Source organism: Phascolarctos cinereus, unplaced genomic scaffold (genome assembly GCF_003287225.1).
Source record: "Phascolarctos cinereus isolate Bilbo 61053 unplaced genomic scaffold, phaCin_HiC Scaffold_4;HRSCAF=312, whole genome shotgun sequence".
Lineage (NCBI taxonomy): Eukaryota > Metazoa > Chordata > Mammalia > Diprotodontia > Phascolarctidae > Phascolarctos > Phascolarctos cinereus.
In genome coordinates this window covers 654,683,720-654,792,802 of record NW_027555847.1, presented here as the reverse complement: position 1 = coordinate 654,792,802, position 109,083 = coordinate 654,683,720, and the positions used below count along the sequence as shown (strand labels likewise).

The following is a 109,083-nucleotide window of genomic DNA, read 5'->3' as shown; positions in this document are numbered from 1 at the left end:
TGTCTTTCAACCTCATCATTAAACTGAAATTGCCCTCTCCAAAGATACCAATGATTTCTTAATTGCCGATTTTAATGGCCTCATCCTTCTTGACTTATCTATAGCCTTTGACACGATCAACCTCTCCTCCTGAATAAATTCTCCACTCTAAGTTTTTGTGATACTACTCTCTTCTGATTCTCCTGTCCGTTTTTTTTTCAGTCTCCTTTGCTACATCTTCATCTTAGTCACATCTACTAACAATGGGTGTCCCCCAAGAATCTGTCCTCGGCTCTCTTCTCTTCTCCTTTTATTTTAGCTCACTTGGTGACCTCATCAGCTCCTGTAGATTCAATCATCATCCCTACGCATGTAATTCTTAGATTTTATATGTCCAGCCCCAGTCTTTCTCCTGAACTCCAGCCTATATTTGCCTTGTGGGTATCTCAAACTCCTGTAGACATCTCAAACTCAGCCTGTCCAAAACAGAACCCACCATCTTTCCTCAAAAACTGTCCCTACTTTCCTATTACTGTTACAGGCACCATCAGTCTTCCAGTTAGCCAGGCTCATAATGCAGGTAATTATTATCTTTGGGTCTTCACTTGTACTCACCCCATATATCCAATCTGTCGCCAAATCTTCTTCATTCCTACTTTTGGGAGAATTCTCTTGGGGTCCTGATTAGCCACTAAGCCAACACAGGATACAGACGTTAGGAAAACTGCAGTTTTCTGAGTGTGACACCCTCTACCAGGGAAGGATGGACATGTGTGTGTGAGGCAATTTGCACATGACATTTCCATATTCTCCCCTCCAAAGCTACTGAGCCATAGATACTAACCCAAGAAAAGCTGTGCTTATTACAACAAAAAACAATGTTCACCACTCATTACATGGCCATTCCACCTAGACCAAGGAACTACCTTCATAAATCAGTCGATCAATAAGCCTTTGTTAAGTGCCTACTATTTGCCTCATCAGATAAAGAGAAGGGAACAACTTTCTTGAGCTGTCAAAGTCCTAAGAATCTTCTTTTTGTAGTCATCAAGCAGTTAGAAGGGAGATATTGAAAGAGGCAGTTCACTTTGTGGTAAAAAAAAAAAAGTGGCAAATACAGGATAAAATGGAGTCAGTTACGCTGACTCTCAGCATACCACTTTTAGCTCTTAAAAAATCCTCTTTCGACACAACTTTCACAACATCTCTACATGTTCCCATTTCTCCACTGGCAGCCACCATCCTCATTCAGGCCTCACATCTGGACTATAGCAACAGCCTTTGGGTTGGTCCCCCTGCTTCTGACTCTCCTCCAAGACTCCAGTCCATTCTCCACTCTGTTGCCAAAGTGATCTTCCTAAAGCCCAATTTCAACTAGACACCTCCCCCTACTCAATAAACTCCAGTGGTTCCCTATTATGTTCCGTATAAAATGTAAAAAGCTGTGATGGGCACTTAAAACATTACAGCCTGCCTTTCTGGTTTTCTTATCCCACTTTACTTGCCTTCAGGTACTCCAGTCCATCTAAGCCAGTGGACTTGCTGCTTCTCGAAGCTCTGAACTCTTTGCTTTTGTACTGACTGACCGCCGTCCCTAAAATGTTCTATCTCCTCACCTCCATCAGCTGGCTTCCTTCAAGGTTCAGCTCACGTCTCACCTTCTGCAAGTGACCTTTTCCAGTGTGTCTGCTACACTGTTCCCCCACCCCATCCCAGGGCCTTGCTCCGAGATTAACTTCCTTTTACACTACTATATCTATATTTTGCATGTACATAGTTATTTGCATGATCCTCCCGCAGGGGTGTATGGGTTATTAAGGGAGGACTAGCACCTCTGGTATAAGGGCTGGCTGACCCCTTTTCAAGGCTGTTCATCTACATTTGGTGTTTACCTGCCACCCAGCTCTACCTGTAGCTCCAAGAAGCTGTAGCATGCAAAGCAGCCACACCCCAGTAAAACCCTCTAGGCAGATGGGCTAACCCAGGTTGAGGGTAACCGACAGGCCTCAAACCCATCGGTGAGGTAGAGGATATCTATCCCAAACATATGAAGACTTCCCCTGGCTGAATGGGCAAATGAGAACAATTTGTTCCAATGGCCATGAAGGCGGCTGATGTAGGCACTGTGGAGCACTTAGAGCTTGGTCAGACATCAAAGATGCCAAGGTCATCCACAGCATCCTGGGCCATCTTCAGTCATCTAAACCTTTGTCTTGACACTGGACTTCAATGACTCCAGAAGAGAAAGTGAGGCTGATGACTTTACACAGCTCTGCCTCGCTTGGATACAATTCACACTCTAGTCAAGACATTAACCTCTCAATGTCATTAGATCTCTTCAAAAATGAAGGATGAACTTGGAGATGGAGGCCTCTCCATGCTTCTAGAGGGGTTTTTTCAAGTTTTTTTTTGGGGGGGGACTGAGTGCTTAGCTGAGGGGAAGGAGAGGAGAGAGAGCACATAGCACTATACAGTAAATTTAACACAGGTTTTTTTGGAATGCAGATTTCTTTCAGAATTATTTACCTAACATTGGATTGTGAAATGCAAATTTACATAAAGTGATAGCAGTCTGTGCGTATATGTGTATAAATATATATACATCCTCCCTGTGATAACATATGTGTATGCACATGCAATGCATATGGCTATGTGTATTGTGTATATGCATGTATGTATGTACATATATCAAGTTGTGATAGGATGCTACCCCACACATAACAAGTCAGAGAGGTGGATGCCAAATGTAGCAATGTTTCATGGGTCTCAGCACACCTCATCTTGTACATCATTCAATAATCAACCTGCCATTTGATTCACTGCTTTTTATTTAATTTTATCCTCCCAAGCTCTCTAATGATCTAGAGAAATGTTGTGATAAGTTATTTCTCATTAATAAATGCAATATTTTTCATTAATTAATTGACTTAAGCCCCCACTTTAGCTCATTAAATGTTAACTAATGAAATAAAGAAACTTCCTTTCCCAATAATTACTTTTATTTATAGTTAAATATTAAACTTACTAAATGTATATGACATCTGACAAATGGCATCAGTAATAAATAAAAGTCATATATAATAATTTGCAATATTTTGATTATGACCAATCACATGTCCTGAGGGGCCTCAAGCCGTCAACATAATGTCAATGGACTTCTCTTCACTTGTAGAACTTTAAGTTTTACAGTATTCAGTTTTTCAACATTTTTGTTGTTTTTCAGACATTTTAGTTGTGTCTGACCTTCATACAAAGATACGGGAGTGGTGTGCTTTCTTTCTCCAGTGGATCCCGGGGATCCATTTTGTTGGTCGTCAGAGGGTAAGTGACTTGCTGAGCATTACACAGCTAAGGAGTGTCTAAGTCTGGATTTGAACTCAGGTCTTCCTTACTCCAGGCCCAGAGCTTTATCCAGAGTCACCAGCCTCTAACATGGTTATCAAATAAGATCTCTTCTCAAAGTCCTTTTTGTAAGATAAAGTTGAAAACTTCTTCCTGAGAAATGAAACTCTTTTCTCTTGAAGACAGAAGCACCCCGACTACAACAATAATCAATCTCTTCAGTTTCTCCCACGCTCTCACTCTTAACAATCTGTCTCTATAGTTTATCAAGTAGAACCTCACCGATCACAGATTAAAATACACCCTTTTCTTCCTGACTCCACAGGGAGAAGCACTTTAATTTCAGATATTTCTCAATTGTCACTTCAAAACTCTCAGAACAAACTCTTAATGGAATTCTCTTTATGAAGTTTCATTCTAACATCATATCCCTTACAATAGTTCTGATGAGGAAGAAGTTTCACATCACTTTTCTCCCTCTGCCTTCTGCATCAATTCTTTATAAATCCTCATTGATCGCAGGTTAAACACATCCCTTTCCCTGAGCCCATAGCGAGACACACTTCACATTAAACGGTTTTCTCAAATGACTCTTTAAACTGTCAGCACAAACAATTTTTCCCCTCTTATTTTCTTTGAGCTCTATCTGGCTCTTGAAGCTATAATAACAATATATGCAGTCTACGAGGGATGCATTTGAAAGAGGGGTTACGGAAACGTAGCAGGTATCCTTCCTCTACCAAAGTCTGACAGAACAAAATAGATCAGTGAGCCACCAGGAAAGATGCAAAAGTGTATGTGGGAATTCAGATTGCCAAGTCCTCACTTGTCTTTTTCCTTTACTCTTGGGAAGATTTCTGGTAGCCATTCATTGAGATTGAGCACTGAAAGAGGAGAAATAAGGGAGAAAGATTGATTCTGGAGCTGAGAGCCCTGCCACAGGACAGGGGGACACAGTCCTGTAAAAACACTGTCAGGGACAGATAGAAATGGACAGTGTTAGAAGGCCTGAAGAAGGACAGGGACAGTTGGCACAGCTGTGGACCAGTCCAGCCATTCAGGAAACAACTGAGAATCATGCTTTTAAAGGGGACAAAAATGCCATAGGAAACATTTAGATCTGGAAAGGCACTTACAGGCCTTGGAGTCCCACATCAAAATCTTTGACTCAGAGATGTCACTGAACTAGGCACATACCCCAATGAGGTCAGTGTCCCATATACTTATTTTGTGCAACTGGAAACAAAGCAGGCACCCATCAGTTAGGGAATGACCAAACAATGGGGCAGGGACATAAGAAACATACATTACTGGGTTTCAAGCAACCGTGAATATAAAGAATCCAGAGAAGGATTCAAAGGCATATGAGCTAATGCAAAGTGATATAAGCAGAAGCAGGAAAACAATTTTTTTCTTTATTTCAATTTAAAACATTTTTTTTTGGTGAGGCAATTGGGGTTAAATGACTTACCAAGGGTCACACAGCTAGTGTCAAGTGTCTTCTCTGAGACCAAATTTGAACTCAGGTCCTCCTGAATCCAGGGCCGGCGCTCTATCCACTGCGCCACCTAGCTGCCCCTTTTTTGTTTTGTTTTGTTTTGTTTTGTTTTTGTTGAGGCAATTGGGGTTAAGTGACTTGCCCAGAGTCACACAGCTAGTGAATGTTATACGTCTGAGGCTGGATTTGAACTCAGATCCTCTGGACTCCAGCGCTGGTGCTTGATTCACTGTGCCACCTAGCTGCCCAATTTAAGACATTTTTTTAAAAAATACACACATACACAAAATTCTCTCCTGCCACCTTCCTGTCACCCCAGTAGAAAAAAAAAGAAAAGAAAACCTTCATAACAAATATTTATCATCAAGTGAAATAAATTTCCACATTGGTCATGTCCAAAAATATATACCTTATTCTGCACCTGTCAGGAAATGGATGGCATGCTTTGCCGATAGTCTTCTGGAATCTTGGTTGGTCATCATATATTTTTTAGGCAATTGGAGTTAAGTGACTTGCCCAGGGTCACACAGCTAGTAAGTGTCAAATGTTTGGTCTGAGGTCAGATTTGAACTTAGGTCCTCCTGACTTCAGGGCCGGTGCTCTACCCACTGTGCCACTTAGCTGCCCTGTTGGTCATCATATTAGTCAGAATTATTCATTCTTTCAAAATTGCTCCTTGTTACAATATTGTTATTATTGTGTAAATTGTTCTCCTGAGAACCAGGAAAATACAGAAATGGTCACTACAATGTAAACAGATAGAACAAAAAAATGTAATTTTAATGGCAAAGGCTAACCACAGAGAAGAGATTGCGAAGTGTACCTCATTCCCTCTTTCTAGTTAGGGGACTGGGAACATAGAACACTGCTTTTAAGGAGAGACTCCATTAGTTTTTCTGAGAATTGCTTTTTTTCCCTTTCTTTATGCTTTGTTTCAAAGGATATTTCATTGGGTAAGGAAGAAATGAAGGAGATAAGGGGCAGTTAGGTGGTGCAGTGGATAGAAGTCTGGTCTTGAAGTCAGGAGTTCAAATATGATTTCAGACACATGACACTTACTGGCAGTGTGACGCAAGGCAAGTCACTTAACCCCATTGCCTCACCAAAAGAAAAAGCCCCCCCAAAAAAAAGAAATGAAGGAGATAAAAAACCAAAAGATAAAAATCATTTAAAAAATTTAATTTAAAAATTAAAAATTATAGAATGTGTGTATATATATAAAATAAAGATATAAAATAATAAAAAATAGGTGCCAAAGTTAAGAACGAGCCACCGTTGGTAAGGGAAGTTAAAAATAAAAAGAGGTATTTGTTTTTAAGTTATACTGGGGAGAAGAAATAAAGGTACAAAGATCACTCTTTGCCAGTGGAGAGAAAGCAGAGCTGCTGAGGTTTTATTCAGCTTCTGCTTTCTCTGCCAAAGAGAATGACCTTTGCAACTGTAAAAATGTGCCTTTTTTTCCACAAAAGCTAAAGATAGGAAGGGCTGAATAGGCAGGGACCTTGAAACAGTTTGAGAGGTTTCAAGCTTCAAAATAAACATTCCACACCTTAGTAAGGAGCTGAGATTTCCATTATATATGATGAATCCAGCAAACCCAGGAACTTTGTCCCTCGCCATTCATCTGCACAAGATGTGCAACAGAAATATATCTAATTGCCCTGAGACTGATTCCCATAAGTCAAGATGGAATACCTTACTTTGACTTTCAACCAGGAAGGATCGTTGAATGAGAAAAATCAAAGTTCTACCATCTCCTTCCCGGAAGTGAAAAACCTCACAGTAATGACTCTGAGGCAATCAGGAAGGAGAAATTACAGCCAATCCTAGGCTAAGGGTCATTGCCCTAGAAAAGGACTTCCTTTTGAGAAACGACCCAGGCTGAGCTTCTTTCATGCCTCTGCTTCGGACTCTCTGGATTTCACCACCATGCCTCAGCTGACTTCCCACCCTGGAGACTTCCTTGCCCTCTCTGATCTTCTCATTCTCAAACATCTCTCCACCTTTGAGGTCCCCTTCTCCCATTGGTGGATTTTTCTTAGAACCTCCGTTTTGGGTTTTCAGAAAGGGCATAGGCCAGCCGTCCTTTGCTCTTCTCCCAACTGACACTCCATTCATCATCATTCTGCCCCAATGAGAATACTTTATTCCTTCCAGCCCCACTTTTCAGCTCCTTTTATGTGTTATATTCCCCCATTATTGTAAGGTTCTTGAGGGCAGGGATTGTCTTTCCTTTTGCCTGCATACATCATCCCAGCGCTTAGCACAATGCCTGCATGTAGTAGAAACTTAAATGCTTGTTGAATTAATCTAAAGAACACTGTAACACTCTAGCTAAAAAGAGCCATGCCAGTCAGTAAAGGTGATTAAGAATAAAACAAGGGAGAGGATTTTGGAAAGGTAGCTGAATAAAGCAGGAAATTACCTGGCTTTTCCTAATTCCCCTCCAAATCACTTAAAATGATACCTTAAATTGAATTTTAGAGCATCAGAAATAATAAAAGGTTGAGTTAAAGCAAGTTGTCCAGCCTAAGACAACTTGGGAGGACATTACAAAAGATCTGACCTATGGGATGGTGATCTGGCCAGGAGTGAAGAGGTGCAGCTATAGCCTATCAACAAACAGCGAGCCTTGGGGGCAGCTACGTTGAAGCAGCTACAGCTTTGGGAGCGTTCACCTCAGGGAGGGTGGAGGTTAGGCATTTGATCAGGGGAAGACTGCATGGGGCGGGGGCCTCCGCTGGCAATGGACACAGCTTTGGCTGTGGCTACAGAAGGGGAGCTGTGAGCACACATTGGTGAGTGCAGTCTGAGGGAGGGAAAGGGTCTCTGCTTATGGTTCCCAGATGGAGAAGGACTGGTTGTGGTCACTCACAAGAGAGTGGAGTCCCTGGTTTCAGTGCCAGAGCAGAAAGGCCAGCTGACACTTGCAGCCTTCATGGAAGCTAGTGGTATATTTCAGGGACCATGGGGAGTGAGAGCTTTTGAAGTGGCAGTGGTGCTGCCAGGGCCCTGGACATAGCTTAGGGGTGAGGTTGCTCATAATCCAAGGCATAAACCAGGAGAGCAGTGATCACTACACCTGGCCTTGGATCATAGCATGTCAGAAGAACAAAAGAGTCAAAAAAGACCAGCTAGAGCTCTGAAAACAAAAACATGAAAAGCCTGAGACGTTGTCCTGAGAGAAATTATTATTTTTCTATTATACTAATAACCAACTATTAAATTAGGATAGAGGTTCTCCTTTCTATTTCCTCATTCAGGGACCAGGCCTTGCAGGTCAGTCAGTCAGTCTCTGAAGGACATGACTGGTAGAAGAGATTGCCCAAATCCTCCGGGTACATGCTCTGCAGTCTTGGGCTGGACCCCAACCCAACTAGAAGACCATAAAACCAGAATCTAATCTAGGTGAATTCTTGCCCTTAGGAAATGAGCCCCTGTCCTGGAAACCCTCCATTAGAATTTAGTGACCCAGCTCATGAAGAAGAAAACAGATCAGAGTGCTCTGGATGGAGATTTATCCAGATTACTGGAGGCAGCTGAGTCTCATGATCAAGTCACATTCTCAGTAGAAGGAACTGATGACTTTTGGCCCACCTCTTCATTAATATGTCTGCCCCCTCATTTATTGTTCACCAATCAGGGTTGATTTTTCAGGGGCACCTTTTTTTCCAAAGGTATTTAATTATTCAAGGATCTCCATCATCTTGTCTTTGGTTACCAAGAGAGACTATTGACCATCAATTTATTGATTATTGGCTAGCCTAATTAATAAATTGATTTTTAATTACTCAGAAACTCTGTCTCTCATGCTTTTTATTCATCACAATTCCCCACACCCCAAGAGCACAGCCTGACTCTAACATAAAGTTAACAGCCAAGAAATAGGCCATTTAAAAATGAGTAAACAGCAGAAAAAGAACCTGACCATAGATAGTTATTCTGGTGCTAGAGAAGAGTGCTCAAGCTCAGAAGAAGACAATGAAATCAAAATAGCTACTTGTAAAGCTTCAAAGAAAAATGTAGAATGGTCACAACCCCAAAAAGAGTTCTTGGAAGAGCTTTTAAAAAAGAACTTAAAAGCAAATAGGAGAGGCAGAGGGAAAATTGGGGAAAGAAATAAGAGTAATACAAGAAAATCAATAAAATTATGAAGAGAAAGTCAATCAATTGGAAAAAGAGACCCAAAAAGTTACTGAAGAAAATAGCTCCTTAAAAATTAGAATTGGTCAAGGTGAAGCTAATCACTTAATAAGATTCAAGCAATAATAAAACAAAAACAAAAGAATGGAAAAAATAGAAGAGAACATGAAATATTCCATTGTAAAAAATAACTGATATGGAGAACAGATTGAAGAAAGATAATACAAGAATTGTTGGGCTACCTGAAAGTCATGATAAAAAGAAAAGCATCTAGACACTACACTTCAAGAAATTATTAAGGAAAATTGCCCTGAAGTCTTAGAACTAGAGGATAAAATAGAAATTTAAAAAAAAATCCACTGATGACCACCTGAAAGAGATCCTGAAAGGAAAATTCACAGTAACATTAAAACTAAGTTTCAAATCTGCCAGGTCAGGGAGAAAATATTACAAGCAACTAGAAAGAAATGATTCAAATATTGTGGAGCTACAGTAAGGATAACACAAGACTTAGCAGTTTCTACATTAAAAGACCAAAGGGGATGGAATATGATGTTCTGAAGAGCAAAGGAGCTTGTTTTACCACCAAGAATAATCCACCCTGCAAAGCTGAGTGTAATCTTATAAGGGAAAAATTAATATTTAATGAATCAAAAGACTTTCAGATATTCTTGAGGAAACAACTAGAACTTAATAGAAAATTTGACTTTCAAATACAAGAATCAGGAAAAACATAAGAAGGTAAACATGAAAGACTAATCATAAGAGATTTAATAAGGTTAAATTGTTTTCTATCTTATATGGGAAAATGATATTTGTAACTCTTAGGGATGTTATCAGTATTAGGGCAGTTAGAAAGAGTTTACATAGAAAGAGAGCTTGGTTTTGAGTTGATTATAATGGGATTATCCTAAAAGATAAAATTGGGTAGGGAGAGGTAAAATGGAGCAAATTATCTCTACAAAGAGATGTGAATGGAAGAACTTTTACAGTGGGGGTGGGGCGTTGAGGACGGACAGCATGAGAACCTTATTCTCATCAGAACTGGGCTAAAGAGGGAATAGCATATACTTCTAATTGAGTACAAAAGTCTTCTTAACTTAAAGAGAAATAGGAGGACAAGGAGATAGGATAAGGGAGGGACTCTGAAAAGGGTATGCTCATTAGAGAAGCAGTGGTCAGAAGTGAAGTAGATTTCTAAGGAAGGATAGGATAGGGGAAAAAAAGAAAGAGAGAGAAACAGAGACAGAGAAGGATAAATAGTGGAGGAAAATAGGGTGGAGGGAAATGCATAACTAGTACTTATAGCTTTGAATGTAAATGGAATAAACTTACCCACAAAATGGAAACATAGCAGAATGGATCAAAAACCAGAACCCAACAAGATGTTGTTTAGAAGAAACATATTTTTAAAATGAGAGACACATATAGAATAAAAATAAAGGACTGGAGTAGAATGTATTATGCTTCAGCTGATGTAAAAAAAAAAACGCAGGGTTAGCAATCATGACCTCAGACAAAGTTAAAGCTAATATAGATTTAATGAAAAGAGATAAGCAGAGAAACAATATTATGTTAAAAGACACCATAGATAATGAAGTAATATAAATACTAAACATATATGCTATATGCTAAACCAAATGCTATAGCATCCAAATTTTTAAAGGAAAAGCTAAATGAATTATGAGTGGAAATAGATAGCAAAACTATAATAGTGGGAGACTTCAACTTTCCCCTCTCAGAACTAGATAAATCTAACCCAAAAAGTAAATAATATGAATAGAATCTTAGATAAGCTAGATATCTAGAGAATACTGAATGCAAATATAAAGGAATAGGTCTTTTTCTCAGCAATCCATGGCACCTTTACAAAAATTGATCATATATTAGAGCATTAAACTTTATAGTCAAATGCAGAGGAGCAGAAATATTAAATGCATCTTCTTCAGATCATAATGAAATAAAAATTACATTTAATAAAGGATGGAAACACAGATTAAAAATTAATTAGAGACTAAATAATCTAACTTAAAGGATGGGTGTGTCAAAGAACAAATCATAGAAGCAATAAATAATTTTATTTAAAAAAATGATAATAATGAGACAACATACCAGAATATATGTGGTGCAACAAAACAGTAATCAGAGGAAAATGTTTATCTATAAATTCATCAATAAAATAACAGATCAATAAATTGGGTATTCAATTTTAAAAGATAGAAAAAGAACAAATTAAAAATCTCTAAACTCAAAATTGGAAATCATGAAGATTAAATGCAATTGAATGAATAAATAAAACTAAGTTGGTTTTATGGGGAAAAAAATAATAAAATAGATAAGCCATTGGTTAATGTGATTTAAAAAAGAGAAGAAAACCAAATCACTAATGTCAAAAATAAAAAGGGTGAAGATGAGGATGAAGATGAAATTAAAGCAATTATTAGGAGTTATTTTGCCCAATTCTATGCCAATACATTTAATAATTTAAGTGAAGTGGAAGAAAACTTGCAATAATATAAACTGAAGGGAAGAGAATGTAAACTGAAGAAGAGAAAATAGAATATCTAAATAAACCTAATTTAGAAAAAGAGATTAAATAGGCCATAAATAAGCTTCCTAAGAAAAAAAGTATCAACATCACATGGATTTACAAGTGAATTCTACCAAATATTTAAAGATCAACTAATTCCAATATTAAAGAAGTTATATGACATAATAGGCAAAGAAAGAATCTTACCAAACTCCTTTTATGAAACAAATATGGTGCTGATACCTAAACTAGGAAGAGCAAAAACAGAGAAAGGATATTCTAGACCAATTTCACTAATGAATATTGATGCAAAAATTCTAAATAAAATACTAGCTAGAAGACTATAGCAATATGTAATAAAGATTGGTTCAATATAAGGAAAGGTCTTAATTGATTATATCAATTGATTATATCAATAACAAAAACAACAAAATCATATCAATAGATGCAGAAAAATCTTTTGCTAAAATACAATAATCATTCCTACTAAAAACACTTGAAAGCATAGGTATAAAGGGATTTTTCCTTAAAATGATAAGAAGCGTCTACCTAAAACCATTGGCAAGCATTATCTGTAATGAGGATAATCTAGAAGCCTTCCCAATAAGAACAGGAATGAAACAAGGATGTCCACTGTCACTAATATTATTCAATATTGTGCTAGAAATGCTAGCAATAGCAATAAGAGAAGAAAAAGAAGTTTAAGGAAACAGAATGGGCAATGAGGAAATAAAACCATATTTGCATGTAATTTAATGGTATGCTTGGAAAATCCTAGAAATTCAGTTAAAAAACTAGTTGAAACAATTAATAATTTTAGCAGAGTAACAGGATATGAAATAAATCCACATAAATCATTAGCATTTCTATATGTTACCAACATAGCCCTTAAAGAAGAGAAAGTAAGAGATTAGAGAAAAGCAGATCAAAACAACTCTGAGGTACCACATCACACCTATCAGATTGGCTAACATGATAAAACAAGAAAATGAGAAATGCTGGGGAAGATGTGGGAAAATTGAAACACTAATGCACTGTTGGAGTTGTGAGCTGATCCAACCATTCTGGAGAGCAATTTGGAACTATGCACAAAGGGCTATAAAATTGTACATACTCTTTGACCCAGCAATACCACTTCTAGGTCTGTGCCCCAAAGAGATCATAAAAATGGAAGAAGGACTCACATGTACAAAAATATTTATAATTGCTCTTTTTGTGGTGGCAAAGAATTGGAAATTGAGGAGATGTCCATCAGTTGGGGAATGGCAGAATAAGTAATGTATATGAATGTAATGGAATACTATTGTGCTATAAGAATTGATGAACAGGCATACTTCAGAAAAACCTGGTTAGACTTATATGATCTGATGCTGAGCAAAGTGAGCAGAACCAGGAGAATATAGTACACAGTAACAGCCACATCGTGTGATGACTAACTTTGATACACTTATCGCTTCTTAGCAATGCAAGACAACTCATGATGGAAAATGCTGTCGACATCCAGAAAAAGAACTATGGAGTCTGAATGCAGATTGAAACATATTTGCTTTCTCTCCCTCTCTCTCTCATTCTCTCTCTCTCTCTCTCTCTCTCTCTCTCTCTCTCTCTCTCTCTCTGTTTCTTCTTTCTCATGGTTTCTCCCATTGGTTCTAATTCTTCTTTACAACATGACTAATGTGAAAATAATTTTAATTTGAATGTATATGTTGAGCCTATATCAGTTTACACACCATCTTGGGGTGAGGGGAGGGGAGAGATAAGGAGAAAATTTGGAACTCAAAATCTTGTGAAAGTGATTGTTGAAAACTAAATATAAGTAAATAAATTTATTAATTAAAAAAAGAAGAGATAGTAAGAGATATTTCATTTAAAATAACTATAGGCAATATAAAATACCTGGGAGTATACCTGCCAAGACTAACCCAAGAACTCTGCGAACATAATTATAAAATACTTTTTATACAAATAAATTAGAGAAATATTAACTGTTCATGGGTGGGCTGAGTGATTATAATAAAAATGACAAATCTATTTATTCAATGCCATCCCAATTAAACTACAAAAAACCCTAAATAGCTAGAAAAAGATAATAAAATTCATTTGGAAAAAAAAAGTTCAAGAATATAAAAGGAATTCGTTTTTTAAAATGTAAAAGAAGGAGGTCTAACAGTACTAGATCTTAAACTATATTATAAACCAGTAATTATAAAAACTATCTAGTACTGACTTAGAAATAGAATGGAAGATCAGTGGAATAGAGTCAGTATTCAATACACACTTGTAAATTATTATAGTAATCTCAAGTTTGATAAATGCAAAAATCTAAGCTTTTGGTATAAGAATTCTTACACTTAAGCAAGACATGGTCAAAATGGATACATGACCTAGACATAAAGGGAGATATCATAAGTAAATTAGAAGATCATGGAACATATTACCTATCAGATTCATGAATGAGAAGAATTTTTGAATAAATAAGAGATAGAGATCATTGTGGGATATAAAATGGATACTTTTGATTGCATAAAATTAATAAAGGTTTGTACAAACCAAACCAATATAGCCAAAATTAGAAGGAAGGCAGAAAATGGGAAGTGGGGTGGAATTTCTTATCTAGTTTCTTGGATAAAGGCCTCATATCTTAAATATATAGAGAACTGGGTCAAATTTATAAAAATGTGAGGTATTCCCCAAATGATAAATGATCAAAGGACATGAACAGCAGTTTTTGGAAGAAGAATTCAAAATTACATATAATAATATGGAAAAATGGTCTAAGTCATTATTGACTATAGAAATGCAAATTAAAACAATTCTGAAGTACCATCTCACACCTCTCAGATTGGCTAAAATGATAGAAGGGAAAATGACAAATGCTGGAGGGGATGTGGAAAAATTGGGACATTAATCCACTGTTGGCGGAATTGTGAATTGATCCAACCATTTTGGAGAGCGATTCGGAATTATGCCCAAAGATTTCTAAAACCGCTTGTAGTACCCTTTGACCCAGCAATGCCACAGCTCCGTTTCCTTGTCTGATCAGGGAAAAAGGAAAAGAACCTATATGTTCTAAAATATTTATAGCATTTCTCTTTGTGGTGGCAAAGAACTGGAAATTGAGGGGAAGCGAATGGCTGAATAAGTTGCGGTATGATTGTAATGAAACACTACTGTGCTGTAAGAAATGATGAGCAGGTTGGTTTTAGAAAAACATGAAAAGGCTTGCAGGAAATAATGAAGAGTAAAATGAACAAAGCCAAGAATGTTTTATACAGTAATAGTCATATGTTTGAAGAGTTAACCATGAATGACTAAGCTATTTTGAGTAATACGATCATTTAAATCAATTACAAAGGACTTACGAAGGAAACTATCCACTTTCAGAGGAAAAAATTGGTATATGTTTCTACATATATATGTACCTCAAATGCTGGCTTTCTCTGTTGTGGGGTTGAGAAGCAGGGAGGGAAATAACTGGAAATTCAAAATGTAATAGAAAATAAATTTAAATTTTAAAACAAAACAACAACTACATCCTATTAAAGAGCAAGTTCAGGGAGTCCCGTGGATCAACCTGTCCAGTGAAGCCCTGTGCCGTCAGAAGAACCCAGCATATGTGTTCCACCCAGTCCAACCTGGGAGTAGCTGCCCAACAACTGAGTGACCGGCCTAGCCTAGTCAGTAGTAAATTATTGACTAAGAAACCTGACTGGTCCAGGCCAATAGTGGATTTATCAGTCCACACAAGACCCTGGATCCCATAAGGAGTAAGTCCAGCTGAATTGCCTTTCCAGTGGAGATGCCACGGCTTTTCTAGGAGCCAACTCAACTGAGCAGTGAAACAATTCATCCATCACTGAAACCATGCCCTCTAGTGAACTCCATGAGGGTCTTCTAAAGTAAGAAAGGACATCGAAGTCCTGCAGTTCTGGAATTGCAAGTTACGTTAGCCATATATGTTCCCTACATGTGTAACTCAAAATTGTATAATTAAATTCATATCTGCTCTTGGACTCTGCATTTGTGGGAGAGTGTACCCCCTTGTTTTAGGGGAAATGTTTTATAACTATTATCATTGCTATGTCATTTGAGTAAACGTCTTTGCTAAAGAATTAACTGGTATTCACCTTGGAAGCCCATATATTAAAATTAGAACAATGAAGAGAAGATTAGCACAGCCTGTCTGTGAGGGTGACACAAATTCATGAAGTATTCCATATTTTAATGTTCAAAATGAACAAATTAATTAAAAATTAAAAATTTAATTTAGCAAAAATTTAAAAATGAGTAAGCTGAAAAAAAATAATTAACTGAATCTACTGGCTGATTGTTAACCCTGCTGTCAGGGAAATGGAAAGGAAGGGAATAAGCATTTATTAAACACCTACTATGTGTCAGGTCCTTTGTTAAATGCTTTATAAATATTATCTCATTTGATGATATAGTGGAGTCTTATTAGGCAGCGTTAGGAAGATTTTCAAACCCACTCCAACCTGCCACAGCTGATATGGTTTGGGCAAGTAAGCCCAAAGTCTGTTCTACACATGGAGCTCATCTGGGTTATATTTGGGTAACCCTTGCATTTGTTGGGACTCATTGTAGAGATTCTCCACAATGGTGCTCTTCTCCCAATTTTCCTTCTACCTCTCTTACTTGATTTTTTAAATTCTTTTTAAGCTCTTCCAAGAGGACTTTTTGGGCTTGAGACCAATTCATATTCCCCTTTGAGGCTTCATATATAAGCATTTTGACATTGTTGTCCTATTCTGAGTTTGCATTTTGATCTTCCCTGTCACCATGGTAGCTTTCTATGGTCAGGGTTCTTTTTATTTTTTAGCTCACTTTAAAAAGTTGAGCTCTGTTCCTGGGACACAGAGGGAACAGTCCCAAACTTCTTGTGCTGGGGGCTTTCCATGCTGGGGCCTCAGGTGCTTGCAGCTTGCCCGCTGAACTAGGGAGGCCCAGCCTAGACGTGCCTGTTGTGCCAGGGTTTGGGGGCTGGGAATTTGCCTTCTGAACTGCAGCTAGAGCCTTCACATCTGGTTGGCTGTGCCAATAGCTTGCTGAGCCAGGACCAAGGGACATAGTTGCTGATCTGTGCTGTAGCTAACAGCTTCCCACTGGATTTGCCCAGACACCATCTGTGTTGGGCTGCACTCCCCTTTTACCCAAGTGACACAGACCTTTCCTGAAGTCCTTCTAAGTTATCTTATGCTGGAAAATTGTTTCACTCTATCTTTTTGTGGGTTCTGTTGCTCCAGAATCTGTTTAGAGGCTTGATTTAATGGGGAGAACTTAGGCAACTTCCTGGCTTTTCTCCACCATCTTGGCTCTGCCTCCCTACATGGTATTCTTCTTCTTGGATGCTCTAGTTTGCAAGGATCTGCTAGAGAAAAAATAGCATTTTTGTTGTTCTAGACTACACGTGGACAGTCAATATTTTCAAGTGTACTTTCTTTATAAGTCACACCAAGTCCCTTTGAGATAACTCTTTGCATAGTTGAATGTGTTGATACATTAATAATATTATTGCATACATTACAGGATCCAGTTTGCCAGCGCTGGTGGGGTTGAGGAATGGAAAATGACAGAACAAAAAAAAAAATGGCTAATTGGTAGTTCATACCTAAGATAAGTAAGGAGAAGTTGTCTTTGATAAATTCCAGTCACTTGGCCCAGATGAATTACATTCTCGGGTACTGGAAGAGTTGGTAGCTATGATTGCTGAAAGAACTGGTAGGCATCATTGTCAACGATATTTGAAATATTGTAGAGAGTAGAAGAGACGCTGCAGGTCTGTAGGACAGACCTAGAAAAATAGCTCAATGATAGCGAAGTCAGATCTTGCATGTGGAGCTAATTCAAACCCCTTAGCTAGATTTTTTTCGTATGTGACCCTAAATATGTATTAAAACTCCAAGTGAATTTGTTGCTTTTCAAATCATTTCAGTCATGTCTGACTCTTCATGACCCCATTTTGGGGTTTTCTTGGCAAAGATACTGGCATGGTTTGCCATTTCCTTCTCCAGCTCATTTTACAGATGAGGAAACTAAGACAAACAGGGTTAAGTGGCTTGCCCAAGGTCACACAGCTAGTAAGTAACTGAGGCTGGATTTGAACTCACCTCTTTCTGACTCTAGGCCTGGTGTTCTATCCACAGTGCCACTACCTGCCTCTAATAGTCCAAGTGAATACCATCCCTGAACAAATATTTATTTTTCCTATGTGCTAGCCATGTGTCTACGTCACATGTGGAGTGTTAACAAGACCATAGTAGCACTCTCTTCCTCTTAAAATTAATTCATATACACTCTACATTTATTATGACATCTTGTATTTCTCCAGTAAAATTTAAATTCTTTGTAGGCAAGGACTGGTCCAATTTTGTATTTCTTTCCCAGCACCTAGCGTAACATCTGGTCATTTATAGACACTTAATGTTTGCTGAATTGAATGCCATTCCTCTTCTGAAAAGTCTTTAGTGATGCCCCCTAGCCTCCAGGATGAAGGTGAAACTCCTCAGCCTGCACCTTCAGATTGTGACTTCAGCTTCCATTCCAGACTTATTTTACATTTACTCCTTTCACCCACTCTCATTCCAGCTTACTAGCTCTTTTTTAAACTCTTCAGGAAGGTGCCAGGTTTCCATGGTAAAAGTGGGCAAAGGTCTGTAATCCTTCAGGGAGGTGAGGACACACTTTGTTACGCTATAAGAACATAAATGGATTACTTATGAGCACAGTTACTACAGGAGAGCTATGGCACTATGGAGAGCAGTCAGGGCCTGAATGAAGGAATCAAACACAGGAAAATGCAACTTTGACTCACCCTGGAACACCTCTTTGTGTCTGGGCAACAGAAACAAGGTAATAATTGAGCACCCCTGGTCACCTAGACTCAAAGGCCTTAGAGAAAACCTAATGAGAAAGGTGACAGAATATTTCCACTTGGACAGGCAAAGATTCCAGGGATCGTGGGTCACCAATTGGTACAAAAAAGTCACCAGAGACGTTGTAATTGTGGTGTATGGCCATTCATGGACTGAATGTACTCCAGAAAACAGCTTAGCGCTGGCAGTTTGGACATTGAATTTCAAGGAACTTGCTTTGGAAAACAGCGTTGAGGTCTTTGGTCAGAGGTCACTCAGAACCTAAAAAATACCTCCAATAATAACACCCCAAAATGTTTGTTCTTTGTCCCTCACTCTTGAAGAGGACCATGGCATCGGCGAAGCGATGTCATGACTTGCAAGTGGATTGGATTTGAGTGAGAGAGGGGTGTGCAAAGTCACCAGCCTCACTCTCTCCTCTGGACCCATTTGGGTCCAGTGACAAGATATAGATCAGGACAACTGGAGACAGCAGCGGATACAAGGGGAGACCTTGGCCTTTTTACGCTAAGGTCTTTCCCAGGTCTCAGTCTGTTTGAGGCAACACCCATTCAGTGATGAAGGCTAGATGTTGTTGTGGTTATTATTTGTCCTTAGTTCTCAAGGAGGACCATGATATCAGGAAGCTGACGCCATGACTTGCAAGTGAATTGGATTCAAGTGATGGAGGGCCATGCAAAGTCTCCAGCCTCACTCTCTCCTCCAGAGCCATCTGGATCTAGTGGCAAGACAGAGATCAGGACATCTGGAGATGGCCCCAGGTTGCAGTAGCTTTTTTTCCTTAAAGCTAGATAAGAAAGAGGCAGAGAATGGCCTCTTTCACCCAGTTTAAAAAAAAAATCTGATGGTAAAGGGTAAGTGTAAATAGCAATTGTCAGAGCAGCTAGGTGGTGCAGTGGATAGAGCACCAGCCCTAGATTCAGGAGGACCTGAGTTCAAAATTTGGCTTCAAACAATAACATTTACTAGCTGTGTGACCCTGGGCAAGTCACTTAACCCCATTGCTTAGCCAAAAAAAAAAATAGCAATTGTTTCTGCTTTGGCCAGAAACCCTGAGGGTCTTTTCAACTCCCAGTTGATTTTTTTAAAAACTAGGTAAAAGAGACCATTCTTTGCCTCTTTCTTATCTAGCCTTAATCACTGAATAGGAGTTGCCTCAATCAAACTGAGACCTGGGAAAAACTTTAGCTTAAAAAGGCCAAGGTCTCCCATTGCATCCAGAGCCATCTCCACTGGTACTGATATATATCTTGCCACTGGACTCAGATGGTTCTAGATGAGAGAGTAAGGCTGGTGACTTTGCACAGCCTTCCACTTAAATCCAATCCACTTACTTTGTCATGACATCACCTTCCCCATGTCATGGTCCTCTTCAAGAACAAAGGAAAAAGAACAATCAACAATCTGTGAGTAGTAGTAGCTGGCCCACTGGACAGTTCCAGTTAGGCAACACAGCTCCTTCCTTCCTTTCCTTCCTTCCTTCCTTCCTTCCTTCCTTCCTTCCTTCCTTCCTTCCTTCCTTCCTTCCCTCCTTCCCTCCCTTCCCTCCCCTCCCTCTGTCTACATAGGGAATCATACACTTACCTGCAGGTGTTCTTCCCAAAGGAATATAAATTTTGATCGCTGAAACCTTGCAGTTTGAGGTTTATGGGCTAGATTTGTTTTTTAAGGACCACTCGTTAAACTCAAATTACTCTGGCTCTCTTGACTGGCCAACAAGAAGTCCCAGCCCAAACCTCTAAAGGTGATGATTCAGATAACGAGACACTACATTACCTCTCACTGACCACATGAAACTGAGGCAGAGTAAGTTCAGACAAGGGGAAGAGCTGAACCCAGAGGCTAATCTTTTCTGCCCAGTACTTCAGCTGTGAAGATTCCCCCCACCCAAGACAAAGACAATCCATAGTGTTTGAGAGTGCTGTGTTAAGCCATCTACCCACCCAGGTTTAGGAATGCAGGTCTATTGGTCCAAAGATGCTAATGGTCAGCCTAGATTGGCAGAGTCTTAACATGGGGTATGTGAATTTGTGTTTAAAAATATTTTCGTAACTGTATTTCAATGATTTGGTTTTCTTTATAATCCTATGTATTTTATTCTAAGGATTTAAAAACTTGATTGTGAGGAGTACATGGCTTCCTCAGGTGGTCAAAGGGTTCCAGGGCACACAAAAGGTTAAAAACTAGACTATAGTTCAAGCATAGGTACAGCAAATCACAGGAGGTCCACAACCATCAAGCCAGTGACAAAACTAACATGATAATGCAAAAGGAACATAATTGGTTACACATGTCATAGATGACACCATTAATACATTTGTATGTAATCTATGCTCTGGCTGTAACTGAATATGTTGATATATATTGATTCATGTAACAATTATTATTGCATACTTTCTTTTTTTCTCCATTTATTTATTTGTTTACTAATGGTGTTCTAGACCAGGACCACTAAAACAGTTCTGGTGGTTCTGATTCAAGATTGAGATGAAATGAGACACTTACAGACTATCAAATAGTTAATAAAAGGACATTTACTTAGCAATAGCATAAGAAGGATATTCAGCAATGATACCACATTCATTCAGTTGGGTGTAGCTTCTCTACTTCCATATTTGTCGTGGTAGTGGACCATTTGGAATTCTGTGTCAAGACTGAAGGAGGAGCTCCTATCAGAAGCTACATTACTTATTTCAATCATAGTCCTCTGGACCAATTCAGTCTCGATTATATTTTCAACACCATTTAAGGAAAAACTAGCCTAGCTTGAGGGGGGTAGATGTCACTCCTATGAAACATCATCCCTTGGTGGCAAGGTCCTAAAGGTTACCTAGAAGATCTTCTACTACTTCAATGTCCTTAGGGCCATTGCTAGACAATCCTGACCTTGGACATGTGAGCAGTCTTGCTCAGGCAGCCCTGGAGAAGAGCTTAGTGCAGGAGAAAAAAAGTTAGCAACAAAGGCAATAAGGAATGTAATGTCTCCTTAAAAGAGCAACCAATTATTGAGAAAAATGAAGACTGGAATTCTCAGATTTTTCTTCCTTCCTTTGGAAGAACCAAATCCTGGATCTTAGTAATTTGGTCTACAAGGTGGACGCTGCCAAATCCTTTCCATTCATAGTGAATCTTCTGATGGCGACAATAAGCAGGAATAACACCAGGAACATGAGGTGCAGAGCAAATGGTGATACTTCTGCCCTAATTACTGATGCTCATCACTGGTCAGGATCAGCTCTGGTTGGTTGGGTTTTGTCCTTCATGCTTGAAGAGGACAAAAATGGCATCACCATGGCTGATCAGACCAATCCAAGTTTGGAAGGCCACAGGTTGGGCACAAATAGTCCATATGAACATTTGGAGTGGAGATGTCTCTAAATTTTCTCATCTCACATTTCTTTTGACAATTGTTACCTTTTCTAGACCTTTCCTCATGCCAGGAGGTGAACAGTGCAGTCCTTCAAAAAGGCTGCTTGGAAGCCCAGGAGATTGCCAAATCCCACTGCTGCTTCAGTCCAGTGAGGTGATGACCTTATGGCTTGGGCTACCTGTGTTCAGAGTTGTGCCTACAGAGTTGTGTCACTTACCCACGGTCACAAGACTTTGAGGTGAGTAAAATGGTACAGGTAATGCCTTTTGACCTGAGCATAAACTGGATTTTAAGTGAAATACAGTTGCATGCTTCACTCACTTCCAGAGTCATCAGAGTGCAGTGTCAAGATAAAAGTCAAGACAACAGGTGATGGCCTAGGATGCAGTGGATGACCTTGGCATCTTCAATATCTGACCAAGCTCTAAGCACCCTACAGTGCCTGCTTCTGCTGTCTTCGTGGCCATTGAAACAAATTGTTCATATCCAACCATTCCACCAAGAGAAGTCTTCATGTGCTTGGGATAGACACTACCTTAACTTACCAATGGGTTTGAGGCCTGTTGCTTACCCTCAACCTGGCTTAGCCCATCTGCCAAAATGTTTTACCAAGGTGTGGCCATTGGGAATGCTGCAGCTTCTTGGAGCCACAGGTAAGATTTGGGTGGAAGGTAGACACCAGAGGTAGATGAGCAGCTCTGCAAAGGGCTAAGTAGACATCACACCAGAGGCATTATAACTAGGTGCTAGTCTTCCCTGACACCCATACACCTCGGTTGTTTCACTTACATCTGACTCTTCATGACCCCATTTGGGTTTTCGTGGTGAAGATACTGGAATGGTTTTCCATTTCCTTTTCCAATTTATTTTACAGTTGAGGAACTAAGGCAAACAGAGTTAAGTGACTTACCCAAGGTCATACAGCTAGTAAGTGTCTGAGGCCAGATTTGAACTCATAAAGATGAATCTTCCTGACTCCAGGGCTGGCACTTTATGGGCTCCTCAAAAATTTGTGCAGCACCCACACTGTGCTCACTCCCCCAACTATTTCTCACAGGCAGGTTGGGTCCCCAAAGTGCCACTGACAACTTTTCTCTTTGGACTTCTAGGGGTAACCCTAAGAGTTATGGAATGGTTCATGAGTCACTATCTGGTATGTTCCCCACTATCCAGAAATCTATCAGATTTTAGAAAAGGAATTTATTTACTACGGAAAACAGTATTTACCAAAAACAGGATTCCCCCATTCCGTAGGGTACTCTCCCCTTTCTCACACAAGGTTCTTGGGGTGAGATGACTCAGAGCAATGGTAGCTAGAGCACATGTGTTGAAAACATATGTGGCCAACTCCCTGGAACAGCCTAGGGTACCCAAAATTTCTCCAAGGATCTTTGAAAGATCTAGAGAATTCCAAATGGAGGACTGAATTTATTTCTCACTAGGACAAGCAGGTTCTGTTAGAAAAGAAAGAAAACAAGGTTATGTAAACCCTGAACATTTGAAGCCCAGGCACTTGGGATTTACTACTTGGTGTTTTTAGTCCAACAGGTGAGCCTGTGGCTCCATAACAGTCTTATGCAGCAAGCAGTCTAGATCTGCTTAAAAAGAAAAAAAGAAACATTTATGAGTTATCATAGTATGCTTGAGGTAAGCTTCTAGGTACTGAGTGATCTTGCATAAATGAGGGCAAGAATGATACAACAGACATAAGTACATAAGCATTCAAAGGAGCAAAAGTTGGCTTAAAGAACTGGCCTGACTTGTAAAAGGAACACACGAGAAAATGAAAATGCTAATTTTTCTGTAATGGTTCTCTAAATCTAAGGTGTCCAATAATGGAAGTCCCAGGTAAAGAATCTCTCCAGTGGGTCCTTGCAAATACAAAGGGACCCCAAATTATTTCAGATGAAACTTCAACATGTACCCTCCTCCCCTCTGCACTCACTCTCCCAACTCCCACTTTGTGTTGAGCAGGTTGCTTCCTGAAATGAGTCCTATAGACCCCATTCCCACAACATGAGCTCCCTTGGATTGCAACCTCCAAGTAAACCCACACTACACATAAATAGAATAAAAATGAGAAAACAAATGGGGAATAATTAATATAACTCCTATTTGACCTGTACGGTATAAATAAAGTCTTAACACTGGAAATGGGGAAATGGACATTAACAATGAATGAATGAAGAAATATTAAATGCTTACTATGTGCCAAACTTAACATGTGCTAAGTCTTAGGAATACAAGTATTAAAAAGTAAGATAATCCAGGATACGATAAGCTTGAGTCTTGATGGAAGGGATAGAAAATACCTGTAGGGAAGTGGTAGCCAGGGAAGGGTGTTTTAGTCTGGGAAGTCCCAGAGATGGTAAGTGGAGCTGCAGGAGAGTTGATTGATACAACCTTACCCATAGCAGTGGTAACATTGATATGATTACAGTTCCCAGAACAAGATTTAGAAATGGGAAGTGTGACTGGCAGGAGGTGGGGGTGGACAATGGTGTGCGTGTCGCAACAGGGCAGGTGACAAGATGGCAGGATGGATGGCTAGATAGGATTTGAAGAATGGCTGTGGCCAGCTACGGAGAATCACAGAGGATAACAGATCTGGAGTTGAGAGGGGCCTCAGAGTTTATATAATCTAATCTCATCATTTTACAAATAAGGAAACAGACCATGGAGTTTACATGACTTGCCAGTAGATGCACCCAGTAGAAAGATCAGAAGTAAGATTTGAACCTTGAACCTTTGACTCTAGATATAGTAATCTTCTATAAAAATCTAATTTTTAAAAAAAATTTGAGCTTAAGAAACAGCAAATAAAATGGGCATTTCTATATGCATAATGGAATAGAAAAAAGGGAATTGTATATGAAACTGTGAATCCCTATTCTATGTAACTATAATAAATTCAGCATATAACTTGCAAAGATGCCCTTTTCTGTAAGCTCTTTTCATCCATTTCTTTTCCTTCACCTTTTTTTGGGGGGCTATCATATCTTTATCTCCCCCCTCCTTCCTAAGCGCTCTCCAACTTGAAAAATAAGAACAAAAGCAACATGCTTTTAACAAATACGTGTAATCAAGAAAAACAAATTTCCACTATTGCTATGCCTAAGAACATATGTCTTATTCTGCATCTTGAGTCCCTCACCTCTCTGGCAGGAGATGGGTAGCATGTTCCACCATTAGTCCTCTGGAATCATGGTTGATGATTTGATCAGTGATTTTGTAGGTGCTAGAAATTTTTTGTCAAAGGGGAGAATGTAACCCTGGTTGGGGACTGCCCCTCACCCCCCAAAGATGCTGTCGTGGAGACTGTAGGACTTCTCCATGATTACAGAAACTTACTGTGTTGGTGCTCAGTTGTTTCAGTCATGTCCATCTCTTCATAACACTGTTTGGGGTTTTCTTGGCAAAGATACTGGAGTGGTTTGCCATTTTCTTCTCCCCACTCATTTTACAAATGAGAAACTGAGGCAAATGGTTAAGTGACTTGCCCAGGGTCACACTGCTAGTAAGTGTCAAAGGCCAGTTTTGAACTCAGGAAGATGAATCTTCCTGACTTCAGGTCCAACACTCTATGCAGTATGCTACTCAGCTGCCCCATGGTGCCCTGAAGTGGCTTGCCCCATAGTTACACAGCTAGTAAGTGTCTCAAAAAGGATTTGAACTCAGGTCCTTCTGGACCCCAGCGAGTCCAACACTTCCACTGCTATGCCCTCTAGCTTCCTCTCCTATTTCCCGACTTAGTTGAATATTCAAATTGTATTAAGTGGCTACCATTTAGTTGATTATATATCTTTATTTGGAACCATGCTCAAAATTAATGTGATGCCTATTTTCCAACTTAGGTTAAAATAATAAGTTGTGAACATAATGATAGTCTTTGGAACTCTTTTTTTTCTCTGTGCCTCTCCTGTGCCTGGCTAATTAGAAGCCGCAAAATTCTATAAGTACACCCAACTGTCCCCTCTGATACATACCCAAGAAAGATTCCCCCAGAGAAGGTGCCAGCCTACAGAAGTTATCCCCACATGTAGAATATGCACCCGAGTGGCTCTTTGTGTTAGGCCTGGTGTCTGAAGCCCTGGCCCTTTTGGCATTTAGTCTATTAACTTACACTTCAGGCAGACTGCTACTAGACCTTGCCTTGCATCCTCAGCTTTCTTGCTCCGGGAATAATGTCTGAGGCCTGGCTGATGCAGCATTAGGCTTCTGTCAGAGATCCCCAACAATTCCTCACATGGAATGATTTTGAGTGACTTCCTAAAATGCGGGACCCCAACCTGTACACAATATTCCAGGTAGGCTCTGACAATGGTTGAATAGGGTGGGACTCTTCCCTTCTGGGTCTGGACACTATGCTTGTATTGTCCTTCTGGGACAGGTGGGAAGGAGAAGAAAGAGAAGGATGAGGTGAGCATTTGAACTGAGAAAATACGGGTGAAAGATAGGCATTGTAAAGAAGGAAATATGCAGGATTTGGGAATGGTAAAGGAGGACAGAGAATTTGAGAAGAATGAGAATGAAAAGAACTCAGATGAAAGGGAAATAACTGGAAGAGGAAGGGGATAAAATAACTGAGCAGAGGAGATGGAGAAGGATTGAAGGAGAGGAGGAGTTAATAAGATCAAAGCAAGGAGGGTAGGTTTGCCCATCCAGGTGCTTACCTTCAAGGTAAGATTCAGGTACATAGAGGTAAGAAGAGGAACGAGCACTTTGAAGCCGAAAAACCCTGAGGCAGTTGCTAGGATCAGTGGGCCAGGAGGAGGCTGGTTCAGAGATGTACTGGTAAGACTAACAAAGCATCTTACTTCCAGAATAGAGAGCACAAGTGAGCCTTTTGCAAGGAGTGTAGAATGCTCAGTATTTGTCTTTCTGCTATGGCCAAGTAATGTTACCTATGTTTAAAGTACAGGCTAGACTCCCTCCTAGAAGAAAAAGTGAAGGGATTTGGAGAGTCTCTTGGCTTCCCAAGGATATCAGGGAGAAATGTTCCTTAAGGGAATACGTAGCAAATCCCATATGCCACACTAAGATTCTCTTTTCCTTTGCATTCAGGCCACCAGTACCCCTGATTTTGCTCCTCTTACAAACAAATTGTTACCAAATCTGATTTCACATCTTGTGCAAAAAGAACGATTTACTTAAAATAGAAAGTCCCATGATATCGGGAAGCCTCGAACAACAGATAATAAACACATGGACATCAGTTTCACTCCAACTCCAAATGCTTCCCATACTGGAGTCTGATTTCTTTAACCAGATTGCACTGATTCCTCAGAACTGAGCCAGCATGTGGGCTGGACAGGGTTGCAACTCAGTCTTGGCCTGGAGCTTGGGGGGGAGCACCCCCCCAACCTCTACCATTATGAGGTCACATTCTTCCAACCAGCCTTCTTCCTCCTTTTCCTTCCCCCCCCCCCCAAGCTGGAACTCTTCCTGCTAGCTGACTGTCCTGAACCTTCTAGAGAATGTGCTCAGGGTCCAAGTTTCAGAAGAGAATGCAGAGACAAGAAAGGGACAACCCTAGCACTACTCAGATTCACCAAGTTGCTGTTCTACATGGCTGATGGCCATGACCTGGGCGCCATGGGAGGGAGATGGGAAAAGATGAGAGGGGAGGTTGAGTTTCCTAGCTGAAGAGCTCTATGAAAAAGGAGACAAGAGATGGTAGGGACCTGGATCCAGAAGAAGGTCCTGGAGAAGTCAGAGGCACTGGTGATAGAAATCTTAGCAGAAGACAAATGATGTTGGGTACTTGGCACCTACACAAGAATGAGGCCTTGAATCCAGAAGATAGAGACACTGGGGCCTTGAAAGAGAACAATGCCTATGAAATATGATAGCCTAAGGACAGAGACCCTTCAGAAACTCAAAAGATATCATCCATATGGAACATGAAGGGATCTATATCAGACTTGATGTCTGAAGGCTTGGACTTTCTGGCATTTAATCTACAGTCTGAGGCTCCAGGCAGCTGAGCTTTGACAAAGCTCCCTAGCTTTCTGGCTTTAGGTGTGATGTTTGAGGCCTAGTTGGGCTGGGACAGCATCAGGCCTTTACTTGAGACCCCTAACAACCCACTAGAGGTCAGTGACCTGAAGAGAAGAGGTAACCATAGCAAGGAAGGTAGGGCCCTTCTAGGTCTCTAGGACTCTTCCTGCATTGAAGTCAGTTGGAGTCTAGGGTAGGGAGGGGCTGGAGAGGGATGCTTCTGACCTCATAATAACCCTGGAGTCCTACATAGCCACCATTGCGGACTCCTCTATGCCTCCCACCAGCCTGGGGCGGAGGCCCCGGCCTCCTGGGCGCTACCACAGCAGCACTGTTTCCCCTCCAAATCCCTGGACCATGTCACTTCTCAGCAACTATGAAGGGCTGAGGCATCAGATTGAGCGACTAGTTCATGAAAATGAGGAGCTGAAGAAGCTGGTGAGATTGATTCGAGAGAACCGTGAGCTGAAGTCGGCCATAAAAACCCATGCAAGCGCCATGGGTATCAGTGGGATCAACAACATGTTCAACGAGGAAGCGACTGCCCATGCCCTGCGGACATCTGATCGTAAGAGTGTTGAAATTATAGAGTTGAGTATGTGACAGTAGGTGGGTGGCTCAGGAGGCCAGGGAAATCACTTTCCTCTTGTGGCAAAATGATATGAAGACAAATGAGAGCTTTTTACTTAAAGGGGACCCTAAAATCAAATAGGTGGAAGGTTTACAGAATGGAGAGCCAGACCCAGGTAGAGAAAGAAGGATCGGCCAAATCTCAGGTCTCCTATTTGAAAAATAAACCCCAGAGAAATGGACCTTCTTGCCTGTGGAGGAAGATGCTCCTCCCAATGTACCACGTTCTCCTATGTGAATTTCTATAAGGACTTTCCCAGCTTCTCCCTGCCTTAAAATTCCTCACTTCCATTCCCTCCTGGCCCCCTGTTTTCTATACCTGTAGTTTTCCCTACCAGTCCTAGGATATCACCACTCAGTGCTTTCCCAAGCTCTCACCCACTCTGCAAAAGTCCATCCACAATTGACACACCTGCCTAGCTCCTCCAACTATTCGAGGCTCCGCATCACTGACCCCCGGAGTCACTTTATCACTTACCTCTAAGTGACCTGTCTCCTTACTCCCATTACTCACCCCAGAGTATCTCCATCATCATCTCTCATGCTTTAGTATCTCCCACCATCATTCACCCTTCACTGTGTCCATTAGCCTCCTCAGAGTCCTGATGTCATCCCTTCCTTACAATTCTCATCCTCAGTGCCTCCGTTACCCCTATCAGAGTCACTCCAATATTTGCCACTCAATGCCAGTCATCAGTCATCCTTCATTGTCCCCACCACCATCCGTCTTACATCATTCCCATCACTCATCCCTATCCTAAATCATTGAACTCCAAATATCACCCCACTCCCTCCTTTGTTCACCCTTAGGCTTTTTCCTGACTCACAAATCAGTTTCTGCTATCCCTCATCTTTTTAAAAAGTATTTGTTCTTATAAACTCAATAATGCTTTCCTCAAATACAAATAAACAAAATATGGTATTGAATCTTGAATAAAAATACAAGGTAGGAACTTTTTACCTTTCGATTTTAAAAAAGGTGAGTATGAGGAGCTAGCCCACAATAACAAATTCTTTGCTGTCTGTAGTCATAATGTTTTGTTACTATTGGTAGTTTTTAATATAGTCATAGTCAGCATGTGTGTTATTCTTCTCCTAACTCAACTTCATTTGGCATAAGTTTTTTGTTCTATTTCTTTGCACTTTTCATATGTGTCATTTTAAGTCACTGTTTCACTTTGTAGACATACATACAAACATACATACATGTACAATGCTACAATTGAACAAGTTGCTTTCCTTCAAGGCATAAAAATAGTTCTTTACAATGATTTATTACAATTGGACAGGATACTTAATTTCTACTGGCCTCAGTTTTCTCCTCTGTGAAATGAGGGGTTGGACTAGATGACCATGAAGGTCCATCCCTTCTAGCTCTAAATCCTATCATCTTGCTGCATTCAGTGATTCACCATTTACTGGCTATGTTGTGAATGACCAGTTTCTTGTTATTACAAATAAAACTACCTTGAATGTTTTTGTCCACTCTTCCTTTTTTTCATAAACCCCCTAGCATTGGGATCCCAGAGTCAAAAGGCAGCATCAATTTAATGCCATTCAATTCAGTGAAGATTTAATCAATTCAATTCTATTCACTTCAGTGCATAAGCAGGCATTTTGTTAAGCCTCAGGATACAAAAGGTGAAAAATAGTCCTGATAAGGGCAGCTAGGTGGCTCAGTGGATAAAGCACCAGCCCTGGATTCAGGAGGACCTGAGTTCAAATCTGGCCTCAGACATATAACACTCACTAGCTGTGTGACTCTGGGCAAGTCACTTAACCCCAATTACCTCACCAAAAAAAAAAATAGCCCTGATCTCCAAGGGACTTATAATCTACTGGTGAGATGATAGAATATGCAAGCAGATACTGTATTTCATCACACGTACTGCATAATCCTCATAGATTCTATGCCAAATTTTTTGGCCAAAAGTGGAGTGCGACCATTATGTGAAGCTTTAAAAAATTGTGCCACTAATTGCTTGTCTTTTAGTTTCCTCCAGTCTTGCACCAACTTTTCACTCACTGAAAACTGCCTTTCCATAGCTGTTTCCATGCTGTTCAGTAAACACAATCACTTTCAGCGTGAAGCCCACAGAACGGTTTTTATATTTACCCATAGTCAAAAAGAAATGCTTTGCATGTTAACGTATTGCTGGCAGATGAACTGTACGGGTTAGCTACTGCAGGAAGATGCAAGTTTTACCACATCACGTGACTTACTTATGGCATCTTTGACTGCCCTCCCACTCCCCTTGTGCCCACGGCTCTTCATTCAGTTGAGTGACATTACCGTTAGTACCGCAATGCTCTAAACAAGCCACACAAGTTGGCTTTTGGAAATATACTGAAATGCACATCCAATGAGAATTCTAGGCTCTCAGCTCACCATGCGGGAGAGATAGATGCACATTCATAAGCCACTGGTGAATATATTGCTGCTCTGTTTACCTTTGAAGTGGTGTGATAAACAGAACTACACCATGAAACGATTATGTGATAAAAGGTTATAAACCAATTTTTGGACTGAAAAAACAGGGTGCGACAATTATACGGTGGCGACTATTATGTGTTGAAATACGGTATGTAGATACAGGATAATTTGAAGGACAGCCACTAACTTCTAGGAAGATCAGAGAAGGCTTCCCATAGCTGGGCCTTGAATTAAGCAAAGAAGTCTAACATGGAGATGAAAAGAGCATACACTCCTGGCATGGGAAATAGTCCAAGCATAGGTAGGAAGGTTGAGCACTGACTTGGCCAGTGGACTGGCAAGTAAGCCAACTTGGCTAAAATTTAAAATGTACAAAGGGGGATAATGTAAAATAAGGCTAGAAAGATTGTGAAGGGCTTTAAATACCAAATGGAAAAGTTTATATTTTATCCTAGGAGCAATAGAGAGCCGCTGAAGATTCTAGAGCAAGGGAGTGACTGATTCTACCTACGCTTTAGGAAATTTATTTTGAGGATTAAAGAGAAGAGCCAAGAGGTGATGAAGAGTTAAATTAGAGTGGTGGTCCTATAGACGCAGAAAAAACGAGAGCAAAAGATGTTGTAGGATAGAATCAAGAAGACTTGGGAACTTTTTTTTTAGGCAATCAGGGTTAAGTGATTTGTCCAGGGTCGCACAGCTAATAAGTGTCTGAGGCAGGATTAGAACTCAAATTCTGCTTACTCCAAGGCTGCAGCTCTATCCACTGCGCCTCCTAGCTGCTCCTTGGATAAGTTAAGTTTGAGATTTCTATGGAACATTCAGGTGGACACGTCCATCAGACAGTGATGCTGGTGAGGAGCTCAGGAGAGGGTCAGGGCTGGTTATATGAAAGTCCCCTGCAGAGACATAATAAGTGAACCCATGGGAGTAGATTAGATCACTGAGAAAGAGGATTTATATACAGAGAAAAAGAGTCCAAGGACCCATGCTTAGGGGATAAGGCACAGATAATGATCCAGCAAAAAGAGATGACATCAGACAGATAGGAAGAGAAGCTAGAGCAGGAGAGAGTCTCAGGAGGATGGGGCTAATTAATAGAGTCAGAAGCAGCAGACACATCGGGACCAAGAAGCTTGGAAGCTTCCAGAACAAGGCAACCAGAATGATGAACAGTGCATGTCACATAAGGGTCATTTGGAGGAAGTAGAGATGTCCAGCCTGCAGAAAAAAGGACCCCAGAGAGACATGCTAGTTGTTTTCAGGTACCTGAAGGAGGAAGTCTTAGGGAGATAGACTTGGACTTCTTCTCTCTGGCCTAGAAGGGCAAGACGATGTTAAAAGAAAAATTCTTCATTTAGGCTTTTGCCCTGATTAACAAGGCAAAACTCAGGACAAAGAAAACTATAAGGAGTTTATTAGAGTACATCAAGATATCAACACATTGGCAGGCTGATCCCTGGAGATCTGCAATGGTTTCAAGACAGAGCCAGCTTTTATTGATAATTTTTGAAATGAGATCAAGACAATTTGGGTAGGTCCATGTCAGTAGAAGGGGATGGGCCATTACATCTCAGTTCCTCCCCACTTGCCTATATGTGGTGTTTATCAGGTAGGGGTCCTGGCTATTGTCCATCATAGTTGAAGAGTACCAAAGCGACATCACTATGTTGGGGTCAATGTACAGTGTGTCCAATTATGGCTAATCAGACCAATGTGGGCTCGGAAGCCTCTACCACAAGTCGGGCACGAATAATCCATCTGAACATTTGGAATGGAGATATTTCTAAATTTGGACATCTCATGTTTCCTTCGAGCTATGGAAATTCTGTTTTGCTCAGAGAGCACAGCACCTTCTTTGAAGTGGGCATATCACACTGGGCAGTCCTGTGCCAGCGTCTCCCATGTCTCACAATCAATTCCTAAGTTCTTCAAAGAGGCTTTGGGAGTATCCTTGTATCACTTCACTTTTCTGACCTCTGTGTAAATGCTTGCCTTGTGTGAATTCTCCAAAAGATAATCTTTTAGGTACAGATACATTTGGCCTTTGAACAACATGACCAGCTCATCAGAATAGGGATAGGGGTACAAATGTCACAGGTAGGTAGATATTACACAATAGATATTATTACACAGCTAAAGAACAGATTGATCCTCTCCCAACATTGATCAACAAGCAGGACTGGAAATAATGGGTCACTGAGTGAGCATAGTTTTCAATAATTCCCTCTTTGGGTGCTAACCATATATATGGAAACAACTGAACAACAAAACAAAATATATGTGGCTCAGCACCATATTCAGTCCTCAATCACTCTTTTATTCTCAATTGCATCATCCTAATTTCTGCTGCTTGGGCCAAATCAATTTGATCAAGCACTAGAGGCTACAAGCTAGTGGATTTAACAGCTCACAACAGGAAATAAGTGTACTGTGGATCACAAATCACAATCCCATGTTTCCCATCAATGTCATAAAGTTGAATAAACGTAGATACACAGCATCATAATCTTATGTATTCCCCACAGAGACAAACCTTGTTAAATAGGCTTTATATGTAAAATAAGACACGTTACAAATGAAGCCATTTAGAGGGTTCACCATGTACTAATTTTAGAGGGGAAATTTACATATCTGCAAAGTCACTAAGAAACATAAATTCCATTAAACAAAAGACCGAAGTAATGCAATAATGGTCATCAGTATTAAATAATAGCAATCCTCCTTATAACCTGGTAACACGCTGCCAATGTTCAGTTAATCAGCACATTTCATCTTGAGTCCCAGATATCCCATATAGTTTTCTGGTCCCTAAAAACGTCTTTCCTTGGGCATTCCAGAAAAGGCTTCATTCTCAGGGCAGCTCTGAAACAGTCTCTTTCCAGTAGATATTGCTTCTCTGGCTTCAGGTCACTTGCAGAGATTTCTCAGGTGATTCTACTAAAACTTTTGCAAAACAGATCTCAGCAAAATTTCATATACCTTTCTAAATTTGCTTTTTCCAATAAGTAAGTCATGCGGTGAAAAATTTATGATTCTGGTCTTATTAACAATAGAGCTATTAGAAGATCAGATTAGGAATTCATAATTTACCTGAAACTTATAAAATTCCTGATTATTACATACTACTTGCTGTCTCTATCCTTCTTCTTTATAATTATCAATGCAATTTTTTTATGTAAAATCCTGGACCCAATTTCTAGAATTTATTATCATAACACACACAATGCCTTTTTAGAACTTGTTATTGGAACATGCTTAAGACCTATATATCCCTTTAGAATTCTTTACATTTGATACATAATCATCTGATCTTGATGCTTTTCTCAAAATTTTTTCACTCCTGCTAATTCACCCCTTAGGAGTAAGAGGTACTTTAAGTATCTAATCCTATACATGAATACATAGCTAACAATACTCATTGTAAGTAGATGCGTTTTATCCCTAGGTTCAACATTACACAACTGAATTTGCTTATTTAACTCCATATCACAAAAGAGGTGGGGTGGGATGTGTAAACATGCTAAATTAATTAATCTCGAACGTATAGAGAAAAATTTATATGAAACAAGTTATCTGTAGTTAGACATGTTCAATCATTTAACCATGTTCAAATGGAATAGATATTACACAAATATAGACTCCTAGACCATCTTTAAGGTAACTCACTACAGATTCATGTTGAAAACCGTGAAATCTTTCCCAGTTGTAGATTATTTTTTATAGCAAATCAGATTCCTTAGTATCAGTCAAATAATTAATAGATTCAGTATTGCAGTGTCAAATTTCCACTGTTCACCTGCCCAGATAATAGAAATTTACTATGAGAGGAAGAAGGGACATGATTGTAACAGCCATAAAACTGCTCCTGGATCTGTTGCGGTGTGAGAGGTTGAGAGGTTGAGACCCCTCAAAGACCGGAGTACAGGATGGGTCGTCTGGAATGAATTCACAGACTCAAACATTCTTTAATTCAAGGTGGCAAAGTTTATTGTTACGCTGTTCAGCGGGCAAGGATTCTTAAAGGATCCTGCAACCTTAAAGAGGTACAGTTAAAGTTTATATAGGATAAAATACAATAAAACATGTGCCAAATATGCTAACTAGGGGATTCAGGGTGGGATTAGGGAGTGGTTAAGGAGTGGTCAGTTCTTAAAAGAACATGCACTTCTTGTACCTACTGCACAAGCATTTTACCCAGAGATCACTAGGAAAAGCCCACAAGGGGGGCTACGTCACTAAGTCAACTAGAGTTCGGGGTAACTAAGAGTTGTCCAGTCTGCCACCAGTCAATGTCTTGTTTGACAAGATAGATGTAGGAAGTATACATATGTCTTAAGTCTAGAAAACAGTTAATGAGGAGCCCAGGATGTAGATAATAAGGTAGGGTGGTAGGATAGTATAGTAGTGGGTAAGAATGTCTTTATGACCCAGTGCAAAGCTGATTTAAACTAATAAATCCTCGAGGTGCTGTTTGGAACTGCACCAGGGAGAGAGATAAGGGTCTTGCTGGGGCCCACTCATGAGTAATTGCTAAGCACAGGGTCCTTGGGCTGGGGAGAAACTGTCAGGGACAGTGTTTCTGAGGCTAGGGAGAAATTGGGGTCCAAGTACAAGCACCCAAACATAAGCACCCAAGCATAAGCGCCCAAGCACCATATCAGATCCATGCCCATGCACAGAATAACTCAACACAGGTGTACAAATATAAGCGTTCTTAGCTCCGTTTGATTTCAGATAAGAGTCAGAGTTAAGTTTCAGAAACAACCAATCACGTATCGAATTCTATCTCATTTCCAGGGAATCATAACCAGACACAGGATTAACCAAGTGGGAAACAGAAGGGGGAAATGGGTCAAGAAGATTCTACCTTTGGCATGCCAAGGTCGTCCCTTCAACCTTTCCCAGGCTCAGACAACCACCTGTGTAGCATTTCCCAGACCACACTCCCTCTGGGCAGCACATGACATCCCCCTTGAAGTTGGACTATTAGCCTCATGACAATGCAGACAATCATGCCTGAAATCAAAGCTTAGAATAATATCAAATTACAGCCCCACAAGATTTTACCTCATATAGCAAGTTTCACTAATCATGGCTTAGGACTAAGTTATTATTATTTCTCCCATGGTGTTGCAGTAATAAAAGTTGGCCAGGCCTTTAAAATTTTTTTCACTCAACAAGCTTTCCTTCTTTTCCTTTTCCTTCTTTCTTGAGTTTAAACTCATCCTGGTGTAAAAAATATACCATTAGAAATCAAGAAAATAATTAATTTCTGGAATTCCACATAGATAGTGAATATATGACAGTTTAATCAAAAAACTAGGGGGGAAAATCGACCACTTCTTATTAACCTCCAGACTAACAGATATCTATCTCTTAAGGTATTATAAAGTATAAGATATTATAAGGTATTTGCCCTTAAAGCAAAAATAAATCTTTAAGACTGGGGTTTTTTGAGACTAAGCTGGCTCAGGATATAACTTCAATATATACTATTCCAGGTATAATTTTGTTATCTTCAGAAGGGATAGGCAAATAACTTTAGAGGAAACTCACTCTTTACTATAATCAGGCCCTGATCTTCTCATGCTAGCTGTGTCCCTGGTTGTATAAAAGAATGCCTGGTTCCTCAAGTCTCAGCAGCATTAGATTTTGTTGTTTTTAACCTCTTTTTTCCTAATTTCTACTTTTCTAATTTCTAATTTTCTAATCAAAATTTCTAATTTTGATGGTTATAAGACAATATACTAAAATTGTTTCAATCTGTGTTTCTGTCATGATGAGATAATTTGAACAACTTTTCCAATAAATTATTAGTAATTGGGGTTTTGTATCAAAAATCATCTGTGTCTGTCCTTGGACTATTTCTCCTGTGTGGAATGTGTATAAATATGAGTCAATTCAATCAACTTTGTGAAAATTGTGAATACAGTCACAGTCAGTTCCTTATACAACAGATTTCATCAGATTTTGCCAGATTTTTGTAAGGTATATTTATCCGCAAAGGCTTTTTTAAACCTGTTTTTTAACGTAAGACACGTGTGTATGATTGCTATCTAAATATAAATACAGCTTGCTCATGTGTAGCATGGACAAATATGATCTGGGATCTGACCTACCTCAGCTCCATGAGAGATTGCAATTGCCACCTTTGTGGAGAATAGGAAATACTTGAGTCCTTTATTCCACTAAATGCCAATTTTCCCTCTATGTAGTATATTACAATCAGCTTTACTGGTAAGTTATTCTTGGCTATAAGCCTATATCTTTTGTCCTTGGAAATATTTCATTCCAAGATCTCCTCTTACTATTAGTAAAAGCTTTTAAGTCTTGTGTGATCATGATTGGTTACTTGGTACTTAAACTGCTTCTTTATGGATGCTTGCAGTAATTTTCCTTTGACCTGGGAGCTCTGAATTTTGGCTATGATGTTTCTAAGAGTTTACTTTTTTGGAGCTCCTTTCTAGTTGGTGATTGGGAGATTCTTTCTATTTCCACTTTACCCACTTGTTCTGATGTCTAGGCAATTTTCTTTTGTGATTTCTTGAAATATGATAAACAGGTTCTTTTATTTTTTGATCAAGCTTTCTGGTCGTTGAACAGCTTTTAAATTATCTCTCCTTAATCTGTTTTTGAAATTAGTTGTTTTGGATTTGAGATATGTTATACCTTTTTTTTTCAATATTTTGACTTTCTTTTAATATTTGTTATTATCTTGTAGAGTCATTTATTTCAATTTGGTCCATTCTAATTTTCAGGGAGTCTGTTACTTAGGTAAGGTTTTGTACCTTTTGTGAAAGCTTGTAATTCTCTTTCCAAACTTCCCCTCCATACCTCTCATTTTTTCCCCAATGCCTTTTTTATCACTCATTTCATTTAAATATAATTTTTAACTCTTGCATATGTTTTTTAGGAATTCTAATTGATCTTGTAGGTAAGTTATATTTTTCCTTGAAGCTTTGAGGTGCTTTGGAGTTATTCTCTTTTTCTGGGTTTGTGTCTTGAGCACCCCTAACCTCATAATAGTTCTTTATATTGTTTTTTTGTTTAGTCACTTTTCCCATTGTTCTGCTTTGGACAACCCAGGTTTGCTGCCCTAGCTAGAGGTTCCAGAGGTTGACTTTGTGATCCTGGCTCCTCTAGGAAGCTTCCTTCCCTTCCTCTAAACTACCTTCATTGCTGTCCTGGGGACTGTATTTATTCACAATTTTCTCTGGGTAATGAGTCTACATTCTCAGGCCATCTAAGAGACCCTGTGCTGCTAGCTGAGGTTGGAGGTTGAGTCTGACATCAGCTCTGGGTGCCCTGTGCTGCTGATCTAGCTTGGAGCTTTGGGTTTCAAATCTATGATGACAGTCCATTTCTGTTCTTGCCCTGGACACTTGCTTATAGGTCGTATTGTGATCTTGGGCTACAAAGATGACCACTATAAATTTTTCTTTGATTTCCCAATTACTACTTTGTCTAATTATTGTGGGAGCACTCATCTTGGCTTGTCTCCTCAGGGGCTGTTTTGTAAAGCTAGCAAATTGCCCAGTCTCTTTATGCCTTGGTAGAGCATGACTTTTCATTAGTTTGCTATCTCATGTGGTCTATACATACTAAGGTTCCTTATCAGAATTCTATAGAAATTGTTTTGACAATATACTCAGGCATGGTTCAAACACTCGTTTCTATCAGAGTTTTCTGAGCTCTTTCATGCTATCTCTTAACCAAGATGCATCCTGACTATGAGTGGCTCCCTTCTAAACATTAGCAAGTATAGAATAAAACCTATGATGCTGTTCCTGGTAGTTTTGTAATCGTGCACTAGAAATGCCACGTGTTTACTCCACTGAGATTTCTGCTTAGATTTTAATGATCCTAACATATTTAGCAGGATATGGTGGCAATATTCAGATGGTAGGTCTCCGTGAGGGTAAGGTGTGGTTCTTTTTTTTTTTTTAAGGCAGTTGGGGTTAAGTGACTTACCCAGGGTCACACAGCTAGTAGTGTCAAGTGTTTGGTCTGAGCCCAGATTTGAACTCAGATCCTCCTGACTTCAAGCTGGTGCCCTATCCATTGCCCCACCTAGTGCCCCTTTCTTTTTTTAATTTTTTTTTAAATTTTGGAGGCAATGGGGGTTGAGTGACTTGCCCAGGATCACATAGCTAGCTAGTAAGTGTATGAGGCTGGATTTGAACTCAGGTCCTCCTTACTCCAGGGCAGGTGCTCTATCCACTGCGCCACCTAGCTGCCCCGTAAGGTGTGGTTCTTGATTCTGACTAGACCAATATTTCTTTGAGTAGTTTGCTTTTGAAGTCTCTGCCTTGACCAGTTTGAATTCCAGATGGGAAGCCATATACTGATAAAGATTTCCCCCATAACACCTCAGCAATGGAAGTGGCCTTCTGGTCCCTCATTGGGTATGCCTCTGCATACTAGGTGAAATGGTTAATCACCACTGGAGTAGGGCTCATTTTCTTATTGTCTGCTTCAGGAGTGGGGAACCTGCAGCCTCAAGGCCACATGTGGCCTTCTAGTTCCTGGGGTGCAGCATTTCTTTCTTTTCCTTTTTTTTTTTTTTGGTGAGGCAATCGGGGTTAAGTGACTTGCCCAAGGTCACACAGCTAGTAAGTTTCAAGTGTCTGAGACCAGATTTGAACTCAGGTCCTCCTGACTCCAAGCCTGAAGCTCTATCTACTGCACCACCTAGCTGCACCAAGGTGCAGCCTTTTGACTGAGTCCAAATTTTACAGAACAAATACTTTTATTATGGGTATTTGTTCTGTGAAGTTTGGATTCAGTCAAAGGGCTGCACTTGAGGACCTAGAGGGCCACATGTGGCTTCAAGGCCACAGGTTCCCTACCGCTGGTCTACTTCTAGATACAACATGTCAATGGAGCTAGGTGGTGCACTGGATAAAATGCTGGGCCTGGAATAAAAAAGACCTGAGTTCATATCTGGTTGTGTGACCCTGGGCAAGTCACTTCACTTCTATTTGCTTCCATTTCCTCAACTAGAAAATAGGATAATAATAATACCTGCCTCCCTGGGTTGTTGTGAGGATCAACTGAGATAATATTTGTAAAAAAGCACTTAACATAGTGCCTGGCACCTAGCAGGTGCTATATAAATGCTAGCTATTAAATTATCCAATAATTTGCTGGTGCCTACACTTTCTGAATATGCAGCCCAAGTTGACAGAAGTTTCCTTTGGACATATCAAGTAGAAGCTACGTGCTTCTTATATACACCTGCTACCATTTTAGGACAATCAAGCCTGTTTCTCAATAGTGGAGAAGTCAATTTGACCCAAGTCTCCAAAGTCATCATTCAATGCCATCGTGGCCATAGTGTGCAGTTCACAGGGCAGTATAAATTGCTTCTTGGTGGTATGTGTCAGATCAATTACAAACCAGTACAGCTCTCCACTGCATAGTTCCAACTTCTGCTATTGTCTTAATAGTAAAGTCTCCAAGAAAAAAAACTTGAGTCCTCAAAGGTTAATCCCTTTATCGATTGTATGGTTTCCCACATTCCTTCATCATGTAGCTATTCTCACTACCATCATTCAAGGACAACTAGGTATAACAGATAGCTTTCACCCCTTTTCTGTGCATCAACATAATTTTGGTGTCATGAGGCCTATGGGAGAAAGTGTCTATGTCTCTATGGATCCTTCCTAGATAATAGTCGATGAGTTGAACACATAGCTAGCTAGCATTGATACTAATCTCTGACAGTCGACTTCAGTATATAGATCAGAATATGTCAATGGGTTGCTGTCCATTCGCAGAAATTTTGCTCTATATTTACAGTTTCTGAACTTTTTAGTGACAGTCCACTTTAAAGTTAGGAACTCTAGTTTATAGATGGCAGACCAGTAAGTGCTCCACTAGTGAGTACAACAGGATATTTATGAGCATTACTCACTCAATATAGGACTGCTCCCAAGCATTTTAAACTAGCATCAGTAGACAACATAAAGAGTTTATTTGAGTCTGAAGCCAACACTGGTGCATGCATAAGGCAACCGACCAAATCTTGAAAAGCTTGTTCACATGTCCCATTCTAAAGGTCTCCAAATGGCTTCCGGAGGTTTTAGCCAATTTCTTCTCTTTTTTTTGTCCCTCTGCTATTAGTTCTTTGCAATCATATATTCTTCAGTGAAATTGTTGAGAGTTTTAGCAATAGTAACTTATTCACAAATTCATGATGGTAACCATTGAATCCTAAAAAATGTCTTTAATTCTCATGGGTTCTTTGGATATGATCAGCTGAGGGGTGTGTGTGTGTGTGTGTGTGTGTGTGTGATGTCTATCTTTTCCAGACCAGTGTTCACTGCTTACTATGTCAAAGTCGAAAAGGCAACTAGCATTTATGAAGTACCTACAAGAGATGTGCAATGATTTCACTTTCATTTTCTTAACATCTCTAGATATTGGAGAGAAACAAATGCAGGGCTGAGATCTGAAACTTTTAAAAACTCCTGTTATGTGATGCTGTTGTGAGACTTTTCAAAACAAAGACAGTTGCCTTATTGGAAACGTGCCTCATAGGAAACATGGTCAAGAGGGAGTTTGAGAGTTGCTTCCCAAAGTCAAAAGCCCTTGTAATCCATGCATGCCAGTAAGCAGATACTTCTAGCCCCAACAAGTCCCCAGGGCAATATCTCTGCAGGAGGGGGTCACATAATATTGTCTTTTACTTTCAGTTCTATTCAATAAATGTATTCTGATTCCTAATGGAAGTGTATGTTACTTCTGGTTTATTTAAAGTAGAGAATGAAACTAAAATCTTCTTAATGATAATGGAGGCATGAGTGACATAAATTTTGGTAATCTTTAGAATAGCATGGGCAAGAAACTAAAAGGATGGGAGATGAGGAACCTAGGCAAGTCGATCTACACATGTACAAGAAGGACTAAAGAAGGGGAAGGCAAAGGCAAGGCCCTATAGCCACATTCACACCTGTATGAAAGGACTGGTAACATAGGTTTAGAGCATCATTTGAGCTTTTCCAGTTCCACCCCTGAGAGGCACAAAGGAACCTAGACTACCCACCTGACTTTCAACTCTTAGTACATTGTACAAGCAGGTGCTCTTATAGAGGGAAGAAATCTGTAACTCATTCTTGGGTTGTTTATCCTTGAGATTTTTTTTTCAAATTTTGGTGAGTTTTGAGCTTATGAATATTTGTCAGAAGAAACCTAGAAAGCTTAAGTTCTGAGCCAGAAACTGAAGATGCTGGAGTCAAAGGTTGTGTTTTCATCATTGCTGTAGATCAGAGGTATAGGCTCTAAAAGACAAAGAGAGATTTAAGAAGTTAACCGATAGAAAAGAAAATGCCATCTAAGAATGGGATTTGGAAATCTAGATCATGGCTTAAACTCTGGAGTGATGGTCAGGAATACAGCATACTTAATAAGAATCAGTAAAAAAAAAAATTCATTTGCCTAGAGATTTGTGAATCTACTCAAAAAGGTTTTCTCTTAAAATGGGAAGAAAGTGAGAAACTGCCGAGCTAGATACCATAGAGCAGCATGTACAACCCAGGAAAAATATCAATGAGAATGGCTGGTAATTCATAGGATACAAAATAAAAAATAAACTCAATCCTAAAAGGAATAAACATTTATATAGCACCTACTATGTGCTATGCACTATGCTAAGCACTTTTACAAATATTATCTCATTTGACTCTCACAACATCCCTATAAGGTGGGTGCTGTTGTTATCCTCATTTTACAACAGAAGAAACTGAGGCAAACAGAGGTTAAATGACTTGTTTAGAGCCACACAGCTAGTAAATGAGGCTGGATTTGAACTCAGGATCTTTCTGACTCTAGGTCCCACACTCTATCCACTTCATCACCAGCTGCTCCTAAACAGCTTTCCCCTCCCACCTGTGGCTATTTTTCCCTTGAAATTTTCAACACCTTGGGCATGTTTTCCATGTGACCCATTCTGGCCTTATAAAACAGGAAACTGTCTTGTTTTGACATCTCCACTACAGTATTACATCAAGTCTCAGCCCCCCCACCTCTGTCTCCCTCTGATTCTTAGACATGACAAGAAAACACTGCTCGCCCACAGTGCTTTGGCATGTAACAGGGGAATGCTGTAGTCAATGACAAGGACACGTGAAGTGTTTAGTAATGTCAAGACTGGAAGATCAGTGATGGGAACACTGAGAGGAGATTGGACACCAAAGAGAAATAAAAGTGTAGAGCTGAAGGGAAGAGGGCAAAGATTTACAAAGCGCTGCTGTCAGAAGTCACCCTGGTCACATTCCCCTAACGCACAGTTCAACAGGCAGTCTCAGCACCAACATGGGCTTCTAGGCCCACACGCCAAGGGGAGACTTAAAGAAGGTGTCTGACCTCATGGTTGGGGGAGGTTCCCAAGGCCTTGGAAATATCAAGCAACAAACTCAACTGACAGCTAGCCAAGAGTTGCAGAGAAGCCTGGGCAGAAGTCAGAGGCAGCAGTGGGCAGGAGCCACACCAAAAGGGCTTCTGTGGGTAAGAGGGCTTTGTGTTCACACCTCGATCTTGAGACTGATCATGTCTAACAGCCTCTATCTACTAGGAAAGGCCTTTTGTGCATCTGTCCCCCCACTCCTAGTTCTGTTAAAAACCAGGGCAAGACAGAAATATGGCGCTGGGGTGGGGAATCAGAAATTCAGAAATGGTGGCAACAGCTTGTTCTCAGTTGTTTGTGGGTTAATGCTCACGCGCTACTTTTCTTTTCGCTGAAGTAACTGGTACATTTAGTTTTTATACTGAGTTATTGAGTTCTTTGAGCTTCGTTGGAAGCAAGATTGGTATTCTCGAGTTGGTGGCGGCACATGAACCAAGCTGGATGGCTCAGTGTCTATAAGTGCTGGACCCCTGGAATCAGGAAGAACTAATTTCAAATCTGGCCTCAGACATTTCCTTGCTCTGTAACCCTGGGCAAGTCACTTAACCTCTGCTTCATTTTGTTCAATCATAAATATGTGATATAATAAAATGATAATAATAGTAAATTAAAATGATATAATAGTAAAATACTTTTAAACAATAATAGCACCTACTTCTCGGGATTGTTGTGAAGATCAAATGAGATAACATTTGTAAAATGCTTAGCACAGTGCCTGGAAAATAAGAAACACTACATAAATGTTAGCTATCATCATCATCATCATCATTATTGGAATTAATTCATTCCTCTAAACTTTAAATGCAGGCAAGAGGTGGGAGCACTAGTGAAGGACTGTTGCTGGCACATCCTCCATTTTTAGCTAAAGGTATTTGTGCACGCTCATCTGAGTGTGCTGCTGTGGTGGATGCCTTGAGTATCAGTCGGCACCTTACAGAAATAAAGCTCTGCAAGCAGACGTACTGAACCAACCTCCCAAGTACAAGCAACATCAAGCATAAGGGCGAGTGTTAGCCCAAGAAGAAAGGCAATGAAAACATGTACTATCAGATTTCATTTCTGATCATATCAGAAAGGTGCTAAGCATGAATTATAAACAAGGCGAAGTAACATCTGGATACTAAGAAGAACATTTTACCTTTCAAGTCTTAAATTCAAAAAAGAAACCAATGGTGGATCAACAAGGTCCCGGAACACTAGCCACTTCTTGTCCCTTATTCAGTTAATTCAGTTTTAGGGGAGCCTGCCTCTAATCAGAGCAGGTATGGAGCAGATAATCCCTACACACAAAAAAGATGTTAAACACGGGATGCTCACACACACACCTTAACAGAACAGGATTCAGAAATTTAACCTATAATCACTAGAACAATCTGCTCTAAATCTGAAACCTCATCAGAACATATAGCAATTTTTTTTGTTATTTCAGAGTTGTCGTTTTTTACATTTTAAACTGATTAATTTATTTTTAGTTTTCAACATTCACTTCCATAAGCTTTTGAGTTTTCTATTTTCTCGTCTTCCCTCTCCTCCCCCCCTCAAAGATGGCATGTAATCTAATATAGGCTCTACATATACATTTATATTAAATATACTTTCACATTAGTCATGTTGTAAAGAAGTATTAGAACCAATGGGAGGAACCACTAGAAAGAAGAAGCAAAACAAAACAAAAGAAAAAAAGATCAAACAATATGCTTCGATATGCATTCAGACTCCATAGTTCTTTTTCTAGATGTGGATAGCATTTTCCATCATGAGTCTTTTGTAGTTGTCTTAGATCCTTGCATTGCTGAGAAGATCCAAGTCTATGAAAGTCAGTCATAGCACAATATGGCTGTTACTGTGCACAATGGTCTTCTGGTTCTGCTCACTTCACTCAGCATTAGTCCATACAAGTCTTTCCAGGTTTTTCCGAAGTCCGTCTGCTCATCTTTTCTTATAGCACAATAGTATTCCATTACATTCATATGCCACAACTTGTTCAGCCATTCTCCAACTGATGGGCATCCCCCTCAATTTCCATTTCTTGGCCACCACAAAAAGAACTGCTATAAATATTTTTGTATATGTGGACATGGGGGTCCTTTTCCCATTTGTATGATCTCTTTGGGATATAGCCCTAGAAGTGGCATTGCTGGGTCAAAGGGTATGTACAGTTTTATACCTCTTTGGGCAAAGTTCCAAATTGCTCTCCAGAATGGTTGGATCAGTTCATAACTCCACCAACAATGCATTAGTGTTCCAATTTTCCCACATCTTCTCCAACATTTATCATTTTCCTGTTTTGTCATGTTAGCCAATCTGATAGGTATGATGTGGTACCTCAGAATTTTGATTTGATTCTCTAATCAATGGTGATTTAGAGCATTTTTTCATATGACTATAGATAGCTTTAATTTCTTCATCTGAAAACTGCTTGTTCATATCCTTTGACCATTTATCGATTGGAGAATGATTTGTATTCTTATAAATTCAACTCAGTTCTCTATATATTTTAGAAATGAGGCCTTTATCAGAGACACTGGCTGTAAAAATTGTTCCCCAGCTTTCTGCTTCCCTTGAAATCTCAGTTGTATTGGCTTTGTTTGTGTGAAAACTTTTCAATTTAATGTAATCAAGATCATCCATTTTGCATTTCATAGTGTTTTCTATCTCTTGTTTGGTCATAAATTCTTCCCTTCTCGATAGATCTGACAGATAAACTATTCCTTGCTCTCCTAGCTTGTTTATCTTATCAACCTTTGTATCTAAATCATGTACCATTTTGACTTTATCTTGGTGTAGAGTGTAAGATGTTGGTCTATGCCTGGTTTCTGTCATACTGTGTTCCAGTTTTCCTAGCAGTTTTTGTTAAATAGTGAATTCTTATCCCAGAAGCTAGAGTCTTTGGATTTATCAAACAGTAGATTATTATAGTTGTTGATCTTTATGTCTTGCATGCCTAACCTATTCCTCTGATCTACCACTCTATACCAAATAGTCAATACCAAGTAGTTTTGATGATTGCTGCTTTATATACAATTTAAGATCTGGAACAGCTAGGCCACCTTCCCTTGCATTTCTTTTCATTAATTCCCTTGATATTCTAGACCTTTTGTTATTCCAAATGAATCTTGTTATTATTTTTTCTAGCTCTATAAAATAATTATTTGGTAGTTTCGTTGCTATGGCACTGAATGAGTAAATTAATTTAGGTAGAACTGTCATTTTTATTTTATTAGCTCAGCCTACCCAAGACAACTGGTATTTTTCCAATTATTTAGATATGACTTTATTTGTATGAAAAGTTTTATAACTGTGTTCATATAGTTCCTGGATTTGTTTTGGCAGGTTGACTCCCAAATGTTTTATAATATCTATAGTAACTTTAAATGGAATTTCTCTTTCTATCTCTTGCTGTTGGACTTTGTTAGTAATATATAGAAATACTGATGCTTTATGTGAGTTTATTTTATATCCTGCTACTTTGCTATATTTGTTCATTATTTCAAGTAATTTTTTGCTTGATTCTCTGGGATTCTCTAGGTTTATCATGTCATCTGCAAAGAGCGATAGCTTTAGAACATAAAGCAATTTACAGGAGTACTATTTAGGCAATTTTCATTTCATTTCAGCTAGGCACTGTCCAAATAATCCTTGGAATAATGTCTTCTGTTGAAATAGCCAGGCATATACCAATCCTCATGTCAATTGCAAGTTCTCTGATATAGAAGTTTCCTCTGCTCTTAAATAATGCCATTCCTGTAAAAACCACATTAACCACACTCACAGACTTCCGGACCTCTTGAATTCGCAAAGTGACGATCAAGCCTAGATATATCTATGTCTCAAGGTTTCTATTTGGTCACCTGCTCAGGAAAGGAAACACAAAAGAGGCAGCCCAAACCCAGTCTCAGGCTTGTCTTAGCAAGGACATATACCTTCATGGCCATATGCTCACAGCCAGCAGCCTCTCCCCCATGCAACTCCAGGGATCCAGTCCAAAATACGCTTGCACAATCTTCAATTAGAAAGGAAGGAAGGGTCTTAGGCAGGGTGTGTGCATTTTTTCTGGATTAAAAAAAAAAGTATGCATGATACGTTAAGTCTAATCTGCATTATCACTGAAGTCTAAAAAGAAATCAACTAAACAACAAATCAGTCTCTGATTTGTAGCTTCAACAGTTTCTGAGGTGTAAATACTTACACTGAAAATTTAACAATTGTCTTTCAAAAGCCTGTAGAAAATGGCTCTTGTATACCCCTAGGGGCAGACTACTGAGTCACAAGCTCTTCTGGCTGCATGGCCTATAAAGGGACTCCTTGTTGTCTTACAGTATGAGCCCCTCTGAGATGAGTCACACATGGCCAGAGAAACCATACCACCACCATCCCCCATTGAGCTTCACATGGCCACTCTGAGCATGCTCCAAGGGCTTTGGAGGGGATGGCCTCTGCTACATGAGTATAACTGCAGTACGCAGATGTCCATCTGTGACACTTTGCCCTTGATGCAAAGACTCAACCAGTCCACCTCCTCTGCTAATTATACATTTCTTATGACATTATTGTATAACGCCTTGTTACAATTAGCTCATTGTAAGGCAGCAATATAGTGGTCTCTTAAGATTCACATGACTACTTCTGCTTTAGGGAATTTAATTTAGATGAAAGGTTTTTAATTCAATCACAATCATTCTGAGACACACATGCCCTCATCCACATTAGGAAAATTCATTTAGGCAGAGGTTGGGTTCTCTATCTAACTCTACATTTATCACTATTTCTAACTAACTCCTGGGCTCTTTGTGATTATGACAATATTCAGTTCAGTGAAAATGCTTGAGTAACAAAACATCAGATTATATTATAGTGTCTATGGATAAATGGACACCGGGAGAGGAAGAAAGAGCCAATCTTTCCTTGGAACTTAACTCAGCTTGAGTCTCTTTCTCCAAAATGTCTGTAGAGCCAAAGACCCTTCTCAGTATCTCCTTTCTCCATCACAGTTCAGTCTTTCCTTCTTTCTCTTTTCACTGGTTGCCCCTGGGCTGCAAGTTCTTGACTCAGCTCTGAATGACCCTATTCCTTCCTCTCTGCTTAAGGACTCTCAGAATCTCTATCTGGTTCTGAGATAGCTCTTTTTTACAAAAAATTCCTTAAAATATCTCACCCAATGTCTTTGGTGTAGAGGGCCTGTTCACATTCAGTTCTGATTGACTTACTCAACCTAAAGAGGTTCTTTCTTAACAAAAGGTCATTGCTTTTAGGTGGACAAGATAGTCAATGGATCCATACACTTACACTTGCATATTGGCCATCAATAGAAATATGCAGAAACTCCCTCCCTCCCACTATAAATCTCTCCATTACCCTTTGGGTTACTTGCAATTTTAATTACTCAGAGATTATAGTATTCTAAGATTTGCAGACCTACAGCAACACTAGTACCCAAGAAATGTGAAAATACTTAGAGAAAGGACTACCGTACGTTGGGTAACCCTTCTGTGCAACATTTATGGGAAAACATAGGAAGAGATCATATGGTATGAGAATACATGGATAGTTTATAATGAACAGATGAGATCACAGATCCACTGAAGCATTAAAGAGTAAGTATTGCTGTGGTGAGATTGATTCGTGACTGGACCATGGCTGTGATAGGAAGGAAAAAAAAGAAATGACAAATGTATTGAATACAGAGAAACATGAAAAGATCTACATGAACTGATGCAGGCTGAAGTAAGCAGAACCAAGAAAACAACATATACAGTGACTAGAACAATGTAAATGGAAAGAACAACCCCAAAAAATCAAAAAGCAAATGCAGCAAAATTATAAAGAAAAAATATGGCTTAAAAGAAGAGATATGCGAAGACCCTCCCACTCTACCCCTTTGAAGAGGTGGGAATTCTACAAGTGTTTTTCCCATTACACATATTTTCAGACTTTTTCAATGTATTGATCAGATAAGCTGATTTTTTTCCTTTTTTTTCATCTTTAAAAATATTGTTATATGGAATGGCTCTCTGAGAAGGGGAGGGGAAGGGATGCTAGGGAAAACTATGGTAATATAAAACAAAAGACATCACTAAAAACTTATTTAAATACAAAACATACACACACACATATAAATGTATACACACACACACACATATATATACATATATATGTATGCATATATATGTATGCATATATATGTATGCATATATATGAAATCATGTACAGGAATTCATAATCCAGAAAGGGAAACACAGAGGACAGCACTTGGGTAAGAATGCTATGTGAGCATGTTCTTGACAGAAATTTCTGAAAATAGACACTTGTCAATTGGTAGCTTCAGAACAGGTTCTTATTGTCAAATACATCTATCTTTTCTCATGCTCTTCCAGAATCTTTCCTAACATATTGATGTCATCCACACACAACAATATTTTTATGTAGGTGTAGTTCATTCACTTAAGCCATTGAAGTGATAAATGCCCCTATGATGCATTAAGAGATTTGCTCCAACTGGAAAAAATCCATCTGGAAAAGTCACTTAACTTCTCAAGCCTCTGGGCAATTCTCTAAGATTCTAAGTCAAAGAGAAGGTGTTTTGGTGGAAGGACTTTTCTCATTTGGAACCTCTCCATATTAATATAATCTCAGATGCAGTCTCTCTCTCTCTCTCTCTCTCTCTCTCTCTCTCTCTCTCTCTCTCTCTCTCTTTCTCTCTCTCTCTCTCTCTCTGTTGCCTGACTGATCTAAGTCTCCACTGGTTTTTACCACAGGGAATGTGGGTACTTTCTTGAGAAAATTTCTAACCTAGAATTGAGATGTCCCTGTGATAAGAGACGTTCAGTCCCAGCACCATCCATAAGTGTAATATCGTTTTCAAGTTCCATCAAGAGTTTCATTATCTGCACACTTCTCTGCTTGTTCTTTTCAAACTAAGCAAATCCTCTTCTTTAGAGGGAAAGCTCTGTTTTCAATTTTCCAGGTATTGTCTCCTATGTTGTTCACATCATAAAATCTGAAATGAAATAACATGGGTTATTTGAATGAGAAACGATCACATTTATAAAGGGCCAAGCCCTTTATAATAATTCTTCAATGCTTTTCATTACGTCTTTATTCTATAGTCAGGGCCTATTCTTGGAATTAAAAAAAAAATCCTCTGTACATTTCTTGGCTCATCACAACCCATCCCCTTTCTAAAGTTTTGACCTCTACTCCCTCCACTCATATTCTAGTGTAGCAGAGTGGCTGCCTAGGAACCACCAAGCTGAGGTCACAGGGGCTAATTACCTGTTCCAGTCTTTGTCCATTACTTGCCTTCAGAGTTTGCCTTGGATTCAGCTCTGGGAAAACCTGACTTCTCAATAAAGGAAATAGTCTTCCAAATTCTCACATTCGTTGACCTCATCCCAGCTACTATGGGGATAAAAAGAGGTAGCCAGTGAATTATGAGTTAATTACAGGACAGGACACTTTCTTCCCACACAGAAAGCAATGCTAAACACAAGGGAATCACAGTACATATTAACAGAATGATTTAAACAGGATTCAGAAACTCAATTTATAGCCAAGTTACAATCTGCTGGGAGGTGGTCGTAAGCCTCGTGAAGACTTAATAGTTTGACAGTTTTGCTAATTAGACATTTTATGTTTCATCTTGATGGAGTGAAGACAAATCAAACACCAAGTATGATCTAAGAGTAAGCTTCTTTTCTGATGCTCCTCCCCCTTCTCTCTCTGTGATATCAACTCTTCCCTTGAATGCCAATCCATTCTGACTGCTACAGCCATAATCATCCACTCTGGTGGGGCACTGGCCTTTCAGGACCTCATGAACTTTGGAAACTCACAAGGCTGCCTGGACTTGTCCATCTCAAGCTTGCTGTTTAGTCATCTTATTTGGGAAGGAAACACAAGAGAAGTGGCTCCATCCTAGGCATGAGGATGTCTAGATAGGATGTGCTTATGGCTGTATGGTACAAAATAGGGGAAAGGTTTCTTCTATTCCTCCACCCAACTCTCCCAGACACAACTCTAAATATTTCTCACATGTTAAATCAGTAAAAGAAGAAGAGACTGGAGGGTCAGGTCACCCCTTTACTATATCCACAGAGTTCTGCCTCAACAACCAATCATAGGGACTCAACTCAGCAATGAATCATATGTGGACAGAAGCAGGTAGATCATATCACCTTTCCAGGTGGTCTCCAGGAATGGTGTAATCAGCCTAGGCTCTTTTGTCTAGGGCAATGGTTGTTAAAGTATCCAGGGATCTGTGGGGGTTCCTGAGACATTTTCTGTGGGTCTGCAAGGCCAAACTTAATTTCATAATAATACTAAAATGTTTTTATCCCTAATATGGTCAATACCTATAGATACAACCCATATAAATAAAAGCTCTTTTGGGGTCCTTAACATTTTTAAGAGATAAAGGAATCTTGAGAACAAAAAGAGTGAGAACCACAACAGGGTATGTAAATTCCCAATTATAATTCATCAAAATGGTTTGTGTATGCTTCATTCTCATGGATATTGTAATGTCCTTTCCAACTTGGAGTGATCTGAAAGGGCTAGATGGTCACATTATAGACTAGAGCACATTTACTGGCTGAAATGGTAAGTAAAAGATGTCACATTAAAATTCCCTACTGGATGAGCCCAACCACTCCTAGAAAGGTCTGAAAGCACAACTGCCTCCACCTTTCCAAGTCTTTGGAGCCTGAAAGGGGACCTAAATGACTTTGCTAAAGGAGGAGAAGACGGTTCCCCCACCTCCAATGGTCAGAGTCTCAAGGAGGAAAAAGGAAGAATCATTTCACCAACAGTTTCCCAGTTTTTGCTCCTGCCATTCACCAGGTTGGTCACCAGAGGTTCAAAGGTCAGAAGCTATCTTGGGTTTCCCCAAGGACCTACCAAGATGGGTTCGACACTCCAGCGCCCTGCCCTATAACTGCCTCTGGCTGGCAGAATCTCTTGCTGATCTCCTATGTGTCTGTAGGGGATGTCTCCAGCATCCTAAGCAGCCTCAGCATCACCTGAAGCTTCCATAGGTCCTGCTCTGACCCATAGGTGCTTAAGAGAGCAGGAAAGCTAGGTGTCGTGGAGGTTCCCTGTTTCAGACAGTGACCCTCATCCCATGCCGCGCTGTACACTCACAGTGTATGCTGCTTTGTCCTCTTGCATATTTAGAATGTTGTTCATTAAGAGCTTTTCTTGCAAACAACCTGTACATTAACTTCCTGAAGCTACTCAAGCTACATACCACTCCCTGGAAGGCTCACTCACAACAGGAAGAGCAGTGACTCTGCAGACAAAAGTCTTGGGTTCAAATTCCACCAATGATCTACTTGTATGCTCTTGGGCACATTTAATTTCCCTAGGCCTCAGTTTCATCCTTCTTAAAATGGGGAGTTGGGGCTAGGAAATGGCCTCCTCTGGCCTAGAGACAGACCAGCCTAGACTCCCCCATGGCTCTCAGCCTCCTCTTAGTGAATTAAAAATCATCCCAAGTTCTATTTCATGACTGGCCTCCTTTTCTGATTACATCTACTATCCCTTTAGCACTTTCAGGATGGGAGAAAGTGGATTTTCTTTTCTGGACATATGGAAGTCACCCTTTAGAACCTTTGGGAAATAAAGTGGGGAAACTGGTCTTAAACTTTGCATGCCTATCAAAAAACTCGAGGCCAGGGCACTCCTGATTAAATTCAAGCTGATTTAAAAAAAAAAAAAAGCATAGAAGTGAAATGGAGGAAATAGTGTTGGTGTTGAGGGTTTGAAAAGAAAGCCATGCTTTCAAGAAGAAAGGAGGGAAAGCTTTGCTAGGGAAAGTTCCATCTACAAAAAGGGATCCGGGGATGGGTTTTCTGAGCACAGACAAGGGAATGACTGACAGCTCAGTCTGCCTTGCTTGCAAGTGCCACCTACTGGCTCATAATTTCAATCATTCACCCTACCTATTAGTATAGCTCTCTCTAAGGTGTAGTGGGGAGTATGCTGGAGTCAGCTCTTCAGAGCAACAGTTGTTAAATTTTCAGTGTGAGCATTTTCATCTCAGAAATTGGCAAAGCTACGTATCAGGGCTTGATTTACTGTGTTGTTGATTGTTTAGACTTCAGAAAGTGATGGCAAAATATTAACAATGCAAATTAAATTTAAAAGTGTTTTGTGTATATACCCCCCCCGAAAGCTGATCGTTAAACACTTACCAGCACACAACTACTGGGTACAGGGATTTTTCCTCTCTCTACAAGAGTACCCCTGAATTTTAGTAATAATAGGAAAATCCGGTGGACAGGTAGGCAATGCTTTTATGTCTCCCAAGGGAGACTATGCATTATATAGAGCACTGGAGCTAGAGTCAGCAAGACCTGAGTTCAAATCCAGTCCAGATGCTTACTAGCTATGTGACCCCGGGCAAGTTAATCTCAGTTTGCCTCAGTTTCCTCAACTGTAAAATGAAGATAATAATAGTACCTACTTTGTTGTGAAGATTAAATGCAATAATATTTGTAGGGGGAAAAAGCACTTGGTACAGTGCCTGGCATATAGTAGGTGCTGTATAAATGCTTACTCCTTTCTCTTGTCCACCGTGAGGAACTCACTAGTTGGTCCAAGCTCAAACTACTCCTTTTGAAAAAGCACCTACAGGATATCAGCACAAGTAGAGACAGACCAGCCCAGATTTCCCCATGGCTCCCAGCCTCCTCTTAGTGAATCAAAAATCATCCCAAGTTCTATTTCATTCTATTTATTCTAGAGTATAAAATATTAATTTATCAATTATGGATACATTTATTTAAATTGCTCTTGCACCAGTTTCAAAGTGATTTTCGTCTTCCCAACTTTGTATGACTACAGATTCGCATTATAGATTAGGGTACATTTGCTGATTAGAATAAAAATGAAGGTACAGCATTAAATTGGGGGCAACAGGGTGGCAAAATAGATAAAGTGCCAGGCCTGGACTCAGGAAGACCTAAGTTCAAATCTGGCCTCAGACGATTACTAGTTGTATGACCCTGGGCAAGTCACTTAATCCTGCTTGCCTCAGTTTCCTCATCTGTAAAATGAACTGGAGAAACAAATAGCAAACCACTCCGACATCTTTGCCAAGAAAACCCCAAATGGGGTTGCAAAGAGTCAGACACCACTGAAACGAGTGAACAAAAAAAAGTGTTAAAACTTCTGGTCTGTGGAGTCCCAGCTGTTTTCCTAGAAAGGATAGAAACCTCAATTTCCCAGTAGCTACAACAACTCTGTGTGTGTGTGTGTGTGTGTGTGTGTAAGTGTAAATGTAAGTGTAAGATATATATTCCTTGCAGTGGAATGTTTTGAGCCTAAAAAAAAAAGATGAAATAGATGTTTTCAGAGAAAACCAGGAAGATTTGTATGAACTGATACAGAGTGAAATGAACTGAAATGAATCAGGACAACAATTTATGCTATGATAATAAACTAGAAAGACAAATAACTTAAGATCTGCTTTAACAACTTAAAGACTTGAGAAGACTATGTTTCCTAGAGATTACCGATGAAGCACGCTATCCATCTTCTGACACAGAGGTGATGGACTCAAGATACAAAATGAGATATATGTTTTTTGACATGGCCAATGCAGGACTTCGTTTTGTTTGATTATACATATTTGCTAAAATGGTTTCTTTTTTTTTCAGTTGGAGGAAGGAAAGAAAATAAATGCTTGTTAATTAAATAAATACATTAAGGAATAGTTTCACTAACATCCAGGCTCCCGGACAGCATCCCAGGTGGAAATTATCTGCTCCTGGTAATTTATCAGAGTGGTAACTGGAGCATCTAAAATCTTGGCATTCTCCCAGAAGGCATCACCACCCCTCCTGAAATCCCCCACTTAGCACACTGCCTTCTCTTGCTGGTGTCTGGCATGTCTCCCAGGTGTCTCTGGTATCTAGGCAGCCTCAGCCTCACCAGCATTTCAAACACTACCAGCTCTGACCTACGGACACCCAGGGGAAAAAAAGGAGGATCCCCTCCTTCCATTTAACAGTAAGAATGACCCCCAATCTGCACAGTGGAACACAGTCATGACCATGCTGTGTCATCTGTCTCTGGCTTAAATTTACCTCTCCTCACTATCTCCTGTCATTCAATCCCTATTAGAATCCCAATTTCTCTCAGTCATCTCAGCTTATCTCTCACTAATCACTATGAGCACCCCCATCACTCACTCTATTAGCATGGCCCATCAATCATCCCTCATTTTGTTCCGACCATACCCTTCTGTCAGAATCTCCATGAAAATCAAGATGGTTGTCCTCAATCAACCAACCAGTGACATCATGAGATTGGGATGGATATCTGTGACTATTCACGAAGAATTCTGGATGAAGGAAAGGGAAGAGCCCTGGTCAAAAGGTAGAGAATTCAGTTTTGTTCTTCATCCTGGCACCACGTGGACTTTTGCAAGAAAGACAAATATTTAGTCAGTCTTAGATCTGTGTTCCCGTAGTTGTCGCTCAGTCATTTCAGTTGTTTTCAGTCATATCTAACACTTTGTGACCCTATTTGGGGTTTTCTTGGCAAAGATACTGGACTGGTTTGCCCGTTCCTTCTCCAGTTCATTTTACAGATGAGGAAACTGAGGCAAATGGGGTTAAATGACTTGCCCAGGGTCACCCAAGTAAGCGTCTGAGGCCTGACTGTGCTCCCTTGCGGGCTTCCCTGCAAAGACTGAGAGGAAACTGTGGCTGCTGCTGTTTCCATTAACAATGCAGTTGATGCAAGGCCAAGAGAGAGTGTAACCAGTAGGAGTGGTATAGGTCAGAGCAGGCTTGGTAGACTGCCCCCAAATGCCCCTCAGAGACAACATCCCTCTTCTGGGAAGCTGTCAGACAATGAAGCCATTGTCCAGAGTTCTCTCTGGGAGAGGAAGGAGTCAGAGAAGCCAGTTCTGTGCTCCATTTGGCGAAGCTCTCCAGTGCCTGCGTAGGCTCACATACTGTTCCCCTCCCCCTGTTGCTCTGTTCTTTTCCTGAATACTGTTTGTTCCCACTGTTACACAAAGTGTCCCAAAAGGTTTAAGCTTTAATAACTTTAAAAGTATAAATGCTGATTTTTTTACAAAAACAATATTCAAAATGTTAATTATTTAAAGTTTAAAATATTGATACCTTTCTTACTAAAATTCAACATAACCACCATCTTATACTATAGATCACCCTAGGCGATTTTTTGAACTTTTTAAAAAGTTTAATTAGCTGCTGTTCATTGACTGAAAGGATTGCATTTCTGTTTGTTTGTTTTTTAGGACTGCATTTGTAATCCTAGCTTAAGATAATCCTGAAAATGAGGTTTTGGTACATAACCAACAGTTTTAACATGAACCCACAAAAAAAAATGTAATGAAGATAGATCATTGACCAGGGTGGCCAAGCAAGAGGACATCCTCCATTAATCTACCAGTTTGAGAATGTATCATCCAGAAACGGCCACATTACATAATGACAGGGGGCTCCATCTTGTTATTAAAATTTTTAAATTATTCTTTAAAATTCACAGAACCAAATAAGTGTCAAAGAAACATAAACAATTAAACTTTCAATTGTTCTTTTTTTGTAAAAAAAAATACATTTTATTTTCTAGCAATTTTGTACCATTTCTACTCCTGAAGTTCTTGAAGCTTTAAATTGCACTAAGGCTTTTGAGACACTCTGTATGAAGAAATTAAGTGGCTACTCAGCCTTGTTGTGTGGTCAGTGTTCTCTGCAGAAGTAGCAAGTGGGAAAGAAAGGCCGCCTGAGAGAGCAGGAGGATATACCCTGCACCTAGAATGAGACATTGGACAGGAGGCAGAAGAGTAATGATTTCTTTCCAGGGAGGACACAGCCCCTTTCAATTGCTTTTCTGTAGCATTCCTATGCCACCTTAAGGTGATTAGTAGGAAACAAAGAGATTTCTAATCTGAAGTCCATCAAAATACCTAGAGAAGAGGTATTTTTTTGAATCTTTCCGATACAAAGAGGCAGGGAGGCATGCTCTTCTGGAATCCCTTACTGGTGCACACCTGGGTTCCCTTCATATCTACCTCCCATGGAATTATTGTAAGTCTCTCTCAAGGAGACCAATCCACAAAAAACTTATATGTGGGAAACAAGGGACAAGCCTATCCCACCTAGAGGTCTCCAATATTCATATTACATGTGGAAGACTTCAGCCCTTAACATTATACTTTTACTCATTGCTAGGTTTCCCCAAGACTCCTATAAATGTCCCTGTCCCTCTTCCATTACAATTCCTACGAGTTGTCTCTGTTTCCATCACTTACTCCTCACTGTGCCCCCATTACTTACCAATTACTGTTACCTTTCATTCATAACTAACGTCTCACTCTTCAGTATCCTCATCACCTATCCTCTCTGTGTCTTATCCACTCACTCTTCTGTCTCCATAGTTCCTTCTTCTACATGGACCATTGATTGCATCCTCTCCCATCTTCTCTGGAAGATTGCTGCCACTATCAAATCTCTCTTCCAAATCTTCAATCTCTCCATATCTACTAGTTCCTTTCCTCCTGCCAACAAACATGACCAAGTCTCTCCTAGATCATAACATTCTAACTATCAAGTTATATCTCTCCTAATCCTCTTAGTTAAACTACTTGAAAAAGCCATCTTCTTTATTCTCTTCTAAACTCTGAGCTCTGGCTTCCAGACTCATTCCTCAATTGAAATTGCCCTCTCCAAAGTTACCAGTGATCTCTCAATTGCCAAATAGAACAGCCTTTTCTCAATCCTAATTCTTCTTGACCTCTAAGCATTGACATTATCAGCCACCTTCTCCTCCTGGATAGTCTCTCCTTTCTGGGTTTTTGGTGACCTTGCTCCTTCCTGTCTGATTGATCATTCCCATTCTTCTTTGCTTGGATCGTCATCTGTCTTAGGCCTGTTAACTATGGGTGTATCTTAGGGCCTCTCTCCCCTTTTCTCTCTTAACCCTCTCGCAGTGAACTCTTCAGCTTCCATTAATTCAATTATCTCTGTGCAGATGACTCATAGATCTATATATTTAGCCCTAGGCTCTCTCCTGAGCTCTTGTCCAACATCACATTGGACATTCCAAACTGGGTATCACGTGGAGAACTCAGACTCAGCTTATCGAAAATAGAATTATCATCTACTCCACCCCAACCCACCCCTCTTCTAAACTATTATTGTTGGGGGGCACCATCATTCTTCTAGTTACCCAGCTTCCCAGCCTTGGTATCATCCATAACTCCTCTCTTGTTCTCACCCTATAGATCTAATCAGTTGCTAAATCTTGTTTCTTTAATGTCTCCCTATTACTGATTTCTGTGGCCCATCAATCCCCCCCCCCAGATTTCCATTACTCACCTTATGTCATCCTAAAAGTTCCTCATCTATTATCCCTCTTTATCCCCACTTATTCTTGCAGGTCCACCCTCCCCCCCACGCTATTATCCATTCCTTACAAAAATAAAAAATTAAACAATAGACTTTTATTGATGCCTTTTGTCTTTATATCACAGTTATTTCCTTCAGAATGAAACCTCCTTTGTGACAAAGAACAAAATTAAGCCAAAATATCTGATACAGAAACTCTGTCTGATAGCATATATAGTATTCTGCCCTAGTGATTCGGTGTTTCATTATCTTCTGGCTTTTCTATTACTCAGAGTTCAACTTAATGATCTCATTTACACCATTCACGATGTTCTCTTGGGTCTCTTTATTATTGCTGCTAATAAGAATGATAATAACTAAAACATACAGTGCTTTAAGGTTGGTGAAGCAATTTACAAGTATTATCTCATTTGCCTCTTTCACTCTAAATCAGCTCCTACAAATCTTCTCACATTTATCTTAATTACTCATGTTCATAATTTCTTTCTGCACAATACTCCCTTAATTCATGTACTATAGGGTTTTTTCCCCAGTTATTTTCCAGTTGAATGGGTAACCACTTTACTTCCAATTTGTTTCTGTACAAAGAGTGCTGCTATGAATCTTTTGGTATATACTAGACCTTTGTTTTTGTCTTCAATGTCCTTAGTAGTGGGATTGCTGGGTCAGAGAATACAGACAATTTAGTTACTATTATTGCATAATTTCAAACTGAAATACAAAATGGTAAGACCACTTCAGAGCACCATCAATAGGATATTGGTATGCCTGACTTCCTACAACCCCTGCAGCATTGACTGTTCCTATCTCTTTTTCATCTTTGCCATATTCTTTGGACTTTCATATTCTTTGGACATTTTTCAATTGGGAAATGACTTTTAGTGTTATGTATTTGTACCTATTCACTGTGTATTTTGGGGTTTTTTAAATGATAACTGACATGAGAGTTTTTCCTACTCTATCATTTACTTTTCTAATACTGTCTGTTGATTTTATTAATGAAAAAAACTTCTACAAACATTTTGTAGTTCAGATTGCCTATTTTATCCTTTAAAATCTTCTCTATCTTGTATTTAATTATGAATTCTCCCCCTAGGCATAGTTATAAAAAGTATCTCCTTTCATTCATTACTAGTATTTTTATAATGTTACCTTTCATATTCAGATCACACATCCATTTTGAGCTTATTGTGGCGTGTGGTATAAAATGTTGACCTAAGCCTAACGTTTGCCAACCTGCTTTTTAGTTTTCCCAGAAGTTCCTATTAAAAAGGAAGTCCTTCCCTCACCCAAGGGATTTGAGTTCTTGGGCTTATCAAACTGCACTACTTGTCTCTTTTTCTCTCTTTTAGATTTGTCTTATTTCTTTCCATTTAAAATTTTTTATTAATGTATAGGGAAATTATATTGATATTTCTTATTTTTGTATCACCCTTATTTCTGAATATCTATCTCTCCCCTACCTTACCCAGTGAGCTATCCCTTATAAGTAATAAAGGATGAAAAAAGAAGTGAAAAAAAGCACTTCAACAAGACCTATCAGCTGAGTCTGACAGTGTATGCAACCTTGCACATCTATAATTTCCCATTTTCTTATCTCTTTTGGGAGATAAGCTTAGTCATCATAATTACACAGCATTCCGTTTCGGGCTCTTGGTTCACTAGGTTTAGGGCTTTCCTAGTCATTTTCATACAACGTTTGTTGTTGTTCAGTTGCACTCTTTCTAACTCCGTTTGGGGTTTTCTTGGCAAAGATTCTGGAGTGGTTTACCATTTCCTTCTCCATCTCATTTTATGGATGAGGAAACTGAGGCAAACAATTAAATGACTTGCCCAGGGTCACACAGCTAGTAAGTGTCTGAGGCCAGACTTGAACTCAGGAAGATGAGGTTTCCTGACTCCATGACAGGCGCTCTATCCACTATACCATCTTGCTGCCCTTACACCACACTTGCAGAGCCATTATTTTGATTTCTTTCTTGTCTAGCCTGTTTTACTAATCTACTTTTCATTTTCAACCAGTACGAAACCATTTTGACGACTACTGCTTTACTTTAAAAAAAAAAGCTCACTGTTCAGTAATGCTATGCACCCTTTGTTTGTACTTTTTCCCTTGTTCTTTCCTTTTGTTCTTTTGTTCTTACAAACGAATGTTGTTGTTCTGTTGCCTAGCACTAAACAGTTTTCTCTCTGTAATTTGATTGAAATAGAGCTAAATCTTTCAATTATTTAGGTAGTATTGTCATTTTTAATAAAATATTTGGATGGCCGGCATCTAAGCAAATATCTGTAGTTACTAAATTTTCCCATTAGTTCTCTAAAATATGCTTTGTAGTTATCTTTATAAAAAAATGTGTGCATGCCTTGATAGGTTAACTCCCAGATTTGTTTTGTGTTTTGTAGTTATTTGTATAGTTATTTCTCTCATTATCTTTTTTCCTTTTTTTTTAGTACAAGAAATGCTAATTTTTGTAGATCTATTTTATATACTACAAATTTGCTGTAGCTTAATCATTAGATCCTTTACTGATTCTCTGAGATTTTCTAAGTACACCACCGCAGATCACCTGTAAACAGGAATACTTCTGTCTTCTCTTTGCCAATCCTCATAGCATTGGTTTTGTTTTCTTGTCAATGCTATATTGCATCACTATGGTCTCCTACCTCTGCAGAGAAGGGAAGGAGGTACATTTTTTAATCTCTTTTTTTCAGGACAAACTAATTCATTATAATTACACAGCATTCAGTTTCAGGTTCTGTGTTCTTTTCACTTACATTATAGTAGTCATTATGTATATTGCTTTCCTGGTTCTTCTTACATCACACCACATGAGCTCACAGTGCTTAGCAAGAACCATATCAAATAATAATAGAGCGAGATAGCACCCTTCTTTTACTCAATGAATACCAGAAAAGTTAGCTTTAAATATATGCTTCTAAAAATTTCATATGTATTTCTCTTTTTGCATATTATATATATATATATATGTATATATATGTATATATATATGTATATATATGTATAAAATTTTTTATTATATTAATGGAGTCATACCTCTACTTTTTAGGATTTTCAATGTGAATGAGTTCTGTATTATGTCAAAGGTTATTTGGCATCTATTGAAACATTAGTCTTGTTTTTGTTATCCTTGTTTATATGATTAATTATGCTCATTGTTTTGCTAATGCTGAATCATCCTTGAATCCCTGAGATGAATCCAACTTAATCATAGGGAATTTTTTTTTCCTGGATGCAAATCTGCAGTCTCTTTGTTGAGATTTTATTTGAAACATTTGCATCAATATTCATTAGTGAGATTTGTTTGTAGTTTTCTTTCTCTGCTTCGTGTCTTTCTTGTTTGGGTATCTGGACCATATTTATTTCATAAAAGAGTGCACTGTCTCTGTTTTTGAGATTAACTTTCATAACATAGGTAATTGCTTTATAATTCATTTGTAAATCCATCTGGCCTGGGAGGTTTTTTCCCTCCCTTTGGCAATTAACTTACGAGTTGGACAATTTCTCTCTCCAAGATTGCTTTAAGATCTATATTTCTTTTTTGATTTAAGTATTTTCTTTTTTTCTCTATTTTCTCTATTTTTGCACATTTTGATCAATTTCCTTTTAATCCTAATTTTTGTTGCTGTATAATTGTGTATAACTTCTCCTGATAATTGTTTTTATTTTCTCCCTAATGTGAATTCACCTTGTTTGTTTCTTGTTCTTGGTAATTTTCCTCTTTTTTTTCTTGATTAAGTTGACTAGTGCCTTATTGATTTTCTTAGTCTGTTCAAAATAATAGCTCTCATTTTGGTTTGCCAGTTCTGTAATCTTTTTATTTTTTAGTTTTATTTCTAATTTTCAACATTTTTTACACTACTTTTAGAGTTTTAAACTTGTTTTGCAGTCTTTTTAATTGCTTCATTTCATCGATCCTCTTTTGTCTATTATACTAATAAATATTTTGAGAGAGAAAAAATTTTTCTCTGAGAACTGCTTTACCTACATACCAAAAGTTTTGGTATGTTGTCTCATTATTACCATCAATTTCAACCTGATCATTTTTTGTTTCTGGGGTTTGTTTTTTGACCCAATCATTATTCATGGTGCTATTAATTAGTCTCTACTTAGGTCTGCATCTTTTGTTCATACTTCCTTTGCAGAATAATAAATATTGGGAGCAGAAATTCCTTCTACCAATTCAGCTTGGCATCTGCTTTGCAGCTTAGAATCTTAGGGAGTTCCCTGGGCACTGAGAAGCTACCTGACTTACTAAGGATCCCAGAGCCAGTCTAGGCTTCAAATCCAGCTCTACATCAGCTGTGACATAACATCTGTCATGCTTTCTTCATTCACTATTAATTTTACTGCATTATGGCTCACAAGAGAGGTAGTCAGAAGTATCATGGCATAGTTATATAAAGAGTCATCCTCAAAGTCGGGAAGATCTGGGCCATGCCTCTCTGACACATACTGGCTGTTTTCTCACCGAATGCTTTGTATGCCAATGAAATAACAAGCCTGTAAAGGATTTTCTAATATTTGCCTTTTGACTTCCATGTGTGAGTCCCTTATGCCAATGGCTTTCAGATGGTGTTCACCAGGTATGAGTTTCACCAGGTGTGCCATGAAATTTTACTTCGTGTATGTGAACATAAAACTTAACTTGTAAGATATCTGCTTTTACCTTGCCATGAATTTAGTTCCTCTACAGCTTTGCACTCAATGTTTTAACCATCATGACCCCCCTCAAAAAAAAATAAAATGCCCTCTTGGACTATGAGTTTGCAAACATTCATCTATTTCAAAGAGTCGTCTCACCTCTGACCTTTGTCCCTATACCCCATATACCCTGAGACTTCCAAATTCCCTAGCCCCAACCCTCCTCGCAGTTTATTATCTTAAAGTTGGGAAGGCTACAATAGCAAATCTTACTGCTTTAAAAAAAATTTATGAACATCTTTTGTTTTTTACATCTCAAGATTTTCCCCAGTATCGCTCCCCCTCCTCATATAAGGTCATTAGTTAACAAACATCTATTAAGAACCCCCTATGGGCCAGGAGAAACGGTTCTCAAAGAAAGGCAAAGACAAGTTCATAATCTAACAGGAGAGTCAAATACACGAATATGTACAAACAAGCTATATACAGGATAAATAGGGCATAAATAACAGAGGGAAGGTTCTAGAATTAAGAGAGATTGGGAAAGGCTTCCTGTGGAAGGTGGGATTTTAACTGTGACTTGAAGGAAGCCAGGGAAGCCAGGAGGTGGAGAAGAAGAAAGAGAACATTCCATTCATGGGAGAAAGTCAGAGAAAATGCCTGGAGCCCAGAGATGAAGTGTCTTGCTTATGAAACAGCAAGGAAGTCAGTGACACTGGATTAAAAAGTATATAGGAAGGAAGGGAGGAGGAGAGGAGCAGGATAAGGTGTAAGAAGTCTGGAAAAGTAGAGTGGGGAGAGGCTATGAAGGATTTTGAATGCCATGAGGTTTTATATTTTCCTGGAGGTGATAAGGGATCAGTGGGAGGGTGACATACACCAGCACTTTAGGAAAATCATTTTGGTGGCAGAATAGAAGATAGACTGGAGAAGTAGAGGCTTGTAGCAGGCAGATCAACCAGCAAGTGTAAGGTGATGATGGTTACACCAAGATGGTGGCAGAGGAGAGGAGAGGAATATATCAGAGGAGAGGAGTGTATTTGAGAAATGCTGCAAAGGTGAAATCGACAGGTCTTGGCAACAGATTGGGTATGGGGGTGAAGGAGAGTGGGGAATCCGGGATGACTCCTAGGCTGTTGAGCCTGGAGAACTGGGAAGATGGTGGTGCCTTCTATAGTAATAGGGAAGTTTAGAAGAGAGGAAAGTTTAAGGGGAAACATCATTATCTTTCAGTTTGGGATATATTGACTTTAAAATGCCTACTGAAAATGTTGTTTGAGATGTCTGAAGAGCAGTTAGAGATGCAAGATTGAAAGTCAGCAGGAGGATAGAGATGGATAGGTAGATTTGAGGGTCATCAGCATAGAGATGATCATTAAATCCAAGATTGCTAATAAGATTACCAAGTGAAGCAGTATGTGGGAGAAGAGAAGATTTGTAGCCCTTGTGAACAGTGGCATAGTGAGTTGATAAAGGGGGGTGTAGAAAGATTGTTGAGCAGCAGTGAAGGTTCAGTTGAGATTGTGCAACATAAATTTGTAGTGCACACAAATACTTTTGTAGCACAAGTTATTCCTATCCCCCACCCCCCACCTCCCATCACATGTAGCACTGAGATGTCATTGTATGACTCAAAAGGAGGCAGAATAAACATCTCTAGCGTCTTCTCCCCTCATCTTTATGTAAGGGAGATTTTATTACCTACCAGGAGGAGAAGCAGCATGTTGGGGCCATAAGCTTGGCCACTCCGCTCTCCTCAGAGAGAGAGCATTAGGTTAGAATTATATCTATCTGCTCCCTTAAATATTATTAGTAGAGGGGATATATTTTCAGGTTCAAATTAAACTTCTGATTATGGTTTCTTAATGGAAAAATGAGAGCTCCAAGCTTTATAACCAAGGCTTGACACTCTACCAAATACTAGTTCCACAAAAGACATTCATAACAACTAGCAAAGAAATCCATTTATCCGGGTTTACAGCAAAACAGAAATCAGAGAAAGTATACATATGAGAAAATATACCAGACAATACAGAGTAGTACGTTTGATAATTACCTCTATCTCTTGTTTGCTTAAAAATACATCTCCTATAGCAATTTGGAACTATGCCCAAAAGGACTTTAAAACCATTTATACTCTTTGAACCAGCAATACCATTACTAGGTCTGTATCCCAAAGAGATTTTTAAGAATGGAAAAAAATCTACATGTACAAAAATATTTATATCAGCTCTTTTTTGGTGGCAAAGAATTAGAAATGGAGGTGATGTGCATCAATTGGGGAATGGCTGAACAAGTTGTGGCGTGTGATTGTGATGGAATACCTTTGTGCTATAAGAAAAGGCAAGCAGGATACTCTCAGAAAAACCTGGAAATACTTACATGAACTAATGCAAACGAAATGAGCAGAACCAGGAGAATACTGTACACAGTAACAGCAATATTGTATGATGATCAACTATGAATGACTTTATTCCTAGCAATAAAATGATCCACGACCATTCCAAAGGACTTAGGATGAAAAGTACTATCCATCTCCAGAGAAAGAACTGATACAATCTAAATGCAGATCAAAGCATCCTTTAAAAAAAAAAACTTTTTAAAAAATTTAAAAAGACAAAAAAGCATTAAAAATTTTTATTTTTTTGGTATCTTTTAGTCTGTGTTTTCTTTTACAACATGACTAATATGGAAATATGTTTTGCCTGACTGTACTTGTATAATCTATATCAAGTTGCTTGCCTTCTCAAGGTAGGGAGAGAAAGGAATGAGGGCTAGAATTTAGAACTCAAAATTTTTTTTAAAAAGATGAACAGTTAGTGGGGTGGAGTCAAGATGATAGAGAAAAGGCAGGACTAGCCAGAACCTCTCCCAAATTACCCTCTAAACAAATTTAAATAGCACCTTATAACAAATTTTGGAGTGGCAGAACCCACAAAAGGACAGGGTGAAACAATTTTCCTGACCAAGACAACTTAGAAGGTTGTCATCAAGCAAAGATCTATCACACTGTGATGAGAATGCAGAACAGGTTGAATATACTTTTGAAATCCCAATGAAAAGATAACAGAAGTGTTTTAGCTTTAGTTTCTCCAGCAATGTGTTCAATTCTGTCTTACCTTTTGTTTATCTTTCTGTTAGACTTATCCAAGATTGAGAGAGGAACACTGAAATCTATCTTCTGTCATTACTGTGCAATTGCCTATATCTTCTTGTAGCTCAGTCAACATTTTCTTTATGAATTTGGATGATTACCATTTGGAGCATACATATTAAATACTAATATTGATTTGTTGTCTACGGTTCCTTTTAGCATAACATGTTTCCTAGTTTATCCCCTTTTATTTTTTGAATGGTTTTTGCTTTGTCTGATAATATGGTTGTATCCCACTTTTTTGGATTTCCCTGATGCATAATAAAACCATTTCCTAGCATTACATGTTGTTTCTCCATGGAGTTATTAAATTTAACCACCACATATCTTGGAGTTTTCACTCTTGGGTTGTTGGGTTTTTTTCCCAGTGGCACTCTATCAGTTCTTTTGATGATACTTTGTTTTCTTTGTTCAGAAGTTCTGAGAAGTTTTTTTGTTTTGGTTTTTTGGGGGTTTTTTTGGTTGGGCAATAGGGGTTAAGTGACTTGCCCAGGGTCACACAGCTAGCAAGTGTTATGTGTCTGAGTCCAGATTTGAACTCAGGTCCTCCTAAATCCAGGGCCGGTGCTCTATCCACTGCGCCACCTAGCTGCCCCTGAGCAGTTTTTTGTATTGTTTTTTGCAATTTGATGTTCAGGTTTTGCTTGTATGGAGAGCATGTTTTCTTTTAATGCTGTTGCTTTTTTGCTTCTCTTCTTCCAGATTTTTCTTCACTTCTGTGTATTCCTAATCAATTGTCATCTCTTTTGTTTCTTTGGTTGAAACTCGCCACCATGGATTAAAATTTTTCCATTCTGCCGTTTATCTCTGCTGTGTGGCCCATAAATTCTGCTCTCACAATTGCCATTTTTCTTTTAAGCCACTTAGGAATAGCTTGTTATTCTGTGCTCTCCTCGAAATTTACAGGGTCCTCTACCTAATCAGGTTATGGAAATCAGGTTTTTCCATAATGTCCTTTTTCCTTTGTTTTGCATTGTTTATTCATAGACGCCTGACATGGTTTGTAGATCTAGGCCATATGTTCTTCTGCTATGAATGTATCCTCTTGGTTTATTGACTGAGATATTTGGCACTTTCAACCTATTTTCCCCCGTTGCTCACTTGCTGACTTCTTCCCTTCTGATGGCCATTTCTCCGGCGTCTCAGTGTCTCAACCTCTTCCCACACTAACCCTGGGGCAATTCATGTTTCACCAGCTTAGGTCTATGCTCCAAATAACTTTTAGAGGAAACAACTGGTCCCACATGGATGCTAAACCCTTTCCCTTTTTCTGCTACTTGTAGCTTAGCTATTTGCTTCACTGGAAAGGGAGGCCTGGGGTCCAGGTGCAGAGCTGAGCTCTGTGACAAGCTTAGATATCTATCCCGCCCCATTTCCTTTGTTACTCCTCTTTCCTGGAACACTGAATGCTGCCTTGGTGCTAGATATTGAAGACTCAGCAAATCTCTCTCATTTGTAGTTTGGATCTCCACAGAGCTGGAAAGGGGGAGGGCCAAGGTATGGGGTAGCATTCTGTTGCAAACCCATGGCTTGGGTCAGCTTGTATAGCCTTGCTGCGGAAGATGCTTGATGGTAGGGCAGGGGGAAGCTAAGTGAACATAAGTTAGGCATTAGGTCATGGAGTTCTACCTTGTTTGAGTTTTTGATTCCTTGACCACAGAGATAGCTGAAATTGCTTTATCTCTGGCACATAATTTCTATTTTTGAGAGGTCTGAAAGGTTTTAAGGATCAGAGAAAGTATCCAGTCTTCCATTTTGTTAGTTATATGACTCAGAAGTCTTTGATTTTCTCTCGAATTAATGGGTTCCCTGTCCCTGGAAGTTTTCAAACAGTCTAGATGTCTAGATAACTACTCTTTGGCTCTGTTGTAGGGGGGATTTTTGTTCAGGTATATGTTGAACTAGATGGCTACTGAGGTTTCTTCCTTCTCATTCTGAAGTACTATAAGAATACATATATCTTGCTTACCTAGTGCCTTTGTTTGCCTTCCTTCTCATTAAAATCTCCTGCATACCCAGAATCATAGGAAAAGAGTTAAAGAAGGGACCTAAATTCCGGGGGCTGGGAGGTGAAGTGTATGATGTATTATTACGTCTGTTGTCTGAAGATATGCGTAGTTATATGTCTAGAGTCTCATGACCAAGCTGCCTGCACAGTGTTTAATTCAACTGGCCAGAGCAACTCTCAAAGACCATTGATAAAGTTAGAAAAAAAATTATTAGCTGCGTTGGTGGAGGGAATACCACAATAACAAACTTTTGGATCCTTCAAATATTCCTTTAGTCTATTTCTTGCATACAAATAATTAATTGTTAATTATCTAACATGGACTGTCCATTGGATTACCCATAATGGTGGAGTCCTTTACCATCTAAAGATGCCATCCTACTAATTGCATAAAGCTCTATAAGACTAGAGGGGCCTCCTCAGTGAGATCAACTAACAGTCAAAAGAGTTTGATCTAATGATCTACATAGAAAAAAAAAGACAGATGAAGAAAGACTATTAATCAGACGGATAATCTAATGAGTTACACCATCAGAATGTGTTATATATTACATAATCAACATCATACATATGATATATAACATTTATCACATGTGTAAGAAATCTTAATAACACATGGACAATAAATCACTTATTTCACATGCGTAATAAATGACATCAAACATGCATAACATGTAATTTATCACATATGTGATATTTATTATGTATATGTGGTTTATAGATTGCATTATACATATGCTATATAGCTATACATGCATTGTGTGAACATGATATACATATATGCGATATATTGCTAGACATGCATGTGTGTGTACATGATACAAATATACACACCCATTGATCTTGAAGCCTATGTATATTTTAAAATGATACTATACTTCAAGGAATCTATGATCTCATTGATGTGATACTTACTTCCAATGGTACAAAGCACAACTTTTTACCTTTTTCAATCTTTGTTTTTGCCCTTCCATAAATCTTTCATTAATGATCTACCTAGAACACAGGCAGCTTTTTTCTTGGTCTTTTAAGATTCCATGTATTAAACAAGATAATTTTTGTAAAGCACCTACATAATGCCAAACATATTATAGGCACTTAATAAATGCTTCTACCCCTCCTCCCTTCAGTGGATAAGAATGAAACATTTGGACTGTTCATATATTATCCTTTGCTTTCCCCACATGGCTGTTCAATTTTCTTTTTAGATGATACAGTCCTGAGGTGATATCCCTTACTGTCCTCTGCTGAAGTCCAATTCTAATACCTCTTTATGGCATGAAGGTAACTCTGAATGCTCAAAAACTATGTCAGCAGAAAGTTCCTGGGTCCAGATACCAGCTCTGCCATTTACCGCAATGTGACCTTGGACAAGTCATTTGACCTTGCTATGACTCAGTTATCTTATCTTTAAAATGATGGTTTTGAAGTAGATGGCCTCTGAGACCCATTCCAATTCTAATATCTGTGACTATAGATATGATGACCAAATTTTCTGAGCCCCGAATGGAGACACAGAATCTGATGTAAGGATATTTCCTTTGCAAGGCCTTATTAAAAGTATACTTTCTTTCTCTTGATAAAAGAAAATCATCCTCCATTTCTTAAATACATTGGTCACCATATCTATAATGCTCATCAAATGCATGTTGCAAAACAGAGGCTGCGGCATTTGTTGGATTTCAAATCAATGTTTGCTGAGCAACTGAAGTGAGCTCAAGCAATGTTAGGTCCTCTGAGAAATACCAGAACAATCGAAGATGAGTTCCCCAACCTTAGGGAACTTACATCCTTATAGGAAAAACAAAAAAATAAAACAAGGTTATACATACTATCAAGTGCTAAAGAGAGTGGTATAGGTAGTAAATTCTGGCTTTTGTCAGAAGAATCTCTCCCAACTGTGGTGTATAAGAATTATTGTACGTGTGTGTGTGTGTGTGTGTGTGTGTGTGTGTGTGTATGTAATGCCTTCTGATGCAGACTAGTAAGCTTGTGGTTTTGAGAATAGCACCACCTGGTGGCCAAATTATATACTACAGTCCCTTTCTATCAATTAATTAATTAATTAATTTGCTTCTCTGTAGGTTTACAGAAAGTAGAGCACAAGTTAGGTGTGGCTTGTTTTATTGCCCCTCAAGTATCACTTGGGCTACCCATCAAGAGTATGCCTAATTTACACCACTGTCGCATACAGGTGGGGTTTCATTGTTGTCAATAGAAATCTTGGAATACAAACTGAGTAAAGGAATTGCTGGCTAAAAATGGCATAATAGGGGCAGCTAGGTGGCGCAGTGGATAGAGCAAAGGCCTTGGAGTCAGGAGGGCTTTTGAGTTCAAATCAGAACTCAGACACATAACATTCACTAGCTGTATGACTCTGGGCAAGTCACTTAACCCCAATTGCCCTCACCAAAAGAAAACAAAAACCGAAGAAATAAAAATGGCCTGATTTTTTTTTAAACTTTTCTTGCATGATTACAAATTGTTTTCCACAATAGTTGGACCAATCCATAATTCCACTCCTAATGAATTAGTGTGCTTGTTTTCCCACAATCCCACTGATACTGAATTTTTCATCTGTAGTGGGGGCCTACATTTTTGATCTCTGTGGGAGCTAGAGTGGTCCTCAAAAGAGAAATTGTCAGTGAGGCGTTGAAAGCGGGACAGCCTGAGCAGCTGCTTGGGGCAAAGATGAAGCTACAGGAAAGGTATGGAGATGGAGCAAGATTTGAATACAAGTTGATCTTTAATCCTTTTTGTCTTTTGGTGGTTTTTGCCTCTGATAAAGTTTTCCCGTCCATTCCTTGTGTAAGGAAGTTAGGCATTCAAGAGGGATCGATGCAGGACTGCTTTTGGGGGGAGGAGGAAAGGAGTGAAATACGGCCATCAATGGGCACGGGGTTTTGTTGCTATTATGGCAGCTAAGGTGTCTACTACGACCAGGACCAGGGACGGGTCTCTTGCAAAAGAGACAAGAGGCTACAGCGGGACAGAACCAGCAGTTTGTGAAAAATCTTTTTTTCAGAAGATGAGATGAAGAATGGGACTGCTTCCTCTCTCTACCTTATACTCCCTTGGGGAAGTCCTGACCTATGACAAGCCCCAGAAGGTATGCCATGTAAGGAGATAGCATTACGGCATTTTGCAAACTTTAAAGCGCTACCTGCCTAAGTACTAAATTGTTGTTGTCGTTGCTGGAGGGATTTGAAGCTTCTCTCCAGACAATCCGTGTGGAAGTAATGAGGATGGTCAGCAGAAATGGCAGAAAGCAGTTACACTGAACATTCTATGAAGCGGAATAAGTTATGCGGCCGCAGTGTGACTGGGCTGCGTAACATAAGAAGAAAGGGTCAGTGGAAATTTCCCAGGGTGGGGAGGTGGAGAACGATAGTGGTTTTTCCGATCATTTGGAGTGGTATTTCGCTTTCAAACTGTGTGGAGCTGGGGCATTAGTCAAAGATTTTCAGCTGTGTACCTTCCGGTGGGCAGTAAAAATTTTTCAGTCCTTAAGAAGCCTGCAACGCTCAGCCCAGAAAGGAGACTCATGCAGGTACTCTAGGTAGATTCTGATAATGCTGTTTGATTTGGGCTCAAGTATAGTGCCACTTAGTGGACAAATTATGAAGGACGCCTCCTTTAATGGTTAATTGATTTATTAAGTGACAATGTATTTTCTATGAGCTTATAGAAGACAAAAAATAGGCTGCATATGGGTTGATATTAGTACTTGAGAACCGTAATGCGTCTCATTCTTCATATATGTATATATATATATATATATATCTTCATATATATTATATATGTGTATATATATGATATATATATATGTATGCGTAATCTCTTCCACCTCTCTAAGTTAGGTTGTATGAGGAAGAAGGCATATTACACTGTCAATCTTCTGGAGTCAAGATTGGTTATTTCATCAGTCAACGAGAGTTTATTAAGCCTTACCATGTTCCAGGCACCAGACTAAGCCCTTCATTGATTTATTATCTTTCAATGCTGTTTTCACTTACATCATTGTAATCATTGTGCATATTTACCTTTTTTTAAAATCCTGCATCACTTCATAACAGAACTACTTCAGTTCAAAATTCCCAAGTTTTTCTGAATTCTTCATATTTGTAATTTCTTGTGGGATGATAACATTCCATTACACTAATATACTGCAATTTACTCGGCCATCTGACAAGTGATGCAGATCCTCTTTGTTTCTAATTTTTTGCTACCACATGCTAATGAGATAATATCTAACGGTACTCTTTGCTATTTCCTGCTGTGAAAAATGATTCTTCTTAGTAATCATTATCTTGGAAACTCAGAGCTTCCCCATCCCCCTTTCTTTCTAAGTTCAGTCCTTCTTCAAAGGACCCGTTAAGATGCAATCTAAATGGGGACGGCTAGGTGGCACAGTGGATAGAGCTCTGACCTTGGAGTCAGGAGGACCTGAGTTCAAATACTGCTTCAGACACATAATATTCACTAGCTGTGTGACCCTGAGCAAGTCGCTTAACCCCATCACCTCATCCAAAAAAAAAAAAAGGATGTAATCTGAATGGGTCTATTCCTGCTCATTATGTTGTCTGTACAGGCCTGGGAGAATGTTGATTCCTCCTTATCGTCAAGACAGGTGATATGGAAATTTATGTCTCTGACCAGAATTGAGTGACCTTACTGAAAGACTCTCATTTTAATATGGCCCACCTGCCAGAGTTGATTGTCATGCATTAGGAACACCTACTCTTCAAAGAGCACATAAGGCTATATCCCCAAACCTCCAAATTGAGCCAGTTCTGAACTGGCCCCCTTAGGGGGGGCCCAGCTTTGGACTAAACTCCCATGCAATGCATGTCAAGCCAACTTGAGAGAAATTAAACTACGAACACACACACACCCCAATTTCATTTGTCTCTTAGAGCTGATTCTGTTTCAAAATTGGGGTTCATTTGGGGGTATTCACACTGCCCACCCTCTACACTTTCAAAATCCCTTGTCTTTGCTTGTGGTATTCCATTTGCCCCCTTCAATTTCCTCAATTCCTATGCATCATTGGAAGCCTAAATGAAATGTCAACTCCTTAATGAAGCCCAGACTGGACAGCTCACTATAGATGCTCTGTACTTTTCCACTCAAAGGCATTCCCATCTTATTCATAGCATTCCCTGTTCCTAGAATGTCCTCTTTCTCTCCTCCCAATTCATTTCAGCTCAGCAAACAACTATTAAGTATGTATTACGTTTAAAGTATTCTTCTAGGTACTGGAAATACAGAGACAAAATGAAAAACAGTCCCTACCCTCCAGGGGTTTACATTATACTGGGGGAAACAGTATATGCACAGATGAATAAATACAAAATAATTTGAAGTAGGGCATTAGGAAAGACATTCTGGAAGAGGTGGAAACCTGAGATAAACCTTCAAGGAAGCATGGTCTTCCCTAAGGTGAGTTGTTAGAAAAATCTGAACAAAAATCTACTACAGGAGTGAGGGAAGGAAAGCTTTTATTACCCTTCTTGCGAGAAGCAGGCACACCGCACCCTAGTAGCACGTGCAAGCTAGTACAGCGGTAGAATCAACTTTTAAATGGTTAGTAAGATCCATACTCCTCCCATCTGAGCCCAGGATTGGACCAGCTCATCTGAGTTACACTCTTTCTGAACCGCCCGTCCCATGTTCCTCCATGTTCCTCCTGTCATGTTAGTTCATGCATCCCATGTTCAAAAATGGCAGCTGTCTCTGCCCTTGGAGTGTGTCAGTTAATAGTCAATAAGCTTATTAAGCAAGTGCAGTGGAGAAAAGCCTTTGCAACCGAGGGCAACCAGTTTAGCCTCCAGGGCTCTTTCTTAAGGAACTAATTGTTTGCAGAATGTTTGGAGCACTTTCTGATTGGTTGAGGGACTATCCACTTGGAAGTCCTTCCCAGAATTCCCTTGTTCTGCTGTGGAAGCCTAACATCTAATCCTTTCTCACAGAGTGTTGAGGGAATATATATTCCAGGTATGGGGAGGAGGGGGAGAGACAGCTTGTTCAAAGGCACAGATGTGGGAGACGTAATCCTGGGTTCAAGGAACAAAAAAATAGGCCAGTTTGGCTGCGATTTAGAGAATGTAACTGTAGTGAGGCGAAATAAATCTGGAAAATGAAAGGTCAAAAATCACAAAGGAAACAAAGATAAAAATTAGGAATAAAAGGGTTCTAGTGGTCAGTAAGTTGATAAACATTAAGTAAGTGCCTACTTAATGCAATAGAGCATTTATTAAGCTTTGTGCTACACCCTGTGCTAAGTGCTGAAGATGCTGTTCTTCAGTCTGTACAGACTCTTTGTGACCTCGTCTGTGGTTTTCTTGGCAAAGATTCTGGAGTGGTTTCCCATTTACTTCTCCAGCTCATTTTCAGCTGAAGAAATTGAGGCAAACAGGGTTTAAGTGACTTGCCTAGGGTCACACAGCTATTAAGTGTCTGCAATCAGATTAGAAGTGGGGAAGATGTCTTCCTAATTCCAGGCCCAGCACTCTATCCACTGTGCCACCTGCCTACTAAGGATACAAATATGAAAAGGAAAAACAGTCTCTGTCCTCAAGGAGCTCATAATCTAGTAGGGAAAGACCACACAGAAAAGGAAGCTGAAAGTGAAGAAGGGGAAAGGGAAGGTACTCAAACTGGATGGAGAAGTCCAAAGTATAAGATCATAAATTATACTATTGTTGAGGTCAGAGTTGGGAGAGCAGTTCAGGTGTGAAAGAATTCACTTAGACCTTCTCTGTAGCCATTGGTGATGAGTTGAGGGTGAACCCCAAGAACGCTGGGGTGCTACCTGAAATGATGAGAAATAGACGCGTGAGTCCTAGTATCCTGAAAGAATTCACTTGGACAGTCTCCAAGTTAAAGAAAGGCATTTATTGGGGTGATGTACCCAAGCAAGCCTGCTCCCTGCGAGGCAGGGCCCCAATAGGCTCTACTCCATGTGGGAGGCAAAAGTATAGGTCACAGGCCCTGCTCCCCTCAAGGAGCAGAGTGGCTTCTGCTTCCCATAGGAGGCAAAGGCCATTAGCTAGGTCAAAGGAAAATACAATTTTGTGGAACAGAGGCAAGAGAACAAGAGAATGAGAGGAGCAAGCGTGGCTTCAAAATGCATGGGATATCAGGTAGTCCGGAGGTGATAAGCAAAGAGAACAGGAAAGGAGAGGGAGAGAGTTGTTCTAGAATTGAGGGTGCTTTGGGAAAGCACACAGGGAAGTCCACAGTGGGGGCTTTAATGCATAGTCTTTTTTTTTTTTTGGCTAGGCAATGAGGTTAGGCGACTTGCCCAGGGTCACACAGCTAGTGAGTATTATGTGTCTGAGGCTGGATTTGAACTCAGGTCTTACCGACTCCAGGTCCAGTACTCTACCCACTACACCACCTAGCTGCCTCCATAGTCTTCTTTGATCACTTTTCTGGCTGGTCACATCCTGCATCTTATCTCCCATCTCAAATCCTGCTTGCTTCATCTGCCTCAAGCATTCCTTTCTACCTCATCACTATAAATTGGTAATCATCAAAACTATTTAATATTGTTTAAAAGTGGAAAAAAATTATCAATGAAACAGATTAGGCAAATATGATCCAGAAACAACCAAATTTAGTAAATCATTCTCTGTCATTTTTCAGTCATGTTTGATTTGCCCAAGATCACACAGTAAGTGTCTGAGGCCAGATTTGAACTCAAAAAAATGAATCTTTCTGACTCTGGGTTGGGCACCTAGCTGCCCAATTAGTATCCAATAAACCCAAAGAAACTAACCCCAGGGTTAAAACTTTCTATTTGACAAAAACTCAGAAAATAGGAAAGCAGTTTTATACTATCTACCACAATTAGCTCCAAATGGATACATGTCCTAATATAAAAAGTCACTTTATTTTTTAAAAATGGGAAAGAAGGAGGTAAATTTTTCAACCATGGAAAGGAAAGAAAATTCTTACCTAAAACTAGGGATAAAGATGATCATAAAAGATAAAATGTATAATTTTATTAAACAAAAGTGAAAAGTTTCTGCACATGCACAGTAAAATGCAGTTGAAACCTTAACTTTTTACTGTAGTTAAACTTTAAAAATAAGGAGAAACAATTAGGAAAATCTTTAAATTTCTCTGATAAAGGTCTAATATAATAATAAAGTTCTAGCATTTATAGCACTTTGCATATGCTGTCTCACTGATCCTCACAACAACCCTGTAGAGTATAGTTGCTATTATTATCTCCGTTTTACAGATGGGGAAACTGAGGATGAGAGAAGTTAAATGACTTGCCCATGGTCACACAGCTAGTAAGTATCTGAGGCCAGATTTGAACTCAGGAAAAATGAGTCTTCCTGACTCCAGTCTGGTTCTGCTCATTTCACTTTACATCAGTTCATGTAAGTCTTTCCAGGTTTTTCTGAAATCCACCTGTTCAACATTTCTTATGACAAAATAGTATTCCATTACATTCATATACCACAGCTTTTTCAGCCATTCCTCAACCCATGGGCATCCCCTCAATTTCCAATTTTTTGTCACCACAAAAAGAGCTGCTATGAATATTTTTGTACATGTATAATAAATTTTCCTCTAAGGTTTGCTTTTTCTGCATCCCTAAAGTTTTAGTTTTTGTTGTTGTTCAGTCCTTTCAGTCATATTTGACTCTTCATAACCCCATTGGGGATTTTCTTGGCAACCTTTCTAAAATTTTATTCTAGCCCATAATTTCTCTTGAATACTTTATATAGAGGTTTGTTTTTTATTTGTTTGTAACTTACTAGGTTTCTGTGAGTCTTTTGCATCTGCTCCATTTTCTGTGTGGTAAAACAAAGGCTTTCCTGTACCCAATATACATTTAGTAGCTATGGAAGCTTGGGACTCCTTTACCCACATGTGTGGAAATCCAGACACAAGCTATAACATAAGTATAATAGATTTCACATAAGGGAAGAGTGTTATAAATGTTAGTAGATTTTCCTGGAGCATTTCCAAGTTGGAGGAAAGGCAGGGAATAAGCCAAAAAAAGAAAAAATGATCCTTTTTTTAAAAAATTAATTTATTTTTAGTTTTCAACATTCCCTTCGATAAGATTTTGAGTTCCAAATTTTCTCCCCATCTCTCCTTTCCCCCCACCCCATGATAGCATGCAATTTGATATAGGCTGTACATATAGATTCATATTGATTCACATTAGTCATGTTGTAAAGAAGAATTAGAACCAATGGGGGAAACCACAAGAAAGAAGAAACAAACAAAAAAGAAAAAAAAAAGAAAGAGAGAACAAATAGAATGTTTCAATCTGCATTCAGACTCCATAGTTCTTTTTCTGGATATGGACACAATTTTCCATCATGAGTCCTCTGAATCCTTGCATTGCTGAGAAGAGCCAAGTTAATCATCACACACGTATACAAAGTTTTTCTGGTTCTGCTCACTTTACTCAGCATCAGACCATATAAGTCTTTCCAGGTTTTTCTGAAGTCTGCCTGCTCATCATTTCTTATAGCACAATAGTATTCCATTACATTCATACACCACAACTTCTTCAGCCATTCCCCAATTGATGGGCATCTACTCAATTTCCAGTTCTTTGCTACCATAAAAAGAGCTGCTATTTATATTTTTGTACGTGTGGGTCCTTTTCCCATTTTGATGATCTCTTTGGGATACAGGCCTAGAGGTGCTATTGCTGAGTCAAAGGGTATGCACAATTTTATAGCCCTTTGGGCATAGTTCCAAATTGCTCTCCAAATTGGTTGGATCATTTCACAATTCTACCAACAATGCATTAGTGTTCCAATTTTCCCACATCTTCTCCAACATTTATCATTTTCTTGTTTTGTCACAGCCAGTCTGATAGGTGTGATATGGTACTTCGAAGTTGTTTTGATTTGCATTTCTCTAATTAATAGTGATTTAGAGCAAAAAAAAATTATCCTTTTTCAGATTGACCCTGGATGTCCAAGCTGGTCTATGTGAACTCAGAGTCTTTAGAGGACCACTAGCCATGGGTTACATAGTCAATGCCTTTAGTTGTTGTTGTTCTGATTCTTCTTGATCTTTTCTGAGGTTTTCTTGGCAAAGATTCTGCAGTGGTTTGCCATTTCCTTCTCCAGCTCATTTTCAGTTGAGGAAGCTGAAGCAAATAGGGTTAAGTGACTTGCCCAGGGTCACACAGCTAGTAAGTGTCTGAGGCTGGTTTTGAATTCAGGAAGATGAGTCTTCCTGACTCAAAACCTGGCATTCTATCCACTGTGCCACCTAGATGCCCATATACCCATGACTCACAACAAATAAACCCTGCTTTTCCAAAGAGAGTATAGTTTAGATAATCAAGGGCTGAGACTGAAGTTTGGCTAATCTCTCCATAGACGGTAGGAAGAAGCCACTCTAGCTAGGTTAAATAGGAGGTGACCCCTGAAATTTCATCACCAATTCCAGCCCCTACCCAGAGATCTGAGTTCTCAGTAGCTTCTTTTTGTTTCTACTCAGGTGTCATTCCATCCTCAGCCCCAGCACAAAACCCTGGAACTGACGACATAGGAATCCTAACCTCATTGGCTGAAATTCTGAATAACTCACAGTCCAGCCCTTCAAACAGCATTTCAACCGGCCCTGTATGCAGCTCTCTGGCCGGTCCTTTGACTCGTCCCCTAAATGATACAATATCTGGCTCTATGGCTGTTCTTCCAAACAGTCCACTGTTCAGCTTCGTAACTGGCAACCTGAATAATCAACTGACTGATTCCATGATTGTATCTCCAAACAGCATACAGGCGAATGCTTTGCCTTACTCCACACCTGCACCTTTAAGCAGTCCAGCGATAGCCTCTGGAACTGTCCCTTTGGCTGACCCTAATAATGACAGCGTATCGACAGGGCCTCTGTCTAGCTCTAGTAACAGCGCACAAATAGTCAGTCCTATGACAAACCCCACAAAAAGCCCTCTTATGGACCCCAGTCCCCCAGCAGCCTCTGTAGGCAGTCCACAAACAGGTTCAGTGGCCGTCCCTCCAATTAGCACATTGACAAGCTCACTGCCAGGCTCTCTGAGTGCTCCCATGGCTGTCCCTCCTCTCAGCATGTTCTCGAGTCCCGTGGCCGTCCCTCCAATCAGCATGCTGTCAAGCTCACCGCCAGGCTCTCTGGGTGCTCCCACTGCTGTTCCTCCAACCACTTCCCTATCTGGCACATTAATAGGCTCTGTAAGTAGCCCTGCAGGCAATGTGTTGCCCAACCCTATGGTCAACAACATGCTACTAATTGACCCCAGTCAGCCTTTGGATGCAACACATCACAGCTCCTCTAGTCCTCCGCCCTCAGCCAACATTCCTGCTTCCAAAGGTAACAGGTGTGGGGGGTGGGGGAGTGCCAGGGAAGAATGATTGAGATTGTTGGGGGAGGGGGGACAGGAGCTGAGAGACAAGAAGTCATGGGGATGGAATGTTTTGGTACTGACATAATATACCCTGTTTTCTGATCCCATCACCTATTCTGACCTTATTCCTTGCCTTAATCATTATCACTATTCTGACACTTCTCTAAATCCCACCTTACTTTAATATTCTGCCTTACTCTGCCTTCTCTATGCTTAACAGTCCCAATTCCCACTGATAATAAAAAAACAGTAATGGACTGGAAACCATCTGCAGATGTGGAGCCTTCCAACATGGCATTTGTGGGCCAGCCAATCCAGACTTCCATCCCCATTGGTACCATAACCGTTGGGACCCCCATCACAACCTTCTTTGGATCCCCAGAATCCTTGGCACAACACAACACCTCTATTCCCACCATGCCTTCAGTTTTGGCCAGTGTCCCCATAGCTGGTATTATTCCCACATCTGCCCTTCCAATTACTGTTGCTACCTCTAGTACCCAACCTACAGCAGATGCTGCCCCTCTTCACCAAGGTGCTCCCACATCTTCCACCCCAAATCTTAATGCAACTTTTTGCAAAGACATTGCCAATAAACTACAGAATTCCCTGGCACATACTGCCCTCACTGCACGTGCTTCTTCCCTTTCTCCTCCACATCCCTCTCATTCTCCACCCCCACATTCTATCATCTCCTCTCCCCCTGCCAATCACGCCCGAAGGTCCCATTCCTTAGAACATAAAAACAAGAGCCTCCTGGAAACTGAGAGGAAGACGACCCATCGGAAGACCAGTAAAGTCAGCGAAATTCAGAGAGGTCAGTATTCTACCCCTACTGGTCATGTCCATGGTGTATGTGATATAGGCTCTCAGTAAACCTCTCTCTCTCTCATATATACATATATATATATATATATATATATATATATATATATATATATATATATACATATATATATATACACACACACATATACGTATATGTATATGTATATATATATATATATACACACACACATATACGTATATGTATATGTATATATATATATATATATATATATATATATACATATTTTGCCATGAACCATTCTTTTTCCCCCAGTATCTTCAGACCCCACTTTTTGTACTTTTTTCAATTTATAAAACTTCTAACCTCCATCTCTCCCTCTGTTAATCACTGACCCCCTACCATTATTCCCTTATCCTCCCCCACCAACAGCATGCCTTGTTTTGTCTACTTCTTTCCTCTTCTGTGAACACTCTGTCCTCTGCCTGTCTTCTTCTTCTGACACAGTCCTCTTCCTTTTCCTCAGACGCTAAGCAGCTGACATGGGAGCGTCTGGTTGGGGAGATTGCCTTCCAACTTGACCGTCGAATACTGTCCAGTATCTTTCCTGAGAGAGTACGCCTCTACGGATTCACTGTCTCCAACATCCCTGAAAAAATTATTCAGGTCTGACCACAGTTTCAATTCTTGATTTCTGACCCCTCCCCATAGGTTTCACTAGATCCGGAATCGCAGGCCTTAGCTCCCTAACTTTTTCCTTTAACCTCTCAGGAGGTGGTAAAAGCTCCTAGGGCCTAGAACTGCCCAAGGGTATATTATACCCTGGGCAACAGACTGTCAGCCAGTGTAATCCCATTGTTGGGTGTGGACTAGCTGTTTGTAGGACCAAATTTCAGTCACCAGTCCAGGTTACAAGCAGTTTAACACTATGAACAAGGTAAGGACGTGTTTACACAAGTTGGACTTGACTTGGAAGTCAAGTATCAGGGCAAAGGGGGAAGAATCATAGTATTTAGCCCAAGATAGTACCCAGGAAGGTGGGATCAAAAGATTAGTGAAACACAGAACTCTTCACTGGATCCAGGAGAGTTCAATAGTAATAGCTGTTTTGAGTGTATCTGTTGCCTTCTAAAGTTAAGTGGTTCAGATCTGATGCTCAGCCCCATATTCCTTTTCATTTATTTCTGAAAAGACATACTCACTGTCAGTATCCTCATATAGGGCTGCTGTCTCAGGAAGAAAGGTGGGAATCTGAACATCCAAGGGGCTGGGTCTGATTCACCCTGCCACCTTCTTGTCATAACACTATGAAAGTGGATCAGAGCCCTAATAACAGGAACTTTAACACCCCTCAGAGTTTTCTGGTCCCAGATTAGCTTATTATTTCTCTTTTTCTCTTGTACTTCAGAGACCAGTGTATCTCTCAGTATCTTTTGTAATCACCACTAGCTTGTTGACAGGAAAGCAGTGTTTTTGTAAATTAAAACATTAAAGAAATGTGAGCATTCCTCTCTTCTCTGGCCCATTGTGGATCAAACTCATTGCCAATTTATTCCCTGCTGTCCTGTTCATGAAGTACATTCACAGACCTTGCAAAGTTATCAGTTTCCAGTAAATAATCTAGAGGAACAAAGGGGAAGCTACAGAGTTATCAACATGTCATAGAAAAGCTGTTCTTACCTCCATATTATAGGCTAACCCATGAATGTAATTTTCTTTCTTGATTCTCTATCTCAACACTTATTTATCCTCATTTTCTAACTCAGCTATCAAATGCCATTTTGAAAAATCAGGGTCTAGGGGCAGCTAGGTGGCACAGTGGATAGAGCACTGGCCCTGAATTCAGGAGGACCTGAGTTCAAATCCAGCCTCAGACTAAACACTTGACACTTACTAGCTGTGTGACCCTGGGCAAGTCACTTAACCCCAATTGCCTAAAAAAAAAAATCAGGGTCAGGTGTTCATCTCCCTTCCCTCTGCTGGAAGAAGGGGTTCTCTGCATCTTCTACCATTTTGTCCATCAACTCTGATATTACATTATTTGATGAGGAAAGAATTGAAATAAGAATCATTTGTATTATAGTAAGAAATCCTTTCCCCTCAAAATCCCTTAAATGTCCTTTTGCTTCACAAATTAATATTACTTGAGACAGTAACCTCACAAGTTCTCCCTCCCAACTTAAAATAGAAAATGTTAGTTCTTTAACATCTGCCCTGAAGGTCTGTGGATGAAAAGTCTTAAGTGGCACCAAGAGAAACTGTCAAATGTGAATATTTCCAGGACCATGTTCTATAGCCACGTGGAACTCCTGTAGCTTCCATAACTATATCTTAGCTTAGAATGAACATTTTTCATGGTGTTCCACCATTTTGTACAAAACGACAGAATCTCAGAATTGGGAGCAATCTGTACCTTAAACAGGAATCTCCTTTAATCCCCAACAAGTGACAGCCAGCATCCACTTGAAGCTCTACAGTGACCAGGAACCCAGAACTGCCATAGATGATCAGTTCTACTTTTGGAAGTCTAATTGATAGGAAGTTTTTCCCTACATCAAGTCTAAATATGCCTCTCTACAACTTTTATCCCTATTCTAAATTCTACCTTCTGGGACTGAGTAGGGTAAACGTAATCTCTCTTCTCCATGACAGTCATTCAAATAATTTGAACACAACTAATTTGGGTCCTCCTTAACTTTTTTTCCCTCTAAGCTAATTATCTTCAGTTCCTTTCAGTGATCCTCCTAAGACATAGTCTCCTGTCCTCTCACCATCCTGGTCATTCTTGTCTGGGTAAGCCCTAATTTATCAATAATCTTTGTAAGATGTGGCACCTATAACCAGGCACTATATTCCAGATGTGTTCTGGCTAAGGCAGAATGCAACCATACTTTCAGCTCCCTTGTTCTGAATACTCTACCTCTACTAATCTGGCCTAAGACTGCATTAGCTTTTTTCAGCTGCCATATTAAATTGTTGACTCATACTGACTTTGTAGTTGATTAAAACCTCTATAACTTTTATCACATAAACTTTCAAGGCACATGTGTTCTATCCTACATTTGAACCCTGGTATAAAACTTTACATTGATTTCTTTAAAATTTCCCTTACTTAGAGACAGTCCATTCTTCTAAACTGTTAAGCTCTTTTTATACGCTAATTACATCATCTAAACTGTTAGATTTCCCTTCTGTCTTTATGTCACCGACAAATTTTAAAAGGACGCTATTTAAGATTTTACTCAAGTCATAGATTCTTTGGACAGGATCAAAATCAAGATTATTCGGCACTCCACTGGAGACCTCTGTACAGGTTGACATAGATCCATTAATCACTCTTTGGGTTCAGTCATTCAGCCAGTTCAAATTTATGTAATTATACTAGAATTCAAGCTACATCTCTCCATCTTTTCCACAAGGATATGAAGCTTTGTCAGATGACTTTCTAAAATCTATATACTCTGTCTATAGAGTCTCTCTGAACTGCCAGTCTAATGAATCTGTCAAAAAAAAAAAGGGAAATAAGATTAGTTTTGCATATCTTGTTCTTGAAGAAGTCATGTTAGTGTTCAGCAATCGCTATTTCCCCTTTCTAAATGCTTATCAACTGTCTCTTTAATAAAACTTTTGTAGCAGGTGTGCCCATATATCCTCTTGGAAGGAATGTCCTCTTTTCTCTCTCTCTCCTGAACAAGGAATGATATTCCCTAACAGCTGTGACAAGGTATGACATCACCTTATTGTGGATATGTGCTGCCTCTGGACACCACATTGTTGATGAAGTCCATACACTTTAACTACACAACACCTCTAACGTAGAGAGAAAGACTACTTACGGAGATAAGGACTCAGTTCCCTGGAGAGGAAGAAATTATGCCAGGTGGAGACAGAGTAATGGAGAAGCTCCCAAATCAAGCCAAGGACATAGATCAAGCCAGGAGTTGGAACCTAAGGAGCAGCTTGTCATAGAGCCATGACGAAGGAGCAAACCTGGATCTTGCCCTTCAGTAATATTGTGATACATGTGGAATGTATAGCTCCAGGAGAGGGGAATTGACTCTTTAGTCACCCCAGCTTCATCCTCCACACCGGGGACCTCTCTACCTAGTACAATGCATTGTAAGTCTAAAGGATTGTATGGCTTCTTGAAAAAGGTAGGGTTTGGGGGAAATAGGTGGCATAGTGGACAGAACACCAGCCCTGGAGTCAAGAGGTCTTGAGTTCAAATCCTCAGATGCTTACTAGCTGTGTGTCCCTGAGCAAGTTACTTAATCCCAATTGCCTCCAAAAAAAAGAAAAAGGTAGGGCTTACCATAAAGGAGGGTTCTTTGCTTCTTAGGCAACCCCAAGTTCTTTCCTCCTGCAGGAGGATCACAAAATAATATTATAAGTACTATAGTACTTGGGTAATGTAAAGGCCCACTTGAAAAGGAAAGGAAGTTGTCATTTATGTTCTTTTGTAAGATTTGATAAAACCTTGACATTCTCCAGCTCATCAATATCTTCCTTAAGCCATAGAACCCCAAAATTAACACATGTGAGGTCTGACGAGAGCAGAATTAGACAAGAACTATCACTTCTTTATTCCTGGAAGTCATATTTCTCCTAAGGCAGCCCAAGATTGCATTGGCCTTTTTGGCTGCCATCACATTGAATCACTATGACTCAGTGAGCTAGCTGTCCACTAAAATCCCAAGACCTTTCTTCAAAATGACCACTGTTTTCTTCCATTTTGTACTTGAGAAATTGGTTTTTGTGCCCAAGTGTAAGATTTTACATTTATCCCTATTAAATTCCATATTAATAGATTCAACTCAATGCTCTTAACATTGTGTTATTTATCCTACCTGGACTTACATCATCTTCAAATCTGAGGAGAAAGCCATCTATAATGCGTCCAAGTCATTGATAAAATTTGGTTTTTTATTTTAAATTTTTATTGATATTTCTTGCTTTTTCACATTACCTTCATTTGTTAATACAGCCTGCTCTCTACCCCTACTTAGTAATTCATTCCTTGTAACAAAAAAGAAGAAAAAACAGCTCAGCCGAACTAACCAACACATTGAGTCTAATAGCACATGCAACATTACATACCCATAGTCTTCCATCTTTGCAAAGAAGATAGAAAGGAACATTTTTTTTATCTTTTTTAGGAGCAAACTTGGTTATGATCATTTAAAGCATTCAATGTTTGTTGTCATTGCTAGTGTTGTTCCAGACATTGTATGTATTGTTTTCCTGGTCTGGTTTGTTTCATTGTGTACCAGTTTATACATTTTTCCATCTTCAAATTTATTGTTTCTTATAACACAGTTATATGCAATTCAATTCAAATTGATGAAATTATTAAACAACATGGGACCAACTCTAAATTCCTAGGGAACCCCACTGGAGACTTCTCACACCAACACTGAAACATTAACGACCACTCTTTTAAATCCAGCCAGGAGTGTGACATGGTCAGGGTTGTGGCAGAAGACTGTTTTTGTCAGCTGTATGAAGGATGTATTGGAAAAGGGAGGAGCAGGTGTCAGACCAGTTAGGAAGCTCTATGCCAGACTAAAGTAGAGTGATAACCATAAAACTTAGTGAAGGGAATAAATATAAGAAATGTTGCAGAGATAGATTTGGAAGGCTTTGGAAACTGATAGATGTAGGAGTCAGAGAGAGAAGCAGAGGTGGCTCTCAGGTTACAGACCTGGGTAATTGGGAGGGCCATATTGCCCTCCACAGAGATCGCAAAGTTTGTACCAGTTTATTGGGGGAAAGATGATGAAGCCTGTATTGATTCCCCAATTCCTAGTACCCTTCCTACCAAATTTGCGTGTTTATTTTGTGTACATTCCATTTATGCATCCATGTACATATGTACATATGTATACATATATTTATATATATGTCACATCCTTTAAATAGACCATACTCCTGGAGAGCAAAGATGGTTTTATCTTTATCCTTATAGCCCCCAGTATCTGGAACACAGTAGGTGTTTAATAAATGCTTGTTTTTTGAGTTATTGAATTCAATTTTGAACTTCTTGGGCTTAAGGTATGAATATGACATCTCAATAGAGAGATCCAGAAGATAGTTAGAGATGTGGAATTAAAGTTCAGAGAAAAGGTTAGGTCTGGACATAGGAGTAGGGCTAGATTTGGCAGAAGATTTGGAACAGCCACATCAAGGAGTGTGATAGAAAGTCAGTCATGGAAAATAAAAGGATTGTCATGCCACAATAATAGTCCAGTTGAACTTGGATGATACAATTGTGTTTTGTGGCACAGTCTTTTTTTTTTCATATTAAGCATATTTTCACATTGGTCATGATATTAGAAGAATTAGAACTAATGGGAGGAACCACGAGAAAGAAGAAATAAAACAAAACAACAAAAGAAAAGAAAAGGAGAGCAAATAGTATGCTTCCATCTGCATTCAGACTCCATAATTTTTTCTCTGAATGTGGATAGCATTTTCCATCATGAGTCTTTGGGAGTTGTCTTAGATCCTTGCATTGCTGAGAAGAGTTGAGTCTATCAAAGTCAGTCATCGCACAATGTGGCTGTTACTGTGTACAATGTGCTCCTGGTTCTGTTCACTTCACTCAGCATCAGTTCATATAAGTCTTTCCAGGTTTTTCTGAAGTCCACCTGCTCATCAGTTCTTATAGCACAATAGTATTCTATTACATTCATGTACCACAAATTGTTCAGCCATTCCCCAATTGATGGGCATCCCCTCAGTTTCCATTTCTTCCCCATCACAAAAAGAGCTGCTATAAATATTTTTGCATATATGGGTCCTTTTTTTGCATTTGTATAATCTCTTTGGGAAATAGCCCTAGAAGTGGTATTGCTGGGTCAAAGGGTATGCACAATTTCATAGTCCTTTGGGCATAGTTCCAAATTGCTCTCCAGAATGACTGGATCAATTCACAACTCCACCAGCAATGCATTAGTGTTCCAATTTTCCCACATCTTCTCCAACATTTAATCATTATCCTGTTTTGTTATGTTGGCCAATCTGATAGGTGTGGTGTGGTACCTCAGAGTTGTTTTGATTTGCATTTCTCTAAACAATAGTGATTTAAAGCATTTTTATATGACTATAGATAGCTTTAATTTTTGTGGTACAGTCTTGTTGCTCCAGAATTTTGGGAGTAGCAATCAAGAAGTGGTGATCCAACATCGATTGTTGGCAGAGAATGAACATTGGAAGGAAAGGGGAGCAAAGGATTCAAGAATGGAGACCAATGGTTAGTTAACTGGTTAACTAAAGGATTAAGATTGAAAGAAGAAGATGAGGCCAAACATGGGTACCGGGCTGGGAGAACAGACAAGTATGGAGGGTCACTGAGAAAACAAAGTATAAGTTTAGGAGCCAGACAAAGAGAGATAATTAGAGGCAGCTAAGTAGTGGATAGAACATTGGACTTAGAGGCAGTAAGATCCAACTTCAAATCTTGCCTCAGACACTGGCTATGTGACCATGGTCAAGTCACTTAATCATTATCTGCTTCAGTTTCCTCATCTGCAAATGGGGATAACAGCACCTACCTCCTAAGGTTGTTGTAAAGGTCAAATGAGATAATATATGTAAACTTTACAAACCTTAAAATGAAGATAGAGCACTGAGCCAGGATTCAGGAAGATCTAAATTCAAATCCAGTCTCATAGACTTATTAGCTATGTGACCCCAGGCAAGTCATTTATCTTCTACTTGCCTCAGTTTCCTCAACTGTTAAATGGGGACAACAACCCTATCTACCCTACAGAGTTGTTGCAAGGATCAAAAGAGATCGTATTTGTAAAGTACTTAGCACAGTGCCAGGCACATAGTAGGCAGTCCTATATTAATGCTTACTTAGCTCCCTCTCTCCTCACACACAGAGGTATATTTTTCAATAACAATAACAATCAGTTTGATGCATGAGGTTTTCAAGGCAGATTAGCACCTCTGGCATGAGGACCTGCTGAGTCTTTTTCAGGGTTTCTCCTTTGCCTTTGGTGTCCACCTCCCACCCAATTCTCACCTGTGTCTCCATCTCAGCAAACAGGATAACCTAGGTTGAGGGTAGCCAGTAGGCTCAAAGACATCTTCCCCAAGCATGTGAAGACTTCCCCTGGCAGAGTGGGCAGATGAGAACAATTTGTTCCAATGGTTACGAAGGCAGCTGAGGCAGGCAATAGAGTGCTTAGTTAGAGCTCCGCCAGGCATCAAAGATGCCAAGGTCATCCACTTCAATGACTCTGGAAGAGAGAGTGAGGCTGATGACTTTGTACAACTCTGCCTCACTTAAATCCAATTTACAAGCAAATCAAGACATCACCCCGTGATGTCATTGATCTTCTTCAAAAACAAAAGACAAGCAAAAAATGCTAGCTGCTATTATTATTATCAGAGAGGAGAATGTCAAGCTCAGGATCATGGAAAATTTGAGGGAGGTGGTGAACTGTAAAATATGACTACTCCTAGACTAAGTGGCTGAGGAGGAACTCCAAAATATGACCACCCCTATACCAAGTGTCTGAGTCAGAGTGGAGATGTAAGCTGTAGGAGTAGAAGAAGCTGATTAACTAGGGGGAAGGTCAGGGTGTCCAATGAGACATCTACCTGAATATTGAACTCCCTTAGGATTTGGAAGGGGTCAAGGTGGAGAAGAAGCCTGTGAGTTAGGTTCTGAATTCCTTGGGAAATGAAAAGTAACCTAGAGGCTGATAGGTATCATCAAGTTGGATTTGGACAAAGTGATCCAAAGGCAGATGAGGTGAACCTAGAAGGAACAGAGATTTCTAAAAGGTTGTGGTGGAGGACGGGTCTGTAAATGGCAATAAGGGAGCAAGGAATGTGCTGGGTGCTCCTCTTGGCCCAATACGGCAAGTGATATGAGAAAAAGAGTGGCCAATACTGGAGAGGGCATGGCAGAATGAAGTCTCTTCCAGAAGAATCCAAATTTCCTTGAGTGACAGCTTAGAGGTATATAAAAAGGAAGAGTGTCAGGACGAAAGGGAATATATTAACAATTAGGTGGAAGCTCCATAAACATGATGGAAAGGCAAATCTGAAGAAGATAGTAAGAAAGAGATGGGGAGAAGTTGAAGAGGAATGGGATTGCCATTTGGGTAGATGGTAGCACTAATTAGCTATAGAAATTAAAAGAATGGGAAATAGGAGTGTGATAACTGTAGGGCAAAAGATATACCAGTTGACTGGAGTACTTAAATGACTGGATTCGGATACAAAAGATGAAAGGCAACTAGGTGGCACAGTGGAGTAAAGAAAAACTCCTTATCCTGAGTTCAAATCTGACCTCCAACACTTACTAGCTGTGTGACTGGCAGCAAGTCTCATAATCCTGTTTGCTCAGTTTTCTCATCTGTAAAATGAGCTAAAGAAGAAAATGGCAAACCATTCCAATAGCTTTGCCAAGAAAATCCCAAATGGAGTCACAAAGAGTCAAACGTGACTAAACAACAACACAAGAGATGAATGGCATTAGCGTCCAGAAAGGTCTTGTAGTAAAGGAGAATACCAATCCTGGGTAATCCACAGCAAGCACACCCACTAAAAGTGTTCCCATAGCTCTTGGGGTTATTTTCGCTTCTTCAGAAATCATGATGTTCTACCATTTGTAGTTCGATAGCATCACTAAGAGAATAATGTGTTAAAGAGATGAACTTTTGTACAAATGAGTTCTTTGAGATCATTGAAATTACTATAAGGTTTCTTATCCAGTATGATTTCCTCCACTTACTCAAATCTGGGGGTGGAACCTGTCCATAGATAGATAGAGAAGCTATCTATCCATTCAGCTACTTATTAGCGTCTGGGCATTATCTGTCAATGTGACTCTTTAGATCAATCTCTTTGACATTGCCCTGGATTTCACTGAGTAGGCTTTGTAGTAATCTGGGATTTCAAGTAATTAGCAATAATAACTTGTACTTATATAACTCTTTGTCATCTACAAATAGGAATATTTGGATAACCTTACCATGAATAGGGAATCTTTTGTTTTGACTCTGTGCAGGACATCTTCCATGCCACTGGAGAATACCTTGGGTGAGCATGTCTCCTCTCTTTATAGCTGACATGGTGTCAATACTCAGCGGATTGTAGGATAAAGTATCTTTATAGTTAAATCTGTCGTAGACTCTCATATAATTTTTATGTTTGCTTGAGAGAGCCTTCAAATTGCACTTTGTTTTACTGAATCAAATGTTTGTTGAAGTCTTTTTTTTAAAAGAACCCCTAAGCAGTAGACATGGCAGGACCTTATTTTCTGCACCTCTCAGTCAGTTGTAAAGAAAAAAATACGTGATGGAAGAGAGGATGGATGGATAGAATTTGAGGTAAATCCTGGTGCGGGAGAGACAAAATTTTAATTCGTTAAGAAAAATGACAGAACTCAACAACCTAAAATTCTACAAGGGAAATTAGCTCAAATTGTTGGAAATATTCTAGAAAAAAATTCTGATGACACAAATACCAACAATTATGAAGAAGAAAAGGGGAAACTAAAGAGGCTCCTGATATAAATGATAAGAAACTAACTGACCCACTTAGATTTTTAAAAGATATGTATTGAAAATGAAAGCAAGACAGCTACTCATTCATATAAAAAAGAGTGGTGTAATCCTATATGAATCATAATCCTATAAGAAGAGTGTCAGGATCAATAAAGCTGCTAGCTAAAACAAAGAGGCAAAGTAGCCGGTACAATGGAAAGTGGCATATTTAGAGTCAGAGGACCTGAGTTTCAGTATGACCCTTGGGCAAATCACTCAACTTCATTGGACCTCAGTTTCCCCATCTCTAAAATGAGGAATTAAACAAGATATCTTCTAAGGGCTCTTCCAACTCTATGCTGCTTCCTAGGACCTGATAAACTATGAATCCCAGGGTCCTGAAAAAACTGACAGATAATAATAGTAATAATAGCTAACATTTATATAATGATTACTTCGTACTTGTGCTAAATGCTTTACAATTGTTATCTCATTTGAACATCAATTGCTATTTACATTCATTCTGAGATGATCAGGGCCCAAATAATTTTGTTTTGGCAGAAATTCTGAGGGTCTTCTCCTCCCACATCTATTGTTTTTAGAGAGGTCATTCTTTGCCTCATTTTTTACTAAACCTTAATCACTGAATGGGTTTTGCCTCAGTCAAACTGAGACCTGTTAAAGACCTTAGCTTGAAAAACCCAAGGATCCCCACTGCATCCTGGGCCTCATCCAGTTGCCTGATCTATATCTGCCCGCTGGAGCCAAATGGCTCATGAGGTGAAAGTGAGGCTGGTGACTTTGCACAGCCCTCCCTCACTTAAATTTAATTCATTGTCATGTCATGACATCGCCTCCTTTATGTCATGGTCCTCTTCGAAAATGAAGGACAAACAGCAGCAAATTTTGAAACTTACAAGGAGTCTGAAAGGTAGTTCCATTTTACAGATGAGGAAACTAAAGCAATCAGAGGTTAAGTGACTTGCTCAGGGTGACATAGCTAGTAGGTATCTGAGGTTGGATTTGAACTCAGGTCTTTCTGACTCCAGGCCAAGCCCCTCTATCTACTGTACCACTTAGCTGCCTCAAAGATAAGATTCCTGTCACTGTCATAATGGCTAAAAGGTAGTTAAAATGTCATGGTGAATGAGAGGGGCACCATAAGACTGGAGAATGTCAAACGCTGTCCCCAATACCTTTTTTTCCCCATTTATCATTTCCTTAAAGCATAATTTTATTGATGTCTAATGTCTTTACATCATAGTCAATTCCTGACTCTCCACTCCAGATTGAAGACTCCATTGTGACAAAGAAAAACAATTAAGCAAAATATCCAATATGGAGACAGTATATACAGTATTATATCCTTGTGGTCTACCACATCTCTTCCATGAGAAAAAGGGGTATGTTTCATTGTCTGTTATCTAGGAACTTCCTTGACTTTTCCATTCATGATACCTTGATATAATCAAAATTATGCACTTTACACCTTCTGATGCTCTCTATCACTTGTTTAGTTCTAAATTCTTCCCTTTTCCATCTGACAGGTAAATTGTTCCACGCTCCCCTAATTTGCTTTTGATATTACCCTTGACATCTAAATCGTATACTTCTTTTGACCTTATCTTGGTATATGTTGTAAGATATTGGTCTATACCTAGTTTCTGCCATATGCAGTGGCTTTCTTTTTAGTTGAGCCAATATCCATGATTTTTCCATTCTTTTAGAATCTCTTTTAAATATCTTGAAAAATGAATTCCCTGGTTACTTTACAATTGTCGTACCTGCCTGTATAACATAGTTAGCCAATATCACTTGATCTTCCCTACTTTTATCTTCACAAATGCCAATTGCTATATCCTCATATAATACTAGGATAATAGATATTCTGCTACCTGATGTCCCTAGGCACCTTTTTTGAAGTATAGAAACTGGAGACAAGCTCAGCTGTAAGCCATGATTCAGATAAAACAGACTTGGTCAAATATGATCTTATTATTTTCATCCCTGATTTCTCTACTCTGGTACCAGCTTTGTGGGAGTATTAGCAACCAAATTCAAACCCTAACCAAGACAAACAACCTTAAACACAGTCCTATGCACTGTGATTATGGTACAGGGGAAAGAGACCCCAGGTCAGTGCTACGGTGTACCATTGCTCCTTATACTCATTTACTCACTGCTCTTACACATAAACACTCAGATTATGACAATGACTAACTCCTCTTCACACTTTCCACATCCAGGCTGAATCAATATCTACCACTTCTCTAGATCTAATAGCAGTTCACATCCTGAAGCCCCTAAGAACTGCCTACACTCATCGACATTGTAATCAGTCACTCACCTCCTCAGTCATCACTTCCTGGGTGAATGGCAGCATAGAGAATCCTATGCCCCTCTCAGTCCTGTGGGGTCCGAGTAGATGGGATGGTAGAGTTCAAATATGATTGATTCATTATCCCTACTCCTCTCTACTAAGGCACATTGTGGAAGAATCACAGAATATCCAAGTTGGAAAAGAGCTCAGAGACCATCTATCCCACCCATTCCTGAATTAGGGTTCCTTCTATGACATAACTCAAGAAGCTTCCTAGCCTTTACTGAAAGATCTCTAATAAGAAGGAAAACCCACTGCCTTTTAGGACAACCAATTTCACTGTGAGAGAGCATTAGTTGTAAGAGAAGTTTTTCCTTATATCAAGCCCAAATCTTCCTCTTTGCAACTTGTACCCAGAGTTTTTAAAGAAATTCATTCTTCTGAGGCCAAGCAGAGCAAATCTGATTCCTTGACAGCACTTCAAATATTTGGAAAATGCTTATATACCTCCTCTAAATCATCTTCTCCAGTTGAATATTCCCAGTTCCTTTAATTGATCCTTCTATATGATAACTCCAAGGCCCTTAACCATCCTGGGTATGTCCTCCTCTGAATACACTATGGCTTCTCCATTGTACTTTTAATATGTGGTTTTCCAAACTAGCCCTAGTATTCCCAATGTGGTCTGGCAAAGGCAGAATACAGAAGGATTATCAGTACCCTAACCCTGAACACTGCACCTCTACATGAAGTTAAACTTTACTTTTGATGGAGTTAAATGCTGCCTTTTTAGAGACAGACAGACTATCTTGCTAGTAAATCTTGTGGAGGCCTCATTTTTCACTTAGCAGCTTCCAAATTTCCCCATCATTTAAAAAAATTATATCTACATAATCTAGCCTAAGACTGCATCGACTCTTTGGGCTACCACATTGTACTGTTGTTTTAAATTGAGTTTGAAATCTACTCACCTCCCCAGATCTTTTCCAATGAATTGCTCTGTAGACATAGTTCTCTTATTTTCTGCTTGTGAAATTAGTTTTTTTAGAACCCAAGTTTAAAGCTATGACATCTAATATATTAGCTGTTCCTCTCAGATTTTTTTTTGTCTGCAAATTTTATGAGTTCGGTCTATGCCTTTCTCCATAGAAGATGGGAGTAACTGCTCCCAGGAGCTTCTCACTATCAAGTATAAGGTTACAACTAGTTTCTTTCTGGGAGGTATGAACAATTTTCTAATATGATGGCACAGTTTATAGAAGGTCATCTTCATTCAAGGTACCTAGACAAGTAACCAGGCTGGTTGCTTCTGCCTTTGGTCACAAGCTTCTGATGGAATCTCATCACAACTCTATCCTGAAAAGGAGAAGCTGCAAGTCTGGGAAAAATAATGTTTAGTACTGGGAATACAAATAAGCCAGCCAACCCCTGCCCTTAAAGGATTTACATTTAATAGGGAAAAACAACACATATAGGAGAGATGAGGCCAGAGAAGAGTGAGGATCGTTTTGGATAAGGAAGTCAGAGGGAATGATGATTGGCAAATGATGGCAATATATTTAATTAGATAACTTTTCAAAGAGCCAGAGTTGGAAAGGGGGGTAGGGGTGAGGAAAGGGAGGGGAAGTATTAGAGAGCATGGCAAGAAGATTGTGAGGAAATGGTACTGATGGATCTGTGACCAGGACAAGACTCACTAATCAGAGCTAGGATCACAAGAATGGAATTTGAGTTCTAATAAGAGATGGAGGATGGAACTGCAAGTGACAGAGTAGGAAAGTGGCTAAATTCTTCCCATTAATCCTATTTGGATTGTCACTTGCCATGGTTTACGGTATAAGTTGTATTAGACTATGGACCAGGGCAGATCAAACCGTGGAGCTTACCTAAACAACCCAGTAGTAGGACACTGGAGCTGGATGAAGGCAATTGGCAGGCTCATTTTTTCCCCCCTCAGACTTTTTTCCTATTTTATAAGGTGCTGTAGTAAAGAGGTCAAAAGAAGCCAGAAACTATCTCATCCCACAAACACTTAATCTGAACAACAAGAAAATATGTGGCAGTGAAGGACAAAATTGGTTGAGTACATTTGCAAAATATTGCAGAGAGGATGAAGGAAGATCAGTGTTTCATGGTGACCTTTCTTTGCATGTTGAATATTTTTACCCATCCTCTAAAACCTAACTGAACTCAACAAATATTTATTAAATGTGAGTCATAGTCCCTGCCCTTTAGGAGCTGGGGAGATCTATACATATATATAAATAAATATATATAAATAAATACACACACACACACACACACACACACACACACACATAAGTAAATGGAGGGTAATTCAAGGAGAAAGTAGTAACAACTGGGAGGATCAGGTGACATTAGACAAATCACCTTAATTCTCTGAGATTTCATTTTTTTTTATCTATAAATGGAGGGGCTAAATATGCAAGCTTCCTGCTCTGATTCTATAATATTCTGTGTGTAAGGGAGAACTGGGACCGCTAGATGGCACCATAGTTGATAGAGTAGGAGGCCTGGAGTAAGGAAAATCATCTTCCTAAATTCAAATCTGGCCTTAGATGCTTACTAGCTGTATGACCCTAGGCAAGTCACTTAACCCTGTTGGCCTCCGTTTCCTCATCTCTACAAGGAGCTGGAGAAGGAAATGACAAACCACTTCAGTATCTCTGCCAAGAAAACCCCAAATGGGGTCATGAAGAGTGAACAGCAATAACAACAAAGAGAAAGCTGGCCACTCAACTGAGTCCTTACGAGCATGCCTAGTGCTACTGATGCAATTCTCCCCATGAAAGAGGCTGTGAACTTGCTTCCAAGAGAGTTGTTATGGTTATGGTTAATGGAAGCTCCTTGAAGGCACTCTGGAGCACCTTTAGACGTTCTGCAACTGGTCTTAGTTTACTAACCACGGGCTTTCACCGGCCTGGTGGTGCATTTAGAATGCACCATCATCTTCTCTGGGTTTGACTCTTCTCTCCACATGACTTTTTTCTGGATGACAGCATCTGGGGAGAGGCAGGCCCCTTAGGCCCTCTCCTTTCATAGCCTGGAAGTATAGGCCTCCCATCTTTGCCTGTATATTTGCTCTTTAGCTTTAGGTGAAAAAAAAAGGCAGAGGCTGTGACCATGAGAATTTCAAAAGAGAAAGAGCCACTGAGGTCCCGAGACCTGGGAGTTAAGTCCGCACCAGGTTTTGCACCCAGGCCATCATCGATGAACGAGGAGCAACCTTCAGGACCCAGCCCATTCAAGATGTGACTCATCTGGAATCCCCTATTTCATATGATATCCTGTTCCTTACATAGTTATTCTACTTTTTGTCCTCAATAAATGTTGGCATAAAATCTGTCATCATCTCATTAATGGTCTTTTACTCATCATAAGCACTGTGAAGCAAGCTAACCAAAAAAAGCATGGAAAAAAAAATCATTAGAAAAGCATGGAATGATATATCTGATTACCTTATTAGCACGGAATGAAACTAACCCCCGCAAACTTCTTTATGTGACTTTTTTTTTTTTGCTTTTAGTCAATTGGGGTTAAGTGACTTGCCCAGGGTCACACAGCTAGTAAGTGTCAAGTGTTTGGTCTGAAGCCGGATTTGAACTCAGGTCCTCCTGACTTCAGGGCCCATGCCCCATCCATTGTGCCACCCAGTTGCCCCTTTATGTGACTTCTCAAGGAGAAATTGTGGACAATCTTCCAATTTACTTGTAATTTTGTTTTCTGGTTTCCTTTATATTGAGAATGCTGACTTATATATAATTCAGTTCTTCTAGAGGCACAGCAATTCATTGACTATTAGACAAAAATTAGATATTGATTGCCAGTGATTAAATTAGTCATTGCAGATGGTCTAAAATCTGATTCTTAGCACTCTCTGCATCCTTTTTGGCTACTCTACCACCATCGCTGCAAAAGTGACAGGCAGTTGAGCAGAAGAGAGGACCATTTTGTACCTTTGTCTAGTTCAAAGGGGCAGCTAGGTTGCGCAGTGGATAAAGTATTGGTTGTGGAGTCAAGAGGATCTGAGTTCAAATGTGACCTCAGATACTTACTAGCTGTATGACCCTGGACAAGTCACTTAACCCTGTTTGTCTCAGTTTCTCCTCTGTAAAATAAGCTGGAAAAGGACATGGCAAAACCTCTCCAGTATTTTTGCCAAGAAAATCCAAATGGGGATTCAATAACAATTAATTCAAGGGTTACTGCTATCATCAAAAATCATCTGGTGGCCAACCTTGTAATAGGCTGGTGCTCTGACAGCCTCATCCAAAGCCTTTCCAGTTTGGTAAAATTTGCTGGGATGTTTACTTCAAGAATCAAGAGTCATTTCTACACCAAGCTGAGTAGTGAGAGCAAGATTGTTATGACTTCACAGAGCCATGTTCACCAAACTCTCCACTTGCTCGAAATAGCAGCCTTTGACACTGTCAATCACCCTTTTCTCCTTGATATACCCTCTTCGCTCTAGGTTTTCAGAACACCATTCTCTCTGGGTTCTCCTCATACCTAATAAATCACTCCTCAGTCTTCCTTGCTGGATCCTCACCCAGGTCACTTCCTCTAAACACGAGCGTCCTAAAGGGCTGTATCCTAGACCCTTCTTATCCCTCTATACCACTTCATTAAGTAATCTCAACACCTCCTATGAATTTAGTTATCTCCATACTAATCATTCTCAGATCTACCTATTATCATGCCCTAAATCTCTCTGCTGATCTCCAGATGCACATCTCCAACTATGTTTCAGACATCTTGAATTGGATGTCCAGTAGACATCTCGAACGTAACATGCACAAAGCTGTACTCATTATCTTTCCCCTAAACCCGGCCTTTCTCCAAACTCCCCTATTACCATCATGGGAAGCACTATCCTCCCAGTCCCCCAGGTTTGCAACCTAGGCATCATCCTCAATTCCTCACTTTTTCTCACTCTTATAGACAATCTGTTGCTAAGGCTTGTTGAACCATCTCTTGAATATGCCTTCTTCTTTCTTCTGATACTACCACCACTGTGGTGCAAGCTCTCATCACCTCATGCTTGGGCCATTGCAATAGCCTGCTGATGAGTGCCTTCATCAAGTCTCTCCCTACTCCAACCCATTCTCCATTAAGCCACCAAAGTGATTTTCCTAAAACAAGGGTTCAACCATGTGATTTCCCTAATCAATAAACTCCAGTGACTTTGATTGCCTCCACAATCAAATGCAAAATCCCGTCATTAAAAACTCTTCATAACCTAGCCCCACTTCCCCCAGCTTTCCAATTTTCTCACACTTTATGCTCTCCCCCATACGTTACCATTGAATAACACTGGTCTCCTTGCTCTTCCGTGATTAAGATACTCTTTCTTTCAGTTTGGGGCATTTTCATTGACTGACCTCAATGCCTAAAATGTTTTCCCTCCTTATCTCTGCCTACTGGCTTCACTAGCTTCCTTCAAGTCTCAGCTAAAATTCTACTTTCTACAGGGAAAGGAAGCTTCTCCCAATCCCTTTTAATTCTAGTTCCTTCCCTCTATTAATTATTTCCTATTATACATATATATATATATATATATGTATGTATGTATGTATATACACACACACGTATTTGTACATATTTGCTTGTTATCACCTCTATTAGATCGTGAGTTCCTCAAGGACAGGGACTATTTTTTGCCTTTCTTTGTATCTTCAGCACTTAGCAGAATGCTTATCACATAGTAGACACTGAAATGTTTGTTAACCAACTAACCAAATTATCTCCCACACACACACACCTATATTCTCATTCTTATAAAATACATATGAGACTAGACTAAGCATATATCAGTTGATTTTCTACATCAAACTGTTTCTTAACAGTCACATAACTGAGTGAACAGCATAAAGGACATGAGATCCAGTATGTGTTGATTACCAAAAAAAAAAATCTGATTCAGTAGAACTAAAAAGTCTTTAAGGCTTTCTTCCAACAAGGTGTCTTCCATCCATATGTTAAAATTATACAAGATTCGGGGCAGCTAGGTGGCACAGTGGATAAAGCACAGGCCCTGAAGTCAGGAGGACCTGAGTTCAAACCGGCCTCAGACCAAACACTTGACACTTACTAGCTGTGTGACCCTGGGCAAGTCACTTAACCCCAATTGCCTAAAAGCAAAAAAATAAAAAATAAAAAAAGTAAAATTATACAAGATTCCTTGATAAATGGAATGATAAGAATAAAATCATTGAATAATTCCCTGATTACCAACATCAGGTGGATCATAAAACAGGCAGACATGCCATCAGAGGTATTTGTCAGTATCCTGGGGGATGCCTCTTTTAGGGTCCAAATGGAAGATGAATGGTAAAAATCCTCCCAATGCTCCTATTTGAAGTAACACATCAAATGCAATGATAACCCCCAAATATCAATGAGATAGTCATCTACCAGAGAGGTCTAGTAATCTATACAGAAAAAAATCAAGTGAATTATGAATGTATACTATGCTGTCCAGATTATGCCATGCAGAAACAGCCCATTGATTTAATCCATTAGCACTTACATCAGATCTATAGACACTGACATAGAAGATGGACAATGAGCTGGGCCCAGAATTGAAAAGAAGGAAGGCAAAGGGCTTGACTATATTTGGGAAACTGCACAGTACTGTAAATTCCAAGTTATTCCTTGTCACAAAAATCCATCTTTTTGAAACCAGAACCTACTTACAATGTTCTATGACTAAGAATCATGGAACATCGTAGTCTCCACAGAATTAAAATTCCAGGTGACCCAAAGGGTAGTAGAGAAGACTTACTGAGGGGAAAGTAGAGTACAGTATATAGCAATAATGATTTGTATACAATAGAACAACAAGGAAATACAAAAAGATAAGTAAAAATAGATGGGCTAGTCAAGTTACATGATTAACAGATAGATAAGCAACCCCAGTGCTGCACCAGTGTTTTAGGGTCTAGAAAGCCCGTAGTGCATTGGGTAGATGCCCAGTGGATTCATGGGAGAATGTGAATGAGTAAGAGAAAGAATGACTACATTGCATTCTTTATCAATGGATGGAGTACCAACATCAGTATAGATCACAGATCCATTCACAGATTCTCAATGTGTTAGAAAATTAATTCCTGCCCAATTCATTTTAACTTAATTGATTTTTATGTATATTTTTTTCTCTGAAGTTTCAGAAGAGTGATGGGTTGATGGTGCATTCCTTTATGGGAAAAAAGAGTCTTCTTTATGTTTGTTTTGGTTTTAGGCAATTGGGGTTAAGCAACTTGCCCAGGATCACACAGCTAGTAAGGGTCAAGTGTTTGGTCTGAGGCCAGATTTGAACTCAGGTCCTCCTGAGTTCAGGGCCTGCACTCTATCCGCTGCGCCACCTAGCTGCCCCAAGAGTCGTCTTTATGGCAGCACAGAGCTACAGAAGTTCTGTGTCTTAGAATGCATGCACGGGTAATGTGATATAGTAGAAAGAATGCTGGAGTGGAAATCAGATGATTTACTTTTGAATCCTGGCTCTGGGTAGCTCTATCCAAGTCACTCAAACCTCAATTTCCTCATCTGTAAAAATAGGAGTAATAGTATTTGAAATACCTATCGCCAAGATTATTATAAGAAAAGTGTTTTGTAATCCTTAAAATGTTATGTGAATGAGTTCTTATAATTTTGTTTTGTGTTGTAAAGTTGATATTGATTTTGTTTTAACCACTACTGGGCTATGATCAAGGCAATTCTATACCCCATCAAAGCCAAGATCCCAGGACTGGGAAACCATCTTAGCACCTCAGTCTACCTACTCACCTAGTTGGAATGCTCATTTCCCTGAATCTCTATAGAGCACATCTATAGTTTTCTATAATTCTACTTATTCTCCTAGAAGTCTTCTCTTCTGTTTCCATTATAAAATTGATATCCAAGATTTTTCTTTTGTTCTAAGTTATTACTACTTGTCCAACATTCAAAGCCCACCCAAACTGTCACTATACCCAATGCAAGGTCTCACATGAAAATGCCTACTCTATCCTGCTTTCACCCAGGAATCTAGTGTCATCTCCATCCATTTCTAGCTTTCTCCACAAACTCTTTATGTCATTAACATCCTTCTTCAAAAATATATTCCAATTTTCCCTTCTTAAAAACAACATTATTCGGGGCAGCTAGATGGCACAGTGGATAGAGCACCGGCCCAGGATTCAGGAGGACCTGAGTTCAAATCTGGCCTCAAACACATAACACTACCTGTGTGGTCCTGAGCAAGTCACTTAACCCCATTGCCTAGCAAAAAAAAAAAAAACAACAACACATTATTCATTAATTCCAACATCTTGGACCCCTGAAGACCCAAAACAAAGAGGTTCATGCCCACCACACACCTCTCCATCGTCTTGGACCTTTTGAGTTTGAGATATCTACGTGACATCCAGTTTGAGATGTCTAATAGATAGTCAGTAACATGAGATGATGTCAAGAGAGTGGTTAGGGCCAGATAAATAAATCTGAGATTCATCCACATAGAGATGATAATGAAAGCCAAGGGAACTAGTGAGATCATGAAGTGAAGTAATAGAGGAAGAAGAGGGCCCAGGATGGAGCCCTGGGGCACTGGGTTAATTGGTAGGACCTTGAGAAAGATCCAGCAAAGGAAAATGAGAAGGATCAGTCATACAGGTACGAAGAGAACCAGGAAAGAGCAGTGTTATGAAAACCTAGAAAGGAGCAGGTATCCAAAAGAGAATAGCATCAAAAGCTGCTGCAGAGAGATCAAGTAGAATGAAGATTAAGAAAAGGCCATTAAATTTGACAATTAAAAAATCATTGGTAACTCTGGAGAGAGGAGTTTCAGTGTAATTTCAGAGTAGTTCAGAGTAATCTCAGAAGCCAGACTGCAAAGGGTTTAGGAAAAGAGAAAAGGCACTAATTATTGATAGTTTATTCAAGGAAATTAGCCGCAAAAGGAGGAAAGACATAGGATGATAGCTAGTAGGCTCTTAATAACAGCTTGCTGATTCTGATTTTGATAGATTGATACACTCGGGTTTTCCCACGTGAATAAATAAGACTCTTGAATCGCAGATCTCACTTAGGAAGCTCTACAACTTTCTGGAATTTAATGAAATTACCACATTGGCCTTTGCAAATAGGAACATCTGAGATAGCGATGTTCAAACTTAGGAACTCTATTGTCCTTGATAAAAGAAATTGTTGTTTTTTTGATCTCTGGAGATCTTTTCCATTTTTCGTCTGTTTGTTGATCTTCCTTAAATGTCCTTGAAATGACTTTGCTGAGTTGGCTTGCTTGTCAAGCTTTCTTTAAACTTGCTTTTCCTTCTGCTGCTTCTCTCCTTTACGAGGCAATACAACTCCTAATGTTCATGTAAGACTGCACAAGTGAATATATATATTCTTAACCACATTGCTTTGACCACCATGTGTCTATGTTGTCAAGGAGATAAAATAGTTACTGAGTGTGGACATTTCTAAACTGTTTTGGTCCCATTTTGTGGCAATTTATTTACATTGGTTAAAATTTTGCAAAAAAATTGTTATAATCTGTTTCAAGGCTCTTTTCTCCATTCATTTCCCATTTTTTGGCATTAGTAACTTGTTTAAATAGGTCAGATTGGAATTGTTTTACTCACATGTCATATCTCATCATTTTTTATTCTTTTAATTTTGTATTTATTTTAATCTTTGACCTAACAAATTAGTGGTCTGACCATACACAGACAGCTCATTTAGTAAATGATGTAGATACAGCATACAGCACATGGTATCCCAGGGGTTAAAGTGAATATTAAGCACTGCTTTTCCAGTACTTTGTGAGGCCCCTCCTGAGTGGGGGCTCATTCTGTAACTTGAGAGCATCTAAAGTCTTTTTCCCCTTATCTTGAAATACCATAAAATTCTTCCTTATCTAGTACCATAAAATTCCTCCTGTCTTCCTTATCCTGTACCTCCTTATCTTGAACCACCATAAAACAACATCCTCATCTGGAACATCTATAGGCTGTATGATTTTCTGCCAAATTTTGCTATATAAGCCTAGCTCCCCCAAATACCAGTTGCCTTAATTAGCCTTGTTGCTACAGGTCTGTGTGCTTATACTTTTAATGAAGCTTCTGCTGGCTAAAGAGAACATCTAAGTGAATTCTTTCACTCCCGAACAACTCTCCCAAATCTGACCTCAACAGTAATAATGACATCTACGGCAATAATGAATCATTTCCAATCTTGAAACTTAATCAGTTTTCTGCTGTATTAATTGTAATTTCCATATCTAGCACTTTCTTTTTTCCAAGATGGTTTTCTGGGTCTATAGATATGTCTTTGTTGTCATCTATTCCAACTTTTTGGCCTTTCTCATTCCTTAATACTGAACCATATCAACAGCTATTTGTTTTGGGTTTTTTGGGAGAAGCGTTGACTATCTTCCCCTGTGTTGACCTTTCATTGAATTCACCTATTTTCAAGCCTTTGCTAATTTAATTTGGAGGGTTTTTATCAAGTTCTTCCTAGAATTTCTTTCTCTCCTTCTCTGCAGCCCATGTTGGCATATAAGCTGCAATTATTTTCACAAAAGTCTTTTTTGCATATACTTTTTATAGGCACTGCAATATAAGATGACCAAAAGTCCCATTTTAATATGTTTCTCCTTGCCTTTACACACACAGTAAAGCTAACTCCACCAATTTTTTATTCACTTTTCCAAAGAGAACCTGTGAGCCATACTTTTTTAGCATCCCTTCCCTTCGTCTTCAGGTTTCAATGACAATGAGAATATCAAGACTGAGAATTCAATTCCTCCTGTAATATTTCCACTTGTTGGTCAATGGACAAGTAGCTTACTTGTACCAACAGATAAGTTAATGCTTGCAGATGGTCATAAAACTATCTTGGCACCTTCTTTTCTCCTACACTGCCATGTCAAAAGGTCCTCACAGGACTGTGGGCAATCATTTTTTATTTTTCTTTGTTTTGTGGGTTCCCATAGCCAAAAAGTTCATGAGTCTCGCCATACTTAGTTAAGCTAGTCCTCAGAAAGTAGGCATGGTCTGTTGCCAGAACCATTCTCAAAATCTATACACCATGGTAGAAACTTCCAGAGCTTACTCTCTACTGGCATAGCCTTCAAAAATTTAGAATCGTCTCAAAACTATAATGAAACATGGGAGTAGGACCTTGTAGAGGAAACACTGGAAACCATTTTTCTAGCCACTTGACAGTACCATCATCTAGCCTGTATTTCTCCCTTTCATCTATAAAGACGTGAAAGGCTTTATCAGACATCTTCCTGAAGCACGTATGCTACATCAATGGTATTCCTCTGATCAAGTCAAATAATTTAATTGGAAAAGAAAATGGTTAATCTGTCGTGACCCATTCTTGAAGAAGCTACTCTGGACTTTAGCAATAATCCCTTTCTAAATGCTCACAAATCATGTCTTTGATGATGCATTCTAGAGCTTTGCCAGGAACTAAAATCAAGATCTTTGGACACTAGACAGAATATTTTTTTCATTATTTGGTACATCTGTTACTTTCTAGTCCCACGGCACCTCTCCCTTTCTCCAGAATTTTTTCAAAGTTTACAAATAGTGACTCAGCAGTCTTACAGCAGATCTTTCATCACCCTATTAGCACTCATAGAATCACAGAATTCTAGATTTGAAAAGAACCTCTGCAGCCAACTCATTTGACTCATGCCTCTAACAGCTACACATTGTGTGATGAGGGGCCAGTCATTCAACCTCTAATCCACAACATGGGGCTGACACCCATATTTCACAAAATTGTTGTAAGGCCTAAATGAGGGAAAATGTATCAAGCTGGCTTTCCAAAACTTCGAGTCGATTCATCTAAGCCTGGTACCTGAGACTCATGAAGGGTGACTAGGTGCTTTCTCACCATCTCTTCCCTTACCTTGGGTTTTAATGTCCCTCCTTGTTAACCATTGTTCTATCCTTCCCAATCCAAAGATCATTCTTTTTTGGTAGGGAAAAGAGAAAGTTGAATTGAATACTTCTACCTTCTCCCCCTGAACAATCATTGTAATTCCATCAATCCAGGACCAGGGTCCTTATTATTTTTTTCATCATGGAAGCTCTTACCCCTAACCTAGCTAGAAAACAAATGAAATTTTTAAAAATCCTGTTCATTGTCTTAAGCTTTCATCACTGTCTCTACTTATTCTAAATGTAAACATTCCTGACACTCTTCTCATGCCACCATCCTGCTTTGTTCCTTAGTTCTATAGTTCTCCTTACTCCCATCTCCCATACAAATCTTTTAAAAAGCTAAGGAGTCAGTCAGTTTCTTGTGTGTCTGCATTGGTCTGCTTAAATCACTTCCCTTTCTCTTCCTCATCACAATCTTTTATGTTATCTGAATTTCATTCTTGAGGGCATCCTAACTCTTTCGGGCTGACTTGTAGAATTTTAGGCTGCAGGATCATCCCTATCCTTTCTTGGAATTCCTGGAAATCCACTATCCCAAAATCTAAGATGGGCCTCAGACTAGGACTGGCTTTATCTTCTGTATAAATAGCATACTTTAAGGAGTGCTCATATTCCCCCCCCCAAAGTTCCCCATCACTTCTACTTCAGAAGCTCCTAAACCATTAGAGTCAGGTTCAGAACTGCAATTTGCCTCATAGTTTCCTTTACTGGATCTTCCTCTAGGTCACAGCACTATGCAGGAAGGCCTTCCTCACCTGACCCCTAAAGCGGGGCTCTTGGCCCTCTTCTCCCACTGTACTGTCTCCATGTTTTCCAACTCAGAGGGGCAGGAGGAAAAAAAAAGTGGAGAAACCTAGGGGGTTAAAGTCAGTGGACTTTCATTGATCTTTCTAAAACTTTCCTATTTTAGCTTTATCTGTGCTTCCTCCAAATTGAATTCTCTGCTTTTCAGGTTGAGGGAACACCCTGCTCTAACACTTCCTTCTGCCATAGTAGAGTCTAATCTCTCAGCCTTCCCTGTTCCCACAGGCCTCTCCTGTCAGACCCAATGAACTGAGACACAGAAATGTGTCCTTAGCGTTTACTTGCTCCTGACCCTCTTCCCCTCACCCCAAGTCACCCTGAAACCTCCTCTTCTCCCCACTACCAGGCTAACCCAAACCCCTTCTTTCCTCAGATTTCCTTGTCTCCTTTCTTTTTCCCTTAGGCCTTCCTGATTTCCCCCTCCCCTCAGACTTCCTTAACTCACCATTCCTTTCTCTCCTCCCAGACCTCCCTCCTCCCCTTCCCTCTCAGGTCCTCCAGACACCACAGCTCTGAAGCTTCCCCTTACTTTCCCTTCTACCCCCTCCCAGGCCTCCTTGAACACCTCAAATCACAAACTGGATGAAGAACTGTGCCAGACACTCACTCAACGTTATGTGACTGTCATGAATCGGCTGCAGAGCCTGGGCTACAATGGGCGGGGTCCACCCAGGGCTGACGGAGCAATTGGTTAATGCCTATGGCATCCTGAGGGAACGGCCTGAGCTGGCAGCCTCTGAAGGTGGCTCTTACACCATGGACTTCCTCCAGCGGGTGATCATAGAGACGGTGCCCCAAAGCGTACTCACTGATGCCCTCCTTCTTCTCTCCTGCCTCAACCAACTCTCCCACGATGATGGCAAACCTATGTTCATCTGGTGACTGAAATCTGCCGAACATCAAGTGCTGGCACCAGCCCCCCCCTAACGCTGATGAACTGCCTATTGGGCCCTGGGCATGGCCATGTTACCATGGGCAAGGTCCTCCCCACCCCCAGGCTCCCCCACCCACCAAGCAAATCTTGGTATTAAAGCTATTAATTGCTAGTTGAGGACTCAGTATTCCTGGATTTTTGGTACCCAGTTCTCATCAGAGGTAGGTAAAGAGGGCACTGCTAGAGTTACCATCCAATCTCTATCTCTCACCACCCTCTCAGGGTTTGACAATGGGATTGACTTCAGTGTCTAAAAGGTACTTTTCCTGAAGTTGCCTTTTGTACCATTTTAGGCCTAGCTTAAACCCCAAGAAGCTCCAGGCTTGGGGGATTTTTGACAGCATGGGGAAGACAGGAAATTTTTGTGTGCCTTTGGATGAGTCAGCAGGGTATTTACTTCTTCAGCCAATTGATAAAACAATCCATCTATCCCCTTCTCCCCTCCACCTTTCTCCTGCTCATAGTCCATGTCATCTTCCACAGCTCTCTAAGAATAAATGATTGCCCCCTACTTTAGTCACTCCCGTGACCCACATTTCTATGTGATGGAGGGAGACCTTAGAGCTGAGAATTAGATTAGTCCCCCCTTCCTCCCATCTTCTTCAAACTAGAACAGAACCTAAGAAAGCTTGAAAAAAGAATCAGGACCCAAATTGGCTTCTTCAAAGATTCTGCCCTTTGGGGAATTCATCAAGACATAGTCACGAGTGAAAGTTTCCAAATAACACTATTGTCTAGATAGTCCTTAAAGCCTCTTTCACTTCTGGCCTTATGACCCTCTAGGATTTATCAGCCATGAGACCTCTGAAAAGTGACTCAACTGCTCTCTCATTTTTCTGTTTTTCCCATGCCATCCAAACATTAATCCCACAAAACTACATCAGCTAAACAGTCCTAGGCCAAAGAACTGACTTTCCCTCCCACCCTTGCTTGAAGTAAGTGGTGAGTGGTTAGTTCAATTTAGAGGCATTAAGTCCTCTTGGGGCTTTGGTCTTCTCTGGGAAAACTTTCACTTTCTCTCTTTTCTTTCTTTTCTCTGTCTGTCTCTGTCTCTCTCTCTTTTTTCCTCTTTTCTTCATAGGAAGTCACATAGGATGAACAGTAACATGTAATAAAAATGAGCCAGGTGTGGGAAGAACAGATTAGAGTTCCAGCTTCGAACATCACTAACTATGATTTGGAGGAAAGTCAACTTTTTCTAAACCTTAATTTCCTTATCTGTGAAATGAGAAAAATAATCCTTGTAACACCCATTTCACCAAGTAGAAAAACCTACTCTGTTATAAAAGTGTGAGATATTTCTATTGCTTAGTAAATCAGTGAGCTGAAGAACTAAACTGGAAAGGTTGATTTCCTAACCTGGAGAAGGCATCTGAGACTTCTGGATTGACAGGTTCTGTATTACACTTTGAACTCTTTGGAAGCAGAGAATGATGAGTGATCCAATGTCCTTCTAAAGTCTTGAGAGCAGGGATGTAGTATCACTTGAGGGGAAGGGGAAGATAGACTCACTCCCACTGGGTTTTAGATTTCAGCTTGAAGAATATTCTGGATTTGGGCTAGAATGGAATTAAGCAGTGGAACCATGCAGGCCTCACGTGAGCCTCACTGAATCACAGTGGCCTGGACCTCTTATTTTAAGACAGATTAGTTAATTGGAAGGGATGTGATAGAAATATTTTGTAAACACTTTCAGTCACCTTTTGCTTAAAATTTTGAGTTGATTTTTTTCCCCCTCAATAAAAATCCTTACTGAAACCAAGGTGGCTCGTGAGCTATGGTGGGCTACAAGGAATTGTAGACATCACTGATGACTGCACTGTGATACTGCAACCCCTGAATGGTAAAGAGTGAGCTCCTTCAGCAGACCCCCTAGTTAGAAAGCAGGCCTGGGCACGTAAGTGGCTAAAGCAAATAGAGCAGGTCCTTTTCTGCAGGCTTGTACCAGAATCTTTCATAGTAATAC

The 109,083-nt window shown here is 39.6% G+C and overlaps 2 protein-coding genes and 1 non-coding gene across 3 annotated transcripts; all 3 read left to right on the top strand.

The window, feature by feature from the left end:
• The first annotated feature begins 15,610 nt into the window (after nt 1-15,610).
• Nucleotides 15,611-15,716, top strand: LOC144457284 (U6 spliceosomal RNA). The gene has a single exon (XR_013486602.1). It is a non-coding gene; the product is annotated as a U6 spliceosomal RNA (small nuclear RNA).
• An 11,497-nt stretch (nt 15,717-27,213) lies between these two features.
• LOC144456586 (speriolin-like) lies at nt 27,214-79,642 on the top strand. Its single transcript, XM_078151804.1, has 3 exons — nt 27,214-28,320; nt 78,922-79,046; nt 79,511-79,642. Exons 1-3 carry the CDS (start codon nt 28,026-28,028, stop codon nt 79,640-79,642), a joined length of 552 nt encoding a protein of 183 aa, XP_078007930.1. The 5' UTR covers nt 27,214-28,025.
• A 582-nt stretch (nt 79,643-80,224) lies between these two features.
• On the top strand, nt 80,225-106,878 carry LOC110214132 (speriolin). The gene is made up of 3 exons (XM_020994850.2): nt 80,225-80,624; nt 81,121-81,260; nt 106,735-106,878. Exons 1-3 carry the CDS (start codon nt 80,225-80,227, stop codon nt 106,876-106,878), a joined length of 684 nt encoding a protein of 227 aa, XP_020850509.2.
• The last annotated feature ends 2,205 nt before the right edge of the window (nt 106,879-109,083 follow it).

Excerpts from the sequence above, each read along its gene's own strand:
- LOC144456586 (XM_078151804.1), top strand. The coding sequence starts at position 28,026 with ATGCCTCCCACCAGCCTGGGGCGGAGGCCCCGGCCTCCTGGGCGCTAC. Across the intron at positions 28,321-78,921 it reads TGCCCTGCGGACATCTGATC|GTGTCATTCCATCCTCAGCC; the intron begins GTAAGAGTGTTG and ends GTTTCTACTCAG. Across the intron at positions 79,047-79,510 it reads ACAGCATTTCAACCGGCCCT|CATGTTCTCGAGTCCCGTGG; the intron begins GTATGCAGCTCT and ends CCCTCCTCTCAG.
- LOC110214132 (XM_020994850.2), top strand. The coding sequence starts at position 80,225 with ATGCCTTCAGTTTTGGCCAGTGTCCCCATAGCTGGTATTATTCCCACA. Across the intron at positions 80,625-81,120 it reads AGTCAGCGAAATTCAGAGAG|ACGCTAAGCAGCTGACATGG; the intron begins GTCAGTATTCTA and ends CCTTTTCCTCAG. Across the intron at positions 81,261-106,734 it reads TCCCTGAAAAAATTATTCAG|GCCTCCTTGAACACCTCAAA; the intron begins GTCTGACCACAG and ends ACCCCCTCCCAG.